Source organism: Rhinatrema bivittatum, chromosome 4 (assembly GCF_901001135.1).
Source record: "Rhinatrema bivittatum chromosome 4, aRhiBiv1.1, whole genome shotgun sequence".
In the NCBI taxonomy this organism is placed as follows: domain Eukaryota; kingdom Metazoa; phylum Chordata; class Amphibia; order Gymnophiona; family Rhinatrematidae; genus Rhinatrema; species Rhinatrema bivittatum.
Window position 1 is genome coordinate 39,752,442 of NC_042618.1, and position 112,237 is coordinate 39,864,678.

At 44.4% G+C, this 112,237-nt stretch overlaps 1 protein-coding gene across 1 annotated transcript; it reads left to right on the forward strand.

Annotated features, from left to right (window-relative positions):
* Positions 1-28,339: 28,339 nt before the first annotated feature.
* AMN (amnion associated transmembrane protein) lies at positions 28,340-109,181 on the forward strand. Its single transcript, XM_029597995.1, has 12 exons — positions 28,340-28,435; positions 30,744-30,862; positions 30,949-30,993; positions 47,210-47,303; positions 48,231-48,466; positions 55,470-55,607; positions 79,831-79,939; positions 83,358-83,440; positions 94,252-94,438; positions 99,031-99,205; positions 107,188-107,293; positions 108,818-109,181. Exons 1-12 carry the CDS (start codon positions 28,396-28,398, stop codon positions 108,926-108,928), a joined length of 1,443 nt encoding a protein of 480 aa, XP_029453855.1. The 5' UTR covers positions 28,340-28,395; the 3' UTR covers positions 108,929-109,181.
* Positions 109,182-112,237: the final 3,056 nt, after the last annotated feature.

Here is a 112,237-nt window from a genome sequence, read left to right on the forward strand (position 1 = left end):
GAGAAGGTACAGAGAAGGGCAACCAAAATGATAAAGGGGATGGAACAGCTCCCCTATGAGGAAAGGCTGAAGAGGTTAGGGCTGTTCAGCTTGGAGAAGAGACGGCTGAGGGGGGATATGATAGAGGTCTGAACATGAGAGGTCTTGAACGAGTAGATGTGACTCGGTTATTTACACTTTCGAATAATAGAAGGACTAGGGGGCATTCCATGAAGTTATCAAGTAACACATTTAAGACTACTCGGAGAAAATTCTTTTTCACTCAACACACAATAAAGCTCTGGAATTTGTTGCCAGAGGATGTGGTTAGTGCAGTTAGTGTAGCTGGGTTAAAAAAAGGTTTGGATAAGTTCTTGGAGGAGAAGTCCATTAATGGCTATTAATCAATTTTACTTAGGGAATAGCCACTGCTATTAATTGCATCAGTAGCATGGGTTCTTCTTAGTGTTTGGGTAATTGCCAGGTTCTTGTGGCCTGGTTTGACCTCTGTTGGAAACAGGATGCTGGGCTTGATGGACCCTTGGTCTGATACAGCATGGCAATTTCTTATGTTCTTATGTTCTGGGGCCTATCGACTGCACTAACATAGCCATCAACCCACCCTGTGGCAGGGAGGAGAATCTACCACAACCAAACGATTTTCCACTCCATCAATATGCACGTGGTCTGTGATGATCGATTGCACTTCCTCGATGTGATTTCAGGTACCCAGGAGCTGTGCATGATTCCTTTATACTTAGGCAATCTGGCCTGTTTGAAAAATTTGAAGATGGCCTCTGCGGTGACAGTTGGTTTATAGGTAAGAATGGTGCTTCTTTCCGTCGTCCCTCTCCAGCAATGTGTTTACAGCAAATGGCAGTGACATGGGGGGCTGCTAGGGATGTGACTGCATCAGTTACAAGACAAGTGGCTTGCACAATTAGATCAACAAGGCATCATGCCAGGGCCTGCATTTCTCTCTCCGTGCTGTAGAGGTCTGCTAATGTTATGTATCTGTACAAAGCACTTTCCATTAAGGTCAGTGTGTAACCAAGCACTACAAACTTTCAGCTTGTCAATTTAAAACAACTGGCAGTTCAAATCCTTTCTCTTGAAACTATTGAAACGTCACTTGTCTACCCAAACTTATTTGGGTACAGTGCAGGGACTCCCAGGTCAAGTGTGCCCTATTAGTGCTTTGTCGGCCCTAAGCTAATTGTGCCCATATCAGTATCCTGTCTGCAGTGCTTCTGCTCTGGCAGCCACAATGCCAGCCACAGGTTATCTTTACCATCACAGGGGTACACGGGTTTAATGGAAGCAGTGGGATGTGCCGTTTGGGGCAATCCTATTCAGTGTGTCATGTCTGACAAATGTGTATCTCTGGAGGACATAATGCAGAACAGCCAGTGATATAAACAATCATACCACAAGGTCGATGTCTTTCTGCAGTGACATATGGGAAAGGAGATGTACAGCTTTAGTGTTACAGAAGTGCTAGAACTGGGTAGAGATTGCTTGCTTGCAAGTGACGTACACATTTTGTACGCACCCCAGATGCATTTTTCCATTCATGAAGTTCTGACTCAGCATAATAGTGCTATAGCATACAAACGGTGTTACAGTAAAAGGTGGCATTGACTTAGGGTTTCAAAATTGCTTTTTATGGCTCACGTAAAGCTATAGCTTAGCTTCTGGTGCCTTATAGAATGCTATGGGTTGGCAGTGAGATAACAAAGTCCCGGGGGTGTGACTGATGCATCAGGAGATTTGGGATATGGATACAGGACCTGGCTTCTCACACCTGTCGCTATTTCGAAATCGCCAGCAGATATGAGGTACAACGAAGCCATATGTTCTACCCGCTGTGTCATTGAACGCACCTTTAGAGTTCTCGAAAGTAGATTTTGCTGTCTGGACATAACAAGAGGAGCTTTAATGTATGCCCCAGCCAGAGTAGCAGAAAGAGTGCTTGTCTGCTGTGTATTTCGTAATCTTGCTGTACGTTATGGCATCCCATTAGACGTTGTTCCAGATCTACCTCAGGATCCCCCATGTCCCCCAGCAGAAGTTGGGGGAGACCACACAGACTGGCAGCCAGCTTCAGCAAAGCATTATACAATGCTACTTTGCCTGTTAGTCATCATCTAGTCCTTCCACTTGCATGGGAGAGAGCCCAGCAGAGTGGTTCTAGTTGGTCACATCAGTATCTTTTTTTTTTTTTTTTTAAACTCACCGGTCCTCCGTCTGGGTCAGTGTGTAACAGAAACTACATTGGCCTAGTTAGGCAATATCATGATCCTAGAGCAATAGGTGCAGTTGACAGTAGTAGTCACCAAATAAACCTAACCACAAAGAGATGTGGCTGTCCTAATGTATTCATAGTGATTGTCAATCAAAAAGAGTCACGTCTCGCCATAGCATTCGTGTAGGACTGCCAACACAGTTTGCATAGCTTGCGCCTTCTTACTGGCCTCTATTATGCCTTGGACCCTATCCTAGCCCTCACGTGTTGGCAAAATAGTCACATAGGTATAATGGAACTCCAGCCAGGCCTATGAAATGGAGTCAATTGCTATATAAGTTAAAGATTTCACACTTAGATTCACTGCTTAAAAGCACAGCCTGAAGTTGCAAATTGACAGCTACAATCATCAGTCACACACTCTACATATTACAGCCAGATTCCCTAACTGACATCTGTGTGCATCGAATATATCCACATGTACATCGGATGCATAGTGTCATCTGGGCCAGCAAAGACACAGGTGTCTGCACTGCCTCATCGGTTTCTGAGGTAGTGCTCAGCGAGCAGGCCTTCACTTTGATCCTTTTGGGAAGCACATGTCCAATATCATGGTTATGTACAGGTGGCGAGGGGCTTGATCTGTGGTCTGTTATGTTGGTTATATTAGCTGCACAGGGAGGCTGCTGATCTATCTGAAGGTTGGATTGGGAATAGGATGGTGACATGCCTACACATGGTGTAGAAAGTCACCTTTGAAATGTATAGTCCTAGTTTATTTAGTGATGATAATAACAGCACACACATGTGACAGAATTAAAGGTTCAACTCATTGAACCCAAGGCAAAGCTGTGTTAGAAGCTATTAACCTACCCTGACACGTCACAGGTAGTCATTGGGAAATTTTCAGCTGTCAGGGTGCAGAAAGACCCTTTGTCTGTCCAGCTCAGGGCTAGTCATGTTGTCCTGCTTTATGTAGGTACATAGAAAATTTGCTGAGTAGTTTGTTCTGATTGCTAGTAACAGTTACAGACCTTATCCTGTATGTGGCCACCCTTAAAGCACGTAGGCTGAGGATTCTAGGGGAGACCTGCTATCAGAATGGTAATTTTCCAAGCAGAAGCACCACCTTTCAGGTCTTTTCAGGTTTGAGGCTCTTGGTTGCCCACATGGCTGCCATGAGTTGTGAACAACATAGAGCTTCTGTCCTATAGGATGTGTGTCTTGTGGTGGTTGTCCATTTTACACTTTGTGGATATGGAGCCCAAGGCAGGTGTGCTGATACTCTCAATCAGCTCTGTGTATAACATTAAGGCAAGAGGAAGGTGTTGTCAGCTGATGCGAACAACAGGCCTCTTTCTGAAGCCTGCCACTGTGCAGATTGTAAAGCCAAACTGCTCCCAGAGCTATCATGAGGTAGGTATGATGTCTTCTGCGCTTTCGGTGCTGTTTTGTAGAAAGTCATGCCTTTTTGGGCATCTGAGACCTGGAGGTGCCCATGTTTGTAACAAAAGTTTCAGTGAGCGCATATGCTTCCATATTACGCTGCCTAGGGTAGACAATGTTGTGTGAATAGTAATGACTATGAAGACCTCATTAGCAGGTAGGGATAAGCTTGGCACAGACATTGATGATTGATGAAGAAGAGGCCAGGAACAGCAAATTAAGGCCTTGGTAGGTTAGCAAAGTGCTGGAGGTAGTCCTATAAACAACAATGTCCTAACAGATGTGTGTGTCTGGGTGAGTAATGTGCAGTGATAGCCTCTGTCTAAATCTATGTCTGGGGGTTGTGTAGATCTTGGGATTTTCTTCCTAACTACCCCAGTGCATACACCAGAGCATGTACTGTGTGTGCACCCAGTTTGCTCACACAGTCACTACAAGCAGTCCTGTGCTTCCTAGCTATGAGCTGGGTTTGATCTCTGTGTTTGTCCCTTATTGGCATACATTATTTATTAGGTCATGGAAGCAAGTAGTTAAATAATGTATGCCAGTAAGGGACATAAACAACACAGAGATCAGACCTAGCTCATAGTTATCTACTGATCAACAGCCCAAGGCAGTGTAGGGGGGGGGGTGGGTGTCTGTGGAAGTCTGCCTGGTCCCAAGCCACAGCAGGCAGGCCTCGTCACTTTCTGCTCTTAGGCAATGGGGACTCTCTACCCTCAACACCTCCGTGACTCCTCAGTTGTCACACAGCAGGCTATATGAGCTTTACATAGAGACTACTTTCTAGGATGATGCAATGTTCTAGCAGGCTGCAAGTTAATTATATATATTTTAAAGTGTCATACCTAAAAAAGCAAATGTAATTCCTGCCTTTTAGGTGGGGTGAGGACAAATATAAGGGCCCCAATGTTATCTCTTGTGGGTTTATTTGTGTTACTCCACCTAAGACCAGATGAGTTACATGTGTACTATCTACTCTCTGGGCCTGGTACCTGCAGCTGCAATTTTCTGCTCATTGGAGATGAACAAGTTCAAGAGCTTGATGTACTTTTCAAGCAGGCTTCTGACTAAAGAGTTATATGATGACAACATTAGGTGCTAGACCCAGAGAGAAGGCCCATTGTTTGGTCAGAGGTGATATATTTTCACAATGGAAGAGAACATGGTTTGTTTTAACGGCACTATAACATTAGTGACCAATAGATTGTATAGCTATGCTAACAGAGTGAAGACCTTGCTACATCACCTCTAGCCAAGCATTTCTACATCTATTCTGCTGGACAGCATATGGAGGTCAAAACTAGCTAGATAGTGCTCATCTTACATACATGCCCATGTTACCCAATAGTTAGTTATCAGTATGTTCTCTGGAAAAGACAACATGAGCCACGTGTGAAGCTCCACGGTAAGGAGTTTCATGTTTTGCTCTTCCTGCCTTCCTTGAGAGCATACAGTGAGCTTTCCTTTTTAAGGCCTAGGCCACACAATCTTGCATGTGAGAAATGTGCCTAGGTGAATTGGCCAATGGCACTCTAGCATGCAAGAACATGTGGGTCGAAAACTTCTAACCTAGTCAAGCCTTAAGACAAAAACCACACAATAAAAAAACACAATCAGAAAGTTAAACTTCAAAATATATGACCACTATATTAAACAACATTTGTAGTCACAATAATCAAAGCAATTCAACATTTTTGATGATCACATTCTGCTAGTCAAGATATCAAATAGCACTTGTTATAACAAATTACCAGCACTTTTTGTGGAGATGTACATACATTGTTACAAATGGCAACATAATATATACATATTAGAAAGGGAATGGTGAATAAAACGGAAAATGTCATAATGCCTCTGTATCGCTCCATGGTGAGACCGCACCTTGAATTCTGTGTACAATTCTGGTCGCCGGATCTCAAAAAAGATATAATTGCGATGGAGAAGGTACAGAGAAGGGCAACCAAACTGATAAGGGGAATGGAACAGCTCCCCTATGAGGAAAGACTAAAGAGGACTGTTTCAGCTTGGAGGAGAGACGACTGAGGGGGGATATGATAGAGGTGTTTAAAATGAGATGTGTAGAACGGGTAAATGTGAATCAGTTATTTACGCTTTCGGATAATAGAAAGACTAGGGGGCACTCCATGAAGTTAGCATGTGACATATTTAAAACTAATCGGAGAACGTTCTTTTTCACTCAATGCAGAATTAAACTCTGGAATTTGTTGCCAGGGGAAGTGGTTAGTGCAGTTAGTGTAGCTGGGTTTAAAAAAGGATTGGATAAGTTCTTGGAGGAGAAGTCCATTACCTGCTATTAATTAAGTTGACTTAGAAAATAGCCACTGCTATTAATTGCATCAGTAGCATGGGATAAACTTAGTTTTTGGGTATTTGCCAGGTTCTTATGGCCTGGATTGGCCACTGTTGGAAACAGGATACTGGGCTTGATGGACCTTTGGTCTGACCCAGTATGGCATGTTCTTATGTATTATGATCTTATCCTTTAGCAAAATGATTACAACAAAGAACCTAGAAAGTGGAAGTTGCAACTCAATTTATACAGTACAGCTCTAATGTTAGAGCTGATGCCAGCACAACCATGTGATGGTAAGCAAAGGCCCAGACAGTCCATGTTGAAGAGTGCACTCAAATGGGACAGCATAAGGGTCACGGCATCAAAGTTCAAGTAGCAGGCAGCAGGACCAAGACCGAAGAGAGCAGCATGGAGGCAGCATATCCAGGACTGGAGAAGGCAGCATGGAGGCGGCAGCAGGATGAGAAGAGACAGCAGCATGGAGGCAGGACTATGGGCAGAGCATAGAGGAGGGCATAACAAGTTAAGGAGCATGACAATACAGGTGGACATTAGATTATCCACATCAGCAAGCCAGCACAGGAACTATGTAGACAGGATGGGCCCAGCAGTCATCTTCCATCTAGCCAGCACAGGAACTCTGTACAGAGGACTGGCCTGCCTTGTTTGGACAAGTCATCTTTGAGTGATTTTTTTTGGAGCCTTTACAACTGTGTGGCTCATCTCCATTTTCCTCGCTGGGGCTTTTGGGTGGCTAAGAGTGGCATTTCCTTTGCTGGCCTACCCCAGCTCCATCCCGAGAGCCAGGGACTGCTTCTTAAAGTTGACTCCTGCGAAGAGGGTGATGGTATGGGCGCTGGCTGAGGCAAATTCTGAACTAGTTGCAGGAGTGCTGTAGTTAAATTGTTGATGGATGTGGAGATGGTGGTGAAGCCCTGTGTAAGTTCTGCTATCTGATGCTGCACTGCCTGTGTGTGGGCGACCTGAGCCCTCAAGCAGACCAACTCTGCCCGTATATGGTGGGAGTTGAAGCCCCTGCCTCGTTCTATGCAGTCTAATGGGGCCTGCGCATTAGACTGCTAGTGCTGCAGGTGGTGGGGTTGGTAGTCTCTGAGGTACTGTCAGTGGCTTCAAAGCTGGCATCACGAGGCTCATGGGAAGAGCTGGCTTGGCTCTCTTGTTCCCACTGGTCATGGTGGCATGCTGGAGGCAGGTGGTAACTGGGCTGCTTCCTCCCATGGCAGGACATTTCCATCTGTGAAGCTGCAGAGGCATAGACTGGTGTCGAGAGGTATGGGCAACCCAAGGGGTTGAAGCTGCTGCTGTTCCTTCTCTTCCTCACTCCACTGTGTCTGAGTATCCAGTTGAAAGGGGCTGCTGAGACCTGGGGCTTCGCGGCTGGGATTGGAGGTTTCCTGGGTGAGAGCTGTGGAAACAAAGAAGACATAAGTATGAATGCTAAGAAGTGCACATGTACTGTTTTGGACAAGATGTGCACTTTGCAGCATTCAATGTGAACATCCTATGCAAAAAGAGTAGACATCTGCAACAGACTTCATATTTACAGGTGATGTGACTTACAGGCCGCCGCTTGCTTGGTGTCCAGGACTTCATCCATCCCCTTGAATATGTCCGGTCCCAGTTGTTGGATCAGGCACTCCTCCATCAGCGTCAGGGCAAGGAGCTCCTCCAGTGCTGCATGTATTTGTTCCTGCGTGCCATCTTGTTCTTTAAATGGACCTTTCTGTCCTTAGAGCAGTGAGCCACCTGCTCTCCGGTCGTCTTGATTCCACTGCGCTGGAATATGGCCTGTGAGGTAATATGCCATATCCGGCCCTTGGAAGTGGACACAGCCTGGTGCCAAAGAGCAGGTGGTAATATTCCAGCACGCCGGCGATGAGCTGCTCGCTGTCTTCCACGCTGAACTTGTAAGCGCATAGAGGTAGCTGAGCTACTGCCTGGCTACCAGAGGATTGGGTTGCCACTTCCAGAGAGGTGTCACTATCCCCACTTCCCATTCCCCTCCCTTCCTCCCCTCTCCTCCACCTACTCCAACTCCCCATCCCTCTGTCCTCTCTGTCTTGCCCTACCCAGCCATCCTCCTCCCTCCACACTCACCTGCCTATACCTTTCCCCCTCCCACCTCTTCCTATCCTTTCTCTCCTTCCTATCTCTACACCTCCTCCTACCTGCCCTCCTCCTCTCCTTCCTCCTTTCCCCTCCTCTCTTCCCATGCCTACCATGATCCATCCTCTACTCACCACATCATTCCTCACTCCTCAACACTCCACCACTCCTCCGCACAAAGGGACAGAGAGACAAACGCACAAAAACTTCCACACACAAAGGTAAAGGAAAACGGATGAGTACATTAGACAAGACAATTCACTCAGGCAATCAATTGAAAAAGCTCCTAAACTCCCACTAACCAACTCACCTCTTCTTTCTCTCTCTCCAATGCCTGAAACACTTTCAGAGGCAGCTTCAGGAAGCTGGTATATATATTTTAAAAAATAATGCACGACGCCCTATTTACATATACAGTGCAGTATGTCCTTATAATCCCTAACCATGCACGGCTTTTTTATTGCAGTCATTGAATGTGCTATATTTCAGCCTTAATAACCGCAATTTGATGAATCTAAGGTAGCTGGTAAAGTCAATCATTCAGCGACTATTGTTCTCTATAATCTAGTAGCTTGACATTATACCAGTGGGTAATATTTGATGAGGAACAAAACAGAAAATGGATCATAGTGACAACCAAATTAGTGGAAAATCAAGAAAATGCACAAAAAAATATACAAAGATTATAAAATATGAAAGCATTTTCAATATAAAGTAAACATGTCTCTGAAAGAGTAGAACCGTGTAATTTTGTGTTGGAGATTTTCAAGGAGGAGACCTGTTTATGCTCTGTATATGCTTGGCATACACAAAAGAAAAAAATCCTGATTAGTCTTATTGGAGTGATGGGAGCAGTCTGCAGCTATAACAAGAATAAAGTCAGCAGGAAATTAGACTAAGTCTCCAGGTGGGTGTAGAGATCAAGCATGAAGCAGATGTGACCTGCTTTTTTCGTTTGTAGTGAGGGCGGTGCTGCTATCCTTTTGGAAAACATCCTCCGGATGATTCATAGTGCAACATTCAATATGCTCGCTCCCATTCCACCCACTCCCACCAAAACAAGACACACCAGGCAGCTTGGAGCAATGAGGTAGGCAAGAGGAAAGTTGGAAGGGAACAAAAACCATGGCATCTCTCTGGAATTTCTCAAATTTTGAATCCGCATGTTGAAACCAAGTGACAAGAACTGGAGCCCACAGCTTTAAAGCTGTGCCCTAAATTTGGAAGCCACAACTGAGGATGGGTAATTAAGAAGCAAAATTCTGTACGTTGGACCAGTTTGGCTGTGAAGAGAGATTTTAAAAATTGTTCATGGGTTTCATTTGCAAATCTGACAATTTTTGTCTCTTGTCTAAGATGTTTTTTTTTGGTTACATTTGACTGAAATTGTAGCTTTCCCAACCCCATGTAACTACTGCCAAGTTTGTGTAATGTCTTATCCATTACAGAGGGTCGGAGGGTAAACTTGGTCTAAGTAGAGGATTGCAGGACCCTAGGCAGCAAAAGTCTAGGGCTTCAGCCGGGTCCTTTCAGGAGTGCCATCTATTTTACTTCCCATTTGCCCTGAATAAACCCCACACTTCTAACAGAGCAGTTGGAAGAGCTGGCAACGGTGTTCAGTGAAATCATAGTGCTCCCAACCAAGAGCACTCTGATCTTGTTTGCTCTTCTGAAAGAGCTATGAGAAGCTGCCACTGTATTCTTTCAACCCTAGCGAGAAATCTAAATTTCCTGTGTGTAAAGGTAGTCACTGGAGTTGCCCTCATGCTTTACTTTTTGAAGTAGATAGACCAAGGAAAACGGCTAGGTAAGTTAGCCAAATAAAACGTATCCAGGTAACTGACACGGGATATTTGGTGACACTGCTAAGTTAGCCAGATAAGTAGTACAACCCCGATCTGCCCACTAGATATCTAGCTATCTATGTAGCCAGATAAGTGGCTTATCTAGCTAAGTGGCACCCGCTGATCGTAGCCAAATATTCAGCAGCTGCCACTTAGCTGGATAAGTCACTGCTTATCTGGCTAAGTAGCACTGAATATCTGCCTCTCCATGTTTAAAGCCTCCATAAGAGCTATTGCCAGATTAGTGAGTAAGAGAAATTCTGCAAATTCAGGGACATTTGTAAGGAGAACCTTTTTTGTTTCCTTCTATAAAATCTTGAGTGCTAATATTGGTTTTGAAGTTTTGTTCTGCATACCTCCTCATTCAATGTTGAAGGGTACGCTTATTAATTTTAAATGATGTAATTGTAATTTTCAGGAGCTAACCGTTCAGTGATTGTGAGTTCAAGAAGGAAGAAAGGCAATTCTGTAATAACTCATGCCAAATGCATTAAGATTTTATGTATGTTTTTATCACCTGGAATTCAATTTCTCATAGATATAAAAAGTGGTTTTCAAATATTGACAGAAAAATTCAGATATCAAAATATTGTGTATCATTCCTTAACAGCCATAAAAAAAAATAATGTACTTAATGGCTATTGCATAACATTTACATTTAAAAAATAAATTGAAAAGGACATTTTCATGAAATCATAAGAAAAAAAAAAGAAAGACTTTTACTACTGGTAGACACCATTCAGCCTTTTGAGAACTCTCTTGCTCTGCACAGGGCACTTTCTGATAAAGAACAATTCAATAATGTTCTATTTGTCGAGACAGAGTCTACACATGAGTGCACCATCATGAAAGAATTATCTAACAAGGTCTTATGGAATTGGATGAATGCTCAGCTCAAAATACCACAGTTCTCATGACGTAAATCTAGTGAAGTATAATTATTTATAAACATACACCCAGTATTGTGGTGGGGGGGGGGGGGGGGGAAGGGAAAAGTTCAGACTGCCAATCAGGATTTCAGGATACTTCATGTACTTGGTGCTAATAGCTTTCAGACTTTTTGTTTTTGACAGATAGGCTAACATTGACAAAACAATGGAGTAACTCATTGTAGAAGTCAAAATAGACTTTTTCTATAATATCTGTAAAGCATAATTGTAAAATTTGTCCATAGTGGTATAAATATATGTAACATTTCTTTTTGTTTTCTTATGGCAACAAGGCAAAAATAATGCATCTCTGTTTAATTGTATCTGCGAATCCAATTAAATTATTAATGTTAATAACTGCCAGACAATTTTGAGTAGTGGGACTTCCGTTAATGAAATGATAGTGCTTGCATGAAGAGAGTTGCCCATGTCATGCTATTATGTACCTCAAGGTGAGGTCATCTAAAAAAATTGGCAAGGGCAAATAGCTCATGAGTTTGCTTATTACTACTAGAAAATGGAATTAACAAAAAGAACTTGTAAAAAAAAAAAAAAAAAAATTTAAGATTTTTAAGCTGCTGTATCGAGAGCCAGATTGAGCGGACTCCGTCTCTATCAATACCTGCTAAATCTGACCAATTACTGGCCAGCAAAATGTTCCATTTTTAAATTGAAACTTTTAACTTCCAAATGCATTGTTGTGTTCATTGTGTATTGTGATACGTATTTATTTGTATTTTGAAGTCTTGTATTGTCTCTGGTTTGCTCATGTCAAATGCCGAGGATGCGTTTAAGAGTGTAGAAATGTTAAATTTTGAAATAAAGAGGACTCTAATATTAGAGGTGAAAAAGATTCATGAGTAAGAAATTATTTTAAAATACGAATTCTGGTGTCTGGATGAAGGTAGGTGAAGTGGGATTCTGTCATGTCTGTGCGTATGGTCTAACATACGGTATGGACAGTTGCTGCACAGATATCAAATACACACTAGAATTTAGACAAGTTCATTCTGTTTGTGCAGGGCTTTTACAGGAATTCTTGTCTCACCTCATAAATCAGGAGAAGCAACTTGTCTGCGGGCTAGGAAATAGAGATGCTTCCCTGTTCCAAATCAAATGCAAATTATCCCATATTAAGGTGATACGGCATTGAGGCAATAATCAAATTACTCTAAAATTTGCTACTGGATCAATATACTGATCAAGATGTAACTGAATGCTTCCATGTCATTATGCTTCTCTGCAAAATCAGCACGTCGCCCCCACCTCTGAAACATAATTGTTTTCCTACAACTTTTATAACAAAGAAAACCTTTTGTTGATTATTATTTAATTGTTGGCAGAAAATCATATTTAAAGCTGTTTGCAGAATTATGTTGTGGACAAAAGTTTAGGCTCCCCTGGTCAAATGGTTTGTTTCAATGAAACCTCTAAGTGAACAGAAGCTGACACAACCTTTACATGGCTCAAAGTTAAACATGTTCAATAAAAACTAAACAAACCACACTGGTCTCACTTTTTTACATTTGTACTATTTCCCTCAGCCAATATATTATGCTCATCAATATTAGTACTGCTTTATAAATCCACATTTCAAAGTCAGCCCTTATTGAAATAAAACTTTGTTCACATGGCTTCAGCTGCCATCATTGGACCAAAAATCCTTTCTAATGTCCAGTTCTAACTTTGCATGTGACAAAATAAAGTCCAGTCCTTATTTTGTCCTTTTTTTATGGAACACCACGAGAACAAAGAGCAGTACTTATCTTTTTCTAAAAATGCTAAAGCGGGCCACGTTTCTTTGAATAGCTGCTTCAGGGCTAGCTTGCATAGAAGAATCCACAGCAACGTCCATGATCTGCTATAGCCTCCATGCCCATTGTGTCTCTACTAGGGTAAAAAGCATTCTCACTTAAATTCCATTGTCGTACTGGAGAACCAATTAAAAACTTTCAATTCAGTGCGGACCAATCAAATGCCTTTAAACAATTTTGCATTTGCTTAGAATCATGTTGACATGCTGCTGGACCAATCCAAGGCCCTTGACAATACAAGGACCAATCAAAGTTGTTCAAACCCATTCATTCACAAAAAATGATTCCATTCAATAACAGAATTAAGCTCCTTTGGATTTATAGAGTGTAAAGGATGAATCCACATTTCCTCACAGTGAACCAACTGGCTACCGCAATCATTATCTCATGGGTGCAAGGGCATGAAATCTCATACAGCACTGAAAAGCATGTTGACTAGCAGGGATGGACAATGGAGGAGTCCTTGGTGGGAAATACAATTTTTATATTCAGACATGTATTTTAAGCTTACAAGAAGTTTTTCTCAGCTATATAAACTTGTAAAGGCAGATTAAAATGTATACTACCAAAGAAATATTACAATCTGAGCCATGTCTGAAATGGTATTCTCGTCCCATGACTGGATGGATGATTTCATTCCTTTGCATTGTGAGGTGGTGATTGTGGTGGCCAGTTGGTTCACAGTTTACAGTCTGTATTTCCAAAGGAACTTAATTCTCTTACTAAATGGGCTCGTTTTTTTGTAAATGGATGGGTTTTGGAGAACTTTGATTGGCACTTGTATTGTCAAGGGCCTTGGATTGGTCCTGGTAGCGCATCAGCATGATGCTAAGCAAATACAAAATTGCTTAGAGGCATTTGATTGGGCCTTACTAAGTTGAAAGTTTTTAAATAGGTTCTTCAGGACAACAATACGATTTAAATGAGAATACAAGGAAAAGAAACAGAGATGTAATGGCCACTGAGGCTACAGCAGATTGAAATCACTGTGAATTATCCTGTGCAAGCTGGCCCTGAAGCAGCTACTTAGCCAAAGGTAGCCAACATCAGCGCTGTCAAAAAAAAGATACGTACTACTCTTCATTCTTATGGTGTTTCATTTAAAAAAAAAAAAAAAAAGACAAGATAAGGATCGGACTTTATTTTTGTCAAATGTAAAATTAGAAATGAGCATTTGAAAGGGTTTTGTCCAGTGCTGGCAGCTGAAGCCATTTTTTCTTTTTTGTTTGTTTAAATTTTAAAATTATGTGTGGAGGTGCCAAAGGAAACATCTGCCCTGGGTATCAAATACTTTAAGTATGCCATTGAATATGGCATGTACAAAAACCTGGACACTCTTTCAGTTGATTCATTACTATTGCTTTTTTAAGTTGTTAATAAGAACCAAATGTTGATTGATTTGTTAGGTCTTCATTTAGTCAGGTAAAGCCAATTCCTTAATGTAATCAGGACCAGTGCAACCCACTATACATACAAGCCATGCATGATGGCCAAACTGAAAAGGAAGCAGAAGAGCCCTCCCAATAGACTCAACCCACCAGGAGCCAAAGTTAGAAGAGACCACATATCCAACCTACCATCAGCCAAACTTAAGAGAAGGCAGCGAGATCTTCCAGTGGGACTAACCCACTGGGGGCTGAAATCAGAAGAGGCCATGTGGTCCCCCAGCGGATCCCCACCTGCCACAGCTGAAGTCAGAAGAGTCCTCGTGACTGCTCAGACAACCAAACCGGCAGCCATCCAAACTGAAGAGGCAGCGGGGCCTCCTGGCACCAGCAGCAGACATCAATAGGAAGCCACATGGCCACCCAGAAAACCCCAACCGCTAGATGCCAAAGTGAGGAAAAGGCCATGTAGCCACTCGGCGGACCCCAACTGCAGGCAGCAGCAGAAGTGAAGAGGAGAGCCCAAGACTGCCAGGAAACCCCAATCAAAGAAAAGAGAGTGAGGACTGGCTGAGTGAGAGCAAGTGTGTGTGTGAGAGAGAGAGAGGGAGCGTGCATGCATATGTGTATGAGTGAAAGAAGCATGTACGAGTATGCATGTGTGTAAGAGAGGGAGCTATGTGTGTGAGTGCATGTGCGGGGGAGAGTGCATGTGTGTAAGAGGGGTAGGCATATGTGCATGGGGGTAATGCGTATGAGCATGCATATGTGGATGAGAAAGCGTGCATTTTGGAGGATGTATGTGTAAGTATTAGCATGCGGAAGTGTGTATGAGCATGCGTGTGTAGGGGTTGTATATGTATGAGCTTGTGTGTATGTGAGTGGAGTGTATGTATGAGCATACACTTGTGTGAAGGGATGCATGGATGGTCCATATGAGCATGCGAGTATGTCAATATGTATTTGAGAGAGCATGTGTGTGTGTGTGTGGGGGGGGGGGGCTTGAGAGGGAGCATGTGTGTGTGGGGGGGGGGGCTTGAGAGGGAGCGTGTGTGTGTGTGTGTGAATATATGAGAGGCAAGAGAAAATTTGTGTGACTGCCCACCCCCACTAATTCACAACAATCTCAGGATGACTGGAAATCAAAAGTTCCCAGGCATGGAGAGTGAGGGATTTTGTTTTATTCTTATTGGGTATTTGATGTGTCTGATGTTTTGAAATATTTTATTGGTGTTTAGAAAATTAAAAATAAAATTATGAGTTTTTAATTATTGGATGTTCTATTTGCCAGAGGCTTAGAAATATTTGTTCTTTTCGTTAGTATGGTTTTATGGCTGAGGGGGGGATATGATAAAGGTCTTTAAAATTATGAGAGGTCTAGAACAGGTAGATGTGAATCGGTTATTTACACTTTCGGATAATAGAAGGACTAGGGAGCACTCCATGAAGTTAGCAAGTAGCACATTTAAAACTAATCTGAGAAAATTATTTTTCACTCAATGCACAATTAAGTTCTGGAATTTGTTGCCAGAGGATGTGGTTAGTGCAGTTAGTGTAGCTGGGTTTAAAAAAGGTTTGGATAAGTTTTTGGAGAAAAAGTCCATTAACTTCTATTAAACAAGTTTACTTAGGGAATAGCCACTGCTATTACTGAAAACAGTAGCATGGGATCTACTTAGTGTTTGGGTACTTGCCAGGTTCTTGTGGCCTGGTTTGGCTTCTGTTGGAAACAGGATGCTGGGCTTGATGGACCCTTGGTCTGACCCAGCATGGCAATTTCTTTTGTTCTTTATGAGAAATGTAATGTTTGTTTTTACATTGTTACACTGCATACAAAGTCTGGCTTCTTGTAGTTTCCAGTTCAATTTTTGTCTGCAGATTTCTATTTATACTTTATGGCAGGGGTGGCCAACTCAAGTCCTCAAGAACCACAACCAGGTCTGGTTTTCAAGATATCCACCATGAATATGCATGAGATATAGCTGCATAAAATTGAATCAGTGCATGCAAATCTATCTCATGCATATTTATTATGGATAACCTGAAAAACAGGCCTGTTTGTGGCTCTTGAAGACCAGAATTGGCCACCCCTGCTTTTGACCTCTTTTCTTTGTATTTGATAAGGGTCTATCTGTGTTCTGCATGTGTGACCCAGGTGAGGTATTTTGCTAGCATGAAGTTTCTGTGGTGGAATCTGTAGCAGCCTGGCTTGTTCTGTTTTGCTGCTAGGAGATGTATTGGTGTTTTAGGACCTGGTGTAATATTTTCAGTGTTGCCTTTATAAGTAGGTTTGTTATTGTGTGAGTGCTGACAGTTAGTCCTATCTTGGTATGGGAGGTTTACTATTCTGTAAATGCAAATCAGTTTACTCATGGCTTTTTGAGGACCAAGCTGACACCCAACACCCGTTACAATAAGCCTAATACCATATGGGTTCCAAGTGTCTTTTTTGCAGGCTTTTCTGATTAGCACTACATCAATGCATGTAAATATAATAGACAATGCTGTGAGATTTTTTTTTACCTCAGAAGACCGCATTTTGAATGTCTTTTTTTCATGTAAAATCTGTTGATATAAATGCATGGTTTTGAATTGTGGGTGGAGAGGGCCATTGGCGGAGAGGCAGGAAGAGTAGGGGCACAAGGCTGTAAGGTTCACATAAGGAGCCTTCTGACTTTGGTGTAAAATATCCTGGGCCCACTTTCAAAGTTTCTGACTGAGACTTGTCTCCCACACAGAATTTACATTGTTTGGGATTTTTTTTTTTGTCACTTTTCTTTGGTTTGTTTTAGAATTTACACGTTTGCTAGCTGATTTGAATTTTTCTGATGCATAATTCTCTTGTATTGGATATCACATATAGGCAGCGGAAAGAGGGGATGCAACAGGGGCCAAGCCTCCCTCCCCAAAAAACCTCAGTCTGCCATCAGCAACGCCTCCCTTCTCCTAAATTTCCATCTGGCTCTCTACTTACCGAGCATATCTAGAAGCTGAAAAGTGCAAGAGAGCGAGACCTCCTCTGGCTGGAGGGCTGCAGCAGAGAGCGCAAGGGAGCGAGACCCTCCTCTGGCTGGAGGGCTGCAGCAGAGAGCGAGACCTCCTCTGGCTGGAGGGCTGCAGCAGAGAGCGAGACCTCCTCTGGCTGGAGGGCTGCAGCAGAGAGCGCAAGGGAGCGAGACCCTCCGCTGGCTGGAGGGCTGCAGCAGAGAGCGTAAGAGAGCGAGACCTCGTCTGGCTGAAGGGCTGCAGCAGAGAGCGTAAGAGAGCGAGACCTCGTCTGGCTGAAGTGCTGCAGCAGCGCGCAAGAGAGCGAGACCTCCTCTGGCTGGAGGGCTGCAGCAGAGCACGAGGGAGCGAGACCTCTGCCTAGAGTGTTACGACTACAGTGCTGTACTTGCTGGTTCTGCCCCCATCCTCCTCAGAAAAGGCTCTGCTGGTTCAGTTTCTCCTCTCTAACCCCCTCCTTGGATAAGCTGATGCCATCACAGATGAGCTTGCTCTGCTGGAAGGAAAACAAATTACAGCCAGCCCCCCCCCCCCCTTCCAAAAAAAAGCAGGAGCTGCAACTTTATTATCACCGTATGTCAGATTGACAGCAGCAGAAGAACAGAAAACAAAGCGAGGGCTATGTTATATCATCAGTAATTTTTTTTTTTTTTTTTTTTTGCTGCTGTGCTGCTAGGAATCGGGGGGACGTTCTCTGCCCTGCTAGTAAGGCCTCTGTGAGCTGGCTGGGTGGATCGCAGAGGGGGGCAGTGCAGTGAGCCATTGACCAAGAGTAAATGGAACCAGTGCGTGCCTGAAAAGTAACTAGGAAGTATAAAGATGGCTGCTGCAGGCTAGGTAAAGGCTGGCAACAAGCGCAGGAACGTTACACGATAACGCTGTAGTGCCCTTAGTTAGCCAGTCCAGAGGAGGGGATACTCACCAAGACTAACTTTCAAAACGGGCGCAAGCGCAGATACGCAGCCATTTTATAACATGCGTGTGTTACAAAATAGCTCCGGTGCGCGTATGTGTGCGCCCAATTTGGCAAGTGGGCACGTACATGCGTGTAAAGTCGGGTTTGAGGTTGGTAGGTAGGGGAATTTTATAACAGGTGCGCTTCCATGCCATGACCGCTTTCACCAGTTCAGCCAGTGTACAGTGAAGTCCTTCAAACCCCCCTTGTTGACCCAGACCCCTCAAACACCCGAGAGATGCCTACAAGCAGCTTTATTTGGACTTCCACCTCCGCCGTAGCAGAAGTAAAGTTACGACTCCTTAGACCTGGGTGTGCACACAGGTGCATGGGTACTTATACACGTTTCTCTTGGCCCTGCCCTGGGACACCCAGGCTTTGCTCATACTATGCCCCTTTTTAAAAATCTAATGTGAGATATTCGTGCATTGGCATTTATGCGCACATGTGGATGCCTTCCATACGCGCATACCTCCTAGTTTTGGCCTTTTAAAATTCACCTTTAAGTGAACACTTGAGCAGTAGTAGAAGCATTGTGTCTGTGTATGTCAGAGTGTCTGGGAAAGTGTGTGTGTGTATATATATATATATATATATATATATGTCTGAGAGCATGTGTGACAGGGAGAATGGATGGGTCAGTGTCTGAGACAGCAAGATAGTGTGTGTGAGTGTAAGGTACCCCTCTCTTCCCACCAATTATAGGCTCACCAGCTAGGCGGATCCCACTGTGCAACAAGGTTTTAGCTACTTTTTACTCAAGCTGCAGACTTTTCACAGTGAATCTAGTGACTTTCTTCAAGTAGGAGTTGGCAACTCTGCATGGTGTCAGAACTGGATAGGCCACCCAGCCCCTAGCCCCTAGCCCATCCAACTTTATCTCAGGGGCAACCTATCCCAGCAGGGATGAAGAGAAACCCAGCGGTTTTCTAGCATCAAACATTGTAGTGGTAGGTCTAGGACTGAATAAATCTGATCTTTGATTTATGCAAGGAATGTATATAAGAAAGGATGGCATTTAACTGTAAACATAAAGCAAGAAATTAGCAGTGGGGGGTGGAGCTAGGGGCAGAGCTTGGTCGCTGCCCCCCAACAAAAAGGTATCGCGCTGCCCCTGGGCCACATACCTGTCAGCTCTGAGGTTTTGTAGTGGACTTGAAATATTTAATGGTTTCAAAATTCCAAGAATGTGCTCCGAGAATAACTACGCCTACAGGGTTTCTAGGATACAGTTCTGAGCACTAACCATTGCACTATACTACATTGGTAACTGCTAACTAAAATGAGAGCGGGCACAGAAAGGAAACTGGATTAACGAGCACAGCTAGGCTGTAAGGGCTGAATGGAACAGTGGTTCCCAAAACTACTCTTCCAGCTCCCCTGCTTTCGGGTAACGAAAAGTGGGCAAATACCTCTTAGACTGAAAGAATATAAATGTAATTCATAATTATTCATTTTGGATATCCTAAAAACCAGACCATTTTGCCTTCTCAAGGGCTGTGGTTGGGAACATCTTGAAAACCAGCAGTCTTATCCTGCCAGCAACAGAAGGAGCTGGAAGCAGCTGCCCAAGACTGGAAGCTGGGGCTCATCAGGAATCAACCACCTCAGTCCCAAGGATCCTTCAGATACTATGAATGTAACAACCTCTTTGAAATAGCACATTTCAACTACTTTTATATTTTTTCTATGACACCCAATTGCACATTTTTTTTTAAACAAACCCTAACAACTGCTATTGTTAAAAAGGTATCCCAACAGAATGTTCCTGATTAAAGACGCTACTGGCAGCCTGCCCTCTTGCTAAGAAAAAAAAAGTTTTCTGGCTTAGGTAATAAAAGAACACAGCTATGCCCTCACCTGGCCAATCTCATGCTTGCACTTAATAATCTTAGGGAAATGCTAGGAGGTTCAGTGGTATGGTAGAATATTATAATTAATCTTCTGCAAACATCAAAGCATGTGAGCTGCAGTGACTGCAAACAGAGTACAGTCTCTATAGCACACAGCTCAAAAACTCAATCCCTGAACACAAAACCATGCGAACAACAGTAAAGACAGCTGCAAACAAAACCAACAAAAAACCACCATCTAGGGCTTGATTTAGGATTTTTTTTTTGTTCTGTGTCATTGGAGAAAAAAAAGTCTTAGTAAAAATCAGAACCTTAGTGCTCCTGAGCCTGTAAGATGGATGCATTATCAGGAGCCAAATCATACCCCACTGATAGGAGATCATCTAGCTCTTTCTAGTATGGCTGACACAATTTCCTACAAGAGAAAATGTAGACTAGCTAACTAGCCACACACCATTACTAAGCATCGCAAGCAAGCCTGTACATTACATTGTATAATAGTGTACATGTCATCCACCAGAAGAAAAACAGGCAAAGCCATGAGAGCTGCATTTGTAATAAAAACAAAGACGTCATTCGTATCGCATCCTGCTTTTGTAGTTTTATTTCAAAGAAATAAATGCTTTCATTGTATATCTCTTATTTCATCTCCAATTTAAAAAATAATAAAGGCCAGCCCAGTGGCTGAGGTGGTAAGTGCCGTGCGCTGCCTGCCATGCTGAAGATCTTTGGTTTAATCCCTGTATCATGTCTTCCAGTCCTCAGGTTGGCCGACTCTGGGAAAGCTGCAGGAGGAGGGGGCAGGGTGAGGGTATTCACATAAGGCTACGGACTCATTATTGGATTCAGGGCCTAGAGTTGCCTAGAGTGCCAACATTTTCAGAGCAGCAAAACCCTGCCAGCAAAGGGCCCCGAGGGGGTGCTTTGCCAGAGCAAACACTGCCAAAGAAGAGTGCGCTCTGCTCTAGCCACTGCGACTGGTAGGAGGGAGCACTGTGCTGGAGCTGCCACCTCTTGCACCTGCCCTGTAGTGCAAGGGTTCCAGCAAGAGGTTATGATGATGTTGTGGTGGGGAGGAAATAAAATAGGGATAGTTGTGAATGAAGGCACATAGCACTAGATCCCAGTCCTGGTTCTGACTGAACTTGGAAACCCAAGAAGCAGGAGGAAACTAACAGGTCAAAAAAATAATAGCTCCCTGTATGTACCCGGAACAGACTCCTGGGTTTTACCTCCCCTCCAGCAGGCGGAGACAGACCAATTTCTGCGGACCTTGTCGTATACCCCTGAGGTGCCACCTAGAGTCTGTCAATATTCTTCTGTCTCCAGCAGGTGGAAGAGGTGCTTCCCTGGCGTCTGGTATTTTGATCAGGATTTTAGTGGTTTTTTTGTAAGGTTTTGGTTTAGTACGTTCTTCGTACGGCTGGCTAGTAAGGGGTCAGTTTTTTGATCTTAGGCTAGTTTCCCTTTTAGCCTTCCAGGGGGTTGTCAGGTCCTGGTGGGACAATCCCCCCTGATATTTGAGGCTCAGGAGCAGAGGGTTGAGGACCCTGTAACTGCCCACTGAAGTGGTCTCAGGGGTCTCGGGCTGTCACCTTCAGTCAGCCCCTGTACAGTTAAACAAGAAAAAAAAAATGTGGTCCTGCGTCTTTAAATTCTCCTGCTCTGCCAGCCTAGCTTGCTCTCTGCAGGTTTAGGTTCAGACCGCTGACAGCTCCGTTCGGGTAGGCCTTTGATTTTCGCTGCTCCTCTCTCCGGAGCTGCAGCCTTGAAGGATTTGCAGGACCGCAAGTTGGAGATACATCTCAAGAAGATCTTTGAGGTATCAGCTCTTGGGGTCTGGGCTGCAATCTGAAGCAGCTTTGCGCAGCGGGCCAGTCTCCGCTGGATCCAGGATTTCCAAGCATCTGTGGAACTTACAAATGCCCAGTCACAACAGGTTGGGAGGCTGGAGTCTGCGGTGGCTTACAGTGTGGATGCACTGTATGATCTTTTGCAGACCTCAGGAAGGGTGATGGTGTCAGCGCGTCGCCTCCTATGGTTGCGGAATTGGTCGGTAGATGTATCCTCCAAGTCGCATTTGAGTTCTCTGCCCTTCAAAGGCAGATTGTTGTTCGGACAGCAATTGGACGATATGATCAATTCGCTCGGGGAGAACAAGGTCCACAAGCTGCTGGAGGACAGGCCCAGGACGAGAGGCTCTTTCCCTCAGAGAGCAAGATTTCAGGGGAATCGACGTTTTCGCTCCTCCCGATCCATGGGTTCCTCGTTTTGTCAGGTACAAAGCCGTCAAAATACGTGGCCCCAGTCCTTTCGAGGCCGGTGGCCCTCCAAAGAAGGAGCCCCTCAGTCTCATGGGGGCCCCAAGATCTCACAGTGAAATGCGGCCGGTTCACTCCTCGATTCCAAAGATTGGGGGCAGGCTGTCTTATTCCTGGAGGAGTGGACCAGGGTAACGTTGGATGATTGGGTCCTAAGCATAATCAAACACTGCTACGCTTTAGATTTTGCATGGCCGATCCAAGACCGCTTCATGGTTTCCCCATGCACATACTGTCAAAAGAGGCAAGCGGTACACGACACCCTGCAGCGCTTACAAGATCTCGGCGCCATAGTTCCAGTTCCGGCCGGAGAACTCAGGCGCGTGCGTTACTCGATCTATTTCATTGTGCCGAAAAAGGAAGGAACATTTCGCCCCATTCTCGATTTGAAACAGGTCAATCGGAAGCTGAAGGTGCCTCATTTTCGGATGGAAACTCTATGCTCTGTGATAGCATCCGTCCACAAGGGAGAGTATCTGGCGTCGTTGGACCTGACAGAGGCTTATCTACACATTCCCATCCGTTCGGATCACCAGAGATACCTACTGTTCGCGATCCTCGGACAACACTTCCAGTTTTGTGCTCTCCCGTTCGGCCTCGCGACAGCGCCCAGGGTTTTCACCAAGGTGATGGTGGTGATGGTGGTAGCAGCAACCCTGCGGCGTGAGGGAGTATTGGTTCATCCCTACCTGGATGATTGGCTGATTCGTGCAAAGTCGGAAGACTTGTGCAAGACTGCGGTCCAGTGGGTCCTCCAGAGGTTGACTTCCTTAGGTTGGGTGGTAAACCCCGACAAGAGCCATCTGATTCCTTCTCAGCCCTTGGAGTTTCTGGGGGCCAGATTCAATACGGTCTCGGGCAAGGTTTTTCTTTCAGAAGAGAGGCTTTCCAAGTTGGTTCTCCAGATGGATTTACTCAGTTCCATGCTTCGGCCCTCGGCCTGGGATTATTTGCAGGTTCTGGGGTCGATGGCTTCCACACTTGAGCTTGTTCCATGGGCCTTTGCTCATATGAGTCTGCGTTGCTCTCCCGCTGGAGTCTCCTTTCCTGGCAGTTTCAACTTCGCTTACCGCTAATGGACTTGGCGCGGGCCAGTCTACGTTGGTGGATGTGTCCAGACCATTTGCGTTGGGGGGTGGACTTGGAGATTCCTACGTGGATCGTTGTCACTACCGACGCCAGCCTCTCCGGCTGGGGGGCAGTGTGTCAGGGATCAGCAGTGCAGGGATAATGGACAAAGACGGAATCCTCCTGGTCGATCAATCGTCTGGAGACCAGGGCGGTTCGGCTGGCATTACAGGCCCTTCTGCCCTTAGTGGAAGGGCAGATACTGTCTGACAATGCCATAGCGTCAAGGAGGAACCAGGAGCCGTCCTGTAGCAACGGAGGAACGGCTGTTGATCGCCTGGGCGGAACAGTGCCTTTACAAAATTGTGGCCTCTCACATCGCGGGGGTAGACAATGTGCAGGCTGATTTTCTCAGTCGAAACCAATTGGATCCCCAAGAGTGGGAACTCTCAGACGAGGCCTTTCGTCTTCTGTGCCAGCGTTGGACCAGGCCATCCATGGACCTCATGGCGACGTACCACAATGCCAAGGCTCCTTGTTTCTTCAGTCGGCGACGAGAACCGGGAGCAGAGGGAGTAGATACTCTGGTTCTGCCCTGGCCAAGGGGCGTTCTGTACGTTTTTCCTCCGTGGCCATTGGTCGGAAAAGAGTTGCGCCGAATCGAGCTTCATCCGGGTACAGTGATTCTGGTGGCTCCGGAATGGCCACAGTGTCCGTGGTTCGCGGACCTACTGACTCTAGCAGTCGACGGTCAGCTGCAGTTTCCTCCATCCCCAACTCTGCTGCACCAGGGGCCCGACTCTTTCGGCGAGGTCGATTGCTTCTGTCTAGCGGCATGGCTTTTGAAAGGCAGAGGTTAAGTTCGAGGGGTTATTCACCTGCGGTTATCGCCATGCTCTTGCATTCCCGTAAAACCTCTACCTCCAGAGCCTATGTTAGGGTTTGGGGAATGTTTGAGTTCTGGTGTGTGGAGCGTAGCATTCGTCCTTCCAAGACCCAATCCTGGAAGTTCTGGAATTCCTTCAGGCGGGATTGTCCAAGGGTCTGGCCTTTAATTCCTTGTGAGTTCAAGTAGCGGCGTTAGGTTGTTTTCAAGGTAAGGTGCACGGGGTGGCGATGGCTTTGCATCCCAATGTGGCTAGGTTCCTGAGAGGAGTTAAGCACTTGCGCCCTCCGGTTCGGAATCCCTGTCCTTCCGGACGGAGTTGGAGTTCATACTGACCTTCCTCCAATTAGATCTCATTAAGTTTCCAGAATCTTTCCCCTCCTTGGTCTCCCTCTCCCTGAAAAGTAAGATGGATAGCTGCATGATCCGACCAAGTAATCACATCAATACTGGCATCTTTTACTAAGTTAACCAAACTTTTATCCAGGAGAAACATATCTATCCTGTATAAGAACCATCTGCCGCTGAAAAGAAAGTGTAATCCCTCTCAGACGTATGGATATGTCTCCAGATATCTATCAATTCCCACTCCTGCATGAGTTTTCTGAGACTTTTTCTATGTATCTTAGTATTGGCAGATTTGCCTGTGCTAGTGTCTAAATATGGGTAGCATGTTAGATTAAAATCACCGCCCACTATCACTAGGCCCTCCGCCCATTGCCTCAATATTGTATCTATTTTGTCTAAGAAAGGCCCTTGCCCCGTATTTGGAACGTATACATTTACAATTGTGTATATTTGATGAGCTATTTTCAATTTCAGCAGCAGATAGCGGCCCTCCGTATCCCTAATCACAGTCTGCACATCTACTGTTATATGTTTGGAGAAAAGGACGCCCACTCCGTGATATTTGCCCTTCACCATAGTAGCAGCAGCAGCAGCAGCATAATACTGATTTGGAAAATGATGAGATATCATCATTTTCTCATGATGTTTCCTGAGGTGCGTCTCTTGACAGAATAGAATATCTGCCTTGGCATTTATAGCATCTTGGAACAGGCGCTTGCATTTGGCATATGTTTGCAAACCCTTCACATTCCAGGATAGTAGTTTAATGTTGCCCGCCATGCGAAATACTTATCTCTAGTGTGCTGAGTGCTATACAACCGACATACATTATATAACAGCAACCCTGCTTGTCTGTCCCTCCCTCTCCTCCCTCTTTATCCTTAAGACATCCTCTAATTACTCTTCCCCTCCCTATTGCCTTCCCCCACTCCCATTCTTATAAGAGAAGGAATGACCCCTCAATGGATTCCCTAGGAGTCCAAACCTGATCATGCTATTACTGAAATATTGAACTAGCGTAATTCTTATAGTAAGTAAACTAAACCAACACTCTAACTTTGTTATAAAATTTATAACCAGGCCTTGAGAACGAGTGTAATTTCAAATGTCCTTGAACCTCCAACTGTCATTAGGAGACAACTCTAGACTTAAAGCAGAATATCAAGCAGATTATTAAAGTTTTTATAGCAATTTTCCTTCAACTGTTAGGGTCGGAGTCCATACTGATCCCCTCCGAATTCCTGCGAAGTCGTTTGCCTCCAGATTTTACCCTCTGCCATCTCTGCAGCTGATCTCTCTTGTCCTGTTCGGCGTTCTGTGTTGGGTCTTCTCCTTGTAGAGTTAACAGCCCTGCTTCAGCCAGAATCTTCTTGGCCTCTTCCACCTGTTGTACCCGGAACAGTACACCTTTAATAGTAAATGAGAGTCCAAAAGGAAAAAGCCATTTATAACACACATCTCCTTTCCCTAGGGCTGCCACTACATCCTTAAACTCTCTGCGCTTCCGGATGGTGTAAGTAGAGAGATCTTGGAATATCTCAATGGGGTACCCTTGCCAGATAATGTCTTTCCTTTTCCTGGATTGTGCCAGCACTTTCTCCTTGATTTGAAAGGAATGGAAACACACCACGATGTCCCTCTGCTGGTTGCCCCTTGGTTTCGCCAGGGCTCTGTGTGCTCTATCCAGTGTGATCTCCGATCCGCCTTCCAGTAGGTTATTGTCAAATAAAAGAAGCTCACATATATCTTTTACTACCATGGAACAATCTGAGTACGCTGACTCCTCAGGGATCCCCTGAAATTTTAAATTGCTCCTCCTAGCGCCTCTTTTTGGACAGGAGTGGCGGCTGTCAGCGGGTTTGTCAGCCGACGCTCAATTTTGCTGGCGTCTGTTCTCAAACCCGCTGACAGCCACGGGTTTGGAAACCGGACGCCGGCAAAATTGAGCGTCCGGTTTTCAACCCGCGAGCTGCGGGCCAACTTCAAATTTTTTTTTTTTAAACTTTTTGTAACTTTCGGGACCTCCGACTTAATATCGCCATGATATTAAGTCGAAGGGTGGCCAGAAAAGCAGTCTTTACTGCACTTTCCCGGTGCCCGGAGAAATTATTGTACTGTATCGGCCGTACTGTACTGTATCGGCCAGCTAAGGAGTAGAGTGAGGTTCACAGGTCTTCAGCCACTTCACAGGAGTCCCAAAAGGGGATCCAACAAAAATCTGTCTCACTGCAAAAAAATATGAGGGGGATCCTCTGGCAGGGAGTGCACACTGAGAAATCTCATCCAAACTAAATTTCCTGATTGGGCAGCAAGGCCTCACCAGGGCCGTGAAAAACAGTATCCTTACTCCTCTGAGGTTAACTGAAACCTACCAGATGGAACATTAAACTAGTTTCACTAAATAGGCTGAACCAACCAATCCCAGCCCTCCAGTTTGGGAGGGGCTGAAGAGGATGGAAAGCTCACAAAGAAGATGCTGATTTTCTAAGAAAGGACATAGGGCCATCTAGTGGCCATCCAAGGGGGCACCACACTAGTAATCCATTGGAAACTGCAAGAAGAAACCAATTGCCCAGGTGAGACCAGAGTAAGAAAAGGATGTCTCTTCTATTTCATGAGGCCTTTGACTGACTGTTTTTATGTATTGGCTTTAGGTTGTTGATTTGGTTTTTATTTTATTTTTTGCTTGCATTATTTTTGAGTTACATATTTGTAAATTTACATATTTATTTAAAATATTTCTATTCCACCTATACTAACCTATGTCATGCTAGGTAGATTACAAAGTGAACATAAAACAATGAGTAACATAAACATAAGCGCATCATAAATCAGCAAACATTAAAATTACTAAAGGACGCAATCTTACAAAAATGCAGTTTTTACTGTCTTTCAAAACAGTTTGAAATCTGTTATACTGTTCCAAGCACAACATCCCAATGGATAGTATCCGTTGCCTTATATCTTGGAAATGTATGGCCTTAGCTGATAGCATCTCGAGATATTTCCTATTGGTTGAATACAACATTCTGTTAGGGACATAATCTTTAAAAAGATCAGTTACAAATGATGGGGCAACTCCATGAACTGATTTAAACATAAGGGATAAGATCTTAAATTTAACCCTCTCTACCTGTCGTAACCCGTGAAGCTGATGTAACAATGGAGGTACATGTTCTTACCGTGAGGCATTCATCTTAGCAGCTGAATTTTGTAAGCACTGTAATGCTTGCATCCTATTTTTTGAAATCCCCAAATTAACAGTTTCCATAGTCCAAGGTTGTTAAAATAAAAGCTTGGACAATGGCACAAAAGTCAGACTCCTCAATTAGAGGCCTGAGATGTCTGAGTTGTTTTAGTTTAAAATACTCAGATGATAAGACTAGAGTTAATTTGCTTTCTATAAATCAATAGTGGGTCAAAATAAAACCCTAAGTTCCGAATCTGGTCAGAAAACTCAGTATTGATCCCCTCAATACTCAATACTAGGCCGAACTTTCCATGAGAACCAAAGGGCCTCAGTTTTTGAATGAGTTTAATTTTATTATGTTTTGCTTATGCATTTTAAATATTGTTGCTACTTGCCACGAGCAATTATTTCTTTGGCATGTAATAAATGGAAGTAAATTAAAATATCATTTATATATTAAAAAAAAAAAAAAAAAGGGAAACAGACAATATCTGGAGAAAATTACAATAGCTCCTTGATTGAAGTGAACAACTGGTGGTCAGATCTTAATTTTTTACTCGTCTCCCGGCTGCATTCTTGTTTATCTGTCTGGTCAGGTGACAGCTGAGGACTTAAGAAAGTCCAAAGTTTGGTCTGAGGCTCTGCAGGAATTCAAGGGGATCCGCTCTGGCTGCAGTGTAAAATGAAGCCCGGAGCGGGTCTTGCCTTCTTGCTGCTCATCGGTAAGTAATGAAAATCCTCCGCTCTCCACCAGGGGAAGGGTTGCAAAATCGAGTTTTCCTTTTTTGGGAGCGAGGTGGAAAAGGGGCCACAGAATAGCTGGTTCGTGAGATTAAAGTGATAGCAGGACGGAGGGGAGAGAGAGGCAGCCTGCGTTGGGATTTAAATATTTGCTGCCGCAGTGTGTGATTTGGGCCTGCCTTCCTCAGCTCCTGTCCCTAGGATGGTCTCTTGTGTATGTGTGTGTCCGCACTTAGCATTCAGAGAGTGCCACTGCACACTGGAACCGCTCGGCATTATGCTCCCTCTTTGTCATAATTTAAATAAAAATCAAGAGATACATACGAATTTATGACTCTCTGTGGCATTGCATTTCCTTAATAGGGACGAACAGGAAGGAAATGCTTGCAGAGAATTCCACTAGTCTGATTAGCAATTTACTGTTTATCGGGCCCTGGGGCTGTATTTATGAGGCAAATGAGACATGGCACAGAATGAGTGGGGATGAAGGCTGCACTTACTCTTACACTGAAAATGAAACCCTGGTAAATCTGACATTGCACACGCATTGCTCTGAGCTAGGCGTCTGTTTAGCTGAGCAGACTGCCAAGACATTTCATATGGATGGTGCCTCTCGTCTCTGAAGGAGCTTTGCGGGGGATGAGAGTAACAAAAGAGTTCCAGTCATGGATCAAGTTTCAGCCCAGAAGCACACTGGCATAAAATTCAATTTAAAAAATATGAATGGCAAGATAAGTATCACATTACTGGAGCTGACAAGGGCTACCTGATGCTATCCTGCAACAGCCATGTCCTTGAAGTCAGCCCCGTCATGATGGGAGCCATGGAGTCCGTGACTACGGTACGGTCTGCTTTACATTGTTCAGCTGAGAAGCATGCCCAGAATTCCCTCTGGGCACCTGCAGGTTTGTCGCATGCATAATTGGGATGTATTTAGAATATCAAGCAGGCCTCTGCACTTCAGACTCGCCCACCAGTACTGTGATGTACAATACCCAAGCACTGGAAATAAGGGACACTGGTCTGTAGCTTATGTTCAGCGTTGCCGCAAGTCTGTCAGGCCTAAGTTAGAATTAGTCATGTACCTCACGTCACATCACTGAAGGCGACTTAAAAGCTTGAAACTCCGACTCACCAGCTGCACTGACCTTCTTGTTAGAAAGAAATCGTGTCCTGGGCAGAACGCTATGGTGTACGTTGTATTCATACTGCCAGCCTGGTGGTCACTTTGTGAGTGAAAAAAATCTGAACACACAGGCTGTCCTTATTTTCCCCGTTAATGCTCCAAGCAGGGGAAAGTTATCATCACAGTATAGTATAACCTAAAAGCCCAGTTTGTAGTTTATAGAGGTTCTCATGAAGAAGTATGCAAAAAGGGGTCTGTTTCCAGGCAGGCTCAGATTCTGTAGGTCTGGAGCCTTCTAGATGATTCTACTTCTGGAACACAAGGGTTAATATCTCGGCACTGCCACTGGCCACTCACCTCAGCTGCCTGCTGACAGTGAACCTTAACAGGGAAGAAAAGCTCTATTGAGACACGCTCTTGTGGTGTGGAGCGTTATAATATAATACTGAATTCCTATTAAAGCATTGCAATAGAGGCCGGGAACTTTGCTTTTTTTTTTTTTCACCAGTCTCCCAGGTTCTTATTATTGTGATATGATAAACCTCTCTCCACTGTGAAATAGCCAGATTTATGGGTGGGGTTTTTGGATGGCAACAATTAATTGTGATTGTTGGACCCATCGCTTACAGTCTCTTTATTAAAAAATTATTTTGGTCCATAATTTTTTAGACCGCTAGAACAGTGATGGAGAACTCCGGTCCTCGAGGGCCACAAACAGGCCGGGTTTTCAGGATATCCACAATGAATATGCATGAGAGAGATTTGCATGCATGGCCGCTGTTGTATGCAAATCTACCTCATGCCTATTCATTGTGGTTATCCCGAAAATCCGACCCTGTTTGTGGCCCTCGAGGACTGGAGTTCGCCATCACTTCGCTAGGACATCAGTTTTACTTCCTAACCAGAGCTCTGCCCTCAGTTGGGCCTGATTATGGACCCAGGCGCTTGGAAAGGGGTGGGGGAAGCAGAATTATGGGGGCATGAACTGTCGTTTCTAGGCAACATCACCACCTTCACAGCCCTGGTGCTGGAACTACAATGGGATGTGGTGTCCTTAGCTCTGAAACAAAGGCCAAACTCTTTATACATTTTAACAAGCCTAATATGTTTAGAAACGTCCTGTAAACAGTCTCTATTTCATGGATATGCCGTCTTCCTTGCAGATGTTGCCGGTGCTTTATACAAACAATGGATTCCGAACACCAATTTTGAAAATGCTTCCAATTGGGATAACCTCAGAGCACCTTGTAATGGAGCTACAATCATTTTTGAAAACAGAAAGGTATAATAATCTATACATCAGAATAAACTTCGACATTTCTCTAACACCAAAGCTACATATTCTAAGTTTTCTCATGTTTCTTGCAGAAATTGTCTGTCCTGGTCCAGTCCATGCACTCTGTAACAGGAATGGTAAGGGAACTGTGTTACTGTACAAAATATGTCATTCATATGCTTTTCAATTCAAGGGCATTGCATTCAAGATTTCAACCTAAACATATTTACAAGGTCTCAGTTTAACCTGTCAACTGTGCTATCACAAGATCATTTTGCTGTTGATGAGAGTACAACAGCTGGCTTGCACCACGTAGCTACAACACACTCAGCAGTCATGGAGTTCCCTGCAATCCTTCATCAAACAGGCAAAAAAAACCCTCCAACATGCAGCACTTTTCTGACCAATAAAGATGCAGTCATGTGCCAGCTATCAAAAACCCAAAACCCTGCTGTGATCTTCTGGCCAACTTCCCGTACTCCAAGAGCTTGCTGTGCTTTGTCTGATCACACGGGAACTCCATTGAGAAAATGATGGCCACCAAGGTTTATCAAATCGCCGCACTGTCAACTGACTTAATCAGATCTTCAGCCGCTTGCTTATGATTGATTAGCTAGCTCATGCTCTTTAATATAATCCTTGGGTGGGCCTGTGTTTCAGGAGTGCCACAATGAATACATGTGTTCATCTTGGTGGCTTCGCAAATTTACATTTGGCAAATGCTGCACATCTTCTCATTGGTCACTTTTGGAGATGTTCAGAAGTTTATAGTTTTCAGTCTGAGGTAATGAATTATCCCACTGATATTACAACGGCTAGTCTTCTCGGTCCACTGGAAATGCACTGCAGCTATGAGCAGCCAGAACCTGAAGAGTCTGTATGAGGCAGTCATCGTATGCAAGTTTAATGCAACCAGATAGCACCACTACGTAAGGAACAGGTTGGGTCAGTTCTGGTTTATGTCCCAATATATCTATTGGCATATGGGCCTCCTTTTCTTGAAAAGAATAATGATTTACCTTTTAGCCCACCTTTCCAAATTATTCTCAAGGCAATTTACAGCATTATTAGTAATTCAGACAAAATAATTCCCTGACCCAAAATCTAGTGCACAGGAACAAGAAAGGGAACAAGAAAGGTGGGGCAAATTGTTACTTCTGTTTGCAAAGATTATAAAGAAATATTACTCTACATGGAGCAACATATATTCACCAGTTACTCTGACAACCATGACAAACCAAAATATTCATAAAGTGACCAGCTAGCTCCATGTTGCTCCCACGCTCTCTAGACGTGGCCTAGTGGTTATTGTAATGAGCTAACGACCAGGGAAACTAGGGTTCAAATTGCAGTTTTCCCATTAACGCTTCATGTGACTTTGGGTAAGCCACTTTATCACACATTGTAGCTTGCCCAAAGTCACATGAAATATTAGTAGGGGAAGTGGGATTTGAATCCTAGTTCCTAGCCCATTGTGATAACCAGTACACCACTTCTGGAGGCCACAGGACAGGGATGGCCAACTCCAGTCTACAAGAACTACAAATAAGCCTGAGTTTCAGGATGTCCACAATGAATATGCATGGAAGACTATCTCATGGATATTCATTGTGGATATCCTGAAAACCAGACCTTATTGTGGCTCTTGAGGACCGGAGTTGACCACCGCTGCTATAGGAATAAAACCAGGGCAGACTCACCCTGTGCCTTGTAATATGAAGTTACATGGTCGCCTTATGAATATTTTGGTTTGACATGACTGTCAGAGTGACTATTGAATACTATTGCATGAAGTATAAAGTTTCCCTTTAATCTAAGCAAGCAGAAGTACAGATTTAGCAAACCTTCCCTGCTCCTGTATAATTAGATGTATGTAGCCAGGTCTGTCTTCTGCAGCAGCAGATGAGGCAGAAGCTATGGCATTGGTTATTATCAGACCTGCAGAATCAAAGCCCTGTTGTGCCTTAAAACCTGTAATTCTCCGGGCCCTAAATGAAGCAGGTCTACTAGTTCACCTATGCAATAGGGTCCTCATGTTTTGAGGTTAGGATATTCTGGAATTTTAGTTACATTTGTGGTGTTTTGTTTTTCCTGTTATATGTTACGTTGTATTGTACTTTGTTTTTGAGTTATCCCAGTCATGCATGTTTTACTATTGTGTTTCCTTCAAGCGGTATAGCAAATGCTATAGTAGTAGGAATAGCATGGAGCTGTCTAATAATCCCAGACAGAATGCTAAACTTAGCAGCGACAGGTTAACATGGGCTTTAAGTTTCCTGGGGAGTTGTTTTACATATTTTTTTTTTTAAATCAGAATTATTATGCCAGGGTAGGGAGAGTGTTCCTTATAGCTTTGATCCTGGTTCTGCCATTATTATGCCAGGGTAGGGAGAGTGTCCCTTATAGCTTTGATCCCGGTTCTGCATTCCCAGTGCATGGATTGCCCTGAGCTCTGCTATGGAAATCTGGACTACACACCCCAGAATACAATGGGACAGAGGCTGAACATTTTGAGGCTGATTTTCACACAGCCCGCATAGGCTAAAGTCCGCGGGTGCTCTCTGCGCACAGACCTTCAGCCACAATTCTCTAAGCTGATTTACAACCGGCGCTGGCAACAGGCGCTGCTTGGGGGGTGTTCGGGGTCCAGAACGGACGCCCTATCAGGTGAATTTTTAAATGCCCGATGCGCGCACCAATCAAGGGGATGCACGAATATGTCCGGCCAGCATGCGCTGAGTGGATTTTAAAAGTCGCCTGGATACGCGGGGCATGGGTGTTCTGGGATTTTAACCTGAAATTTGCTCGTAAATACTTGCGCGCACTGACGTGTGCCGGGGTTCCCTGCCGAAAAATCTAGGCAGATCAGCGGGACTTTAAAGGTCGGGGCTAGCAGGGGGAAAAGAGAACTATTAAACTAGAGGATTTGGAAGATCTGTCCCTTAACTGGGCACGAACTGTTTTGGTGGCAATGGCATCAGTGCACGTCCCTTGTAAAAGCCCCCCACTTAGGTGGCAGAAGTGGGATTTGCATGCACAGGCGCGTGCCCACTTGAAATTGAGCGCGCGTGTGCTCGCGTCTAGGCTATTTTACAACACGCGCAGATACACGCATGCATGTTATAAAATCGCCACATCCCTGGGCCCAGGCTGACGAATGCGCGCATGTGCGCCTGCACGCCACTTTGAAAGTTACCGTCCCTGATTTTACCCCAAGGAACGTCTGTCTGCACACTAACAGGGCCGGGACCGTGGCAGTTTATTCAGTATACGTTACCAGACCTGGGAACTTTTGAATCCCTGCTCACCCTGAGATTTATCAAGATTAGTGGGGGGGGGGGGGAGAAGAGGAGCGGTCATTTGTCACCATCATTAATTATCATTCATATATTCATAATCATTGTTTTAATCACCAACTCATCACTATTATTCAATTCACTATTATTCAATCAATGTAATCAGTATCAATATTTATATATTAATCATCAATTCATCAGGCAAACCAATGAAACCCTGCCCAACCCACCCACCCTGAGTTGAAAGTGTGCTCTTACTGTACGTACACAGTCCTCCGGGCAATTTTCAAAAGGCCATTTACACATGGAAAACCGGGATTCCTGCAGATAAATCATTTTGAAAATGCCCCCCTTCATCTCACCCATGGCAGAAGAGCAGATTTCAGCTATGTAGCATCGCCTATCTTCATGCGCACGGGCATGCGGATTTCTCAGCTCTGGACTTTCAGGGCTCCAAACAAGCCTGAGTTTCAGGATATCCACAATGAATATTCATAAGCCTGTTTCAAGAACTGCTTTCATCGGCTTCCCTGAAAGCCAGATCAATTTGAAGTTTTTGAGCACTGGGATTGTGTATTTCTGCAGCTACTGGTAGCCTAAAAGCATTAGCGCCTCCCCCTGTGGCAAATCTCAAGTCTGCTGTGAATTGGAAGAGAGCTTGGAGAACAGGGGGTGGCCAACTCCGGTCCTCAGGAGGCGCAAACAGGCCGGGTTTTCAGGATACCCACAATGAACTTTCATGAGCTAGAGCTTGCATAAAGTGGATGTAGTGCATGCAGGCAACTCTATGAAAACCCGTCCTGCTTTTGGCTCTTGAGGACAGAGTTGGCCACCCCTGTCGTAGAATAAGAAGAGAGACAAGCAGTTTCTTTTAATTGAAGAAAATGCGGTTCCTGTTACGCAGGGGCTGAGAAATTGGCTAGTAGGCCCACGGTTACTTTATTTCACCATGCTCAGGACAACTAAGTCACTTCTATCGGAGCCAGTTGGTAGTTCTGGGCAGTATAAAAAGAAAAGGAGGAGAAAGAGCTAGACTGTAGCACCAGTAAACACTTCTTCTGTTCCTAGTTAACAGAAAATGCATTCCCTGTGCCCTCCTTCCACACCCTACTCTCCATACCATATGGAAGGGCTGTCTTCCTCCTTCTGATGAACTTGCATCCTATTATGAGTAAGGGATAGTGCAGCTTAACACATCCCTCATGTGACACAAATCACTGTATAAAAACAAGACCATTAATTTGTTTTATGCATGATTGTACTGTCACTGACAGCCTAAGATTTATTCTCTTAACCTAGTGCAGGGGTAGGCAACTCCGCTCCTGGAGTGCCACAGACAGGTCTGGCTTTCAGGATACCCACCATGAATATGCATGAGACATGCTTGCATACGATGGAGGCAGTGCATGCAAATATCTCATGCATATTCATGGTGGAAATCCTGAAAGCCAGACCTGTTTGTGGCACTCCTTCCTCTGAACTGGTGGATGGAACTGGGTATAACACTGAACTCAGGTTGTGTTCTTGCTGTGCTGGATGTCACAAGACAATAGGACAACCACTGTGTGTGCTCATGGCAGCTGATTACCTGCATCACTCCAGCAAATCCTGTTAACACGGCCTGAGCTTTGCATTCTAGTTACACTTCACCCTGAAAGAGGGCGGGAAAAGGTGATTTTACATGATGAACAGAGCAGCTGCACTAGGGTTACCAGCAAACTCCATGTGATCAGGGAGAGTCTGTGCCAGTCCTGGGCTCAGAGCATCACAGAGACTGCTCAGCTTGGCAATTATTCAGATTACTGCTATTACTTATTATTTCTGTAGCACTAGTAGACACCCATAGCCCTGTACAGATGGACATAGGAGACAGTTCTTGCTTTGTATTGCTTACAATGTCGTCATGACACACAGACAAAACAAATAGGAGGCTTGGGGAAAAAAAAGTGTCCTGGTTTTATGAACTCTAGTAGTTTGCTACTGTTTTTATGTCTGATGTTCTTTCATTACATCTTACATGCATTTGAATTCTTATCTATTTAATTTAAGCTTTTATCTTGATTTATATGTTAATTATATTCTGTGTTTGTAACTTCAGTTTACTGCTTTTAAGTGCTTTGGGCATTTTTAAGGAAAGCTAAAAACAAATAAATGATATTTGGATTAGATAGTGAAGAGGTTAAACTCCTGAAAAGGACCTGAATATGGCCCGACAGGGGAGACACGACGCACCACCTCAGGAAGTCTGTTCCACCTGCAGTATATGGTGCAAGAAGGGGGAAACGCAGGACGGAGGAAATGTGCAAAGCAGAAATCCAGCTCTTCAGAATAATTTTTCTCTTATCTGCTCTTGCAGAGAAAAAAAAAATTCAGAAATAGCTAGACCCTAAATCCAAATGTAGTTATTTATTTAAATGGTCATTCCATGCGAGAATCACTAGTTCATAATGGTTTACAGGTAAAACATTCATAAATATCAGGAGGGTTACAAGGTGGACAGACATTCATAGAAACAGAAGTTAAATGAATTCAAAGACTGTTTTTGTGGGGTTTTTTAAAAAATATATCTATGTGAAAACAAAACATTTTATTTTTGTGTCTATGTAATTGGCTATTTCATAGCCACACGAGAAACTTCCCTGCTCACCAGGGTTTCACCGGCCTTTTCGCAGCATTTTCAGATGCCGACCTGCACAGGCAGGGTGGGCTGCTCTGACTGGAGAGCCAAGCAGAGATAAGACAAGAAAAAATTGGGAAGGCGATCTCGAACCTACCACAGCCCCAAGCCCAAAGAATATCGACAGTGAAGGCACACGAGGTGCTCACGCTTTTCATGTGGGCCTTCTGAACTGGCTTCCTTTTTTTGGGGGTGAGGGGGACATTTTATTTTATTTTTTACCCCATTTGAACAATGCATTTTCTCGGTTGATCCAAGATGAGACAGACACATGCTTTCCTGTGCCAGGCCACGCTGGCCAGCATTATCCTGTGCGTGAATGCTTTGCCTCAGCTTTGTGATGCTGGCCTAATCTCAAGACTGATGACTCTCGGAAAAACTATCAATCTTCAGGGACAAAAAAAAAAAAAAAGGATCAGCTTAGAAGAGTATTAATTCATTTTTGGCTTACAGAGGAATGAAGAAAAAAGGCTTCAAGTCCTGCTCTTAGTCAGAAGATTAAGGCTCTACTGGCAGCCGCTTGCAAGCAGAATATTCATCAGGAGAGAGTCTGTATATAGTGCTACAACTGGGCCCTGGGAATAGTCTTCTTTCCTGACTTTCTTGATCATGTCTCAATATTTCAGTGGCCTTGTACATCATTAATATTGGAGTTGCCAGGTCACCATCCAAAATCTCACCTCTGATTTGGGGCTTTTGCTGCCGGCGGATTATAATATAGGATCACAATCCCAAATCACGAAAATCCGATCTACTAAAACTGGGGAGAACATAAGCTGGGGCACAAAGCAGGCCGGGCTCAACCTGCCCCTGATTATCTGCACAGAGCATGGTTCCCTCCCTGTACTGAACCATCGCACAGAATTTTCAAGCGTCCTTCACAGGAGCTTCAAAGAGCTGCAGCCGTCTGCGCCGTGCATTTCAGCCCCCAACGTTTCTCATCCGCCGCAGTCTTTTATGGGGTGATTTCTCAGGGCTCGTTGGGCGATGCGGAGTCTCTGTTTAGTGTGGCGTATAAGGAGCTACATGTCTGGGGGATTTTGTGATTCAAAGAGCAAAGGAACTGCCTGCTTAAAGATCTTTTTTTTTTTTTTTTAAACTTTCTTGGGCTAATACCCTTTAGTCCAGGGGTGGCTGGCTCCGGTCCTCGAGGACCACAAACGGGTCAGGCTTTCAGGATATGCACCATGAATATGCGTGAGATAGATTTGCATGCATTGCCTGCATTAAAAGGCAAATCTATCTCATCCATATTCATGGTGGACATCCTGAAAACCCGGCTTGTTTGAGGTTCTCGAGGACCGGAGTTGGCCACCGCTGCTTTAGTCCTGTCTCTTCAAAAGTAAAATTGACCTTGTTGGTACCCTCGCAACCCATGGCGATGGCTTTATGTGTCTCATACACGCTGCTCATGTGTCTAGCCTGAGGAATACAAGTACATTTTCTTGCTGGAGGAAATAATATTTGAGATGTAAAACAGAAGCTTACTAGGATGATTACAGTGCAAGAGTAAAATCCAGGTGCTCACTGTATTTGGAGATTACAGATTTTTCTGTTCTTATTCCTGCGCATACCCTGGTACCTTCCTTTCAGAAGGCTGCATACAGGGCACCTGCTGCCAACTTACCTCTTGATTTTAGTTTATTTGTTTTTCAACTCTTGAAGATAGGGGTTCCAACCAGCTCCATTCTTTCAGGAGCCTCCTCTCCCCCCAAGCCAGTCGGGTTTACAGGATACCCCTAATAAATATGCATGATAAATATTTGCATACATAGGAGGTAGTTCATGCAAATAAATCTCATGCATATTCGATAGAGAGTTCCTGAGTAGCTGGGAGGAGACAAGATCCAGTTTGAGCATCCCCGCACTAGGGAAATTGGAGCTACAAAACCAGGACTGGAACAGCTTGTCCTGAAGACATGGATCCAGTTGGTTAGCCCACAGTATCTTTGATATTGTGTAAGCTGTGACAGGACCCCTCTCATCCCTCTTTCACACGCAGATAAAATCAGCAGCTTGGGATTTTAAAATCTAGTCGCACCTAACAGTTGATCGCCATCTCACTTTGATCAGTGTGACTGCTTGTCCTGTATTTTGTGGCACAGACCCTCACTTGGGCTAAAATCGACTTTGTTTTCTCTTTCCCCTGACCTATGCAAAAGAAAATTCATCCAGTCTGATGCACGTCACTGAGATTTTATGACGCAACCTTTATCTTCACCACATATGTCTCAAAATGTCTTTGAAAATAGTTTTTGAAAGTTGGCCACCCTATGTGCACCTGATTTTTGGGTCATTCTTGATCTTTTAATTCCCCACCATAAGGCAATTTCTATTCTTCTTTATTAGCAGGAAAATCATGACCAGAAATTTGATAAAACCTTGAAGCAGGCATTTAAAAAAATCATGACTGATAAGAAGGCAATGTGAGCTCATAGCTACTGGCTCTGGAATTTCCTTACCATTAGCTCTAGTCCTCTCAGCATCTGACTGTATCCCATTTGGACTCCTGGTTTAAGTAACGCCCGCCTCCTTATAGGAACTCTGGTCTCAGGCTGCAGCGAGGCGTCAGAAGCTGCTGCCTCTGGGACGCTCTCAACACCAGCCACCCCAAGGTGAGCCTCAGTGCTACTACCGTTCCCCCATAAATTCTGTTTGCACATTCCAGGAAAGCATTATGTATTGCTTGCACGTACATACAGTTACATTTTTGGCATAAGAATATTTGGTTTGGAGTTGTTGCCTCATGGAATCCATTCCTGAATCTGCAACAGACAATCTTCGGGTGCCTCCTGCGGCCTGTACCGGTGGTGTTGCACTTCCTGGCCTCAGCGTTCTAGTTATACTTTCTTCAGCATCTCACAGGGAATTCACATCTGCCACAGGTAGACTTTTGGAGATGATGAACTTTGATTTCGTAAGGTTGGCATACCGTGTGCATCTCACTGCAGCATTTTAGAAGAATTTTATCATTATCCTCTAGCGGCCAACACAGTAGATTCCTTAACAAGACAAATCCTTATGTTATTAAATGCATTGGACTGATGGAATTTTCTGATTGGTCAAGAGCACTCCCTGCTCTAACCTTTCTGATTAGACCATTCTGATCTTGTTTTAAAATATTTCAATTATCAGTTTACAAATAAAAGAACAATAACTCTCAGTAAATTCTCCAGAGAGGAAATGTGGTGACAAGTACAGACAACAAATGCATCAGAAACCCAGCCTGACATTAACGGAGCCACAGTAGGGGGCCAATGTACTAATTCCCAATTAATAACCTGTTTCCATGAAAGTTCGTTATGGATGCAAATAAACTCCATAACGCACTTTTGTGAGAAATTTAGCATGGAAAAGCCCAAAAAAGGATAAAGATACCTCATTACGGCGCAGTTCTTTTTTTTTGCATAAACTGGCCCACAAATCCTTTTTCACATGCTGGTTTTCTAAAAATTAATGAGCTGCTTTGCATAATCTCGTATTACATCAGCTTATTCATTTTTAATTGAAATACAATTTCTCGCTTACCTAACTGCATGAAAAAGATTTATTATTTGTGATCCAGCAAAGTTACTGCCTTTTTGGTGAACGGGGATTCGTATGAAAAAAACATGCAGAATGCTGGCATTTTAGAGTTTCAGCGTGTTTTTTTGCTCAGAGCCCCAATTTGCGAAAAACCTTTTCAGCTTCGTATATCGGCATCTAGGAGAGAAGCAATGGCAGACGTTAGTTCATGCATCTGAACAGTAATTCCAGACCTTTGCCCCTCCCAGTGAACAACCAGAAAGCAACTCATATTTCTACTAAAGTTCCTAGTGGGCCTTCTAGTCCAAAATGTGGCCCACTCTGCATTCTTAAGGAGCGATCTTTGAAATCAGTCTTAATAGTCGTGGGGGTTGGTTGACAGCTTCCATGAGCATAAAATAGCTTGATATGCTTTGGAGAGAAGGCAGTGAAGGAAGCCTTCTGTTTGCTTTGGCTAGCTAAGCTTCAAACTCATGGATCCCTTTCCCCAAACAGAACCATTACTGGATCCAATAAGAAGTGAATTTTTGCCTAGGACAGGATGTTAACTTGATACCTTGTCTAGAAGTTCTGAATCTTAGGTCAGAGCTTGAAAAAGAGACAGGAATTCTCGCCAACAATCGGGAGAATCATTTGAAATAACCATAGTAAGATAAAATAAGTGCTTTGTAGAATTTGATATCGCATGGCAAGGAGTCTTGTGCGATAGGAGACTGTGATATTACATCCCAAAATGAGTCTAAAAGACAGATGAGGTAAAGTGCATTTGTGTTTGCACATGTAATAGCTTACAAAAAAATGGAAAATAACATGAGTAATTGCGTTGGTGAATTTGAATGTGCGCTATTTGCTGTTGTGCGCATAATTTTGCGTTCATGAAGGCATTTGTAAAAATTGTGCAAAATTGCTAATGAGCTGAAGAATCATGCAAATCAGTTCATTATTGATTTGTGCATAGCAAAAACTACACGCAGAAGATCACGCAAACTGGCGAATTTCCATGAAACAAGCATAATTTAGGAAGTCAAAGTTAAGGTATTTTTGTGATAAAGTCTGTGAAACTTGCTTACATATTATGTAAATGGTCTGATATCCCTCCCCCCCAAAAAAAAAATTTCTTGTGGTTCTGGGCCATTCCCAGCGGTGTCGTTAGCACTGGGCACATGGGTCCCCATGCCCCTAGTGCAAAGAGAATGCCCTGAGTCTCAGTTGCACACCTGAGGGTGGCATTGACATCAGCAACCGAGTCAACACAGCACCATGGTGGAGGGAGAGGCAGCAAGCAAATTTAAGAGGCTCTCACCCCAAATATTCTTTTCTTTTTCCTTCCTGGTTCCACACCATCTCCACCACCGCACAGTCAATCGGAAGGCTGAGAGTGTCGGGGGAGGGCCATGGCCGGAGGCAGTGTGAATAAGGGAGCTATAGGAGGCCAAACAAATGGTCTTTACTCAGAAGAGGAGGGAGGCAGAAGGATCTTTAGGACAATCTGGCCAGAAGAGGAGGGATTGGGCGATGTTGATCTGTACGGGCCGGAAGAGGAGGAAGGAAGCAGCAGTAGCAGCAGAGAGATGAGCAGTGTCAGCCTCTGTGGAGCTCAGCTATGCAGGTTACAAGCAGAAGCCATTTTCTTTTCCTGTGCATGTCAGAAGGGGAGGGGGGTGCCTCAATGGTTCTCTCTCTCTTTCATCCCCATTGATGCTCAACGCTCCCCTCAACAGGTTCAACAAGATGAGCTGGGGGAGGGGAGGACTTTCAAGCCTGGGGAGGGAGAAGAGAGTAAATTGAGAGCTAAGAAAGTGAATTGGAGGACTTGAGCCCAGAGGTGTTGAGCCTAGGGAAGGGATGGAGCTGATCTGCCCATTGCCAAAGAAAAGAGGGCTTTGGGCTGCTTAAGTAACCCATCCAATCAGCAGCCAATGAGAGCGAGAGAAGCCTGGCGTAAGTGAGAGGCTAGAGCATATGTGAGAGGGAGGGAAGCACCTGTGTGTGTGTGTGTAGGAGAAAGAAGGAAGCATCCGTGTGTGTGTGAGAGTGAGAAGCATCTATGTGTGTGTGTGTGTGTGTATGCCAGAGAGGGAAGGGTCTGTGTTTGTATGTGAAAAGGAATTGTGGGTAATTATGTGTGTGAGAGAGAGAGAGAGAAAAAGTGAGGAGACAGCTTCTGTGCCTCTTGTATCCTACTAATCCACAAAAATCTCAGGGTGACTGGAAATCAAAAGTTCCCAAATATGGATAGTGGGGGATTTTTTAAATCCTTATTAGTTTTAATTATTGGGGTTTATTTGATGTTTCTGCTGTTTTGAAATATTTTATTGGTGTATGGGAAATTTTGAAACATGTTTATGAGATTTTAATTATTGGATGTTCTATTTGTCAATTATTTTGAAATATTTTTATTAGAATTGTTTACTATTATGAATGGGTTATATTTATTTTTTTTATTATATTGATTGTGCAATAAGGAATGTTATTAAAAAAAATTTTCGGTCCGTTTTCGGACACTGCACCCGTCTACACTTCTTTTCCCTCACTCCCCCCTTCCCCTCGCTCATTCATCTCAGTCACTCATCCTCCTCCTCCTCGGTCACTCACCAAGGGGGAGGAGGATGAGTGACTCTCACCTCCCCTGGGTGGTAGAGAGGGATATACGGTCAGAGTGATTGGTTATGATGAGGATTTCTGTTTTTGAAGCATTTAATGCGAGGTGGAGGTTAGATAGTAGGGAGTTGATAGAGGCAAGGCATGATTCCCAGAATTGCATGGATTCATTGAGGGATTTTTGAATAGGGATGAGGATTTGCACATCATCTTCATATAAGAAAAAATTTAAGGCCTAGGTCGGAGAGTAGGTGGCAGAGGGGCAACAGATAAATATTGAAGAGGATGGAGATAGAGGAATGTGCGAGGATTCGCATTTATCAATTTTTACTAGGTACTCTCTGTTTTTGAGAAATGAGGAGAACCAAGATAGGTATCTCTGACTCAGCCCTATCTCAGCTAATTGGGAAATTAGGATTTGGTGATTGACAGTGTCGAAGGCTGCCGAGATGTCTAGGATATATGAGAGAGAGAGGCCTTCATAGTAGTCATCTATTTATATCTCTATAGGAGGGCCAGCTAATAGCTCAAGGAGAGGTGTTGGAACTGGCTTAGGGGCCAGTTTTAGATGCAGAGTGAGACGCATGAACAGTACAGTACACCAAAGTGAAGATTTGATGTCATTTGGAATGAGGAAAGTCTCACAAAGATGAGATTTCTACAATGTTCCCTCGCCCTAGCTTGATGGACTCTATAACAGGGTACCAGTAAGCTAGGGTGAGATAACATAGTAGTTTTTGGATAGTTCCTCCTCTTCCAGATTACAGTTTGAAGGGTATACTCCTCTTCCAGATTACAGTTTGAAGGGTATAAACCTTGTGGTCAATGCAGTCTGCGTTATTTATTTATTTAGATTTATATTCCGCTTTTTGCACATTTTTCAGCACTTCAAAGTGGATTACATTCAGGTGCTGTAGGTTCAGTGTTTGTCCACAAGCCTTTACTGGAGTTTATTTATCTTCTCCTCCTTTTGAGCAGTTAAAATTACGTGATGAAATCATCTGTAGCTCGACTAGTGTAGTTTACGTTATTTGGTGTCTGTGCTCCTTGGTTTAAATGGGCAAGATAATACAGATGCTATAAGAACATAAGAAAATGCCATACTGGGTCAGACCAAGGGTCCATCAAGCCCAGCATCCTGTTCCCAACAGTGGCCAATCCAGGCCATAAGAACCTGGCAAGTACCCAAAAACTAAGTCTATTCCACGTTACCACTGCTAATGGCAGTGGCTATTCTCTAAGTGAACTTAACAGCAGGTAATGGACTTCTCCTCCAAGAACTTAACCAATCCTTTTTTTAAACACAGCTATACTAACTGCACTAACCACATCCTCTGGCAACAAATTCCAGAGTTTAATTGTGCATTGAGTAAAAAAGAACTTTCTCTGATTAGTTTTAAATGTGCCCCATGCTAACTTCATGGAGTGCCCCCTAGTCTTTCTACTATCCGAAAGAGTAAATAACCGATTCACATCTACCCGTTCTAGTCCTCTCATGATTTTAAACACCTCTATCATATCCCCCCTCAGTCGTCTCTTCTCCAAGCTGAAAAGTCCTAACCTCTTTAGTCTTTCCTCATAGGGGAGTTGTTCCATTCCCCTTATCATTTTGGTAGCCCTTCTCTGTACCTTCTCCATCTCAATTATATCTTTTTTGAGATGCGGCAACCAGAATTGTACACAGTATTCAAGGTGCGGTCTCACCAAGGAGAGATACAGAGACATTATGACATTTTCCATTTTATTCACCATTCCCTTTCTAATAATTCCCAACATTCTGTTTGCTTTTTTGACTGCCGCAGCACACTGAACCGACGATTTCAATGTGTTATCCACTATGACACCTAGATCTCTTTCTTGGGATGTAGCACCTAATATGGAACCCAACATTGTGTAATTATAGCATGGGTTACCGGTATTTTTCCCTATATGCATCACCTTGCACTTATCCACATTAAATTTCATCTGCCATTTGGATGCCCAATTTTCCAGTCTCACAAGGTCTTCCTGCAATTTATCACAATCTGCTTGTGATTTAACTACTCTGAACAATTTTGTGTCATCTGCAAATTTGATTATCTCACTCGTCGTATTTCTTTCCAGATCATTTATAAATATATTGAAAAGTAAGTGTCCCAATACAGATCCCTATGTACTTGTATGCCAGAACATGTTCGTATGCCAGAACATTGGAGTTGCATCCACTGCCAACATTTAGCAGTTCCCTTGGTAGAACACTGTATTGAGATGTTTCTGTTTTTCCATAGTTGCACTGCATACAAATCCCGGTTTCTTGTGGTTTTCAGTTCAATTTTTATCTGCATGTTTCTGTTTAAATTTTATGGTTGGTTTATTCTGTGTTTGGTGAGGGTATAACTGTTATAGTTACTTTATTCTGTATTTGGTGAGGGTCTGACTGTGTTCTGCATATTCTACTGGCATGTAGTTTCTGCATAAGCATGTATTGTAGCCTGGCTTGTTCTGTTTTTCTAGTAGGAGGTGAATTGGTGTTTTAGGGCCTGCTGGAATATTTGCAGTGTTGCCTTTTCGTACTGTTTGTGTGCTGGCAGTTAGTGCCATTTTGATATGGCACTATATTGTAATTCAGTTTATTCATAGCTTTCTGAGCACCAAACCCACACCCCAGCTTGCTTTACAATAGACCTAATACCATATGGGTTTAGAGTGTCTTTTTTGCAGGGTTTTGTGGCGCCACAACAGTGTACATACTGTTGTAAGTGATATTTTTACCTCAGAAGACTATACTTTGAATGTCCTTTTTAATGTAAACTCTGTTATTATAAATTCATAATTCTTAATTGGGTGCCTCAGCGAGTGTAAGTGTAGCACGGGCAGCCTTTGGCCTTCTAACCCACTCCTCCGGCCAGCTTTTTCTCCTGCTTCTTTCAGTCAGTTTTTTAAATTTTTTCAAATAGTATTTATCAAAATCTTTTTTTTTGGGAAGGGGGGGGGGGGGAGGCAGGTGGAAGGACCTATGGGCCCATGCCCCGGATCTTTTAAGTACCTAGCTATGCCCCTGGCCATTCCTGCGAGCTTTGCTCCAGTTTAGTACAATGGCCTCTAGGGCTGAAGCTGCTATCATACAAATTTTGATTTTCATATAAAAGACCATCCTGACAAGCCAATTGACAATGATAAAAAAAAAAACCAAACAAAAAAAACTTTCCCTTTTTTTCCCCACATCAACCTTTTGATGGTTCAGAGTACTTAAGTACCCGCTAGAGTGGAAGGCACTGGTTCCCTCTAATTTAGACTTCCATACTGGGGTATTTTCATACAGCACTCTGTCATCTTTAAGGTACAGTTATGTGCAGCACTATTTCTTTGGTAAATACAGTCATTTTCATTATTGAGTGAGGGAGATTTGTGACCCTTGAACAGGATAAGAAATACGTCTCTTTTCTGGCCGGCCCAGAGAAATCACCCACCTAAAATATTATGACTGATCAAAAATTATAGCTGCTGAAACAGGCGAGTGTGTTTTAGCTGAGCAGAAGACGTTACAGGAAGAGCTATGCTTAGACACGCTGTGAGAAGATGCTCATTTACGCTTCCCCAGGGGATGTGCATTGTAATCTAACGTAAATTGTTTTCAAATGTCCATCATAACAGAACCAGTAAGAATGTAGGAGAGGATGAATTTCACTGCATATTCTTGAATTGTGAACTTTTGCATACTTTGAAGACATTTTTTACTTTTGCAGCAAGTTGTCAAATATTTGGGAATAGATGACTGGGACAAAATTCACCAATTTTGCTTTTGTTGAGAAATGTTTCTCACAACCCCAATTAAATGAGGGACACAACTGGGTCTATTCACAAACTGGTTTCCCATGTTACTCTAATTACACATTCTGATTGTAAGCTCCTCAAATGCCTCTGTTCATTTAGGTTTATTCTGCCTTGAGATCAACTTTGGGTAAAAGGCAGAATATCAAATGTCCATGTTCAAGAGCATGGGATTTGTCTGGGATGACATGGGCATAAGCAGTCCTACCTGGAGGAAGCAGGTACACTAGATTATCTTTTCCAGTTCTATATTTCTGCGATTCTATCATTCAGACTGCATTCTCAGTCACCTTGCAAGCAGTGTCCCAACTGGAATTATGTTTTCTTCTGATTCTTGATATTTTACAATTTGTGATGCAATTCAAATGTTTTTCGTAGCACAAGATGCCAAACACTCTTGGGCATACAGGAACTAAATGACAAACTTTACTCTCTGTTTTTTAGTATATACCTTGGGATGGAGAATTCATTTTGGCCTCAGGTGCAGGATTTGCTGCATATACCGCCGGCAGCGCCAGCAATCCAGGATGTGAAACAGGTGTGTCCAACACAATCCAGTCTTACCAACAGATGAGTACATTACATTGAAAAGTATATGTGTAAATATATGGTTTCCAAATCCTAATTATTTACAAAAATATGTCTGACCTATATAGTTCTTTACCACTGTAAATTGTATCCCAATAAGCTGGAAACATGTGGCATGAAACCAATAATTCCATAGAGAAAGTGTGAGATAAACATCTTAAAATCCTGAGATCAAGTCCACAGTTTCTCACTTTTTTCCTTTGGGAAGGATGTGAGGTGAGACACTAGTTCAGTCTCTATGTATATCCCTTAGGCTCTGTGCTATGCCTGCCAATCAAGGTCAACTTGTGTCCACTGGTAACAGTGAGAACAGCGAGTAAACAGCATGGTGATACTCTTTGTTTGTAGTAGCCAGCACCACCATTTTATTTTACATTGGCTACCACATGAGCTATGGACTGAAAAAAGAGTGACTTTTAGTCACTTCAAGCCTGGAATGACTTCAGACATATGGCTCAGATGTCCAGATTTCCAATGCTCAAGGTAAACGCACAGACTCAGTAAGCCAAATGCCTTTATGGTCTAGCCCTTTAGTCCTTTAAAACATATATGGTGAGAATAAAGTTACCAGGCATACATAAGATAATGTAAAACAACAAAAAAAATCTTTCATTTATGTGGCGCTCACCTCATGACATGTGATTGTCGTGTAAATGAAAGAATTGTTTTTTTAATTATCTTATGGTGTGCCTGACCACTTTATCCTCATTACATTTTGGTGGCACAAATTCTCCAGCAAACCATACAGCCCAGCTTAGATAGCCATTCATATACTTTGCCATTAGTATTTTTGTTTCTTGGGTTGCACATAATTTTTAGAGTGCAACTTTTTTATTTTTCTTGTAAAATATATCATATCTCTTGCTTGTCTCTATAGAATCAACTTCTACATTTCGGGATGCAGACTCGTATCAGTGGTTGGATCCTACACTTTGGCACGCGGCCTCTTCCACTGATGACCTTGAATCTGGAAATTATCTGTTTTCTGTGCACGAGGAAAGTGTCCCATGCCGATATGATGATGTTGTTTTCCCAGCTGACGCGTCATTCCGCGTAAACATTCAGTCATATTCTCAAGCGATTGAGTTAAAAAGCGTTTCCATTATGGGTCAGGTGAGTAGCACGAGAAACTAAGCAAATACTATTGCTTCTTAGACCATAAAGCCATTTGGTTTACTGAGTCAGTGAGTTTAGCTTGAGCATTGGAAATCTGGACATCTGAGCCATATGTCTGAAGTCATTCCAGGCTTGAAGTGATAACCAGCTACTCTGCAGACCTGTTATATGTAATTACCTAATCCATCCATCCTGCAACCTAACCCCTTTGTGTAACACATTACGGTGGGTTAACCTCTGCCCTCCTCCTACTTCCTGGTCACCCCAGTCCGATACACTAGCTCCTTATCTAACCATCTCCCCTTACCTGCTGGCCACCATGTGTTACTCGACAATCCCCATTGTGCACCACCCCACCCTGCGCAAAACTATCCTAACTCAAAATCACTCCCTCAACCCTCAGAAATCCTTAGTCCCCATCATGATCTCACCTCTTGCTCAATTCCTAGGCCTAGCAACGCTTGCCATTTCCTTATTTAATGCTCAAGCCATCCTCAAAAAAGCACCTATCCTCTACGACTTGCTAAACGACAACAACCCTGACTTATGTACTATTACGGAATCCTGGCTAAAGGACTCAGACCATGTCTTCCTCAATCAGCTCCCCCAACAGACCTACGACATCTTCTCTATCCCGTGACACAAAAAAAGGGGTGGTGGTCTACTTCTGGCTGCCAAAAAACACCTTAACCTCAAACTCCAACTGTCCCAACCCCCTCCCAAACTAGAGATAGGACTTTTCAAATCATCAACTCTCCAGGTATGCCTTATCTACGCCCCCCCCCCCCCAGCACACTCGATCATGACCCCTCCTCCCTCATAGAATTTATCGCTGATAACCTCAAACCCGACTGCCCTGCTGTCATACTTGGAGATTTTAATCTCCACGTAGACGTCAGCCCGGCAACCCCCGCCTGTGACACCCTCCTGATTACACTTAATGCTTTAGGCTTCAGACAGCTTATTACAACGCCAACACACAAAGCAGGTCACACCCTGGACCTCATCTTTGTTAACTCCCACATCTCGGTACCCAACACCCCGACAGCCACCCCCATCCCATGGTCTGACCACTTCATCATTAATGCCTCCCTCACCTCCAACACCCCTGCCAAGATCTCACAAACACAGAAAAAAACCATTTCATTCCGCAAATCTTGTCCCTCAGAGGAACTCACACTAGCACTTGATAAAGCATCAAAGAACCTTGACCTCTCCAACCCAGACGCAGCTTTACAGTCATGGAATAACATTAATGCCACCATAGCTGATGAACTTTGCCCATTGGTACACAAAGAAATACCTTATGCGACCAAAGAGAAAAAACTCTGGTACACTAACGAGTTAAAAAAGATCAAGCAAGAGCTCAGATCCAAGGAACGCACCTGGCGCAGACATCCCTCCCCTGCACACAAAGCAGAGTACAAACAAACCCTGCACAACTACCGCCAGGCCACTCTCCTAGCCAAATGGGACTTCTACTCATCCAGAATCCATGGCTACCAATTCAACCCTAGTGCCCTATTCTCCTATGTTGCAAATCTCACAAAGTCCGCCAACCCTACCTCTCATTGAGAAAACAACAATTGAGAAAATTACGACAAAATGCGAAGAAATTGCAAAATACTTCCAGAGCAAAATCAACAGTATCCTCCTACGTTTCCCCTCCAAGCCCTCCCCCACCCAGCCCCTCCCTAATAACACTAATCACCACCTAGGATACCTCAACCACACATCCACCCTGGAAATAAAAACTTTCCTAAAAAAGATGAAACCTGCCTCTCACATAGCAGACATAATCCCATCAGAAACCCTACTCTCCATACCTACCACTATTACTAAACCCGTAGCAGATATAATTAACTGTTCACTTACCTTCGGCAAAGTCCCAGATCCCCTCAAACTAGCTGTGGTCAAACCCCTCCTTAAAAAACCTACCCTCGACCCCGCTGACCCAGCTAACTACAGGCCTATCTCCAACCTGCCTTTCATCTCCAAGATCCTTGAGAAGGTAGTCAACACTCAACTCACTGTCTTCCTCGAGGAGCACAATATCCTCCACCCCTCTCAATTTGGTTTCCGAAAAGGTTGTAATACCGAAAATCTCCTTCTTGTTATCACTGACACCATCCTCTTAGGCATGGACCAAGGGAAATCATACCTCCTTGCCATCTTCGACATCTCGGCAGCCTTTGACACTGTCAATCACCAAATCCTTTTGTCTCGGCTGTCAGAGATTGGCATCTCTGACACTGCTCTTTCCTGGTTCTCCTCTTATCTTACACACAGAGAATACTTTGTACAAATTGACAAATGTAAATCCCCACACATCCCTCTGACACAAGGCGTCCTCCAAGGCTCTTCCCTATCCTCCACGCTTTTCAATATCTATCTCCTCCCCCTCTGCCATCTTCTCTCCGATCTAGATCTAAACTTTTTCATGTACGCTGACGACGTACAAATCCTCATCCCCATCCAAACAACACGTAAGGCTGCCCTTCAATACTGGGAATCCTGCCTTTCCTCCATCAACTCCCTATTAGCCAACCTCCACCTCACACTCAATGCAGCAAAAACCAAAATCCTTATCTCCAATCAACCTGAATACTCAAACCTTCCCACTGCCTCCGTCCCTACTTTAACACACTCAACTGTACCCACTGTAAGAGACCTAGGAGTCCTACTAGATCAACACCTCAACTTTAAACCACACATTCAATCCTTTCTAAAAGGTGGTTTCTACAACTCCAAATACTTAAAAAACTGAAACCTCTCCTCCATGCCCAAGACTTCCGATTAGTCCTGGACTTTTGCAACTCCCTTCTGTTAGGCCTCCCTTCTTCCTCTATCAAGCCCCTACAAATCCTACAGAATGCTATGGAAAGAATTACGACTAATACCCGAAAGACTGAACACATTACCCCTATACTAAAGGACCTGCACTGGCTCCCGATCCCCTTCTGTATCCAATACAAAACCCTCACCATCTTGCACAATGCTCTGCATAAAAGCAACCCCGCATGGCTCAAGGACATGCCACATTTCCGCACCTCCAATCGCCCCACCAGAACTACTCTCGCAGGCACCTTGCACACCCCACCCCTCAAAACTGCTCACCTCTCCATCACCAGAGAAAGAGCCTTTACCATTGCCGGCCCCTCCCTTTGGAATTCACTTCCCCCTCACTTACGACTTGAACCTTCCCTACACACTTTCAAAAAAGGCATCAAAACATGGCTCTTCAGGCAAGCCTACCCAGATTTTAACCAAACTTAGCGCTCATCCCTCTCTCGCCATCCCCCATCTTCACCCGCGCCTAACTCACCCAACTGCCTCCTCTCTCCTGGTCCTCACACCCATCCTGCCTTTCGAGGTGTTCTCCCATCCTCTTCCTTCTGCGTTCCCCCTCCCTCTGTCTCTCTCTAATGTACTCCGTCCCGTCGTAGAGCCGACCTAACAAATTAATGTAAATAATTACCTCGCCTATTTTTTGTCATTTAAGAAATTTTCTGCAGATATGTTTTTTATCCATTATCTTACCATCCATTATTGTTTATTGTTTTGTTCCTTTTCACTTCTCGTTCTTTCTGCCCTCCCTCCCCCTTTTCTTGCCTGCTCCACTCTCACCCCCTCCGTGTTAATTGTAATTTCTGCCTGATTTAGTTTTTTGTAAACCGGCGTGATGTGTCCTACGAATGTTGGTATATTAAAAGTTCCTAACTAACTAAATAAATAAATACAATTATCACCATGTTGGCCTTCCTGCTCCTTTTCCCATTCTTCAAAATAGTTCATGTCTTGCAGTTATAAATGTTATTAAATTAGCTTATTACTGCTACTACTACTTATCATTCCTATAGCACTACTAGACATATACAGTGCTGTACAAATACATGCAAGAGATGGCCCCTTCTCTTTAGAGCTTGCAATCTGGTCAAGATGAATACCCAGCCTGTACGGCGGTAAGATGTTAGGCAAGACCTGAAGAAGCTACAGCAAGTTAAGAAACATTTGGCATTGATTTGAGCGATATTCTCTCAAAACAGTAAAAACAATAATATAATTGTATAACATGAAGGAGGCCATAATCAAACTGCCCATAGATTTTAACCGTGGGGTTTGCCTTTGATTATGGCCTTGTGAAACGTAAATGTACAACTTTGCACCTGCTTTTTGTGTGGGCACATTTTAAAGGAAAGCTTATACATGTAGTAAGATTTGTGCCTTCCCCTAACCAAACCCTGCCCCGGGAACACCTGTGAAGAAATGCGACTCAGAATGTTATACCTGCAGGAACGGCTTTGATTCTTGCTGTGCCCGTGTATTACAGAGAGACTTATCAAAAGGCATTTTGCTGAGGGGTGACTGGCTGTCAGTGTCGCCCTCTGATTTTTTTTTTTTTTTTAAATCTAGCTGTTTCTTCCATTTGGACTTCCAACTCAATGAAAGCTAGGACTGGGATCTGGTTGCCATCCGTTTGTATTCACAACTACCTGCTGATTCCCCCCCCCCCCCCATTTTGTAGTTACTCTTAGCTTACATTTAGCCCAGTCACTGCAGTGACCGTAATAAGCGGGGAGCCCGGCAATCAGAAGCCCTACATACGGCTGGTTGCAAGATGATTGGGACTCCCTCCCAATCCCAGGGGCCATGAATGCTGCCTCCGCAGGATTTCTAGGGTTCTGCCAGTTGAGGGAGTGGAAAATCGGACCCAGGTATCGAACCCGGCATTGCCAATAAGCTGTCAGGCTGACCCTAACCCTTAGATCTTTAACGTATCTGAGGTTTTCATTGAAGTGAGTTTGCATCAGTAACTAGGAATGTCTAATGGTCCTGGTCTTAATTTACTTACAACGAAAACAAAGCTTACTATTTTAACAAAAATGAAAAGGGGTAGAGCAAATCATGCTTCAAGAATGTGGTCTACACTCATTGTGCCGTTCTGCGCCGGATACCGTGTTTACAGAGGCTTGTCACTGGTTATGGAAGAATTAAAAAGCCGCACTAACAGGAAAAGCAACTTTAAAGTCAAGTTCTTGCTTTTGGCAAATATTATATAAACCTGCTCAACAGCTGGTGAGCTATTTTCTCTCCTATTAGCTCCCACTCTCTTTTTCTTACCTGTGCTGACTTGGTTCCCAACTTCAAATTATGAATGACTCCGAGGTAAAAGCCCGAAATTAAAAAGGTGTGCCTTTTTTTTTTTAAGTAAGGACTTTAATTATAAACTTTCAAGATAATTGTCCTGAAAGGCTTGCCCTTCTAACTGGTTTTATGGCATAAAAAAGAAGCAAATGTCTCTCTCTCTGGTAGAAACTGAAATTAACTTTCTTTCATGGGGTTTCTAATTTCTTGTATTAATTTCCAAACTACTAAACTTTCTGGAACTTTACAGCCCTCAGCAAGAGAGAACAGAAGGTGGCTGGGGAAAATGATTGTGAGCCCTGGTGTTTGCATGGTATGGCGGCATTGTATACTGTCACCTCCAGATGTGTGACATCATATGGAGTTGAATTTAATGAAGTAGAAATTCAACTTGTCAACATTTGTCTAGAAGGGTCATAAAACTCTTCGGCTGGAGGAATAGCAGCTATTTTTAAAAATTCCCTAGTGTAGTTTAGATAGGGTGAATGTCAATACTAAGATGTTCACCCATCAGACAAGTGCACTAGTCATGCTTAGACCTAGATTTGCTGCAGTTTCAGTCATGATAAAATTACCAAGTGTGCGTGATAAATTCTGATTTAATTTCCCTCCATGCACCTCTAGTAATAAACTCCCACAATCCTTACTTTCTTTGTGCTTCATCTTGTCATTCTCTCCTTCCAAACTACAATGTCATCTTCTTGCCTTTTCTGGAGGTTTGACTCCTGCACTCCTAGCGGAAGTAAAAGTACTTCACTTCTTGCTGGTGCTTCCTTACCTCATGCATATTCATTGTGGATATCCTGACAACCTGGTCTGTTTGTGGCTCTTGAGGACTTCAGTTGGCCACCCCTGTTCTAAGGGATAGAACTATGTAGTTGAAGTTAATGAGTCAATTAGGTAGACATAGAAACCCATGGTAGATAAGACCTGTAAAATCTATCTCGTCTGTCCAAATTGCTTCCTTATGCAATGTCATAGACCACACTGATATTTGATTTCTCCCTCACTTCTTTGCAATTAAGGGTCATCAGTGCTTATCCCAGGCTATCTTGCACTCTGTCACTGTATTTGCCTTCCCCTTCCTCCATGCATCCACAACCTTTTCCATCACATTATGACCTTTTGTTCTCGAAATACATTTTCATGGAAATATGTTTGCTTCTTGTGCATGAAATTCCCAAAGTCTATGTTTGTCTTGATTAGATTGTAAGCTCTACTGATCAGGGATGGTCTCCTATGTGTTTTTGTACAGCGCTGCATATGTCAAGTAATACTATAGAAGTGATAAGCAGTAGGAGTAGTGCATTATTTATACCTTTCGGTATTTGAATATTGTCTATCACATCCCTCCCTCCCTACACCATCTTTCCTCTTTTTTAGGTTCTATGTATTTAGGGTCTTACCTCTCATTACATAGGGTTTTGGTGCACATTCTGCACTATTTGACAGACCCTCTTTTGGATTGCCTCCAGCATTACCCTATTCAGTGTTCTTTTCGTGGTATGTAAAATGGTTATTTTATGTACTGGATTACAGGATTGCCACTAACTGTTATCCATTCATGTCTCGCTTATATCTCTTTGCATCTGATGTCTATCTTTTAGCAGAGTAAAATGGAAACGAAACTCATCAGACCAAACAGGCATATCAAGTTGCATCTATTTTAACATAAAATACTAAATATACTTTTGCCATGTAAATGTGGTAGGGCCAATTATTACACATAAAATAAAAGAAGATGCAAAAAACCTTTTTTATTATGCCATGAAAACTTGCTCCTTTTGATTTATGTAATCTACTACTTGATGCTCTGTGTTTTGCAGTGCTATTTTTGTTTTTGTCGGAATATTAGAAATTCACCAGAGATGAAGACTTTGTCCACTATATGCAATCGAACACTGCTAAGCTGCAATTCCATGGACAAGGCTCACTGAAGGTGACCAACGCAAAGTGTAATGACAAAACAGGATGCGCCTGCGGAAACAGCTGGGTAAGTTTGGAAGGAATAGAGTCAGTGCTTCTAGAACAATTGATCTTCTTTATTATGTTCTTGACAAGTCCGGAATGCTGCCTTTGTCTTATCACATTAGGCTATGAGGCACATAAGTGACCTTGCCTAGTGGTGGGCAACACAGGTCCTTGACCCAAAAAGATTTGACATTCAGGATAACTGATGGATGCAGATATATCTGATGAATATTCATGGTGGATGTCCTGAAAACCAGACCAGAGCTGTCCACCACTCACCCAGACTACTTATGCACCTCAGACACTACCCAAATACCACAGCAACTTCACATGCAGGTCTTTTATGTTCTTACAATTCTTTTTTTTTTTTTTTTAATCTGTCTGTTTCCTCCAGGTCCTTTAGGCTTTCAGCTCATTTGGAACCAGGGCTGGGATCTGGTGCTATAAACCTTTATTCACAACTATCTGGGGATGTTTCCCCTATTTTTATATCCTCCCCAAATTTCACTTAATCCAGTTACGGCAGTGACTGTCCTCAGCAGGGGGGCCATGCACCAAAGTTCCTTCCAGAACCCTGCAATCAGAGGCCTTAAATCTCACCACTAGGGGTCGCTGTTGCATAATAACTGACTGACTATCTCCCCACAGGGGCTGTGAATACTGCCTCCATGGCATATCTAGTTCTGGCCAATCCGGGGAGTGAAAGACTTTATCCAATATTCATACCCTTACAAATCTGTAGTCACTGATGAGAATTTTCAAAGGAGTTATGTGCAAAAAATGAGCATTTACAGATGTATCTTGTACTTGTCTACATGCTATTTATAAACAACAAAAGTACATGCGTATTTTCGGTTTCACCTACATAAAAAAAGAGGCAGTCTAGGGGTATTCCGGATGGGCCAAGAGGAACATGCGTAAGTTACCATTTTATAAAAGACTTATGCAAATACATTAGGCAATTTATTCGTGCAATTTTATACTTGCTAATTATCTAGTATAACTGATATCAAATTCATCTGTTATCAGCTATTGGTGGGTGGGAAGTATGAGTGAACAGGGAGGAATTCAGGGTGAAGAACTAGGAGGGTCTTGACCTGGAGAAGAACTGTGTAAACTGATGGAGGTATCGGCAAACTGGTGATTCCAATTACACACACATGTTTTAAAATATTCTAACTTCCATGTATAAATCAAAGTTTAATGTAAGCAAGTTAAAATATTTTTTGTGCGTAAAATGTACACATGAATTTTAATAAAATAGGTAGGAAAGGTCTGAGCTTTCAATGCATTGCAGGTATTTTCACATTCCTAAACACATGCTCGTATGTTGGGGAGATAGACATATGTGTAATTTATAATCTGTGCGTACCTGATATGTGCAGGTTATAAAATACCATAGTAGATCTTCGCACAGCAATACATATGTGAATATGGGGCCAAGCAGAGTTCTTTGAAAGTTATCCTTTGAGTGTTCATTAGGGTTGGGCATTTTTTTTAAATGAATGTGAAAAACACAATGAATAAGGTCAATTTTGTTTCATTCGGCGGGGCCTTAAAACAAATAAAGGGCCCCCCAAATGAAACAGACTTTATTTGTTGCATTCATTTAAAATGAATGCTTCGGGCCTAAGCCTAGGCCCGAGGCAGGGTAACACCTAGGGCATAGGCCAAGGCTCAAAGCAGGGGCTGCGGCCTATGCTCAAGTGTGTCACCGCAGTCTCAGCTGAGACCAGAGCCTACTCCCCAAACAATCACTTACCTGATCTGCAGAAGCAGCCACACCTGGTTCCAATGCTAGGACTTTGACCCAGATCCAAGCCCAATGCTGGGGTCTGATCCGGAGGCCAAGTCTAGACATCGGGGGTCTCAGCCCGGAACCAAACCTGATGCCAGGCCTGGCCTGGAGGCTGGGTCCCAATGCCTGGTCAAGCCCAGGCCCAGAACCCACACCTCGGAGCATAGCCCATGTCCTCTTCTTTCTTTTTTTCATCTTTAACTGACACCATCTGCTGGGGATGCACTGGAGTTAATTAACTCCAGGGCATTCACCCAGTGGATGGTGCCATTTTGATATATGGCATTGTACGACAATTGCTGTACATCAAAATGATGATGTCCACTGGACTGAATGAGCTGGAGTTAATTAATTCCGGTGCGATCCCAGTGGACAGCGTCAGTTGAAGAAAAGAAGAAAGAAGAGGTCATTGTGGGAGTTGCTCCAAGGCCTGGGTTCTGGGTGTGGGATATGGCCTAAGCCGAAGCACAGGCTTTGGGACCAGGCCTCCAGGCTGGACCCCAAAGTCGAACCTGGGTTGGGGGTCGAGGTACCAGTGTTGGACCTGTCCTCTGGGGCGGGCTGCAGGTGTTGGGCTCCGGCCTCGAAGCCAGGCCCCAATGTTGGGCCTGGGTTTGGGTTGAGACCCCGGTGTCAGGACCTAGCTCAGGCTCTGACCTAGGCCGAGGCCTAGGTATTGAGACCTGGCTTCTGAGCTGGGCCCAAGTGTGGGATTGGGTCCAGGTCAAGGCCCTGGCATCAGGATCCAGCCTTTGTCCAGGCCACGGCATTGGCCTTACATAGGCTGAGGCCAAGGTTGCGGCAACCTAACAAGTTCTAGGCCTACGCAAGGCCAAGGCTTCGGCTTTTGCCTAGGCCTCCCCGGCAGATCCTCATTGGAATGAGTAAGTGGGAGCTGGGGGGGTGGTGGGGGGTGCGGATCCTGGCCCTGACATTTTTCCCAGTGGGTGGATGGGAGAGACAGACGGAAGGCTCCATTTTCAATTTTTTGTCTGGGGTTTTTTTTTCATGTTTGATTCAATTTTTTTTTTCACATGAATGAAATGAATCAAATATTTCATGAATCGAAATACATGGGAAAAAAAAGCTCCTGAAAACAAAAACAAATATTTTTTTTCCTGCATACCCCTAGTATTCATGAATTGGCTGTTGGCAACTCAACAACAGATTAGAACAGTGCTTCTCAACCCACTCCTCGGGACACACCCAGCCATTTGGGTTTACAGGATCTCCACAATGAATATGTTTGAGTTAGATTTACATGCACTGCCTCCATTGTATGCAAATCTATCTCATACATATTCATTGTAGATATCCAGAAAATCTGACTGGTTGGGTTTGCCCCGAGGACTGGGTTGAGAAAGCACTACATTAGCAGACAGGTAGCAGCTCATTAACAGTGAGGCAGCAAATCGTTAAGAGCTAGTTAGCTACTCATTAGCAACCACTTAGCAACTTACTATAAACTAGGTAACAGCTCATAAGCAATTAATTAGCAATCAGGTAGCAGCTCTTTAACATTAGTAACTTATTAATAACTAAGTAGCAACTTGCTTGTAGCCAGGTAGCAATTCATTAACAACTGGGAACAAGACATTTAAATATCTGCAAGGTATCAGTACATTGGAGGCAGGCTTCTTTCAGCAGAAAGGAGGCTCTGGAACGAGGTCTTATGGGATGAAGGTGAAAAAGGGATGGACTCAGGAGTAATCTAAGGAACTATTTCTTTACAGAAAGGGTAGCAGATGCATGGAACAGCCTTCAAGTGGAGGAAAGGACAGTGCCTGATTGCAAGAAAGCTTAAAATAAGCACAGGGAGTCTCTTAGGAAGAGGTAGGGATTAGAGAGCTGATTAGGTGTTATAGATGGGCAGACCAGATAGGCCCTATGGTCTTTTTCTGCTGTCTTATTTCTCTTTTTCCATGGAATTTAATTCATTTAATGGTATTAATTTACATTCCGCCTTTACAGAAGAAGAAAACCTGTATAAGGCAGATAACAGCAAGAAAAAGTGTTACAATAATTTTAAACTTTGTTGCATGTATTTATAAACATAATTAAAATATGTTTCTGAAATCACAGTGTCTGATGAATGTGTTATCTGTGATTTTTGGAGGTAGGCTGCAAAAAATAACATCAAGAAATACATAAATGTACAAATTTAAAAGAAATCCATTCTGCATTGGGTGAAGGTAATCTCTGAAATAGGTGGCTGGGCTAAACAAGGATTTCTGCCCATTCATCATAAAAAAAAAAATAAAATTTCAAATTCAGTTGTCACCTCAATAATAGTGACATAGACTGCCGCCATTACTGGATACTTTATGAAGTGACACAAAATCCTGCAAAAATGTCCCTTCAGAACCCATAGAGCAAACCTGCCACATCAAAACAGCACCTAACTCCCCAAATCCAAACTGCAACAGTATTGCAAAGGTAGTGCTGCAAATATTCCAATGGGCCCTAAAATACCTATAGACCTTCTATTGGGAAAATAGCCGTCCTTGGGAACTCTCAGAATCTGACCTGGAGACTCCGGAATTCAAATGGAGTTGCCGGGTCTCCGGGCCAGCAGCTGTAATCTCCGGGTGCCCTGCTGCTGGCTTAGATATTGCCTCCTTCCTCTTCCCTGCCCTGTGACCAATCAGAGGCCTCGCCTCTCTTCTTCCTGAGACTGCAGACTAATGCTGGCAGGCAGGAAGGGAAGAGGCCTCCGACTGGCCTGGGAGGAGGACAGGACCTGAAGCCGCATTCACGAGCAATCTCAGGGTGACTGGAAATCAAGGGTTCCCAGGTATGAAAATAGATCCTTCCACAGACCCTACACTCTGGTAGACTTACCTCAGTTCATTCACACATGCAGAACAGATCCTCACCAAATACTGAATAAGTGACCACAAATTAGAAATAGAAATGTGCAGGCAAAAACGGAATTCTTTACTCTGCCGTCCCATTCCGGCATCCCCAGTCCCCTTTTGTTCTCTGCAGGCAGAAGAAGGGGGGGTGGGGGGGAGACTTGAACAAGAGAAGGAGGTGCTGGACTAGAGAGCATAGAGAGCAGTGTCTGCTGCAAGCTCACCCCTTCCCTCCTGCTCTTGAATGACTGGATTAGGGATCAAAGTGGCTCTTTTTTGCTCTGTTTTGTGCTCCAGGGTCACCCCTTCGCCTTCTGGCAGAGGAGGTGCTGGAGCAGGAAGCTGAGGGCTGTTCTCTGCTGCCTGACGTTGGCCAGTAGAGTCTTAGTGACCGAGCCTGGTGCTTTATAAAATGGGTCCACTGCTGTGCAGGGCCCCAGGGCAGCTGCCCCTTTTGCCCAGAGGTAAAAGTGGCCCTGGTGTTACAACAACCTAAATGACTTAACACCGCAGCCTGCATTATCAATCTATAATTATCCTCCGTAAAAGCATTTTAAGTTGTTTCACTAGTCTAGGCCGCCAAAGAGCCTTTCTGGTAACCATGGAAACGTGGGACTCGAGCCTTAGGACAGAATCTAAAATGACACCCTAAGCTTTTAATTTCAGTCTTGCATTTGAATTTTATCGGACATCGAAGCAGGGAATATCTGAGAGGGAGGAGATTTCCCTACATGTAATATTTCCATTCTTCCGCATTAAGTTTTAACCCATTAATTTTTGTTCAGGTAGCTACTAACCTTAGACAGTTTCTAAATAGGCACAGAAATCTCTCCGAGTCATGGCAAAGAGGCAACAAAATCTAAATACCATTGGCATATGTGTGTGTGTGTGTGTGTGTTTGTGTGGGTTCAGGGCACCTGATTGTGCTCCATTCTCATTTAGTAATACAAGATATTTTGCGTGGGGGAGCCTGGGATTGTCATTGCTTGAAGTGTTATGGAAAATGTTGAATGTTTGACCCTGCAGTTCTGCTACATGTCCTCTGAATGGCATTTGATTTGATATTTATTTATTATTTTTATATACCAACATTTGATCTGAGATGTCACACCGGTTTACATCCAGGTACTGTAGGTATTTCCCTATCCCCAGAGGGCTCACAATCTAAGTTTTTGTAACTGAGGCAATGGCGGGTAAAGTGACTAGCCCAAGGTCACAAGGAGCAACAGCAGGGCTCGAACCCTGGTCTCCTGATTCATAGCCCACTGCCCTAACCACTAAGATATTCCTCCTCCCATAAATAGCCCTGAAACCACATCCCTTTGATATGGAATCAAAGGGATGTGGTTTCTGGGATATTTTTCAGACCTATATTTTCTTGCCTCCTCTGTTGTTGTTATTCCTCACCCACCACCCTGTTATAATGTATTTTCCACTCTTTTGTTGTCATGTGAACCGGCATGATGTCTCCTACTAATGCCGGTATATAAAAGTTATTAAATAAATAAATATTTATGGGCAACATAGGTTAAGGGGGTGGAACGAGGTTATCCCCTTAAGAGTAATGGGAAGGCATGATTGGTGGGGATATGCCCCGGGAAGGTTTAAATGCTGGGTCAAATTGACGGAAGTTGTCCTTTCCAGGTTGGAGCTTCAGAAGACAGGGACCTCCAGGATGCAGAGTCTTGGAGTAGCCCAGCCTATGGGCTGGTGGGAGCCGGGGACCCCTCTAGTATGGAGTAGGCCCTGCGGAGGGGTTTCTCCCCCGAGGAAAAAGTCCTGAAGAATGGAGAGGAGGCAATTCCTCCCCTCTGAGGAAAACATCCTGGAGAAGGAGATGAAGGGGTAACCCACAAGGAGGAGAGAGCCCAAGGAGGACTGGAGTGTGGAGGAAAGCTTGGAAGCCTGCACAGTGCTGGAGCTAGAGGCCCAGGACCGTGGGAGAGAGGTACCTACGGTTGAGAGATTGGGAGTAGCTCATGGGGTCAGGTGTGATGGAAAGGGGATTCTGGGTTGAAGGATCGAAATTTTGTTCAAGTGTGGACTGGGAGTATGGTATTCCAAACCTTGGGGGTGCTAGATATTTCTGACATAGTGTATGTTTTACTCTGACTGTGAATCCCATTAACTCTCAGAATTCAGTACAGACTGCTTACCCTCTGCTAAAATAAAAATGCCCCTGGTTGCTGACTGGAAAATCCAGAAAAATGAAGTTAGGAGTTTGGTTAAGACTGGGAGTGGTGCGATTTTGTTAGTGAACTTTATTTGTGTTAGCACTGATTGAGAAAACAGGGGGACCGGATTCATGGAGGGGAGGGGAGGCGACGCTCTCCCTGTACCAGCCAGGAAACGTTATTCTGCCCAGCTGCTTCTATCAGGGTCCGATTCACCATATGCATGAGCCAAATTGTTGAACCCACAAAATAAATCAGAGAGACTGACACTCACCATATGGGGACAGATCCTCTCAACATTTTATGTACAGGGTTGGTGGGGTTACAGACGTACAGCACACCTCCGTCCCAGACCACTTATAACAGATCATAGGAGCTGAAGGCACGCAGTGAATAATCTAAGAGACAAAGGCAAACCCCTGTGGCACGCTCCAGTTAAGGGGGCTCAGAACGGATGACAACCAAGGATGCAGAGTGAAAATCTGTGACCTCCAAGAAAGAATCGATGAGCATCCCTTAACAACTGAGCCCAAACACCCAAAGCCTTAAGACAGTTTAACAAAACTAAGCGATCAATTGAGTCTCAAGGAGCATCAGGAACCTTAATCCCCCCCTTGATCTATCATAATCTGCATTATTATCAATTAAAGCTGTCAACCCTGGCTCTGTGCTGAAAGTAGGGTGAAACCCAGACTGGTTAGGGTCCAGAGCCTCAGAATTTGCCAAAAGCTCACTCAGCTGTGCTAATACCACAGCCTCAGCCATTTTTGCCAATCGAAAATCCCCCACACTGAAATGGAATTTAATTAGGGCTGTAGTGGTTAAATGAGGTAAAGACCACCTGCAGGTATATAATTCAATGCCTTGAATCAGTTTATCATCCTGCTCTGGTCCCTGGTGATTTCTTTCCACCATTATCTCTGGCAGTTTAAAGGCTGAGGAGCAATTTTTAATCCAGTGGTATTACTGAGTATGGAAAAGATTTTGGCATCTTTAGTTTTACTTCTGATCTTGATCCTATGTCTTCATTTTTCATTAAAGATAAGGACTTGGGATTAGCCAAATTCTTAATACCTTTGGTAAATTCAAGTTTAATCACTGGCCAGATTCCAGCTACTCTAAAGATTTCATCAGTTTTTCCATTTCTATTTGGATGCTATTTAGTGATCCTAAGAATTATCGTCCAGTCTCAAACATTCTATTTGTAATTAAAGCAATAGGAAAAGTTGTTTTTGCTCAATTTAGTGACTTTGTAAATAAAGTTGATGTGCTGCATCTGAAACAATCAGATTTTTGCCAAACGTTCAGTGCTGAAACTTCTCTTCTGGCACTCTTGAACAAATCAGGCTAAATATTGATAAGGGAAAAGATGTTATAGTGGTATCTATCGGCATCAGTGCAGCTTTTGTTACAACTGATCATGTTTTTTGTTACCACACTTGCAGGAGCTGGGAATATCAAGGAATGTTTGGTAATGGTTTTGATGTTTTTTGAAGAATCACCAATTTCGGGTCATATGGGGTGATGAAATGTTCCATAGGGGTCTATTTTACTCCCTCTCCTTTTTAACTTTTTTTTTGGCCCCACTTCCCAAAATAATTCATGAGCAGGGTTTCAGTTGATACATTTATGCAGTTGGCATACAAGTTGTCTCTTTCAACTCTGACGCAGTTTTGGATACGACTAGGTTTAATGATTGTTTGAACAAGATCACTGACTGAGTACACACAAATTGTTGGTGAACCCAGAAAAATCTGAGGCCATTTGGTTTGGTCGTTTTAAGTAAAATATTAAGTTGTCTCCCTTTGTGAATAATTGTAGAATACCTGTTGTTGAGGATATTAAAATTCTTGGAATGTATTTGGATCATATATTATCTATGAACAAACAGGTGTCTATAGTGTCTAAGTAATTTTTTTTTTCAGTTTCAGAATGATCCACCCATTAAATCTTTACTTGTCGGTATCTGTAATTCTTTGCATTTAGGAGTCACTGAGTCCAAATTAAAAAGATTATAGTTGCTTCAGAACACTTCAGCTAGGATCATAAAGGGTTTATCAAAATTCAACCATATTTCTCCTGTTCTCAAAGGGCTACATTGGTTACCTGTTCGTTGAGGAATTCTGTTTAAAGTACTCTGCTAGTCCCATAAAGCACTTTCCAAGTGTCTTCCCAAATATTTTTTCAATTTGTTGATCCATTATCAATCATCATGGTGTTTGAGGTCATCTTAAAAAGGCCTCCTTAAGTTGTCCTCACCGGAGGAAATTTATTTAGAGGGTATTCGACAGTCTGTGGTTTCAATATCAGGCTCCCGTGCTTTGGAACTCATTACTTCTAGATATCCGTTTGGAAGACAGTTATCTGAAAATCAGGAAATCAGTTAAATCCTGTTTTTTCTCAAAGGTTTTGGGTTAAAACCAGGACTATTTTAAGCTATTCTTGCAATTTCTGTTTCTATTGTACCGATGAAATACTTATGAGATATGAGGAATTTGATAATGGTTTTTGGTATTTTTTTTTATTCTTATCTTGATTTAAATGTTTTTGTGTTTAATGTGTGTTTATGCATTGCATTTTGGTTTTTGCTATATTGTAATAGCTTTTTAATTTTTATTGATATATTGATTTGCTCTATTGTACTTCTTTTTACATTTTTATTGTATACCGTTTTGATGTGATTGCAAAAATCAGTTCATCAAAATAAAATTACCATTACCACTGGAATTAACATCTGGCTGGTTGACTTCAGCGGTGAGCTCAGTTAAGTAGCTGTGTGTGAAGTGTGCCTTTGAAGGGAAAAATAGTGGCTAGATTAACAGAAAAATACCCAGAAAGCAGTTCCTGAAAGGTGCTGCCTAGTCGAGCAGAGACAGTGCAAGGCCTTAATGAAAGCAAAAGCTCATTCCTGAGGCAGGAGAACTCTGACCAGAAACTGTTCGCAGAGGAGATGAGAAATTCTTTACCCTCTGTGCTTTGAGTGTAGCTACAGGAGATCTCTGTGAAGTTCAATGTGGACTAGAGTATTTTTGCCTCAGGCTTTGGAAAACCTGTTGAATACTTTCAACATTACAAAATACCTTTTTTTTTAAATTCATTCTGACAGTTGCAGTCAGTTGCGTGGAGCTCCAGCAGGGAGAGGGCTGGAGGGCTACAGCATAGGGAGCCTGTCAGTGATGCCAGTGACCTCAAGTTGAAGTCAGATATCACGGAGACCCAATGTAGAGTCATATGGGAACAGACCCAGTTATAGGATTGAGCAACAGCTTAAAGCTACTGGGAGATTATATCCATTATATCCAGGTAACATTCTGGCATTATTAAGTCTATCAAATCCAGTTATGCTGAGTCCTTATCTAGGATTAGAAAGAAATCTAAGGCACGTACAGAAGAAGCTGAGACTATCTCTCCTCAGCCAGGGAGTGCTCCCTATCAGCAACAGAAACTTTCAGTGAATGATCCAGCAATAAGATTTGACCTGGCGGAAAGGGTCTTGCCAATAGCAGCATGAGGGGCCATGCGGAAATTTTCCGCCATATAGAAAACTGGGCTTATTGATCTTTGGAGGCAAGTTCATAAAACTGGCAGGGAATATACTTGTTTCTCTTTGCCACATAATTCTTACTCATGCAATTGATCTATTGTATGGTTGCACCAGCTGGGCTACAGCTGCTTTGGTAGGAGACTTAGTGTGGTCTGATCATGCTCCAGTTACAGGGACTTGTGTGCTGGAAGCTATCAAAGGCCCAGGTGCTGGGTTTTAGACCCATCACTACTTAAATGCCCAGAACGTGCAGAATCTATTTACAAGGCATCACAGGTTACTCTGATATGAATGAAACATCAGGGGTCTCAAAAACTGTAGTGTGGGATGCAGCCAAGGCTGTCATCAGAGGTCAGTTTATTTCGCAAATCAAGGGAGAAATGAGAATCTCAGCTGAGAAGCGATCTGCTGGTCTTAGGATCTCTGAATAAAAAAAAATCCCCCCTCTCACGCGCTGAAGGGCAGATTAGTTTACAGGCAGGAACAACTGAATCAACTTCTGAATAGGAAGATGGATTATTGCTTGCAAAGAACAAAGCAAAGGTATTATACAATGGGAATCAAATCAGAAAAGCTGTTAGCCCATAAATTGAAAAAGATGACCCAGTGCTCTAGGTGGTTAAACAGTTTGTTACAGAGAAGGGTGCATTGGTCATAAATAGCTGAGAGATATGTGAAGTCTTTCCTTCTTTCTCTAAAACCTTATAGTCGTCAGAGGTTTGTTTCCAGTAAGATGCTATAGATAACTTCTGAAAAGACGTTCCTTTAGAAACCTTGGACACAAGTGGAGCTCTTGTTCTAGAGGGCCAAATAACTAGTCAAGAGGTGGAACATGTCATTAAATCCCTAAAATTGGAGAAAAGCCCTGCTGATGATATCTAATTTACCACTGAATTTATTGACATGTTTTGTTCCCACAGCTTACCTGATGTTTTGAATGAAGTCTTATCGGGGGCACTGTTATCAAGTACGTTGAAGCTAGCCAGCGTCACCGTAATTCCAAAAGAGGGCAAAGACCCAGGGAAATGCTCTTCAGATTGCTCAATATCTTTGCAAAACAATAATGTTAAAAAATCTTAGCAAAAGCACTAGCTAATAGTCTCAATGACATTCTGCCCACAGAGACCAGAGAGACTTTGTGAAGGGAGGGCAAGCCTCAGAGAATGTAAGAAGAACTATTAACCCATTGAATCTAGTGGATAAAATACCATCGGAGACACTCTTACTGGCGTTAGATGCTGATTGCATGGAGTGGGCTCTTTTATTCTATGTACTAGAGAAGTTAGGATTTGGTACCAGTTTCCTCAGGGCTCAGATTAGGGTGAATGGGGAGGTCCCTGAACACTTTCCTCTATCTGTCCAGAACCCTGAACATCCCTTTATAGCTCCGATACTACACACTTGGAAAAACGTGTTACATAGAACAGCTATCAACTCTATTCTTTCCCCACTGCCCCTCTGTGGGGTAACCCTGACCTACCAGCACACTTTACAAGGGGTAACTTCTCTTTTTGGAATGATCATGGGATTTGTGCTATGGGGCAACTATTTGATAAGGGAAAATTAATGTCTCTTAGAGATTTTAATATAACCTACAAGACTGCAAATACTCCAATATTTTAGTGCTTGTAACTGAAAGGGTTGTTTATTAAAGCCCCATGTAGGAATCTGGGGGGGGGGGGGGGGGGGGGTGTAGAAATGTAACAGCCTTTGAAAGCCTGACTGCAGATACTTTTTCTAGCAAAGGTCTAATTTCTAAAATATATTAATTGCTAATAGAAGGAATGGGGGACCCTCTGAAGAGTGTTAAGTGCTTATGGGCAAAAGACATTGGCCATGACGTGCCTGATAATGATTGGTCTAAACTTTTTCCGAGAATAAGTATAGGAAATTAATTCCTTTTGTGTAACCTCCCAAGAAAATGATTACAAATTGTTATGCTACTACATACCTGATCGATTATCTAAATGATGTTAGTGGGATTGTGGAGAAAAAGGTTCATTGTTTTCACATTTGGTGGACATGCCTGGTTATTAGAGATGTGAATCGGAACCGGAATTGGTTCGGATTCCGGGTTCGGATTCACATCGTGGGTTTTTTTTCGTCCGGCCCGATCGCGGTTTTGTTTATCGGCTGCGCCTGAGCCGATAAACAAAAAAAAACCCACCCGACCCTTTAAAACTAATCCCTTAGCTTCCCCCACCCTCCCAACCCCCCCAAAAACATTTTACAGGTACCTGGTAGTCCAGTGGGGGACCCTGGAGCGATCTCCCGCTCTCAGGCCGTTGGCTGCCACTAATCAAAATGGCGCCGATGGCCTTTGCCCTTACCATGTGACAGGGTATCCATGCCATTGGCCGGCCCCTGTCACATGGAGGGAGCACTGGATGGCCGGCGCCATCTTGAAAAATGGCGCGGGCCATCCAGTGCTCCTACCATGTGACAGGGGCTGGCTAATGGCATGGATACCTTGTCACATGGTAAGGGCAAAGGGCCATCGGCGCCATTTTGATTAGTGGCAGCCGACGGCCCGGGAGCGGGAAATTGCTCCCGGGACCCCCACTGGACCACCAGGTACCTGTAAAATGTTTTTGAGGGGGTCGGGAGGGTGGGGGAAGCTAAGGGATTCGTTTTAAAGGGTCAGGGTGGATTTAGTGGTTATTTTTGTGTGCCGTTTTTCCCGCCCTATCCCAAAACGATAAGAGAACCCCTACGAACAATATCATGGGGTTTTCCTATCATTTTGGGAGAGCCCCCGATTTCTGACGATTTTGAAAATATCGACGATATTTTCAATCGTCCGAAGCCCGATTCACATCCCTACACTGGTTATCCAGATTTACTGATCTGCAATTATCTCTTGGATCTACCATATTTCCAGGATTTCCTACTATATCTGTCTTGGCCTACCATTTGAGGGAATGTTATCGTCCCCAAGAGGCGGGATTAAACTAGTCATCCATATATTGGTAGCTGCAAGGCATAGGATAACCTGCTACTGGAGATCATCTACAGCTCCCTCAATGGCTTCCTGGTTGCATTTGTTATGGGAAGTATAAACTATGGAGATCATGACATTCTATGTTATGGATTTCTATTATGAAGTTCCAAAAGATTGGGAACTTTTTAGGTTGAAAGTGATTTTAATATTTACACACATGCATGATAGTGACAATAGCTGATGTTGCAGAGTGGAGTTAATTTCTAAATATGTCTAGGGATTCTCTCTCTCTTTCTATGTGTGTGTGTGTATGTGTGTATAGAAATGGCCTATTTGGGGCTTGAAATATATTTAATACTTATCTGTCTTATTCCTAATTCAATCTAGGTTACACCTCCTTAAGCTGCATAATAGATCTTTTTTACCAGTCTAATTATAGTATTTTTTCCTTTTACATAGACTTGTTCTATTTTATGTCGTGGAATTATTGTACTTATATAGAATATCAATAAAATATTCTTAATTTTAAAAAATAACTCCACAATAAAACAAAATAAACATCTATAAAGAGATGTGATAAATATCACCATACCTAAAACATAACAGAAAACATACTTTCCTATCTTACAAAAGAGGCAAAAACTCACAGAAAACAATCTTAAAATGGCAGAAAATGCTCCCCTTGCTGACTTAATTACTCATACTATAAAGCCCATCAAAGACCCAAGTTAAATGCCCCAAACAAACGGTGTGAAGGAATCAAATGGTATACAACAAGCAATTATCAAACAGATTATGTATGTTTTCTGTTATCTTTTAGATATTTATCAGGTGCCTTATAGATGTTTATTTTGTTTTATGGTAGAGTTTGTCTCTCCCGGTGCAGCCTGACAGCGAAACACTGATAAGACAGGCGAAGAGAGAATTTGAAATGAAGTTGGCCATAGAGGCAAAAACTCATAATAAAACTTTAAAAAATATATCTGAATCAAGAAATCTGTGAGGGAGTTGGTTGGACTGTTAGATGACCGAGGGGTTAAAGGGGCTGTTAGGGAAGATAAGGCCATTGCAGAAAGACTAAATGAATTCTTTGCTCCTGTGTTTACTAATGAGGATGTTGGGGAGATACCAGTTCTGGAGATGGTTTTCAAGGGTGATGATTCAGATGAACTGAACCAAATCACTGTGAATCTGGAAGATGTAGTAAGCCAGACTGACAAACTAAAGAGTAGCAAATCACCTGGATCGGATGGTATGCATCCTAGGGTTATGAAGGAACTAAAAAATGAAATTTCAGATTTACTACTTAAAATTTGTAACCTATCATTAAAATCATTGATTGTACCTGAAGATTGGAGGGTGGCCAATGTAACCCCAATATTTAAAAAGTGCTCCAGAGGCGATCCAGGAAACTATAGACCAGTGAGCCTGACTTCAGTGCTGGGAAAAATAGTGGAAACTATTCTAAAGATCAAAATCACAGAGCATATAGAAAGACATGATTTAATGGAACACAGTCAACATGGATTTACCCAAGGGAAGTCTTGCCTCACAAATCTGCTTCATTTTTTTGAAGGGGTTAATAAGCATGTGAATAAAGGTGAACCAGTAGATGTAGTGTATTTGGATTTTCAGAAGGCGTTTGACAAAGTCTCTCATGAGAGGCTTCTAAGAAAACTAAAAAATCATGGGTTAGGGGGTGATGTCCTTTAGTGGATTACAAACTGGTTAAAAGACAGGAAACAGAGAGTAGGATTAAATGGTCAATTTTCTCAGTGGAAAAGGGTAAACAGTGGAGTGCCTCAGAGATCTGTACTTGGACTGGAGCTTTTCAATATATTTATGAATGATCTGGAAAGGAATATGATGAGTGAGGTTATCAAATTTGCAGATGATACAAAATTATTCAGAGTAGTTAAATCACCAGCGGATTGCAATACATTGCAGGAGGACCTTGCGAGACTGGAAGGTTGGGCATGAAATTTAATGTGGACAAGTGCAAGATGTTACATATAGGGAAAAATAACCCTTGCTGTAGTTACACGATGTTAGGTTTCATATTAGGAGCTACCACCCAGGAAAAAGATCTAGGCATCATAGTGGATAATACTTTGAAATTGTCGGCTCAGTGTGCTGTAGCAATCAAAAAAGCAAACAGAATGTTAGGAATTATTAGGAAGGGAATGGTTAACAAAACGGAAAATGTCATAATGCCTCTGTATTGCTCCATGGTGAGACCGCACCTTGAATACTGTGTACAATTCTGGTCGCCGCATCTCAAAAAAGATATAATTGCAATGGAGAAGATTCAGGGAAGGGCGACCAAAATGATAAAGGGGATGGAACAGCTTCCCTATGAGGAAAGGCTGAAGAGGTTAGTGCTGTTCAGCTTGGAGACAAAACGGCTGAGGGGGATATGATAGAGGTCTTTAAAATAATGAGAGGTCTTGAATGAGTAGATGTGAATCAGTTATTTACACTTTCGAATAATAGAAGGACTAGGGGGCATTCCATGAAGTTAGCAAGTAGCACATTTAAGACTAATCAGAGAAAATTCTTTTTTACTCAATGCACAATTAAGCTCTGGAATTTGTTGCCAGAGGATATGGTTAGTGCAGTTAGTGTAAGCTGGGTTTAAAAAAGCTTTGGGTAAGTTCTTGGAGAAGAAGTCCATTAACTGTTATTAATCAAGTTTACTTAGCTAATAGCCACTGCTATTAATTGCATCAATAGCATGGGATCTTCTTGGTGTTTGGGTACTTTCCAGGTTCTTGTGGCCTGGATTGGCCACTGTTGGAAACAGGATGCTGGGCTTGACAGACCCTTGGTCTGACCCAGAATGGCAATTTCTTATGTTCTTAAGTGTCGGGGGGCTGTTGTCATCACTTCAATAGTAATAGCAATTTAATACAATGAGATAAAGGACTACTTGAGAATTTATTGTGATCTCTCACCTGAATTTTGTAGCTTCAGTTTGTGCGGGCTCCTTTTTCCACAGTTGGAGATGTTGATTCTTTTTTACTCAAATACTAATACTTACAGCTCATTGAAAGAGTTTTATGCTGCACTACACAGAAAGTACAGAATTTATCAACTTTTGAGTAGGATGCCTATATTGCTGTAAAGGGTAGTGTGCCTCGGGCATTTTAACAATATAAAAAATGTAGTAGAGAAAACTGATGCTTATTTGAAGATTTCACCGTGTCATGGTTTCACTGGTCATGCAGCCTCACTGTGCCCTGATCCAGCCAGCTGTGACCAGGGGTGGATTGCAGGAAAACATCAGCCCGGGGGATTTTTTTCAAAACCAGCCCACAAGTTATCTTTCTATCTCGTGCACTTTCCCTGCAGCGCATGCCTTGACAGCTCCCTAAAGCAAGCCAAACTGACCTTTGAGAGTTACATCATGTGACCTAGAGCCTGGCAAAATTGGGTCAAAAAATTTCCAGCATAAATATCACATTTCTCCTAAATACCTAAGCAGTACAGCACACCCTAGATCAGGGGTGGGTAAGCAGAGATGCAGACACCGTTCCACCCATGCAATTGGTTGACCCCCTTCCCACCCACAAAGTTTGGTTACATCTCTCATATAATATCCTGGATTCCTGGTCTGGTGTTAAAGTGTCTTGCCAATCAATCAGTTCTTGGACTAGTTGCTAGCTAATGAGACAACCACACTGCCAGTCAGTGTAAGACACTCACCCCTATAGTCTTCGCCGACCCAAACACTTACTTTGTCTGGATCTGAAAGTGTGTGTGAGAGTGTCTTCTGACCTAAAGACACACAGACACACACATTCTTGCTCTCAGTGTATGACTTTGTGTCAGAGAGAGAGAGAGAGAGAGAGAGTGTGTGTGCATGTCAGATATCCTCACACATACACTGTGTCATACACACTCACAGAAATAATTTGTGTGTGTGTGTGTGTGTGTGTGATTTCTCTGACAGACACACCCACTCTTATCTCAGACATGCACATTCCACTGTTGTGCTGCTGCTCATGTGCTCAGAGAGTAACCCCGCTCCAGCACTGTCGAGTAAAGTTTTTGCTTGCTGCCAGCCCTTCCCCAACCTGCAGCAGTTCCTCCCTTTTCCATTCCCACCCTTCTGGGCATCCCCACTCTCCAGGAGAATCAATGGTTTCACAGCCAGCTGCCCTCTCTCAGAGCTCAGCCCAGCCACCTTAGATAGAAATCTCCCCAACACCGCACAGACACTCTCTTGTAGCTTGCCTCCTCTTCTCAGTGCCCCACCACCACCAGGGCATTCCCACAACAGAGTCTTCTGCTTTTATGGTTCCCCGGGCTCCTTTCTGCCTACCTATTCCAACAGAGAGGGGAATAGAAGTGATCAAGAAGACCAAGGCTCTCCCAGTCTTGATCCTTGGTCGAGACTGGGAGAGCCACTGAGCCCAAAGTAGCACAGCCTCAGATGGAAATCTGCATTCTCACATGGAGACGGTGCAATCAGGGCTGGTGCAAGGGCATTAGGTGCCCTAAGCGAACCTTATAGACTTGCACTGTCCCAACCCCCTCTGTTCTCTCTCATACACACAATTAAAAATTATGAATTTATAACATATTTTACATGGAAAAGGACAATCACAGTTTTCTGAGGTAAAAATATCTTGTATATTATATTTATATGCACTGCTGTGATGCCAACCAGAAAATCCTGCAAAAAATCCTAAAAAGGACATTTGTAACCCCTATCGCATTAGGCGAATTATGAGTGTTAGGTGTGGGCTTGACCTTCAGAAAGCAATGAGTAAACTTAACTCCAATTATAATATAGTAAACTTCCCAAAACAAAACTGCACTAACTACCAGCACTTAAACAGTGATAACCCTTACCTATGTAAAGCCAACACTGAAAATTTTACACCAGGCCCTAAAATACCCATACACATCCTATTAGGAAAATAGAACAAGCCAAGCTGTTATATATCCCTACACAACAACTATAAGCTAGCAGAATACCTCACTTCGACACATATGCAGAACGCTGAAAGACCCTCACCAAATACAGAATAACAAGACCATAAAGTATATATAGCAACTGTGCAGACAAAAACTGAACTGGAAACCGCAACAAGCCACAATCTGTATGCAGCACAACAATGGAAATACAGAAACACGATTCCTCATGAAACATCAAAAAATAAAATCAAGAAATATAAATCAATAATAAACTCATACTAATAACAAGAATAAATATTTCAAAACAGATGAATAAGAACATCCATTAATTAAAAACTCAGCCATACTCATTCACACACACACATGCTCTCCCCCATGCTGGCCCCCACATATAAACATTCTGTCACATACATACTCTCCCACACTTCCACACATAACATACTCGCTCACATGCTCTCTCTCATGTACAGACAAGCATGCTCGCTCACATGCTCTCTCAGATTCACACACACATGCAAGCCCATTAACTAACTTACTAGCATTCTCTCTCATTTTTTACCCCCTTGGCCATTGAATATATTAAAAAAAAAAAACGCTTTTACTTACACTGATCAGGAAGGATGTAGGCAGGGCTGCTGTTGATAATCCTGGTGGTGCTCCATAGTGTGAGAAGAGGAGGGCTGAAAGGCCCAGATGGCTGGGGGTGGGGTAAGGAGCTATTTTTTTGCCATGGCTGAGCATTAGGAAGGACAGACAGAAGGCTGCGGTCGCGGGAAATCTGCTGGCTGCCTTCCACTGGCATAGGAATTGACAGGCAGAGAAGTGAGAAGCAGTTGTAAAAGAGCTTCCCGCCACCGCAGTGCTTTGGGGAAGGAGCGCCTGAGGAGAACAGGCCCAGGTCCTTGCTACCACGATACTGGTTAGGGAGGAGAGCGGGCAGTCATCCCATGTTGCTATGGTGATGGTTGGAGAAGGGGAAGGAGAGCAGGAAGCCAGCCCATGCTGCTGTTGCTGCCACAGTAAGCATTAGAAGGCAGTCCATGGAGAGCCTAGGGGGAAGCTCCAGCTGCCTGAGAAGAACTATTGCAGAGTTGGTATTGGTTGCAGCAGCTCTGCGAGCATGGGGCCGCCGTGACCAACACCAATCCACATGATTGGCTAGATCGGCCCACTGGGGCAAGCCCGAAGCCCTAATAGGCCAATCTGCCCCTGGCTGTGACACCTCCCCACCAGCAGAGGCCTCCAGTGAGTTCTGTCCCAAGCTAACAGAGCCATCTCCTCACTGGCCATCTGACTCATCCTATGGTGCAGTCTCCTCTCCACCAGGGGTCCTTAGCAAGCTTCATCTCCACTCTTGCCAAGCTCCTCCTGCCTGCCTGCACCAAACCAAAGCTCCAGCCCCATCTAATCCTGCCTTGCCAGAACCAAGATGCCTTTCAATGGAGTCACTCTTGGTTCTCTGACCTGGCCACTCTTATTTTGCCCTATGCCTTGTGTCCTCCAGGCTTTCTTGTTCCTTGCTCCTTGCCTTGCGGCCTATCTAGGCCTTGCCTTACCTTGTGGCCTCTGGGTCTTCTGTTACCTTGTACCCTGCTCTGTGGCCTATCTAGACCTTACCTTGTCTTGTGGCCTCCAGGCTTACTAAAACCCTAGACCATGCTCTATGGCCTACTCAGGCTGCTCATTGCTTAGTGGCCTCTGGACCATATTCTTAGCGGCCTATGGGCCTTCTGTGTTAGTGTCTTTGGACCTCGGTGTTCTCTATTCTACATTGTCCTTGTCTGTTCCTTCCCTTGTCTGCTTTGTCTAGTAGGGATGTGAATCGTTTTAGGACGATTAAAATTATCGTCCGATAATTTTAATATCGTCTTAAACCGTTATGGAACACAATACAATACAGATTCTAACGATTTATCGTTATAAATCGTTAGAATCGTGAGCCGGCACACTAAAACCCCCTAAAACCCACCCCCGACCCTTTAAATTAAATCCCCCACCCTCCCGAACCCCCCCCAAATAACTTAAATAACCTGCGGGTCCAGCGGCGGTCCGGAACGGCAGCGGTCCGGAACGGGCTCCTGCTCCTGCATCTTGTCGTCTTCGGCCGGCGCCATTTTCCAAAATGGCGCCGAAAAATGGCGGCGGCCATAGACGAAAAAGATTGGACGGCAGGAGGTCCTTCCGGACCCTCGCTGGACTTTTGGCAAGTCTCGTGGGGGTCAGGAGGCCCCCCACAAGCTGGCCAAAAGTTCCTGGAGGTCCAGCGGGGGTCAGGGAGCGATTTCCCGCCGCGAATCGTTTTCGTACGGAAAATGGCGCCGGCAGGAGATCGACTGCAGGAGGTCGTTCAGCGAGGGTTCCGGCGCCTCGCTGAACGACCTCCTGCAGTCGATCTCCTGCCGGCGCCATTTTCCGTACGAAAACGATTCGCGGCGGGAAATCGCTCCCTGACCCCCGCTGGACCTCCAGGAACTTTTGGCCAGCTTGTGGGGGGCCTCCTGACCCCCACGAGACTTGCCAAAAGTCCAGCGGGGGTCCGGAAGGACCTCCTGCTGTCCAATCTTTTTCGTCTATGGCCGCCGCCATTTTTCGGCGCCATTTTGGAAAATGGCGCCGGCCGAAGACGACAAGATGCAGAAGCAGGAGCCCGTTCCGGACCGCTGCCGTTCCGGACCGCCGCTGGACCCGCAGGTTATTTAAGTTATTTGGGGGTGGGGGATTTAATTTAAAGGGTCGGGGGTGGGTTTTAGGGGGTTTTAATGTGCCGGTTTTTCGATTTTTCGATTTTTTAACGATTTTTCACGATTTTTCACGATATTTTACCCCCCCAAACGGCAACAATACGATTCCCTCCCCCTCCCAGCCGAAATCGATCGTTAAGACGATCGAGGACACGATTCACATCCCTATTGTCTAGTCCTGTCCTTTTCTGGTCTTGCTGTGTCCTGCCCAGTACAGTCCCCAGTATCCTTTCCCTGCTTTTGCTTTGTCCAAGCCTTTGTTTGTATCCAGCCCAGTCCCTGCTCTTTGTCATTGCTGGTTCCAGTATCCAGTCCTCTGCCTGACCAGGTATCCAGTCCTCACTTCCTTGTCTGCTCCAGTCTCCAGGCCTTGGCTCCTTGCCTGTACCTACCTATACCCAGACCTTTGCTTCCAGTCTGTCTCTGCCTCAACATCCAGCCTGTGTCTGCCCTGCCTTGACCAGCCTATCCAGCCTGTCCAGTTAAGACCTACTGGCCCCCAGAGCCCAAGAGCTCAACTTGTGGGAAGACAGAAGATAAACCCAGTTCCTGCCCTGTGGTCCTGCCCTGCTCCTGAGAGGTTGCTTCCAGACCCCGGCCCTCGTGACACCCTGTCTGCTTTTCTGAGGAGGTATTAGCATGTGACTGTTACTTTTCCTGGGAATGAAGTTTAATATCATAGATTTATTTTTAATTTTATAAAGAAAATTATAATTGCCCGACTTTTGGGTTAGTAAAGGATACAGAATTACATACGGGCCAATCCTGTATCGTGCGGTAGGAAGAGCTGCGTTAGTGCCTACGGCACCCGCGGTTACCGCCCGCACAGAGCAGCTCACCTACCGCGCGATCCTGAAGCCTAATTATATGTAAATGTAAGCCGCGTCCGAAAAGCCTTAGTCCCGCGCAACCCAGGATACTGGATAGAGCGCCTATACAGGATCCTGGGTGCGCGGGCCTAAGGCTTCACGCCACGCTGGTATCTGTCATTTCAAATGTCATTTGAAATGACAGATACCAGGAAGCAACGGCGGCGACAGCGCAGAAGCAACGGCGAAAGGACTTTTCAGTGTCCCCCCTCCTCTCGGAGCAGGGCGCGAAAAGCTGCCTTGCTCCGGGAGGAAGGGGGACACTGACAGCGACGAAGCTTTCCCCCAGCCCGGACACCGGCGAAGCCAGAAGACAGCGGCGGCGAAACGACTGTCAGTGTCCCCCCTCCTCTCGGAGCAGGGCGCGAAAAGCCGCCTTGCTCCGGGAGGAGGGGGGACACTGACAGCAGCAAAACTTTCCCCCAGCCCGGACACCGGCAAAACTTACAATTTTGCAGCCATGAGCCACGAGCAGGAACGCGAAGATCTGGCTCCGATAGCTCCTCCCGACAAGATGGCCGCCTGCACGGGGAAAGAGTACAATTGGCCGCTCAAGACGTGATGTCGTGACGTCACGTCTTCAGCGGCCAATTGCACGCTTTCCCCGTGCAGGCGGCCATCTTGTCGGGAGGAGCTAAGGCAGGCCAGATCGTGTTCGTGCTCGTGGCTACAAAAAAGTAAGTTTTTTGCCGGTGTCCGGGCTGGGGGAAAGTTTTGCCGCTGTCAGTGTCCCCCCTCCTCCCGGAGCAAGGTGGCTTTTCGCGCCCTGCTCCGAGAGGAGGGGGGACACTGACAGTCGTTTCGCCGTTCTTCTCCGCCGCTATCTTCTGGCTTCGCCGGTGTCCGGGCTGGGGGAAAGCTTCGCCGCTGTCAGTGTCCCCCCTCCTCCCGGAGCAAGGCGGCTTTTCGCGCCCTGCTCCGGGAGGGGGGAGAAGAGACAAGCGGCGAAACAACTTACTTGCACGGGGGAAAGCGGTCTCCGTGGCAGCCCCAGTCCTCTCCCCTCCTCCCGAAGCCAAAAAAAAAAAAAAGCTTTTTTTTTGGCTTCGGGAGCAGGGGAGAGGACTGGGGCTGCCACGGAGACCGGCACCCATGATCGCGGCCGGGGCAGGTGAGCGGGGGCTGGGGGAAAGCTTGCCACCTACCCTGACCCCTGCCTCTACCGCCTGGGTCAGGGTAGGCGGTAAGTTTGCAGGTTAAACGCGCGACAAAGCGGCAGGGAAAGGTAGCGTTAGTCGGGGCGCGGGTTACGGGATGCTAGGGGAATAGCTAATTCGCTCGTTTGCATGCAATATCGCGCTAATTCGCTCGTTTGCATGCAATATACATGCCGCGGGCGGAAGGGGTTACCCGGGGAATTTAGGACGCGGTAGGAGTAGGTTAAAGGGGATTCGGGATCGCAGGAAGGGCTAACGCGGCCGGAACGTGAGTTAAAAGCGGCTTAGGAGCAGGGTAAATGCAGCCGCACTTTACAGGATTGGCCCGTTAGTGACCAAAAAACATGCTAATTCTCTTTTAGCATTCACTTAGTACAACACAAAGGGAGGAAAATTTTGAAACAGCCCACATAAGGATAAAGTCTATGCACATAAATCCGCTTTGAAAATCTGCAGCTGTGCCTAGTATACACGCTAACATCACACAAACAAAACTACACTTAGCTCCCAAGCAGGTGTAACTTTGTAAGTGGAGATTTATGTGCATGATTTCAGAAATCAAAAGCAGGTACGCAAATCCTATCTCCGCCCCCCTACTCCACTCATTGGAACACCTCTTCCTACTGTTGGTCAAAGTATGTGGAAAAGCGGGTGTCACGTGTGCTTTCATCCACAGAACCCATGGGCTGAGTCTCAAGTTAGGAATTCCCAAACCTGTCCTGGGGACCCCACAGCCAATTGGGATTCCAGGATTTCCATAATGAATATGGATGAGATAAATTTGCATACTATGATTACTCAATACATACAAATTTCTCATGCATGTACTGTGGTAAAAGGCTTTCTAAAAGTTGCCCACTCTTACTCCCAGCTAAAAGTATATCTGGGATTTCACAGGGCATGTGCTTTGAGCTGAAGGCATATTTCGGGTGAGAGTACGAAATCGCACGTGTATATTGAATTTTTAGACAGGTTCGTGATGTCTGCCAGCCAAATTTAGCCACCACAGACATTGGGTGAGGGGTTCATGGCCCAGCTGGGATCGGTGGGAAGTTTTCAGAGGAGAACCATGCATGCATGCACTTTCCCTTTCGAAATTTACACAAAGTCCATGGCGATTGCTAAAGAACCCACAGCACACCTGGGTGGGCTGTTTAGAAAATCAGTCTCCTCCCAAGCAGAAACGAGATGATACAGTTCAACAGTTATTAGACGTAATGCTCTGAATTTTATTTCTCTTAAGGAGCGTGAAAACATTTGCTCTGCGTTACTTCAGCACTCGGAGAATGTGTGTCCTGGGGTTGTCTGCATGAACCCTCTACGTCCTGTGGGACACTGCTGTGATATATGTGGTAAGAGTAATTTAATTCACTTGGAAGGGTTATAAACTACACCTCTTGTTAACAAGCCAATCCAGAGTAGCATAAAACAATAAAATCCGCTTCAGTAGTAAACAAATATGTAACAGTAAAAAAAACTAGGATGTGCTGGGGAAAAACTTTCATTTTAGTTTTTTTATTTTGTTATTGGGATTTTTTTCCACAAATTTCATTTTTTTAAAATGTTTATTTCACTTTAAGTTTTCAAAAATGAAATAAACATAAAAAAAAAAATACCCCAAAAAGGAATTAAAAAAACGAAATGGGGACTCTTGAGGCCTCTTATCCCTATCACCCATCCTTCCTATTCCAAAAAATGCTGGGGTCAGGGATCCTCTCTGGCTCCCACTTACCCGGTCTGGGGGGAATGCTCTCGTGAATGTAGGACCAGACCCAATGCCAGGAACTGATCCAGAGGCCGGTTCCCAGTGCTTGGGCTGTACATCAAATTGGCACCCTCTACTGAGGAGAAAGGCGCCAGGGTTAAGTTACTCCGGCACATCCCCAGTGGATAACATCATTTAAAGAAGAATCGAAGAAGATGACCTATGTGGCTTGGTCTCCAGACTCCAGGACTCTGACCTGGCCCCGGCATCAGGCCTGGGCCAGGCATCAAGCAGTGGCCTCCGGACAAGGCCCCGGCTTTGGGCCTGAACCTGGACCTGGATCACAGCACCAGATCCCCCGGTGGATGATGAAAGTGAGGCCAGGAAGTTTCCTGACCCCAGAAAACCTTTTTTGGTCCTAAGCCTTGTGGGAAGTAACAATCACATTATTCCCTCTCTGGAATGATAAAACAGTGAACAAACAAAAGATTCAGCGAAATGAAGCCTTTATTATATCATTTGCAAATGGATGCAAACAAAGCCAACACACGCATGTGTTAACAATGAGAGCATAAGCTTGTTATTGATTACACAGGGTCTTATATACCTATTTTAGTTCCTCTTTTTAAGCCTTGCGGTTAACTTGTTTTTCTGTTTCTTCTTGTTACATATCGGGGGGGGGGGGGGGTGGGGGAGGAAGGGGCCTGTTGCTTTTTCTGTACTTCCCTAAATCTAGCAGCTTGCTCCTGTTTCCTTTGGAACAAGAGAAGGGGGGTATGGGGGCTGCTTTCAACATTGCCTTTCTTAATGTTTCTTAATATCATAGCTAATAGGGATGTGAATCGTTTTTTGACGATTTAAAATATCGTCCGATATATTTTAAATCGTCAAAAATCGTTAGAAGCGATATTTAATAGGATTTCCCCCGATTTATCGTCAAAAATCGTAAATCGGGGGAAGGGGGAGGGCGGGAAAACCGGCACACTAAAACCCCCTAAAACCCACCCCGACCCTTTAAAATAAATCCCCCACCCTCCCGAACCCCCCCAAAATGCCTTAAATTACCTGGGGTCCAGTGGGGGGGGTCCCGGTGTGATCTTTTACTCTCGGGCCTCCGGTGCATTGTAGAAATGGCGCCGGCGCTACCTTTGCCCTGTCATATGACAGGGCAAAGGTAGCGCCGGCGCCATTTTGTTTTTTGTCCCCCGACGTCAGGAGCATAGGAGATCGCTCCCGGACCCCCAGGGACTTTTGGCCAGCTTGGGGGGGGCCTCCTGACCCCCACAAGACTTGCCAAAAGTCCAGCGGGGGTCCGGGAACGACCTCCTGCACTCGAATCGTTTTGCCGTACAAAATGGCGCTACCTTTGCCCTGTCATATGACAGGGCAAAGGTAGCGCCGGCGCCATTTCTACAACGCACCGGAGGCCCGAGAGTAAAAGATCACACCGGGACCCCCCCACTGGACCCCAGGTAATTTAAGGCATTTTGGGGGGGTTCGGGAGGGTGGGGGATTTATTTTAAAGGGTCGGGGTGGGTTTTAGGGATGTTTTAGTGTGCCGGTTTTCCCGCCCTCCCCCGAATTACGATTTACACGATATTTAAAAAAACAAAACCGCGACGATCCGATTCCCTCCCCCCCCCAGCTGAAATCGATCGTTAAGACGATCGATCACACGATTCACATCTCTAATAGCTAACAGTTTCTGCAGAAAGAGGCGACTTCACAGGAGCTGTGCAGGCAATTGTGCACTTTGGTTCATTACTTAGGCCTGTTTATCTTTCAGTCTCCTATCATGGTCTTAATGACAAGGGGATTTTTACTCCGGTATTGTGTTTCTATAAAAGGGGATTTCTGGAGAATGTGTTTTGATACTGTTATCTTTCTGTTATAGTGAAGCCTTCTGGTTAGTCGGCTTCCAGCAGTTTTTCACAGCTTACTAGTTTCCTCTTTCTGCAATAACTGGGTCAGACAGACTAAATGATTTCTAACAAACAAAGATTATGCTTTTTTTTTTTTTTAACTTCTACATACAGGTTATAATTTTTGCTGTTCTCTTAGTTCTACCTACTATGTTTAGCATAGTAGTTTGAGTATAATTCTAGCAGTCAGCTCTTCCCACCCTATCTATAGCAGCATCCTGCTTTCTTATAGCAACAAAGAGTAGTTCTTTAATATCAGACACACAAAGCAACTTAAAGCACCTTATATCCATTAGTCTCTTTGTAATAGCAACATTCTAAGCGTTTCTCACAGCCTTTGCTCAGGTTTTGGCTGAGTCCCTGGCATCGGGCCCGGGCCTAGGCCAAGACCCTGGAGTTGCACTCGAGGGTAGGCCATGGCCCTGCTCTGGGCTGTGGCTTATGTCTAGGCGAGGCCCAGGCACTAGCATTGCACTCATGCGTGTGCCTCAGCTCCTGCTTTGGGTCTTGGCCTATTCCCTAGACCAGGGCCTGACAAGTGAATTTTTTTTTTTTTTCATAACAAAATGTAAAAGCCATTGAAATTTTGTCAGATTTTCAATCATTTCAGAAATAAATAGGAAATATCATTGTCATTTCCTATTTCGTTTCTAACAAATGCATATCCCTAATATCCACTATAAGATATTTAAATCATAAAAATATTGATTACTCCTGGACTTGCTTAATCATTTATTTCTTACCTGGAAACCTATCTTTACTATGTATCTTCCTGAGGACTGAAAAAACATGTGACCGTGCTATTAAATTAAGAAAATTTAGCTGTCAGCTGAATGTTACATCTCTGTTCCAGCAAAGAGATTCTGACAAAACTAGTAACAGGAGCCTCAATCAAAGGAAAGAGACAGGATGCTGGGCTCGCTGGACCTTGGTCTGACCCAGCATGACCCTTATGCCCAGACTAGAGACAGGTATCCATGCTCCAAATTGTGCCAGTCTCCTCTGAAGATTAGTTAAATAAATGCTACTAATTCAAGCTTCCACCTCTGTAATACTTTATCTAGCTAGCTGGGACTGTGCTGTGATGTGCCAGTGTAATCTCTGAATTTTTTATTGTTGTCTCTTTCGCCTGTTGAACTGTAGGGGCCACTGTTTCACTGGAATATGCTCCAGATTTTGAGATAGAGAAGTATCGGAACAGACTTGTCCATACCTTTCTTAGCCTGGTACGTTTTTTTTCCCTTTTATTACACATCTTTTCCATGGGAAATTTCTCTGAAATAAAGCTCATCGATAAAAAATCTGGTCTGACTCACGAAGCTGCAAACTGTAGAACTGTTGCTGTGCTCCCTGGCTGAAATGCATCATGCTGACTGTGCTTCACACGGACTACAATGATGCATGACGTCAGCTGAATACTGTGATGCTGGTTTAAGAAGAATTTACTGGGAACAAATGGTGCAGCCATGACGTCTAACCTCAGACAGGAACGCTGCAGCAGAAGCAAAGCTGGGCTTAAAAAAATAAAATCCAGCTGGTAGGAAATCCCTGTTTATCCACCTGCAATATTACATTTTCATTTCCTTCCGCAATCAGCTTTCCATCCTCAAGTAAATATATGTCAGTGATATTAATAATGCTGTCTGCAGGCACAAAGAAGTCACATTCACTGAGAGCTCACTGTCGCATATTACCATAGATGATGTGAAGTATCCTAACTGAATGCATAAAAAGAGGGCCAAATCGAATGATTAGGAATGTTCCAGAACAGAGATTAATAATGCTGGCTTGTGTATGTATTGTGGGGAACATTCCCAAAAGCTTTGCCAGGATCAATGCCTGTAAAATAACGAGTTGCGCCTGCAGATTGACTGAACGCATTTGAGTGGGCTTTCACAACCTCCTAAACCTATGAGCGCAAACACCTAATGTGAATACATTTAGCTGCATAAAGAAAAAAGGCTTTTTTGGGGGGGAAGGGGGACACGTTAGGAATCTACAAGCACACATATAATTTTTCAAACATTACATGCAGAAACAGTGTGCTGAAAATGCCCGGAACTTACGCCACCCTTTTGAAAGAGACACATTACGTGCTTATATATAGACACACAGCAACCTGATAGTCAAACACAATTTAGGTAGGTACCTTGTGCTTGCGTGCTAGCTTACAAGTGTATGCATGTAACTCTGCAGTTAGGCATCCTGTTGAAAATTTGCCACTTTAATTAAATGTTTTACGTATTGGTTATGGAATCTTAAACTTTCTAGTTGTTAACTAGCCAGCCCAGGTGTATTAGCTCAGACCAGTTCAGTCTGTGGTTGAGAACCATCTGTAAACTTGCCTGAGAAGTTGTTTATCTTATACAATGCCAGACAACGAAGGTTCAAATCAAATTATTCAAATTCTGATATTGAGGATTTATTTTCCGAAGGAGCCTTGGCCAATAGTTATGTATCAGCTCTGTTAAAAGTTTGAATCGGCCCTATGATTTCTAAGATGACCAGATAGCTTTATGTCTTAAGGGTCATATGGTTCTACCCTGCCTTTACTCCTCACCCCCCAATTGCACGAGGGGTGGGGCCCATTACTAGTTCCCTGTACGTACCCGGATCAGTCCAGACTCCTGGATTTTGGCCCCCTCCAACAAAAGGAGACAGAAAAGTTTTCAAAACAAAACTCCTCCTTATATAGGATGGTGCCACCTACAGTCCGGCAGTATTTCTCTGTCTCCAGCAGATGGTGGAGGTGCAAGGTCTACAATCTGTGCTGATTGCTCATTGGAGTTTAGAGTATTGAGTTCTGTGAGTTTTAGAGAGTTTTCGGTCTGTAAAACTTTTTTACTTTAATTAAAAAAAAAAAGAAGGAGCAGTTTCTATCCTGAGCCTCCCAGGGGGTTTGTAAGGTCCTGAGGGGACCATCCCCCACTGGTTGTTGAAGCAGCTGCATTACAGGGTCAAGGGCCCTCTTGTTCCAAGCTAGCAGCTCTGGGTGTGACACCGGGGAGCTCGGTTCACTCCACCCCGCTGGATCAGGACTGTGGACCACTGCCGGGCAAAAAGTTTTGATTTTCTTTCATTTTCTGTCAGTGTCACCGGCGCTGTGGCTCTCTCTTCCCTCCCTGACTCAGCACTTGGGCAGACCTCGATTATTTTTCTGTTTTTTAGAGAATTGAATTTTAGCTCTCTCAGGCCCGCTGCCCTATGCCGCGCTGGTCTGGTGTCACGCATGTGGCTCGGCCCGCGCGCATCTTTCTCAGGAGGGGCTGTGCTCGGCATGTCTTCCCGGGGGGGGGGGGGAATACTCTGGGACTTCGAAAATGGTTAAAGGCAAGGTTACCTGAGCTCCTTCAGTGTTAGCTGCACCAAGATCAGCTAAGGCAGATCCTTTCCTGCTGAGCGCAGGAACGGAGGCCATTTTGGAGTCTTTTAGATCAGCGACTCATGTAGCTATGGGGGAGGGGATTCTCTCATCTCCTCTCTCTCTCCTCAGCCAGGGTTTCCTGGAGGGATCGAACCTTTACAGCCTCTCTTACCTGCAACGGAAGATAGCCCCAAGTTGGCTTCTGACGCCTCCTCCTTTTCCTCCTTCTCCTCTGAGTTTATTTTATTTCTCCATAAGGCTTTTAAAGCCAGGAGGGAAGGGAAGCTGCAGGCTGGGGGTAAAGCTTCCTCTAGTGGTCAAGTCTCTTTCTCAAAAACGGTCTAAGTCTAAGGGAGTCTCTGGGGAATCCAAAGCTAAGCGCCCTTTGCGTACAGGGGCTCATCAGACCGATACTGATTCCACGGGTCTCCGATGGGGGTGGCTCCTGTGGATCAACATCTACAGGATCCAGCACGAGGCTCTCACATTGTGGAAGGAGATGACCCTAAGGTGGTCCGTCTGTTTAGGAGGGAGGAGTTGGCTCTGCTTATCCCTGCCATACTCGGAGAGCTAGGCATAGATGGACCACCAAAGGAGTCCAAGCTAGGGGCCATGGACCCAGTGTTGTTGGGTCTGAGGGGCACGGCTACTTCCTTTCCTTTTCATTTTTCTGACACGGACTCTCTATATAGAGAATGGGATACCCCGGATCTGGGATTGAAAGTTAGCAAGGCTATGGATAAGCTATATCCTCTTCCGGAGGAAGCAATTGACATACTGCGGGTGCCCAAGGTGGACGTGGCGGTGTCCGCAGTCACCAAAAAGACCACAATCCCGGTTATGGGTGCTACAGCCCTGAAGGACCTGCAGGATAGGAAGTTGGAGCTACAGCTCAAGAAAATTTTTGAAGTCTCGGCACTGGGAGTGTGGGCAGCTATGTGCAGCAATTTTGCCTTACGAGCGGGCCTTCGCTGGGTTCAGCGGTTACAGGCTAATGCTGGTCTTTCCGATGCAGAAGCACAGCAAGCAGGGCATCTGGAAGCTTCGATCGCTTATAGTGCAGATGCACTTTATGATCTGTTACGGACTTCGGCCAGATTCATGGTGTTGGCAGTCTCAGCTCGTCGGCTCCTGTGGTTAAGAAACTGCTCGGCGAATATTTCCCTCCAAGGCTCAGCTGGGGTAGTTGCCTTTCAAGAGTAAATTGCTTTTTGGCAAGGACCTCGAGGTTATGATTCAATCCCTGGAGGAGAACAAGGTTCACCGACTGCCAGAGGATAGGCCCAAGTCGAGGGGCTCCTTTTCTTCACAGTCTCGATTCAGAGGGAATCGGAGATTTTATCCATCCAGAGCTCCAGCTTCTTCCTTTCGGCAAGCATCCGGTCGCCAACAGTCCTGGTTTCAGCCCTTTTGTGGCCGACGCTTTGGCAGAACCGGGGCTACCCAGTCCGCATCTGGGGCCAAGTCTTCCCAATGAAGGGACGCCAACCCATTCCTCGGTTCCAGCTGTCGGGGGCAGATTGTCCCTGTTTTACGAGGAATGAGTCAAGGTGACATTGGATCAGTGGGTCCTTACTGTGATAAATCAAGGCTACGCTTTAGATTTTGCACACCGCCATCCACAGCGGTTTCTGGTCTCCCCATGAGGTTACGAAGAGAAACGCCAGGCAGTACAAGATACTTTGCAACACCTTCTGCAACTTGACGCCATCACCCTGGTTCCTCAGGTGGAGCAGCGAAAAGGGCATTATTCCATTTACTTTGTAGTCCCCAAAAAAGAGGGGTCCTTCTGACCCATTCTGGATTTGAAGCGCGTAAACCGCTGCCTCAGGGTGCCACGTTTTCACAAGGAGACGTTACGGTCAGTCATTGCCTCGGCAAGAAAAGGAGAGTTTCTGGTGTTACTGGACCTAACAGAAGCATATCTTCACATAGGCATTCGGGCCAACCACCAGAAGTTTCTGAGGTTCTCGGTGATGGGTTGCCATTTTCAGTTTCGAGCTTTGCTCTTCGGTCTTGCCACCGTGCCCAGAACGTTTACCAAGGTTGTGGTGGCGGCTCATCTGCACAGAGAGGGGTTTCTGGTGCATCCATACCTGGACGACTGGCTAATTCATGCAAAGTCAGAGTCACTCGGCCAGTTGACAATTCGCAAAGTGCTTCAACTCCTGCGATCACTGGGTTGGGTGATCAACTTAGCCAAGAGCCGACTGGTGCCCACCCAGTCTTTGGAGTTTTTGGGAGCTCTATTCCACACTCAAAAGGGGAGAGTGTTCCTTACCTTGTTGGCCAACCATCTCCCCAGAGTGCGGGATTATTTGCGAGTTCTCGGCTCCATGACTTCCACCCTGGAGCTGGTGCCCTGGGCCTTTGCTCATATGCGTCCTTTACAGTCAGCGTTGCTTTAGCATTGGAATCCAGTCTCCGAACAGTTTCATTTACCTCTCCCTCTTACAGATACGGCGTGCTCCAGTCTCGATTGGTGGCTTATCTCGGACAACTTATCCTGAGGAGTTCCCCTGGAGGTGCCCAAATGGACAGTGGTGACCACGGATGCCAGCCTCTCTGGATGGGGAGTGATTTGCCTGAGGAAGTTGGTGCAGGGGCAATGGTTCCAGGAAGAATCTCAGTGGTTGATCAATCATCTGGAAACAGGGCAGTGTGGTTAGCGTTGCAAGCATTCTGCCCTCTCCCCCAGGGGACGTCAGTCAGAATTATTTCAGACAATGCGACCACGGTGACTTATATCGATCGCCAAGGGGGAAACAAGAGCCAGCCAGTGGCCACGGCAGCCTGGCAGCTGCTCAGCTAGGTGGAGAAGCATTTAGTAAGTATTGCAGCGTCTCACATAGCAGGAGTTGATAACGTTCAGGTGGATTTTCTCAGTCGGCACCGTTTCGATCCCGGGAAATGGGAGCTCGCAGATGAAGCTTTCCAGCTCATATGCGACACGTGGAGCATACCCCGCATGGATCTCATGGCAACATTTCAGAACGCCAAGGCTCTGCGCTTCTTCGGTCGCTGCAGAGAAACAGGAGCAGAAGGGGTAGATGCCCTGGTGCTGTCCTGGCCGACAGACGTGCTGCTGTATGTCTTCCTTCCTTGGTCGCTGATTGGCAAAGGGCTCAGGAGAGTGGAGATACGCCCAGCAGAAGTCATCCTCATAGCTCCAGAGTGGCCGAGACAGCCTTGGTTTGCGGACCTGGTCAATCTGGCAGTGGTGGGTCCCCTGCGGTTGCCACTGCTCCCGGACCTTCTCCATCAAGGGCCCATGTGTTTGGAAGAGGTTCATCGCTTTTGTCTAGTGGCATGGCTTTTGAGAGGCGCTGCCCGAGGAGCAAAGTGTATTCGAACGCTGTGGTGGCAACACTTCTCCGGTCATGCAAGACATCCACCAATCTCACGTATGTGCGCGTGTGGAGAATCTTTGAATCTTGGAGTGTGGACCAGGCGATTGTTCCTACTCAGTCTTCGGTGTCGGATACTTTAGGTTTCTTACAATCCAGACTCGCCAAGGGCTTATCGCAGGGGTCGGGAACCTTTTTGGCTGAGAGAGCCATGAACGCCACATATTTTAAAATGTGATTCCGTGAGAGCCATACAAGACCTACCAAATTAATTTACTACAACCCCCTACTCTCCTGACGCCCCCCAAGACCTGCCAAATTCATTTACTACAACCCCCCACCCTCCTGACCCCCCCCCCCCCAAGACCTGCCAAAAGTCCCTGGTGGTCCAGCGGGGGTCCAGGGCTCACAGACAAATCTTTAATAAAAAAGTAAAAATCTAACAAAAACCCCCACCCTCCTGACGCACCCCAAGACCTCCAAAATTAATTTACTACAACCCCCCACCCTCCTGACCCCCGCAAGACCTGCCAAACGTCCCTGGTGGTCCAGCGGGGGTCCAGGAGCGGTCCGGGAGCAATCTCTCCTGGACTTGGGCTGTCGGCTGCCAATAGTCAAAATGGCGCCGACGTCCCTTTGCCCTCACTATGTCACTGTGGTCGACCAATAGCGGCGGTAGCCCCTGTGACATAGTAAGGGCAAAGGGCCATCGATGCCATTTTGATTACTGGCAGCCGACGGCCCTTTGCCCTTACTATGTCACAGGGGCTACCGCCGCCATTGGTCGACCCCAGTGACATAGTGAGGGCAAAGGGCCGTCGGCGCCATTTTGACTACTGGCAGCCGACAGCCCAAGTCCAGGAGATCGCTCCCGGACCGCTCCTGGACCCCCGCTGGACCACCAGGGACTTTTGGCAGGTCTTGGGGGGGGGGGGTCAGGAGGGTGGGGGTTTTTATTAGATTTTTACTTTTTTATTAAAGACTTGTCTGCGAGCCAGATGCAGCCATCAAAAGAGCCACATCTGGCTTGCGAGCCATTGGTTCCCGACCCCTGGCTTATCGTGTAGTTCCCTGAGGGTTCAGGTGGCAGCTCTTGGTTGATTGTGTGGTTCCATTCAAGGCGTGGCATTGGCTGCTCACCCCGATGTGGCTCGTTTCCTAAAGGGGGCAAACATTTACGTCCCCCGATCAGGCACTCTTGTCCTTCTTGGAATTTGAACTTTGTTCTCTCAGCTCTGGGGTACATTTTAAAAAACAGTGCACGCGCAAACAAAAGTACACCGGATTTTATAAGATACACGCGTAGCCACGCGTATCTTATAAAATCCAGGGTCGGCGAGCGCAAAGGGGTGCACATTTATGCAACTTGCGCGCGCCGAGCCCTGCGTGCACTGCCCGTTCCCTCCGAGGCCGCCCCGAAATCAGAGCGCCCTCGGAGGGAACTTTCCTTCCATCCCCCCTGCACCATCCCCTCCCTTCCCCTACCTAACCTACCCCCACGGCCCTATCTAAACCCCCCCTACCTTTATCGCACAAGTTATGCCTGCTCGAAGTAGGCATAACTCGCACGTGCTGATGGCCTGCTGCCGCGCCATCACCCGACCCGGGGGCTGGTCCGGAGGCCTCGGTCATGCCCATCGGAACGCCCCCGGGCCTGCACCATGCCACCTGGAATGCCCCGAACGTCACGCTGCCCCACAACACGCGTCCCGGGGCTTGCTCGGTGTGCGCAGGGGGGGTTTTTAAGGGTTATGTGCTTAAGTTTGTAACCCTTTTAAAATCCGGCCCTCTGTGTACGGTGACCTTTGAGCCTCTGAAAACGGCTACAATAAAGGATCTCACGTTAAAGGTGATTTTCCTTATCACTATCACATCTACTCACAGGGTATCTGAGCTCCAGGCTCTATTCTGAGAATTTCGGATTCTGGTGTGTCCTTCAGACAGTTCCTTCCTTTCTTCCGAAGGTGGTGTCTGCTTTTCATGTGAATCAGTCAGTGGAGCTTCTGTCATTTTCCGTTTTGGACTGGTCAGACCCTATATCTAAAGACTTACGGAAGCTGGATGTTCATCGGGTGTTGTTGCATTATCTGGAAGTTACTAACGCGTTTCGTGTGACGGACCATCTTTTTGTGCTGTGGGCTGGCCCAAAATGAGGAAATATGGCATCTAAAGCTACGATTTTGCGCTGGTTGAAAGAGGCTATAGGCTCGGCATATTTGCTGCATGGTAAGCCTGTACCGTTTGGTCTTCGGGCTCATTCTGCCCGTTTGCAGGCATCTTCTTGGGCGGAGTGTCAAATGGTCTCACCACAGGAGATCTGCAGGGCAGCAACTTGGAAGTCTTTGCATACCTTTGCCAGACACTAGTACAGACTGAATGTTCAGGCACCGGGTGATCCTTTGGAGAAGCAGTGCTTAGAGCGGGCCTCTCCAGATTCCATCCCAGGTAAGAAAGCTCTGGTACATCCCAAGAATCTGGACTGATCCAGATACGTACAGGGAAAGGAAAATTAGTTTCTTACCTGAATTTTCGTTCCTGTAGTACCACGGATCAGTCCAGAGTCCCACCCGGGGAACACATGGAAGTAAGGGACAGTCCGCTCAGTTATTGATTGATTTGTTTTCAGATCTGCAGAAATTGGATTGACCGTCCTCAAGTGGTTCTACAGGTTTAGTTCCTAGGAGGGTTAAGTGAACCGGTTATTTCTTTTTCTTGTTGAAGGGTTATTGTACATAGTTATGGTGGTTTTTTTGAGAGCCATTCTGCTTTGACATTGAGTAATACTGCCAGACTGTAGGTGGCACCATCCTATATAAGGCGTAGTTTTGTTTTGAAAACTTCTCTGTCTCCATCTGTTGGGGGGGGGGGGGGGGGGCAAAACCCAGGAGTCTGGACTGATCCATGGTAATACAGGAACGAAAATTATTTAATTGATTTGTATTCTGCATTTCAGGAACTTCAAAATGGAGTACATTCAGGGACAGTAGGTATTCCCCTATACCCAGAGGGCTTACAATCTAATAGGGAGATACATCAAGCCACGACAGAGCTATAATAATGTGTATTAAAAAGTGTATATCGTGCGATATACGCAGTTTATTACGTGATATAGCACTATCATGGTGATACTGAGTGATATATGTGATAATTTGCATGGCCCTGCTCAGAATCCCTCCCCTATTACAATAAGCTGCTTTGTATGTGATTTGTACGCATGAATTTTGTAAATCTGTGCAAAGCAGCTCATTAATGGGCAATTTGATGTTACTAATTTATCAGGGCTGACTTAAAAATTGTCAGCTGCGATAAGTCACCACCACCACCTGAGGAATTAGTATGCTAATGCAGAAGTCTCAGAACACTAAAGCGAGTCCTGAAGCTCCCGTGTTAGATTTAAAGGGCCATTCTAAACTGTAAAATCTCCTGTGCCAAAAAGAAAAAAGTTGAGCGGGGGGGTCAAAGCTGACCCCCGTTGGTGTCAAGTGGAAACCTACCCCCAATCCTCCCTTCCAAACCCCCAAACCTGAAAAGTTTGAAAGCAATCCTGAGATAGGGTTCGGGGTAAGGTCTGTGAATCACATGGCCTAGGTCTGATTCCCGGGTCTTGCCCCAGTCATGTGATCGGGCAAGGTCGGGTCATAGCCATTTTGCAAAATGGTGCCCTGGGCTCCATCTTGGGATTGCTTTCAAACTTTTGATGTCTGAAGATGTGAGAAGGGGGCCCGGGGGGTTCAGGGGGTGGGGATTTAGGTTTGCACTTGACACCAACGATATTTTTGACACTTGGGGTATGGGGAGAGGGGGAAATATTGGTTGGGCTCTATACCCTGATTTGGGTTGCCATTGGAGGGGGGGGGGGGGGAGTGCCTGCACTGCTTTTTAAGGAAGAGGAGTGAGTGTACATACTTTATTTTATTCAGACAGGCTTGGCGGGGGTGGGCGTGGCCATCATTCTGAGACTCCTTTTTACATTTGGAATGCCAGGGCTGCCTTGAGTGGTAGCCCTGGGTGAGCAGGGGTCACCTATGACCGCCTCCTCACACCTTTCTCCTTTTTGGTGTGGATCCTTTTTTTTTTTTTTTTTTAGTTGTCATGGCCTTTTAAGACTATGGCGATCCCTTGAGGTTGGGGCCGCCATCAAGCCTAAAGGGCCGATGCTGCATGGGAGAAAACAATGCCATGATATCTTTTCAGGGGAAGAGCCCATTATCGCTACGAACCTCCCCCCAATAAAACATCACAGTTTAGTGGATCTAGGCCTAAGGTTATACCTGAGGCAAAGGAGGGTAAAGTGACTTGCCCAAGGTAACAATGGAACACTAGTGGGTTTTCAACCCTGGTTTCCAGCCCTCTGCTCTAACCATTAACCTACTCCTCCACTTCTCTGCTGTTAGAAGCTTAGGCTGTGAATGACTAGCTGTCTTTTAGGAGCATGATGCCGGCTATGTTATTTAAAAAGACTTTACTATTGATGTTAGGATCTGTATTTTTCTGCTCCCTGTGTTGTGTTTTTATGTCTGCTGTATGTATGTTTTTCTCTGATTTTTGTGTCAGAATTTTATGGCTGGTGTTTTATTATTATTGTTATTATTATTATCATCATGATTTGTATAGCACATACTAGATGTATACACAGACACATAATGGACAGTAGGGGGATTAAGTTTGTTGAAGATGTATATTACATTATTACTAATATTTTTTTATTATTGCTCTTATGTTCTTAAATGTTCTTAATTTTTTAAAATTGATTTTGTGTTTTATTTGTTGTGCCTCGCCTAGAGTACTTTTGTACATAGGTGAGATATAAATTAATCATATCAAATTAATTATAGAAATCAGAAGTATGTCTCACTGTATACTGTGGGGTGAAACCAGAACCGAATCAACATGTGCAGGATAACAGGAAGCCATTTGGTCATCTCAATGATTTGCCACATTAAATATAAATTAACAACTCTTTTTGATGAGATAATTAGTGGTAGATCACATATTTGGTATGATATCTGTACATTATGATTAAGTTATTCTTTAAATATTTATGTGTAAATGTCATGGCATCATATAATCTGATGTTTTTCTTCCTGTACATTCGGAGATAAATTGTTATATCTTTAGCATAAATCTACATGATACTGCAAGGGAAGAGGAGTTGTCTATTAGTAGTCATGGAGAGATTCAGTTATGTTTTGATAGAGTTGGTATCCTTACTTGTCTAAAACATAATGAAACCACACCTGGTCCCATTGAAAATGTGTAATACAAGTATGTGTATATTTTTAAAATGATCAGCTAATATCGACTTATCTTTTGTATGTTTAAAAAGTCAAGGTATGCAGGTGTTCAGATGGCTTTATCGAAGGTGTATAAACCTCAGAGTCTCCTGGGAATCATTCCTCGTGAATCAGTTGCGGAAATCCAGATTGTTATAATTGATAACAAGACTGCGTCAGAAACAGGAACCAGTGCAGAGCAGCTGGCCAGCGAAATTATGAGTGATGTGACAAACCATGGTAAGATTTCTCAAGTGCTATCCGATGTACAATAAAAAAAAAAGTCTGCTAGTATTAAAATCCAATATTTACTGGAAAAGTAAATGAATATTTAAAATAAATGAATCTTAACCTTAAAATGGTAACCTAAAAGATCTGTGACCTATAGATGAAGTGTTTTTGCAAAGTAAAAACACAAATAATATTAGTAAGGTAATTCCAAAAATTCTGTATGTGCAGATTTTTTTTTTACCTCTGTATACATATCAGTGCAAACTCATGTCTATGTACATCAGAATTTTAGAATACTGTTTCAATAGACAAATACTACGTAGATAACATCTGTTATATATCGAGATATATAGATATACAAATATCTGTATCTATATGACTTTATTAATATGCATATCTGCCAATCAGTGATCATGCATGCATAAATGTATGTAAACGACATCCCCCCCCCCCCCCAGACGGCACATAATATGTTGAGAGGATCTAATACCTGTGTGAGCCACATGCCAGTCTCTCAGGGTTTAAATAAAGGTTTGGGTCAAGCAGATAGGTAGTGGCCCCGGGCTCAGAGGCAGGAGGGCTAGAGAGCTTCTTCCTTGAACTGGAACAGGGAAATCAACACTGCCCCTCTCATATATCCCAAAACAATTAACATTTATTTCTGGTGAAGCTAGCATAAAAAAATATTTACAGGATAGTAGAGGATAGTAAAAGTTACTGAGTTAATCAGAGTTCACAAGCTTTCACAACCAAGATGACACTTTAAGGTTATCAAATAAACCGTTAACAATGGGGCAGATTTTCAAAAGGTTACGCGTGCCAGGCCTATTTTCAAAAGGCCCAGTGATGCGCGTAAAGCCCCAGGACGTGTGTAAGTCCCAGGGCTTGCAAAAAGGGGCAGGGGCAGGGCGGGGGCAGAGGCTCCTGGCAAAGCGGCCATTTGCTGCTGTGCCGGGGGATCTGCTGGCAGGTGCAACAGCATAGGCCAATTTTTTTGAGAGGGTTTAGCTTAGAGCTGGGGGGGGGGGGCGGGGGAGTTAAGGGAAGGTGGGGTGGGGGTAGGGAACGGTGGAAGGCAGCGTGGCTCAGCGCAGGCTCGGCGCGCACAAGGTGCACAATTGTGCACCCCCTTGCGTGCGCCGACCCTCGATTTTATAACATGCGCGCGCGCATGTTATAAAATTGCATGTCCACGTGTGTCCACCGGGTAGCAAGCGCATGTCTTAAAATCTACCCCAATTTGCACAAAATTCAAAAGAATTATCCTAAAATCTGAAATGGCTCTACAATACTCTTCACTCTTTATACAGGTAGGAATGTGTTGCTCAACTTCCCTTTATTTCTTCATCAATTCTCTCCTGTCCCCCAACACTATAAGTTAGGGTACTCTACATCCACACAGTCTTGAACATTAGCTTCAGCTACATCAGGAACTCACTCATGGGCAACAGGGAACCATCTCTGCTTAGGGCCAGTAACTCTGTAGCCCCAGCAGTGTTCAAGGACTTCCCCGGCATCCTCAGTGTTATCCTTTTCCCAAGTACCTCTCATTCCCTTGGTCCTCTACTGGCTGTGGAGCCAAATACTTCTTCCACTCCTCATGAGAAGAAGCACCTCATTAACCTTCCCTTCTTCCCTTGAGGAGAAGAGGGGAAGAGTCCAAGGTTCAGTTTGGAGAAAAGACGACTGAGGGGGGGTATCATAGACGTCTACAAAATCATAAAAGGACTTGAACAAGTTAATATATGTAGGTTATTTACTCTCTTAGATAATAGAAGGACCAGGGGGCACTCCGTGAATTAGCAAGTAGCTCATTTAAAACAAATCAAAGAAAATTCTTTTTCACTCAGCGCATAGTTAAGTTCTGGAATTCATTGCCAGAGGATGTAGTTACAGCAGTTAGTGTAACTGGGTTTAAAAAAGGTTTGGATATGTTCCTAGAAGAAAAACCCATAAATTGCTATTTTGGTAATTAATAAGCAATAGTAGCTTGTGATTTATATAATATTTGGTACTTGTGGCTTAGATTGGCCACCGTTGGAAACAAAACAGGATACTGGGCTTGAAAACCCTTGGTCTGACCCAGTATGGCATATCTTATGTTCTTATGAAAGCCCTCTCTTAAAGTAGGGATTTGAAACTCTATAATCATGCAATTAATTTACGATATATAGGGGACTGGTTGATGGGCACACAATATTTTTCAGACACCTACATCGCAGCACAATTACTTATTCCAATATCGCTTCGTTATGCTTTACATGCTCCTAACGCTTCTTTATCTCGCACAATCAAATCAGATCTGCTTTTACAACCTTTAAGAAGAACATGGATATGGTTAATGCGGAAGAATCCGTTATCTGACAATATATCACCATTTCTTCCATTTTGTGGTAATCCAAAGTTCTTTTCAGGATCAGATGCATCACGATTTCAACTTTGGGATCGTGTGGGACTCTGATGCATTGGACAATTAATACATACGGATGGATCTTTTCTTACTTTTAAAGAACTTTTTTTTTTTTTTATAAACTCTCAGCTATTGACTACTATCAATACCTTAAGGCTCGACATTATATACAATCGCTTGGTTCACCATCCTTCATGGACACTAATTGGCAATTTCTAAGTAACTGGTTTGATCTAGAAAACCCCCAGAAACGTTCTATATCATATTTGTACAAACAATTAGAATCTGCATATAAGATTTGGTCCTTGGAGAAGGTGCAACTTAAATGGCAATTAGAACTTGAGCATCCGATATCAGTTGCAGTATTGAAATCTGCATTTGTTAATACGCGTAAAATTACAATCAATACGCTCTTGTGGGAAACTAGATATAAAATTATATATAGAATGTACATTTCCCAGCATCAAGCATTCAAAGCAGGTTTCACTAACTCTGATATATGTATCAGGTGCAAAGGAGGACCAACACACTTGGGTCATTCCTTTTGGAGTTGTCCAACAATTCAAATATTTTGGAAGAAAGTTTATCATTCTGCAAATAGAGTTGTGGGTTATAAAATTCTATTTTCTTCACTGGTGGCACTTTTTGGAATCTTTCCTAACTCATTCAAAAGAAATAAAGTCTCGATTCTCTGGATTACAAAAGTTTATTTGTTAGCTTGCAAAGCTATACTAACAGCCTGGAGAACTTCAGAAGGACCTTCTATATTATTATGGTGTTCTTCTATAATAAATCTACTAACCATGGAAACCTTGGCTATTAATCACCTATCAAGACTAGAAGAGCAATAAATGCAGTCTGGCTTCCCTTTATTCTAACCTTACCACATGAATCTAAAAGTCTATTTTTAAATCGTATAGATATCTGATATGTGATCCTTGTGCTTCTTCGGTGCAGGGAGGGAAAGAGGGATGGGGGGGAGGTAGGGTTATGGGAGGAGGGGTAAGAAAATGGGTAGGGGTAAGAAAATATTTATTTAATAATATGTAATAGGATATATATTATGTACCAAATGTTATGCTTTGGTAATATTCATTCTTATATGATATATAATAAAAACAGATTTAACACAAAGTGGGGATCCTTGGACTCACCAACCTTGCTGGCAGCTCCTTCCAGTCTTCTAATCCATCTTGGAGACTTCCCCCACCAAGCTGTGAACCACAATTATTAGTCTAATAAACACTCCCCCTAGAGGATCTTCTTCCCAACCCTCTTAAATGAACCACAAACTTTAGAACCCCTTATTATCACCATCTAGAAACTTCCCCAAACCATTTTCTATGCTATGTATTGGCAGTTCGCTGGAACTATACACATAATGATTTTTCTCAGTTTTCTCCCAAAAGAAACCTTGGGGTGCCCCTACCCAAAACATCTTCCCATGGCAAGACAGACCCAATTTAAGGGCTGCATCACCTAAAAAAGCAGTCTATCTAGTCTATAAGTCATTAGTAGAAAATCACAAATAGTGGATTTTCTGAAGCCAAAGTAGTATTGCTGTTGGAGGAAGTCATCATCTACATATGTCTATATGTATACAGGTAGAAAAGATAAATAAAACACAAGCTAGGATTTAAGCATAGGCAACTGCCTCCACCATCAAACACCATCAAGTGTTGCCACTGCTGCCATTTTGGTATCCGGGCTTACCACTGCAGTACAGCAGCAAATGGAGAAATGCAGCATGGGGCCTCTTGCAGCCGTCACATGCCAACAGGGCCTGCAGCATCCCTGCCCCTTGTATGGGTTTCCATGGTAACAGGAAGCCCATGCGAGAGGAAGGGGCGGGGTGCTTAGGGACTGTCAGCGCACGATTGGTTGCAGGAGACACTGGGCCGAATATCTCCGGTTGCTGCTGCTGATGCAGGAGCAGAGCCGTCACCTAGAGGTGAGAAGGAGAGAGGAGTGCCTGCCTTGGGAGGGAAGAATATGAGTAGGTGTGATTGGGGTAGTCCTCTCCTTCTCCATGGGGGGGTGGGGACAAGGGAAACAACCCCCTACTCCTCCATTGTCTGTGAGCATACACAACTTAAATCCGGCCCCCAATAAAACCCACAAAATACTAGAAAACAAAAAATATTTTAATTGATTAACAGAACAAAAGATATTGTGTTTCCTCTTTTCTTAGGAAAGTCCTTTGGGATTGTGAAAGGAAATATGCAAATAGCCACTGGCAACAATTCTGGTAAATCCATTGAAAGCAAGGCTCTTGTGGTTATTACTGCTTCTGTTACTGGTGTTCTTTGTCTGCTGCTGTTATTGGTAGGAGTAATCATATTCCTCCTCATGAAACGTAAAACAAGGTAAGATTATCTGGTCTATTTATTTAAATATTTCTAGCTGCATCATCCCAAGTTCTGGGTGGCTTATAAGCAGTACATACATAAATAATTATTTATTTATTTATTTATTTATTTAACTTCTTTTACTATACCGACACTCAAGACCAGGTCTTATCGTACTGGTTTACATTAAAACATTTATTTATTTATTTTATTTATTTAAGTTTTTTATATACCAACATTCAAGACAATAGTCCCATCATGCTGGTTCACATGAAACAGGAGTGCAAAATAAACTTAAACTTGAACAATAGTGCGGAAATAGCAGTTACATGTAACAAGGAAAATTGAACTTGGAATGAGAAGGAAAAAGGAAAAGGAAAACCAGCTAATTACATATAATTACATTGTAAGAGGTAGCTAATAGTGATGTTGATGGTGATGTGATGATTGTTAGGAGTTAAATGATATTGGAGTTAGGAAAAGCCTGCCTGAACAGCCAGGTCTTGAGTCTTTTCTTGAAGGTTGAGAGGCTGGGTTCCATTCTAAGATCTGGGGGGATAGAGTTCCATAAGGTAGGACCGGCTGTGGAGAAGGCCCGATTTCTTAGCGTAATGTGTCCGGTAGTTTTGGCTGGGGGTACTTGAAGTGATCCTTTGTAAGCATGGGGAAACCAAGTGATCCTTTGTAAACATGGGGAAACCAATTAACGTATAAGTAGAAATGAGAAGTTACATTAAAACAGGGAGAGTAATAACATGGATGTCGGAAGATAGGACAGAATTAAACAATAACAGAAATGGGAGATCAAGAATCAACCAATAAGTTAACAAAATTACAAACTATAAATTAACATAAAACAATAAATTAGTAATACAGAAACATGGATTATAATCAGCGGATATATACTTGGTATGTCAGATGGGGGGTGGCGGGGGGGGGTGGGAAAAAAGGTGGGTTGAGGTAGAGAGGGGAAAGGGAAAAAGGTTGGGAGTGAGGGGAGGGATAAAGGGTGGGTTGAAGGGTGAGAGAGTTGGTTAAAATGGATTCCTTCAACGGTAGGCTTGTGTGAACAGCCAGGTTTTAAGTTTTTTTCTGAAGGTTAAATGGCATTGTTCCTGGCGTAAGTCTTGAGGAAGCGAATTCCAATGTAGCGGACCTGCTGTCGAAAGTGCTCGCTTGTTAATGGAGTTGTGGACTGATGATTTGTTGGGAGGGGCCTTGAGCTTACTTTTGTAGGCAGTTCTTATTGGTCTTGAGGATGTGTGTAGTTCCAGAGGGAAGGTGAGTTGGAGAGTGGATTGTTGGTAGACCGATTTGTGGATGATAGTGAGAGCTTTGAAAAGTATTCTATATTGAATAGGAAGCCAATGTAAGATTTTTAGGATAGGTGTGATGTGGTCCTTGCGCCGTGTGTTTGTAAGGATCCTGGCCGCTGCGTTTTGCAGCATCTGTAGAGGTTTGGTCGAAGAGGCGGGGAGACCGAGTAGAAGAGCGTTGCAATAGTCTATCTTTGAAAACAGTATTGCTTGAAGCACAGAACGGAAATCCTGGAAGTGTAAGAGCGGTCTTAGATGCTTCAGGACCTGTAGCTTGAAGAAACATTCTTTAGTTGTCGCGTTAATGAATTTTTTGAAATTCATTCTAGAGTCAAGGGTGGCCCCAAGGTCTCTGACATGGCTTGCTAGTGGGGTTATTGTGTTGTTGGTGCAGGGGTGGTTATCGCTAGGGGAGATAACCAGGAGTTCCGTTTTGGACGTATTTAGGACCAGGTTGAGACTCGAGAGAAGCTGGTTGATGGCTTGTAGGCAGTCGTTCCAGAAATTTAGAGTTGAGGAGATGGGGTCTGAGATGGGGATTATGATTTGCACATCGTCTGCGTATATAAAGTGGGTGAGGTTGAGGCTATTGAGCAGCTGGCATAATGGAAGTAGATATATGTTAAACAGGGTAGGGGAAAGAGAAGAGCCCTGTGGTACTCCTTGTTTTGACGGGATGGGGTGGGATTCTTTGTCGTTTATTTTAACTTTGTAGTGCCTGTTGTTCAGAAAGGATTTAAACCAGAGCAGTGCGGAGCCAGAGATGCCTATTTCCATTAGACGGCTGATGAGGATGTCGTGATTTACCGTGTCAAATGCCGCAGAAATATCGAGTAGGGCTAGAAGGTATGATTGTCCCTTGTCAAGGCCCATCAGGATGGTGTCCGTTAAAGAAAGAAGGAGGGATTCTGTGTTTAGGCGTTTCCTGAATCTGAATTGAGAAGGGTATAAGATATTGTGGGAGTCCAAGTAGTCAGTGAGACGGAAGTTGACAAGTTTTTCCATTATTTTAGCTATAAAAGGTAGGTTTGCGATGGGGCGGAAATTTGCTGGGTTGGCTGGGTCTAGATTGGGTTTTTTTAGTAAGGGTTTCAGCGAAGCAATTTTTAAGGAGTCAGGGACATATCCTTGATTGAGGGAACAATTTATGATGTCTGCCAGAGATCTGGCAATGGTGTTAGGAATGGTGAGGAGAAGTTTGGTTGGTATTTGGTCCCAAGGGTGAGACGAGGGTTTCATTTTCTTGATAATTGATTCTATTTCCAGTGATGATGTAGGTTCAAGAGATACTAGCGTCTGTTTAAGGATAGTAGATGATGGATTTTGGCTAGGAGTTTGGCTGGGGGGTTGTAATGCTACGGATGAAGTGTTGGATGTTGCCAGTGGGCCAAGTAGGTTTTTGACTTTGTTGTCAAAGAAAATCGCCAACTCTGTGGATTTGTTTTGGGCTTCTTCTTCTGAGAAGGTAGGGGAAGTGGGAGTGGTGAGGGCTGCCACATATGAGAAAAGCATTTTAGGGTTGTATAAGAAACCGTGTATTTTTTTGGCATAAAAATCTCGTTTGGTGCGGGTGATCGATGTTCTGTAGAAGCTCATTGCTGTTTTGTAAGAAGCCAATGCTGTGGGGGAGGGGTCTTTCCGCCAGCGTAGTTCCTTGTGTTGTAGGTCTTGTTTGAGTTTTCTTAATTCCGTAGAGAACCAGGGTTTTTTGTTCGTGCGTGCTGGGTTGATAGTTTTTGAGGATAATGGGCATATTGTGTTTGCTACTGCGTGTGTGATTGTTTGCCAGGAATTAATTGCGGTATCAGCATCTGCGAGGTCCAATTTGGATAGGTCTTTGGCAAGGCTGTTGTTGAGAGTGTCCATAGAACAAGGTTTCCTGAATTGGATGGAGGATTTGGGAGCAATAGGGGTCTGTTTTTGATTAATGGCTAGTTTTGTAACTATCAACGAATGGTCTGACCAGGGGATGGGGGAGCAGGAAGGTGGGGAGATGGGCGAGATGGTATCATTTGTGAATATCAGGTCAAGCGTGTGGCCTGCCTTATGGGTGGGCTTATTTATGATTTGATTGAAACCCATTGCCTGGAAGGAGGAAAGTAGGGCTTCGCAGTTGGAAGATGGGGAGGGAGAATCAACATGGATGTTGAAATCTCCTAAAATGATAGCAGGTGAGATGGAGTCGATATGTTTGGCTATAATTTCGATGAGTGGAGAGGGGTCGGCTTCTAGGAGCCCTGGGGGGGCGTAAATAAGGCAGATTTGGAGTTGGGAGGATTTGAATAATCCGATTTCTAATTTAGTCGTAGATTTGAAGGCTTGTTGAGTTAGTCTTAATTCTTTTTTTGTGATTAACATTATTCCACCCCCTCTTTTTTTAGGTCTGGGGATAGAGAAGATGTCATATTGTTGTATTGGTAGTTGGTTAATTATGGCTGTATCTGTGTTTTTCAGCCATGTTTCGGTAATGGCACATATGTCCGGTTGAGAGCCTAGTAGATGGTCGTTGAGCAAGTGAGATTTTTTTGAGAGCGACTGCGAGTTTAGAAGGCTTAAGGTTATTAAGGATAGACCTAGGAATTGTGTTAATGGGGAGATCATGATTGGAATCAGAGATCTCTTTGAGCGTAGATTGAGTAACGGTGCGTTAGCTCTGATGGAGATTGAGCGAGGGATAATCGGAATGGAGAAGGTTTGTAGCATGTTAATGTCTTTTTTGGATGCAAGTTGATGATAGATGCTGGAGTGGCTAGATGCTGGAGTAACTGGATGAATGCTGGATGCTGGAGTAACTGGATGCTGGAGTGACTGGATGAAGACTGGATGCTGGAGTGACTGGATGAATGCTGGATGCTGGAGTGACTGGATGCTGGAGTGACTGGATGAATGCTGGATGCTGGAGAGACTGGATGCTGGAGAGACTGGATGCTGGAGAGACTGGATGAATGCTGGATGCTGGAGAGACTGGATGCTGGAGTGACTGGATGAATGCTGGATGCTGGAGAGACTGGATGCTGGAGAGACTGGATGAATGCTGGATGCTGGAGTGACTGGATGAATGCTGGATGCTGGAGTAAGTGGATGACTGCTGGAGTGGCTGGGTAAAGGTTAGAAGCTGGAATGGGTTGGCGCTTATAAGGAGTGGGTGGGGTAGTTGATGGAAATTAGCGACGGTTGCTTTTAAGGCCCCTTAGTTGTGGGATTCCAGGGGCCGACGCCGACTGCGCAGGGAGGCCGACTTGGGCTGAGGGATGGCGGCGCAGGTGGAGTATAATGGAGTATAATGGCAGCCGCTTCGAGAATCGTGGTTCTGGTGCTGTTCAGGTGCTCACGAAGGGGCACACAAAGGGGCAGGCCCCTTTGTCGTGCTCCTTCGGCGCGCGACGTCTAGCAGTGTGTGGAATTTAAAGCCCAGCCTGGCTGGAGCTGGTTGGCTGGCTTCTATTTGAGGGCGGGCCTTGTCGCGTTTTGCGGGTTTGTTTCCTCTTTATCGCCGCGTTTCCTTCTGAGGCTTTGGGCCTCGGCGCACGCGGCTGGCGTTGGGGTCCCCCGGATGGGGAGGCCGTGTACTGACCTGACCTTCCCCCAGTGGGGCTCCGGCGCCGGTCGCGCAGGTCTCCGGTCACGGCGTGTACAATTATGAAATAAAATTAAAATACATAAAATTAAAAATACGAAAAACAAAAAAAACATTGTTAAAACACAACCAGCATATCATGGGTATCATAATAATAAACTTAATGCTAACGACAGTCATCATCCAAGGGGAAAGGGGCCTTATTCAGAATATGGTAAATGTCTTTATTGAATAAGACTCTTTGGACCAGATATACTAACTTGCAGGGTCATTTATCAAATCGCGTTATGGCGTTTTCTCACTCTCTCCCCAAGTGGTGAAATTAGCACTAAGATAACGCACATTGCAATAAATAGGCTATTACCATAAAACACACCCCTTTTCCTATCAAATGCGATATTTACTGCATTTTGACAAATCTAGGCTTTAGTTTCTTGTTCTTTAATAAATGTCCGAGGATTTCCAAACCTGTCCCTTTGACTCTACAGCCAGTCAGTTTTTCACACGATCTATAATAAATATTCATAAGATAATAATGCACTTACTATGTCTCCAATGTAAGCAAATATAGGAGCAGATTTTCAAACGGTTACGCGCGTAACCCCGAAAACCTGCCCCTGCGCGCGCCGAGCCTATTTTGCATAGGCTCGGCGGCGCACGCAAGCCCCGTGATGCGTGTATGTCCCGGGGCTTTCAAAAATGGGTGGTCCGGGGGTGGGGGCAGCGGTCCGAGTCCTCCAGCACAGTGGCTGTGCTGGGGGATGGTGCGCGCTGGCAGCTGGTCTGCGCGCGCAAGGTACACCTGCCTAAGGTAGGCGTAACTTTGACAACAAAAGATAGGGGGGATTTAGGTAGGGCTGGGGGAGAGAGTTAGATAGGGGAAGGTCGGGGGGGGGGGGGGGGGGGAGCCGAAAAAGTTCCCTCCGAGGCCGCTCCAAAATCGGAGCGGCCTCAGAGGGAACAGGGAAAGCCATTGGACCTCCCCTAGGGTTCGGCGCGCGTAAGGTGCACAAGTGTGCACCCCCTTGGGTACACTGACCTTGGATTTTATACATGCGTGCGGCAGCGCGTGCATGTTATAAAATTGGGTGTACATTCGTGCGCGCCGGGTAGCACGCACAAATATACCCCGCGTGCGTAAGAATAAAAATCTGCCCCATAGTATATATCTTGCATATTCACTGTGGATATCCTGGAAACCCAGCTAGCTGTGGGGTCAATAGGACAGGTTTGAGAACCATTGAGCTAAGTGCTAGTGAGAAATGTCTGGTTGTCAGGACTTGTACTGAAAGTTTTTAATTAAATTACAGACTAGGCACAGCATGGGTAGCACCATTCCAAGCTGCCTTGCCAGTGTGCCCCAATCTATCTCCAGAACTACCATGTCTGGTGTCAAAGGGTATTTTAGTCTCCACGCCCATCCAGTTCTCAGTTTCTCTATTGAGAATGTCAATGTGAATAACAATTCCAGCCAGCCGCCATTGGCCTAACTTACAGATCGATACAGTAAAGTGCGGCCGTGGTTACCCTGCTCCTAACTCGCCTTCTACTCACTTTCCGGCCGCGTTAGCCCTTCCCACAATACACTATCCCCTTTAACTCATCCCTACCGCCTCTTAAAATCCCCGGGTGACCCCTTCCGCCCGCGGCATGTATATTAAATGTAAACGAGCGAATTAGCTATTCCCTCCCATACAGTAACGCTCGCCCCGACTATCGCTTTTTTACCCTGCCGTTTTGCCGCGCGTTTACCATGCTAACTTACCGCCTACCCTTACCCCTGCGTTAGAGGCAGGGGTAAGGGTAGACGGCAAACTTTCCCCCAGCCCCCACTCACCTGCCCTGGCCGCGTCCGGTCTCCGGTGCAGCCCCAGGCCTGTCCCCTCCTCCCGAAGCAAAACCCCCCCCCCCCCCCCCAAAAAAAAGTAGCAAGAGAGCGAGGGGAGAGACGGGCAATCCTACGCTCGGGCCTGCCAGTCCCTTGTTCTCTCCTCCCGAAGCAGGGCGCGAAAAGCAGCCTTGCTCCGGGAGGAGGGGGGGGGGGCAGTTTTAAGCGATGAAGTGACTTACTTTTGCAGCCCCCCCCCCTCCGGACATCGGCGACGACCGTGGCTCCTGCCTCCAGCTGTCAGACAGACGCATCGCACGTGGGAAAGCGGCCCCTATGCGTGCAATTGGCTGCTCAAGACGTGACGTTACATGCCGTGACGCCAAACGTCGTGACATCACGTCTTGAGCAGCCAATTGCACGCATAGGGGCCGCTTTCCCACGTGCGATGCGTCTGTCTGACAGCTGGAGGCAGGAGCCGCGGTCGTCGCCGATGTCCGGAGGGGGGGGCTGCAAAAGTAAGTCACTTCGTCGCTTAAAACTGCCCCCCCCCTCCTCCCGGAGCAAGGCTGCTTTTCGCGCCCTGCTTCGGGAGGAGAGAACATGGGACTGCAGGCCCGAGCGTAGGATTGCCCGTCTCTCCCCTCGCTCTCTTGCTACTTTTTCGTTTTTTTGTTTTTTTTTGCTTCGGGAGGAGGGGACAGGACTGGGGCTGCATCGGAGACCGGACGCGGCCAGGGCAGGTGAGCAGGGGCTGGGGGAAAGTTTGCCGAGCATCGGAGAACATAACTGTCCACTTCCTGGTACCTGTCATTTGAAATGGCATTTGAAATGACAGATACCAGCGTGGCCGTGAAGCGTTAGGCCCGCGCACCCAGGATACTGTATAGGCGCTCTAAACAGTAAAATGGGTTGCGCGGGCCTAACCTTCGCCTAACGCTTCGCAGACGCGGCTTGCATTTGCATGCAATTTGAAGAGAGTATCGAGCGGTAGGTGAAGAGAACTGTGCGTGCAGGGAACGAGGGTGCGCCTGGCACTGCCGCACTCTTTCTAACGCGGCATAACTGTATCGACCTATAGGTGGGTTTTTTGATTTGTGGAACCACAGGAAAAATGGAGTTGAAATCCTACTCTGGTTAAGATTTTATATTTATCGAAGTAAATAAAAAAGTATATCCCTTTAGCAGATTAAAGGGAAACAAGTAGTTAAGATCAAAGACAGTGGATTTCACTGCATAAACAAGTACTTAATTAATTTTCCATGTTGCTATCTTTTAGCTTAACAAGATTCTGGAAGAAACATTGTGATCTAGAGCCTTTTGAAGAAGCTGCTGAGAAAGGATTTGAGAATCCTATGTTTGACTCGCCTACAAATACTACTGCTGTGAGTAATTTGTACTTCTAAAAGCTCCTTTCTTTCTGTAAATATTTATCAATGTAATTTAATATGATCATATCATTATAGCTTCTTTGTAAATGGTGAGGAAGTTCAGGAGCTGCAAAAGTAGCCCACTTGTCCTACTGCTCGGGCAGAGAAAGGAAAGAGGTCATTAGAAAGATGGTTGGTATTGTGCCCTACAAGCAAGGATGATACCCAGGGTGTTGGTTTAAAAAGGTGAAGAGACAGGTTGGGGGATAGAGGTGTAAGGGTCTTACATTAGAATTTATCCCACCTCTAATTTAAGTGGGATAAATTCTAATATAAGACCACCTATAGGAGTGTGCACAAACATCTTGTTGGGTTTTTTTGTTTGTAATTTGTTTCATTCATTTTATTTCAAACAAAACAAACAAAATTGAAAAAAAGAAAAGAAAAAGGAAGCAAAAATATGTTGAAATCACCACAAATAAAAACCCTTCCCACATAGCCCCCAGCAGCCCCCCCCCCAATCTTTTCCCCCATCAGTAGACTTTGAAGTGTGTTCAGGGACAGGAGAAATCCCCAGTGGCTCCTGCCTAACTGATGTAATTGTATAAAATGGCGCCGGCAATCCTGATGCCAGCGCCGTTATAAATAATTGCCATATAACAAAATGGCACCGGTCAACCCAAGGCAATTATTCATAATGGCACAAACCTTGGGTTGACCGGTGCCATTTCCTATAATTACAATGGTAGGGTAGGATCACTCCTGCCCATGAAGTCCTCAAAGCCAACGGCTAGGATAAGAGGTTGGGAGATTATGTCAGGGGCTATATAGTAAGGGCCTGAGATGATTTCTCAAAAAACAAACCAAACAAAATTTTTTTGGGGGGAGGCAGGGTTGTTTTGTTTTAAAATTGAAAGGAAGCACATCCCTAGTTGGAAGAGAAAATATCTTTGCTGGGACTCTGAGAGGATCATTGGAGCATCTATGCGCTTGTACTTGTTTTTGGCTAGAGTTCAAGCATGAGGTATGGGTCACATTTTTCAGCTTTATGACTTGGAACAAGTTCTAATAACCAAATTGGTCCTGAAGAAAACTGGAATCTTAGTAGGATATGCAGAAGAAAAAGCTGGTAAATACTACATGAGCAATCAAGACTGCAGAGGTCTCTGGCACGTCTTAAGAATGGCCCTTTGGTGTCAGCATCTTCTTAGGCTGGTCCAATAAAAAGCATCATAGCCTACTAAAATTCCAGATTATTCTGGAGTAGTATTGATGGTTAATAATATTGTACAGAGTTGTATCTCAGTTGAATTTAGTTAATTCCCGATATCTGAATATTTTAAAGGCATAGTGGGATTATATAAAGAGTTACTACTATTCCCGGGAAGATGTGAAATGCATCAGAAAATTCTTTTGGACCATAAGTGGACGAAAGAACTGTACAAATCAACATGTACCTAGTCAGTTTAATTATATAAGGCGCTACCTCAGTTGATGTCTATTATATCTTAGGAATATTTTCCTCTGACTCTTTTCTAGGATGTGCATGGCTTATATTCTGGAGAAGATGCCCTGAAGGGAATCTGTCTGAAAGAGAGTGGCACTTATTTCATTAACCCTTTGTATGATGAAAACGAGTGTAGTATTTAAGAGCAAAGGTTTCTTAAATTTAATACATTTTTATTGCCAAAATAGAGTGCGTGTTTCCTCTCTGCTTCTGTGCGGTACATCTCTTCCCCTCTGGGCACACACAGTATCTTCACACAGATGTATCTGCATCTCTCTTTAGTTGGCATATCAGGAAAATGGAAGGAGGAAAATTGTTTTGGTCATAAAATACATTGTGAAATTAACAATTACATATATATTATAATAAAATGCTATCCCTCTAAACCTCTCATGAGTTTTTTTTACTGCTTGATCAGGTACGTTTAACATTCTGATTTTGTGCTCAGAGAAGAGCGCCTCTGTTCTTTGCTCTGAATAACTTGATATTTCATTTTAGTTGCTGATCTCTAAGCAGCAGCATATTGTGTACAGTTTTCAAAATACGTTTCCCAATTTTTGACTCCATTCTTCCATTGTTTCATTCCAAATTCTCTATTGTATTTTCTTGAGTGTTTTGTTTTTAATAATTTTGCATATACTTGTAATAAAAAGCATAGGATCTTTGCCAGATACTTGTGACCTGGATTGACCACTGTTGGAAACAGATACTAGGCTTGATGGATTCTCAGTCTGACCCAGTTTGGCAAGTCTTATGCTCTTATGACGTTTTCTTATGGCCATGCTCACTGTGTAAATTATTTCAATTTACAAAGCTGCATTGCCACATAATTACTTAGTTTTGGTTATTTGGTTGGGATATTCAATTATATTCTTCTTCTCTAAATAATCCATTCAATTCTTTCACTGTTGAAGGTTTCAATTTAATACTGAAAATTCAACAAGCATGAAATGCAATTGGCTATTAACATAGTACTATATACCCATAAAAGGAGAATATACTTTTAAATTAAACATTTTTTTTAGACATTTTGTGCTTGGTGCATGCCAACAGAATACTTTTCCCACCTGTGGAGTCTTATAACGTGACCACTTGCTCTAGAGCAGGGATAAACAATTCCAGTCCCGAGTACTACAAACAGATCTGGTTTTCAGGGTATCCCACAGTGAATAAACATGAGGCATATCTGCATGCACTGCCTCCATAAACGAGATGGAATGGCTCCCCTGAGGAAAGACTAAAGAGGTTAGGGCTATTCAGCTTGGAGAAGAGGTGGCTGAAGGGGGATATGATAGAGGTCTATAAAATCATGAGTGGAATAGAATGGGTAAATGTAAATTGGCTATTTACTCTTTCAAAAAATACAAAAACTAGGGGACACTCAATGAGGTTAATAAGTAGCACATTCAAAACAAATCAGAGAATATTCTTTTTCACTCAAAGCACAATTAAATTCTGGAATTAATTGTTGAAGGATGTGCTTAAGGTAGTTAGAATAGCTGGATTTAAGAAAGGTTTAGACAAGTTCCTGGAAGAGAAGTCCATAAACTGTTATCAACCAAGCAGACAAGGATGATAACTTTCAAGCTGGCGCGTGGATGCTCTTTGGCACATGTGTGTCGGTGCATACCCAGATATGCAGCCATTTTATAATTTGCACGCATATTATGCATGCATGTTATAAAATAGCCTGATTATGTACATATGTGTGCCCAATTTTAAGTGGGCACAATCTATGTGCATAAATCTCACTTCCTCTGCATAAGTCAGGGAATTTTAAAAAGGGCATGCATCCACACCATTTCCAGTTTCACCAGTTCACCCAGTTAACAGCAAGGTCCTCCAAACCACCCTGGTTTGATAGCCTGCACTCCCCCCCAGTTACCCGGGATCCTTTAAACCCCTGAGAAATGGCTTTTTCTGTTTACTTTTTAACTTGCACCGCATCCCTAGCAGAAGTAAACATATGTGCCACTGGTCCTGGGAGTGCGCCCAGGCACATACATATTTACATGCACATCTCTCATGCCCTGAAATGCCCATGCCCCACCCCTTTTTGAAAACTTTTGACATCTGCGCGCAGAGGTAGATACGCACGTATACGCACGTATCTGGGCGCCAGCCCGACTTTTGCCCTCATCCCAATTGATTTTCAAGAAGACCAGCTTTTACAATACTCTAGTGCTAGCCATGAACAATGAGGGCTCACAATGTCCCCTGCCACTGAGAAGTGGAGAAATTACTTACCTGATAATTTCGTTTTCCTTAGTGTAGGTGCTGGGCAGAAGCCTTAGTGTAATGTAAGGAATGTAATTCCTTAGTGTAATGCTGGGCAGAGGCCTTGAGCCTTTATCCCTGTTTCTGGAGGTGCCATGGCTGTCGGCATGTAAACTCTTAAGCGCTCCGGTGCGCTTAAAATGAGCGAGTAGTTGTGTGCGCAGCTGTGCATTCAGCCGTAGATATGTGCCCGGCTCTGTGCGCGTAACTTATGCGCGCAAGGTTCTATGTGTGTGTAGTTTATGCACACAAGAGCTTTGTGCGCCTAGCTCGAATTGTGCACTCTCGAACGGCACAGTGAATAGAGCCAAGATGGTGATGGCGAGCACGCGGGCAATATGGCGACCCCCTCGGAGGGTCTCCACATGGGTAGACCCTGGGAAATAGCCGGGGCCTGGCCCTGCTAGGGCAGATTAACCCGGTGGCACTGGTCCCATCCGGTGACCTGTGCTCCTCCTCGATCCTCAGAGACTGGATTCAAGCAGAAGATTTCTACTTACCTTGTCTTCGGTGCTTCCCGGTTTCGTCCCGGGCGGTCTCCGGCTGCAGGGGGAGAGGGCAAATACCTTCACCGCCGCGCTCAAGGGTGCATTCGCTGCCTCTCAGCCACGCCAGAGGATCGGGGGCTAGGTCCTCGCCGCGATTCGGATGCCGGACCGAGGCTTACCTCCGAGGGACCACAGAAACCACCTCGGGAATCTCAACTGGGGGAGGGACATGAGGGTATCACCGCAGGAGAGTGGGGCTCGTCTTCAGGTAGGTTTCTTCTTTAAATTTGGGTTTTCTTCTTTGAATTTGAATCTAACGCCGTGAGAGCGTGCAGATAGTCCCTAACTGCTATGGAGACGGAAAATACTGAAGAGCTGCACTTCCTGCAGGGGTATATGTACTAGGGGCTGACGTCATATTGAAATCTGATCCGTCTCCAACTGCTAACAGGAGTACACTATACCCATTGGTCCTGAGTCCATCTGCTACACGCTAGGAAATCACATTTACTGAGCATGCTAGTTGGTGGACATGAAGGATAATGCTGAGCCATCTTGGCCAGGTCTAGCCAGACCACAGACTTATGTGCCCAATATGCCAGCAGATCTGTGGTCATGTCATTGATGAGATCTGTCAGATAGCATTGCACAGAGATTTCTGCTGAAGTCTCCTTTGCTGGGGATGGG

Excerpts from the sequence above, each read along its gene's own strand:
- AMN (XM_029597995.1), top strand. The coding sequence starts at position 28,396 with ATGAAGCCCGGAGCGGGTCTTGCCTTCTTGCTGCTCATCG. Across the intron at positions 55,608-79,830 it reads GCGCCTGCGGAAACAGCTGG|GAGCGTGAAAACATTTGCTC; the intron begins GTAAGTTTGGAA and ends ATTTCTCTTAAG. Across the intron at positions 99,206-107,187 it reads CTCATGAAACGTAAAACAAG|CTTAACAAGATTCTGGAAGA; the intron begins GTAAGATTATCT and ends GCTATCTTTTAG.